General features: G+C 54.1%; 3 protein-coding genes and 1 pseudogene across 7 annotated transcripts; 2 read left to right on the top strand and 2 right to left on the bottom strand.

The window, feature by feature from the left end:
- The first annotated feature begins 1,194 nt into the window (after positions 1-1,194).
- Positions 1,195-1,794, top strand: LOC137444020 (rac GTPase-activating protein 1 pseudogene; annotated as a pseudogene).
- Positions 1,795-50,336: 48,542 nt separating this feature from the next.
- On the top strand, positions 50,337-81,695 carry ACAN (aggrecan). The gene is made up of 19 exons (XM_068144352.1): positions 50,337-50,406; positions 51,466-51,837; positions 53,823-53,997; positions 54,514-54,641; positions 56,326-56,619; positions 58,133-58,642; positions 59,243-59,417; positions 60,095-60,222; positions 60,353-60,646; positions 61,181-61,372; positions 62,050-62,810; positions 62,910-64,213; positions 64,694-64,979; positions 65,160-66,054; positions 77,969-78,127; positions 78,609-78,691; positions 79,029-79,173; positions 79,813-79,995; positions 81,461-81,695. The coding sequence occupies exons 1-19, from the start codon at positions 50,337-50,339 to the stop codon at positions 81,547-81,549; spliced, it is 6,243 nt and encodes a 2,080-aa protein (XP_068000453.1). The 3' UTR covers positions 81,550-81,695.
- A 1,864-nt stretch (positions 81,696-83,559) lies between these two features.
- HAPLN3 (hyaluronan and proteoglycan link protein 3) lies at positions 83,560-87,987 on the bottom strand. 3 transcript variants are annotated; one of them, XM_068143407.1, is made up of 5 exons: positions 87,919-87,987; positions 86,200-86,353; positions 85,368-85,736; positions 84,086-84,388; positions 83,560-83,927 (listed from the first exon to the last, which is right to left on the bottom strand). In XM_068143407.1, exons 2-5 carry the CDS (start codon positions 86,324-86,326, stop codon positions 83,647-83,649), a joined length of 1,080 nt encoding a protein of 359 aa, XP_067999508.1. In that variant the 5' UTR covers positions 86,327-86,353; positions 87,919-87,987; the 3' UTR covers positions 83,560-83,646. The 3 variants fall into 3 exon arrangements, with proteins under 3 accessions (XP_067999508.1, XP_067999506.1, XP_067999507.1); XM_068143405.1 differs by having other exon boundaries at positions 85,368-85,739; XM_068143406.1 differs by lacking the exon at positions 87,919-87,987 and adding an exon at positions 87,429-87,444 and having other exon boundaries at positions 85,368-85,739.
- Positions 87,988-91,715: 3,728 nt separating this feature from the next.
- On the bottom strand, positions 91,716-104,247 carry MFGE8 (milk fat globule EGF and factor V/VIII domain containing). 3 transcript variants are annotated; one of them, XM_068143403.1, is made up of 10 exons: positions 104,093-104,247; positions 100,517-100,642; positions 100,138-100,263; positions 99,530-99,643; positions 98,913-99,094; positions 98,000-98,155; positions 95,739-95,883; positions 94,670-94,854; positions 93,230-93,385; positions 91,716-93,118 (listed from the first exon to the last, which is right to left on the bottom strand). In XM_068143403.1, the coding sequence occupies exons 1-10, from the start codon at positions 104,163-104,165 to the stop codon at positions 92,975-92,977; spliced, it is 1,407 nt and encodes a 468-aa protein (XP_067999504.1). In that variant the 5' UTR covers positions 104,166-104,247; the 3' UTR covers positions 91,716-92,974. The 3 variants fall into 3 exon arrangements, with proteins under 3 accessions (XP_067999504.1, XP_067999502.1, XP_067999505.1); XM_068143401.1 differs by having other exon boundaries at positions 94,670-94,872; XM_068143404.1 differs by lacking the exon at positions 100,517-100,642 and having other exon boundaries at positions 94,670-94,872.
- Between the last annotated feature and the right edge of the window lie 14,007 nt (positions 104,248-118,254).

The following is a 118,254-nucleotide window of genomic DNA, read 5'->3' on the forward strand; positions in this document are numbered from 1 at the left end:
GACATGTGGAATGAAATATGGAGGTGGCCACAGGCCCTGCAGTTAGGATCTGTGGGTCTCCAACCGTGGCAGGTTGGCAGCTTCTCAGAAGGCAGGGCTAGCACTCACTCCAGGACAGAAAATGATGTCTGAGTGTGTTTGAGGTCAGCCTGCTCTGAGCTGCATCAAGCATCCCATCATGGTCTCAGCTCCTATTAACCAGCTCCTTCGTTCCCCTGCAGCTCATGGTCATACCTAGAGAGGAAACCTCTTTCTTCATCTTTACATCCTGAATGTCACTCAGCAGGAGCCTGCTGCAACACAGGCTGAGGCTCTGTGGGGAGGTCAGAGCCGTGGGGGGAAGCAAATGTGTTGCTGTCTGGAAACTCTCCTACCTACCCAGAGCCTTCTCCATCCAGCCTCCCAAATCTCTTCTCATCTTTCTTTTGCTGCCTTGAAAAGTGGCCATTAATTCTCAGTCCACATGGTTTCCTCTCAGCTGGTTTCTGATCCTGGCTCCCCAGCAGTGAACTTGGGGCAGAAGCTTCCCCCTCAGCTCTCTCCAGGCTCAAAGAGAGACAGGTTTCACATGGCTTGCTGAAATTCACTTGCTGGAGTGTTTTCCAAATGAGTGTCCTGCTCCAAGCTGGGTTTCTGAAGGGGGCCAGGAGAAAGGGGTTTTGTCACATAGCAAGGGGTAGTTTTCCTCCAGGCAAGATAAAATTAAGGTGCCTCTGGTTTGAGACTCTTGGAGGAGGAAAGAGTGAGAGAGGCTGGCAGGGCCAGCAGCAGGGAGGTGATGCTGTCAGCAGCTGCTCCACCATACGGCAGGGAAGGTGATGGGCTCTTGCTCTGAGGGTGCTTGTGGTTAGACACTGCCAGCCTTTGGCTGGTGCCGAGATCATGTACCTGGCTCAGGGATGCCATCTGAGACCAGTACTGTGGCTTGTGAGCTCTGCCTGGAGGAGTCCTGGGGTGTGGAGCAGCACCAAGCCCTGGCGGCGGGGAGGGAGGATGCTTTGGGCCACTTTGTTTCTCAGCAGCCATGGCGCCGGCTTGGCCTCAGACTCCCAGCCAATGAGAAGCCGGGGATGCGGAAAGCGCACTGTGATTGGCTAGGGGCTGGGATCGAAACGGCGTTGCGGGACGGTTAGGCTGAGCGGTTGGGGCGTGGAGGGAGGGAGGGAGGCTGCGCCCAGGGTCATGAGGGGCAGCGGCGGCGGGACCCGGCCCGGGGGGCTTCGTACCGGCGGGGAGGACGTGGCCGGTCCCGTGCGGAGGATGGAGGCTGCTGTGCTGAGCCTGTGGGGTCTCTATGACCAGCTGGTGCGCTGGGCTGAAGCTCTGAGTGAAGGCAATGAGGCTCAGTTCATCCAGCTGGCCAGGAGCTTCGAGGAGCGGCGGCAGAGGTGGCAGAGGCTGGGGCAGGAGCTGCGCCGCTGCCAGGAGCTGCTGAGGCAGAGCCAGGCGGAGCGCTGCGCCCTGGAGGTGAAGCTGAAGCGCGCCCGCAACCAGGTGGAGGTGGAGATGAAGCACAGGCAGAGGGCTGAGAGGGACTCTGAGAAGCTGGGGCGCCAAACCCAACTGGTCAGGGAGCTGCTGATGTGTGATGGCTCTGGGAGCATTCCGCTGAATGAAGAACAGAAGTCTGCCTTAGCCTTCCTCAACAGGCCAAAGGCTTCTCTTGGAGGTGCAGGCAACAGCAGGCTCTCACCCATAGATGAATCTGGCTCCATCCTGTCAGACATCAGCTTTGACAAGACTGATGACTCACTGGTAATGGGACTCCAAGCTCCAGAGTCCTCTCTGCTGTAACACCTTTGGGCTGTGGGGTGGCTCCTGGAGCCCCTTTGCCTTTTTTTTAAGTCCTTCAAGTGGCTCAGTTGGTAGTGCATCAGACCCTCAATGGGAAGGTTGTGAGTTCAAAGCCTGCAGTGGGCAGTAGTGTCCTCCCTACTCTAGTCATGAGGTCTGGGGTGACAGGTTGGACTTGATGATCTTTGAGGTCCCTTCCAACCTTAGGAATAGTGAATAGGTGTCCCTTTCCCACCACTCCTGCTGCTCTCTTGTGCTCTGGTGCATGCTCCTGGTGTGCCACATGCTGCATGGCTGTGGCAGAGGTGCTGGACCACTGACTTGCTCAACACAGAGGCACACCAGTAGCTTACTGACCCACCTCAGCAGAGAAAGAATTCATCTCAGGAACTAACCTCAGCACTAAAGGAGGTGGAAAACTGGCAGGGGAAGAGAGCAGCATAATTGTAGCAGGTGAGGGAGCAGGAACAGCACTGCCCAGAGACACACATCAGAAGAGAACACCTGCCAAGGGGGCTGGCTCTGCTACCAGCTCTGCTTCCCTCCTCCATCTTTTGTCTCCTGCCTGGAGGGTACCACGAGGCAGAGCGTGCCTGCCAGCCCTCCTCCTCTGCATCCAGACTGCAAGGCAAACAGCAGGGCTTTAAAGGAGGGAAGAGAGGCAAGAAAGAGCCTGCTGGCACCTGAGTGTCCCACAGGCTGCTGGGGACACGTGCTGGCCTTCCTCACACCCCAGCCTCCTCCCCACCAGCTGAGTGGTGTTGACTAGAGGTCTGTCTGGGGACAACCAGGGCTAGCATGCCTCAGAGGACAGAGATGAGAGCCACACACAGGGCAAGTGGAAAAACCCAACCAGCTCACCTTGCTGATGGCTCAGGGAGGGTTATTCTTGGCCACCCTCCCTCTGTACCAAGGAGGAGTGCTGTAAACACCGTCCCAGAGTCTCCCCTGCCTCCTGGTTCTGCTTCCCCATTAATCCACATCCTGAGTTTCAGGCAACAGCTTAGGAATGGGCAGAAATAGAAGCAGGGAGCCATGGAGTCACAGAATGGTCTGGGCTGAGGAAGGTCTGTAAAAGTGATCCAGTCCAACTCCCTGCAGTCAGCAGGGACAACTTCAACTAGACCAGGTTGACCCAGAGCACTCTCCAACCTGGCCTTGAAGGTTCCCAGGGATGGGGCATCTATTACCTCTCTGGGCAAACCTGGGCCAGTGCCTCACCAGCCTCACTGTAAAACAAATATATTCTTCCTTCTACCTATCTCTCCTCTCTTGATTGTAAGCCATCACCTCTTCTCCTATGGTGTCGGGTGATATGTTGGAGTCGATCTCAAAGGTCTCTACCAACCTGGTTAATTCTATTCTACCACACCAGGCCCTCTTTGGGGGTTGGTCAATTCTCCCAGGCAAGCAGCAGCAGAACAAGAGGACACAGTCTCAAGCTGCACCAGGGGAGGTTTAGGAAGAAGTTCTTCATAGAAAGAGTGAATGGCCATTGGGATGTGCTGCCCAGGGAGGTGCTGGAGTCACCATCACTGGAAGTGCTTAAGAAGAGACTGGATGGAACACTTGGTGCCATGGTTTAGTTGCTGAGATGGTGTTGGGTGATAGGTTGGACTTGATGATCTCGAAGGTCTTCTCCAACCTGGCTAATTCTGTCTATCTGGATGAAGGATGGGGATTCACATGTCATAATGTCCCTTGCTGGAGGGAAGTAGGACTGAGATTTCCAGGCCAGCTTGAACTTTTTTCCCTCCCCCTCTGCATTTACCACCATGAAACATAACCACCATGAAGATGATGCAGTCTTGTCCTGCCTGTTCTTTGTGACCTTTGTCTGGTGACTCATAAGAATGAGTTCTCCTTTCCCACTCTGCCCCTCTTCCTGAAGGCTTCCTGCTCAGAGCTGATTGAGCACTGAAGGAATTTCCCAGAGAGGCTTTATTGCTTTTTTTCCTCCTTCCTTCCCTTCCTTATTTCTGAAAGGAAGCAGAGAGGGGAAAGAAATGTTCTGGAGGTGAGGCACAACAGCAGGGATTTATTGAATGAGTAGAGCAGACTCCAGGGGCCTCCAGGTAAAAACATTGAGGCTAGCACCACATCATCTGCCTGAACAGCTCCTGCACCACCACCACCACTCCTGCACCCAGCCCAGAGCCAGGGGCAAGACCCACACCAGCCAGGACACCACCCAGAGGAGCTCAACCCAGCCAGCACCCGTGGGGGATATTGGAGGAGTCATCAAGCATTGCCCTAACAACCGGGGGGCCACCAGGCCCCCCAGCCTTTGTTGTCACCACCACCAACACCCAGTGTGCACCAGGGGCACTCACCAGTGATGAGAGGAGGATCCTCCAGCCCAGATGGGCTCAGCTTAGGGCTACTGCCTCTCCTGGGGGGGATTAAATAGGGGAGTGGGTGGGGAGGGCCAAGTGGCCACACCTGGGGTGGGAGGAGACTCCAACAGAGCCCAGGTGCCCTGGGTTTGAGGGGAAAAAGGGGGAAATAAGGCAGGTGAGAGACTTTTAGGGTGTCAGAGAATGATGGGACTAAGGGGAATGGAAGAAAACCCTAGAAATGGGTAGATTCAGATTGGGTGTTTGGAAGAAATTCTTCGGCATGAGGATAGCTTGCCCAGGGAGGTGGTGGAAGCCTCATGCCTGGAGGTTTTGAAGGCCAGGCTGGATGTGGATCTGAGCAACCTGCTGTAGTGTGAGATGTCCCTGCCCATGGCAGGGGGTTGGAACTGGATGATCCTTGAGGTCCCTTCCAACCCTAACAATTCTATGATTCTAAACCAATTTTGCAGTTCAGGCTGGATGTTAGGAAGAAGTTCTTCCCAGCAAGAGAGATTGGCCATGGGGATGTGCTGCCCAGGGAGGTGGTGGAGTCACCATCCCTGGAGGTGCTTAGGAAGAGACTGGATGGGGTGCTTGGTGCCATGGTTTAGTTGATGAGATGGTGTTGGGTGATAGGTTGGACTTGATGATCTTGAAGGACTTTTCCAACCTGCTTAATTCTGTGATTCTGTGATTCAGTCCAACCCCTCTGCAGTCAGCAGGGACATCCTCAACTAGATCAGATTGCTCAGAGCCCTGTCCAGCCTCACCTTGAATATCTCCAGGGATGGGGCCCCAACCACCTCCCTGGGCAACCTGCTGCAGCGTTCCACCACCCTCATGGTGCAGAACTTGCTCCCCACATCCAATCTACATCTTCCCTTCTCTAGTTTGAAGCCATTGTCCCTCATCCTGTCTCTGCAGGCCTCTGCAAACAGTCTCTCTCCATCCTTCTTGTAGCCCCCTTCAGGTACTGCCAGGCTGCTATTAGTTCTCCCCAGAGCCTTCTCTTCTCCAGGCTGAACAACCCCAGCTCCCTCAGCTGTGAATATAACCCAGGAGCCCTGACTGCTGGTCCCTGCACTAACCACCAGGCAATGCTCCTCCCTGATGTCTAATAGCAACCACCACAAATATGCTTCACTCATCTCCCAGGCAGAGCAGGAAATAAATGGCCACAGTATATTCCTGTCCTCTGTAGAGCTGCTGTTCCCTGTGCCTTGCCCTCAGGTAACCTGCACAGGAGTGGCTCTTGTAAGACACCCAAGACACTGCTGGCCACAGAATGATGTCAGCTTTACAAACTAAGCAAGCAGCAACAATGAAAACAAATCAGTCAGCAGCAGATGCTTCATTTTCTTAAGGAAGAGGAAGGTTTGCAGGTAGCAGAGTCTGAGCACTGCCTCCCTTGCCTGGGAACAAGCCTGCCCACCCACCCTGGGGTGGTAGGCAGCTCAACACCTGTAAAGCAGAAGCTTCCAATGTGGCCCTGGGCAAGGCTGTGCACTCCACTTCCCTGCTTTGAAGGGGGGATGATGCTGTGAGCTTCTCTCTGTGTCACAAGTTGAGATGACAGCTCAGCACGGGAGGAGAGCTCAGGCAGGTCAACAATAGCTGCTGTGCAATAAGCCTCTCAGGACACATTCTGCTGCTGGAACAGGCTGCCCTGGGATCCAGTTGAAGCCTCATTCCTGGAGAGAGAATAGAATAGAATAGAATAGAATAGAATAGAATAGAATAGAATAGAATAGAATAGAATAGAATAGAATAGAATAGAATAGAATAGAATGGAATGGAATGGAATGGAATGGAATCGACCAGGTTGGAAAAGACCTTTGAGATCATCAAGTCCAACCTATCCCCCAGCACCATCTGATCAACTCAGCCACAGCACCAAGCACCCCATCCAGTCTCTTCCTAAGCACCTCCAGGGATGGTGACTCCACCACCTCCCTGGGCAGCACATCCCCATGGCCAATCTCTCTTGCTGGGAAGAACTTCTTCCTAACATCCAGCCTGAACTGCAAAATTGGTTTAGAATCATAGAATTGTCAGGATTGGAAGGGACCTCAAGGATCATCCAGTTCCAACCCCCCTGCCGTGAGCAGGGACATCTCACACTAGATCAGGTTGCTCAGATCCACATCCAGCCTGGCCTTCAAAACCTTCAGGCATGAGGCTTCCATCACCTCCCTGGGCAAGCCACCCTCATGGGAAAGAAATTCCTCCAAACATCCAATCTGAATCTACCCATTTCTAGGGTTTTTTTTTCCATTCCCCTTAGTCCCATCATTCCCTGACACCCTAAAAGTCTCTCACCTGCCTTATTTCCCCCTTTTTCCCCTCAAACCCAGGGCACCTGGGCTCTGTTGGAGTCTCCTCCCACCCCAGGTGTGGCCTCTTGGCCCTCCCCACCCACTCCCCTATTTAATCCCCCCCCAGGAGAGGCAGTAGCCCTAAGCTGAGCCCATCTGGGCTGGAGGATCCTCCTCTCATCACTGGTGAGTGCCCCTGGTGCACACTGGGTGTTGGTGGTGGTGACAACAAAGGCCGGGGGGCCTGGTGGCCCCCCGGTTGTTAGGGCAATGCTTGATGACTCCTCCAATATCCCCCACGGGTGCTGGCTGGGTTGAGCTCCTCTGGGTGGTGTCCTGGCTGGTGAGGGTCTTGCTCCTGCCCTTGGCTCTGGGCTGGGTGCAGGAGTGGTGGTGGAGGAGCAGGAGCTGTTCAGTCAGATGATATGATGAAGATTAAGCAGGCTGGAAGTGACTTTTGAGATCATTAAGTCCAACCTATCACCCAACACCATCTAATCAACTAAACCATGGCACTAAGCACCCTATCAAGTCTTCTCCTAAACCTCTCCAAGAGAAGGCAGTCTGTGGTGGGCTTGCTACTAGAATATGGACAAGGCTGAGCAACTTCAATCAGCCTTGGGAGCTTTTGCCTTTAGAGAACTGCTGTTCTCTGTGGAGTGGGATTAGTAGGTGGAAGAAGCAAGGAAGAGCTCTCACAGCATGTTGGAGAGGTATTGTAGTATCAGTCAGGGTTGGAAGGGACCACAAGGATCAGCTAGTTCCAACCCCCCTGCCATGGGCAGGGACACCCCACACTAGATCAGGCTGGACAGAGCCTCATCCAGCCTGGCCTTAAACACCTCCAGGGATGGGGCCTCAACCACCTCCCTGGACAACCCATTCCAGGGCTTCACCACTCTCCTCACCTCCAGCCTGAATCTCCCCACCTCCAGCTTCATTCCATTCCCCCTAGTCCTATCACTACCTGAGATCCTGAGCAGTCCCTCCCCAGCCTTCCTGTAGCCCCCTTCAGATACTGGAAGGCCACAATTAGGTCACCTCAGAGCCTTCTCTTCTGCAGACTGAACAGCCCCAACTCCTTCAGTCTGTCCCTATAGGAGAGGTGCTCCAGCCCTCTGCTCATCCTTCAAGGCAGAAGGAACAGCTGGTTGTCCCCACTGGCACAGGGGTGAAACCGGGTGGATTTGGCTGGAGGAGACCTCAAGATGAGGAAGGAGTAAGTTGGGCTCTTGATCCTTGCTCTCCTCCCTCCACACGGGGGGTGTCTTACCCACGCTGTCCCCACCTGACCACCCAGGTCGGCAGCCCTGGCAGGGGCTGGGGGAGGGGAGCAGGGAGCATCCCAGCCTGCAGCAGCTGCGTTTAAGCCCAGTCCCTGCTGCACATGCTGCCCTCCTCAACAGTGTCTTTCTTGCAGCTTGAACACTCCACATTGTCCTTCGGCATCGTTTTGCAGGCAAGGTCCTTCTCCTGGCTGCTGGTGTTAACACAGGTTGCCCTTGTTCTGTCCCCTGAAACTTCCAGTAAAGGGCCTTTAACACAATCTCTCTGTGGCTGCTCTAATTAGGTGTGAAATACTTTTTTTTTTCTCCCCCATAAACCAAAGAAAACAAATCAACACAGTAAGAGCCTTTCTCTCAGGCCCTTTGGCAGGGCTCAGAACCTTCAGAGAAGTTACCTAAGGTCCACACAGCTTCTGCTGTCTTTTCCCAACAGCTGCTTTGGGGGTTCCTGTCAAAGGACCCGACAAAGGAAAGGGCAAAAGGAATGACAAAGCCCTGGGAGGTTGTTTTGCCACCTGAATAGTCCCAAGCCAAAGGGCAGGCTGTCTGCTGAGTGGCAGGGCCTGTGTGCTTGGTGCCAGGGCTGTGTGTGGAGGAAGGTGGCAGCACTAAGGCATCCTTTAAAGGCAGGGATGGGGCAGCCCCTCTTTTATTCTCACAAAGGTGAAGATGCACTCATGGTACCCAGGAAGAGAAAGAGAATTCATTCTGGTGTCTGAAAGGCAGGTTAAGTCTCCTCCCCACACCAGTGCATCTCAGCATCCTGCTGCTCCATCTCTGGGGAGCTTCCAGCTGTGCACAGAGCCCTAACAACCCAACTTGGTCCTGCACCCTTCCTGCTGCTGCTCCCCCTGCAGCCCCAGGCTCTCTCATTGCCCTTCCATCCTCAAATCATACAATCACAGAATGGTCAGGGTGGGAAGGCACCTCCAAAGGGCATCTAGTCCATCACCTCTGCAGTCAGCAGGGACATCCTCCGCTAGATCAGGTTGCCCAGAGCCCTGTTGAGCCTCACCTTGAATATCTCCAAGCATGGGGCCCCAACCACCTCCCTGGGCAACCTGTTCCTGTGTTTCACTGCCCTCATGGTGCAGAACTTGCTCCTCACATCCAATCTAAATCTGCTCTTTAGTTTGAAGCTATTTCCCTTCATCCTATCACTGCAGGTCTTTGCACACAGTCCCTCCCCATCATTCTTGTAGCCCCCTTCAGGTACTGAAAGGCCTCTGTTAGGTGTCCCCAGAGCCTTCCCTTCTCCAGGCTGAACACCCCCAGCTCCCTCAGCCTGTTCTCATAGCAGAGATGCTCCAACCCCCACAGCATTTTCATTTTCATGGCCTTGCCCCTGCCCAACTCTTTTCAGGACCACATCACCAGCAACCTGCAGTCTCCACAGCCCCAGCTACTCACTGTGGGGATTTCTTTAGTCTACTTAATCCTGCTCTGGTTTATTGATTCCCTCCTTGCAGCCCTTAGCTGCTGCTCAGCTCCAGTTTCCCTTGCAGTGCCTCTATGGACTTGCTGTTGGCTCTTTCTTTTGCTTGCCATCCAGGCCATGCAAGTGGTGCCTGGGAGAAGAGGATCCAAAAGTGAATGAGCTTTGAAATGAAGCACAGCTGCCACTCCTTCCACACAGGGAAGTCTTCTTGCATCTTGTGGTAGTTTTAGGCTATGCCTTTAACACTTTTTTCCCCACAGATCTTGAACAGAAAGTAGTAAAATGTAAACAAGCCCACCACACATCCTCCTTCCAAAACCAACACCAGGCACTTACCACTTCAGAGAGCTTTGCCCCCATACTTTGAACCTATGCAAAGCACCACAAAGAAGGAGAGGGGGAAGGAGGTCAAGCTGCTATGGTATGGGAACAGCCTAGTGCTGAGCTTGTAACTACAGCAGAGAGTGTTGCTCACTCAGCTGAAGGCTCCTGGCATTATAGAATAGAATTAACCAGGTTGGAAGAGACCTTCAAGATCATGTCCAACCTATCACCCAACACCACCTAATCAACTAACCCATGTAACCAAGCACCCCATCAAGTCTCCTCCTGAACACCTCCAGTGACGGCGACTCCACCACCTCCCCGGGCAGCCCATTCCAATGGGCAATCACTCTCTCTGTGTAACACTTCCTCCTGACCTCCAGCATGAGCCTCCCCTGGTGCAGCCTGGGACTGTGTCCTCTTGTTCTGGTGCTGGCTGCCTGGGAGAAGAGACCAACCTCTGCCTGTCTACAACCTCCCTTCAGGTAGTTGTAGAGAGCAATAAGGTCACCCCTGAGTCTCCTCCTCTCCAGGCTAAGCAGCCCCAGCTCCCTCAGTCTCTCCTCACAGGGCTGTGTTCCAAGCCCCTCACCAACTTTGTTGCCCTTCTCTGGACATGCTCTAGCAAGTCAACCTCCTTCCTAAACTGAGGGGCCCAGAACTGGACACAGTACTCAAGGTGTGACCTAACCAGTGCAGTGTACAGGGGCAGAATGACCTCCCTGCTCCTGCTGGCCACACTGTTCCTGATGCAGGCCAGGATGCCATTGGCCCTCTTGGCTGCCTGGGCACACTGCAGGCTCATGTTCAGCCTACCATTGACCAGCACCCCCAGGTCCCTCTCTGCCTGGCTGCTCTCCAGCCGGTCTGACCCCAGCCTGTAGCACTGCATGGGGTCGTTGTGGCCAATGTGCAGAACCTGGCACTTGGATGTGTTCAATCTCATGCCCTTGGACTCTGCCCATCTGTCCAGCCTGTCCAGGTCCCTCTGCAGAGCTTCTCCACCCTCTAACAGATCAACTCCTGCCCCCAGCTTGGTGTCATCAGCAAATTTACTGATGATGGACTCAATGCCCTCATCCAGATCATCAATGAAGATGTTAAAGAGGATGGGGCCCAGCACTGATCCCTGAGGGACTCCACTACTGACTGGCTGCCAGCTGGATGTGGCACCATTCACCACCAGGTGAATGGTTCAAGCTCCCAGCCCATTCATTTGGAGGTGGCTGGTCCCCTCCTGGGGTCAGTGATGTTAGCCTTGCAGCCTGCCATCAGCACCATGATGTCAGGGCTCAGCTTCTTGCCTGCTCTCCCCCATCTCGGGGCTGTGGGGTTGACGTCAGCCTTCACTTGTCCCTCCAAGGCAGCAGTGTTTTGGCACAGGGACAGCACCAGAGCAGCATCACTCCTTAGAAGGCAGCAGGGCTCTTCCACCATGCCCCCAGGCAACTCTGCCACCATATCAACACTGATTCCATCATGGATGTTGCTGAACCAGAAACACCAGGGCATCAAAGGGACTCTTGCTGTCTGCCTCTCTGAAGAGCAGTGTCAGCCTCACCCCAAACTAAAAGGGGCCTGTCAGGGTTGTGAAGAGAGCCATCCCACCTTCACCTCCCCCAGCCCCATGGGGCAGGGCTGGTAGGGGATTGCTGCAGCAGCCCCAGGTGTCCCAAGCTGAGCCCCGAGCAGCTGTCCCAGCCCCTGTGTACAGAGGTTTGCTTCTGAAAGTGCTGCAGCTGGCAGGACCCTTCCTGCTTCTCAAATCCTGACACTGAGATCTCTGCATCCCAGCTGAGGAATAACATTCTCAGGCAGCTCTTGATCTGCAGAGTTTCTCTGTCAAACAGGGGGGCTTTGGATTTCAGTCCTTTGTTCTGCTCTCTACTGCAGCAGCAGCTCCTCAGGCTGACCTGTCCAACCCTGACCCAGTACCAGGCACCTCTGGAGAGCCCCCAGAACTGCCTCCTGAAGCTGCAGCTAGCACTTTGCAGGCCAGTGAGGGATGTTTCACAAAGAAGCACAGATGCCAGGGAGCAGCAGCTGTCAAAGAGAGACCTGTTAAGAGCTCTGAGCACAGTCCCAGGTGGGTTTTTAAGAAAGCAACAGCAATCAGCAAGGCAGAAGCAGGCAGGCTGCTGGGAAGGTGTCCTGAGGACTTCTCCCTGGCATCCTCATCTGGTCCAGTACTTGGCAGTGAGCGTGGATCTGATCCCATCACGGAGGCAGGAACCTAGGGTGGTTCAAGATGTTCTCTCCTAGCACAAGCACAAGGCAAGGCAGGTTTTTCTTACCAGTCACACCACACACACCTCAACCCGGACTCAAGCACCTATTGGACATCTCAGCAGCCTGGAAACCCAGCAGAGGGCAGAGAGAGTGAGACAACACGTGGCAAAGGGCTTAGCTGCCAGGAGAGAAGGAAGAGGAGGAGGTTGTCTGGAGGTGTGTTTGGTGATGGAGGATCATATGAGTATCTCTCTAACTCTGGGTGCTCCTCAGAGAACCACAGAGGTTTCTTTAGTGGAAGACTTGACCTGCCCCTCTGTGTACTAAAGGTGAGGCACTTATGTCTTCCACTGACAGGAGAAGAGGAGCTGTGCTGTAAGGAGGAACCCTGGAGATACATACCTGGGCCTTCTGAATTAAAACTCCAGCTCCACTTACCTGCCCTACAACCCAGACAGAGAAATGTCCTCTTCTGCAGCAAACCAGAAACCACATTTGCTGGAGACTGGAACAGCAGGAGTGAAACCCTGAGACCAGAGGAATCAGGTTGTGCAGGTAAAGAAACCAAGGAAAGGACTAAGAGTGAGTGCAGAAGTGGAAGGAACAAGCTGCCAAGTCCCTGTCAGCCCTGGGGCTGGGAAATTCCTGAAGGTCTCCATGTGTGATGCCTGGAGGAGTCCCCTGCACTGTCTGCCACTGAGCTCTGACTGCTGGAGAAGGAGAGGGGCTGGTGGCAGGTAGCAACCTCCAGCTGTGACCTTAAAGCCACACCTGCTACATGCAGGTCCAAAGTAATATTGCTGTGGAATTGCAGAGCTCTCAGTGGGGTTTTGGGTTTGAGACTGACCTTTTGTTTGTTTGCTTGCTTGCTTGCAACATTTGCTTACCAGCATGGAATCTGTTTCACTTGCAAGTGAGGGACCCAGGCTGAAGTGGGAAAGGGAAAGTGTGAACACCAGGGCAGGACTGAAAGGGTTAAAAGGCTTAAGGGAGTTCTGGTGTTAATGGGATGCCAGACAAGGCTGGCCTCCAAAAGATGAGTGCACACCTCTTGTTTCCAGTACTTCACCATTTAACTGCCCACTGCCTGCTGTGAATGTTCTTGGACGTCCTGCTCCACAACTGACCTTGGGCTGATCCATGCCAACAAAGCCAAGTCTGCCTGAGATTCCCTTATTTATCAGCTGAAGCTGCTCAGCCTGGAGGATTCCTGGAAAGCTGAGAGCTCTCTGCAATCAAGCACATTGGCCTAGTCCTCTGGCAAGCAAGGGCTTTAAAGCAGCTGGCACCACAGCCACGCCATTCTGAGTGGGAGAGAGTTAAGATGTTCCTTTTAGCTCTGAGGAGGAAGCCTTTCCCCTTTCAGAAGTGAATGACTCTGGGTGAGGAGCACTTCATCTCCCTCTCAGCACTGAGATCACAATCACAGAATGTTAGGGGTTGGAAGGGACCTCAGAAGTTCATCCAGTCCACCCCCCCTGCCAGAGCAGGATCACCCAGGGCAGGTCACACAGGAACACATCCAGGCTGGCTTTGAAAGTGTCCAGAGAAGGAGACTCCACAACCTCCCTGGGCAGCCTGCTCCAGGGCTCCAACACCCTCACAGCGACAAAGTTTTCCCTTCTGTTCCTGTGGCACCTCCTCTGCTCCAGCTTGCCCCCAGTGCCCCTTGTCCTGTCACTGGACATCCCTGAGCAGAGCCTGGCTCCATCCTCCCAGCACTGCCCTGCACATCTTTATCACCAGCAATGAGGTCACCCCTCAGGCTCCTCTGCTCCAAGCTAAAGAGCCCCAGCTCACTCAGCCAGGAGATATTTCACTGCCTTTAGCATCTTTGTGGCTCTGTGCTGGACTCTTTCAAGCAGTATCCTGAGGTCCTTCTTGGACTGAGTTGCACAGCTTCATTGCTTCTGTTTCTCAGCAAGATTGGCCAGAGGATGAGCTCTGCCCAGAGCTGCTGAGCAGCCCCTGCCATGGCAGCAGGCTCTCATGTTTCCCTTGAGCTGCCCTTTCAGTGCTGGCAAACCAGCTAAAATGTTGCTTTGTGGAGGGGCATTGGCATGCTCATGTCAAAAGCCTCCCCAGTGACCTCTCCCAGCTCCAAAGCAGCTGAAGATCCTGTCACAGCCTACTGAGGTTGAAGAATCATAGAATCACAGAATTGTCAGGGTTGGAAGGGACCTCAAGGCTCAGCCAGTTCCAACCCCCCTGCCATGCCCAGGGACACCTCACACCACAGCAGGTTGCTCACAGCCACATCCAGCCTGGCTGCAAACACCTCCAGGGATGAGGCTTCCACCACCTCCCTGGGCAACCTGTGCCAGTCTCTCACCACCCTCATGGGGAAGAACTTCTTCCTCACATCCAGTCTGAATCTCCCCATTTCTAGTTTTGTTCCATTCCCCCCAGTCCTATCACTCCCTGACACCGTCAGAAGTCCCTCCCCAGCTTTCTTGTAGCCCCCTGCAGATCCCAGAAGGCCACAATTAGGTCTCCACAGAGCCTTCTCTTCTCCAGACTGAACAGCCCTGACTTCCTCAGTCTCTCCTCACAGGAGAGGGTCTCCAGCCCTCTGCTAATCTTGGTGGCCCTCCTCTTTAGGAAGAAGGCAGACAGAGCTCCTGGCCCCTATCTGCCACCTGCCCTTCACACTCCCACATCCCTTCCACACCTCTTCCTCAGCAAGCCCAGAGGAGCAAACCCTTCTCCCTGGAACAACACAAGCCCCTTGCTCAACACACACCAAAGAAAGCAAACAGAGCAAAGGGAGGAATTCCCTGCAGCCCTTCTCCCTGGGGGTCTGGGAGGCCTCCGGGGCTGCCCCCTGCCAGGCCAGCACAGGGGGAGAGGTGGCTGACCCCCCTTCAGAGCCTGGCACACTCCTGGGTGTGCACAGCCTACGTCACCCCTGCAGCCAAGGCAGGAGGGTGGGAGGCTGTAAATCCCCAGCCCGGCGAACCTGCCGGCCCTGACGTAATCTCTCCGCCGGCTTCCAAGGTCAACAGGGACCTGTTTGTACTGCACGGGCCGAGAGGAGGCATTCTGGGAGGAAAGCAAACAGAGGAGATGTCCTCTGCCCCGACAAAAGGTGCTGTATTCCCCTGGTGCTCCATCCCCAGCTTGGAGGAACACAAAATTAGCCCTGTTTTCCTTCCCTCTCTGTGTAACCTGCCCACCCCCAGGCTGCCTTGCTGAGCCTGCAAGTCTCCCTCAGGCAGGCTGGGAGGGGAGCAAAGCTAAGTGCAGTCCAACCAGCTGATTAAGAAGGTGAGGTGAGGGCATGCAAAAGGGAAAAAACCCATAATAAAGGTGGGGAGAGAGGGGGAAAGGGAGAGCTGGGGGCTGTGCTGGAAGGCCAGCAGCGGGCGAGGGGAGTGTGCATGGGCAGGGAGATGCTCACAGCACTGCTCCCACTGTGTCCCCTGAGCCAAAGCCATTCCACTGTCACTCAGGGATGCCAGCAAGGCCAAACATCTGCAGGACACTGAGCACAGAGTGGCTCAGGAGGCTCAGCTGGCTCCTTCTGCTGCAGGGCCACCACGGATGGAATGGAATGGAATAGAATAGAATTAACCAGCTTGGAAAAGACCTCAGAGATCATCAAGTCCAACCTCTCACCCAACACCATCTGATCAACTAAACCATGGCACCAAGCACCCCATCCAGTCTCTTCCTAAACACCTCCAGTGATGGTGACTCCACCACCTCCCTGGGCAGCACATCCCAATGGCCAATCTCTCTTGCTGGAAAGAACTTCTTCCTAGCATCCAGCCTAAACCTCCCCTGGCACAGCTTGAAACTGTGTCCTCTTGTTCTGGTGCTGCTTGCCTGGGAGAAGAGACCAACCCCCACCTGGCTACAGCCTCCCTTCAGGTAGTTGTAGAGAGGAGCTGTGCTGGGCAGTCACATCTCAGACCACTAACAGCCTTGTGCAGCCCGACCACCCCATGCTGGCACCCTCACCAAGGAGCCATTAGCTTTTCTCTGCAGCCCCAAAGCAGCAACCAGACACTAGGGGAGGTTTCTCTGGGGTGTCCTCCAGGAAAGCAGAGGCAGGAGCAGCCCCAGGGCACCAGCTGCCCCCTCTGTGTGCCCAGATGACAGCCTAAGCCCCAACACTGCACGTGTTTAAGCGAGGGGAGCCCGTTCCCCCCAGACCCTCCCTTCACACCCTGTGAGGGATGGAAATGAGATGCTGGGCAGCCACGAGGAGCACAGGAGGCTTCATCTCAGCGAGCCTGCACTGCTCAGTGCAGGATCTGTCACCACAGGTGTCCACCTCCACTCCATCCATCCGGCCCTGTTGAGCAATTGGAAAGACACCGAGAGGACAGGAGAAGTGAAAAGAGAAACAACAGAAAAAGATCTGTTGCCAGACAAATGTTGGTCTGTGTGCAGCATCCCACCCACACCCCTGGGCTGTTATTTTCCTCAGATGATGAACAAGCCACAATCTTGGGGTGGGGGTGAGCCCTGCTGTTTACCTCTGCCAGGGGCAGCCACTGCGAGCCGCCGGGTCAGCAGGACCCGGTGTGTCCTGGTCACTGCAGGCTGAATGAGTGCATTGTCCGGTGCAGCAGTTCAGGAAGGGCACTGCTTCCAATCTGGGAGGCAAACAGGGCTGGGAGAAGTTGTGTGTGTGTATTGTGTATGGGGTTTGCTTTTAAATAAGGGGGGGTAAGCTTTCCACCTGCACCAACAAGGCTGATACTGACTGTGGAAAAAAAAAAGAGGAGCAGGCGCCGCATCCTCCACGTCCTCTTTGCCCTCAGACATTGACTCCTTTCTTTTCAGGCCTCTCCCATGCTCTCAGGATAACATCTCAGTGGGTAAAACCTCCCCTGGGAGGTTTTAGACCCCTTCTAATTTTTAGGTAGAGAGGCTTTAGCGCTGCCTCCTCCCTTCCCTCCAGTGGAACCTCCAAGACCCCCCCAGGAGGCAGTGACTTGGGCTGTGCAGGGTGGTGGACACATCACACCTTGCTTTCTCCATCCTGGGATCTTGGCTTGGAGAAATGCAGGATCCAAACTTGAGGGTCAAAGCTGATATTGAGGCACCCTAGCACAGGCTCTGCCCACGTAGAGGCAATCCTTCCTTGTTGCTGCAGCCTCAGCACCAGCTCTGGATGAGTTTCCTCCTGGTGTAGGACTTTCACCTCCAGCACGCTCAAGGGATGCCCCTTGGTTGAGCAGAAGAAGCTGCAGCACCCATGCAGTGAGAGCTGTGTGCATGGTCCAGGCTGCCAGCAGAACCCAGCAGCCCAAAAGGCTGCACATGAGCACATGTGGGAGCAGGAGCCGGTGCCTCAAAGGCAGCATTTCTCTCCCGGGTATGCTTGCACAGTCAAGCTGAGAGCCAGAAAGGATCTGAAGTGTCAAGCACCTGAGCAGAACAACAGAAAACCATCTCAGCCCTCTCCACACCCTCCCAATTAGAGGCTCCTTTCTCTCCCCTGGGGCTCAGTGTGTTCACTTTGGCAGTGCTCCTGCTATGGAGGCTGTCAGCTTGCTGCCTCTGCTCCCTGTTTCTCAGCTGCCACTACTGGGAGGTGAGCTCCAGGCTGGCAGGTAGATGTGAGATGGCTTTTCTTTTCCCCACCTGGATGAAAGCACAGCAGAGGTTTCTAAGTGGCAGCCTCAGCCTTGCAGAGCATCACCACCCATCACAGCTTCAGAAAAGGCAGCTTAGCAATGTAGGCAAAGCCAGCCCTGAGCTGCTGCAGGGCATCGAGGCCTTCCCTGGCTTTGAGAGAGGGGAGAGGGCTGGGAATGGAGAGGGTCTGGCTCTTTCAAGGAGGGGATAGGGCTGGGAATGGAGATGGTCTGGCTCTTTAAAAGAGGGAATTGGGCTGGGAATGGAGATGGTCTGCCTCTTTCAAAGAGGGGATAGGGCTGGGAATGGAGAGGGTCTGGCTCTTTCAAAGAGGGGATAGGGCTGGGAATGGAGAGGGTCTGGCTCTTTCAAAGAGGGGATAGGGCTGGGAATGGAGATGATCTGCTTCTTTCAAAGAGGGAATAGGGCTGGGAATGGAGATGGTCTGCTTCTTTCAAAGAAGGAATAGGGCTGGGAATGGAGATGGTCTGCTTCTTTCAAAGAAGGAATAGGGCTGGGAATGGAGATGGTCTGCTTCTTTCAAAGAGGGGATAGGGCTGGGAATGGAGATGGTCTGCTTCTTTCAAAGAGGGAATAGGGCTGGGAATGGAGATGGTCTGCTTCTTTCAAAGAAGGAATAGGGCTGGGAATGGAGATGGTCTGCCTCTGACACTAGCTTCATTCACAGCCTTGTGCAAGTCCCCTTGCCTGCCTCTGCCCCAGTTCCACCTAGTGCAAGGACTTCAGTGGCAGCAAGAGCTCAAATACTGTCACCTGAAGGAACCTGTGACAGCCAGGGCAGAACTGTCTGTTGGGACCTGTTTTGAACTCTTCAGACACTGACTGCAAGAGCATGAACAAGCTCAACACTCCTGGATTGCCCCTAGAGCTCCAGTGCCTTCTCTTGAAGACAAGGTCAGCCTGGGGCACCCACCCCACTTGGCTGCTTTTGCACAGAGCAGCTGGGCTCCCACACTCTCTTCTCATGTCCTGCTTGGTTTTTTTTTAATGCCTAATTAGCTTTTAATAGGGCACAATAATTCCACCATTTTCAAGTGTTCTAGGGGCACCACCACATCCTTTTTCACCCCAAGTGCAAGCCAAAGGATGGAGAGCCATGAGCTGGCTGCACTGGTAGCTGCAGGGAGCACTGGTTCCTAACAGGGAGTGGTGCAGTTTGAGCCTTTTATCCTTTATTTTACTGTTTGTTCTATTCCCCTTTTCCTCCCTCTCTCTCTAGGCTGGAAAGCTACCCAGGCCTTTCATTGCTCTTAGGAAACAGCAAGCAACTATCACCTTAACTGGTACAATCTTTTTCTGGGTGGGTTTTCCTCCTTCCACCCCCCCACCCCCACCCCACCCCCTTTTTTTTTCCTCCCTTCTCTGCCCATTTTTCATTCAGTGGCTGCTTCCACCACACAAATCCTGGATACAGCAAAGCTGTTATCCACTCTTCCTTGGCCACAGGGGTTGTTCTCTCTTCTAATACTTGCACTCCCTAAAGGCTGAACATCACTGGGAGGCAGACACAAGCCTCCTTTGAGCTTTGCAGTGACATGCAAAGCATCTTCCCTAACTCTAAGCACTTCTGCAGTGTGCTACCTGTATTTCAAAGAGCTCCAACTTGTTGCTTCCATGCTTTAAACACACACACACACAAAACCAACACCAAAAGCCATCTGTGCACCCATTTCTCTCTCTCTCTCTTATTTTTGTTTTCACCTGGCCTCTCCTCACTTTCAAAACAAACAAACAGAGGAGCAGTTTATGAATCACAATTTCTCTGAACATATTTAGCTGGTTTTTCCAATCATTCCTGCTGCAGGCAAAAAAAAACCTGGGACAGACAGCAGGTACTGAGTAGTTTCTACCTCTTTCCTCAAGCTGCCAAGGAACCACTTGGTGTGGAGCATCACATTTTCCTAGCTGGTCAGCTCCAAAGTGGAATATTCTCTGTTCCCTGGCTCAGGCTCACCCAAGGCTTGGATGGGGTTTCCTTTGCCAAACCACAGCAGCAGCAGAGGGCTCACAGCTATTCCACAGCATGACAACTAAACATATACATTCCCCCAAAAGGTCTGTGTGTTACAGAGAAAAAGGGCTGTGGTCAGGCATGGGATGTTTCAGCCTCTCACACCCATGAGCCTGAACAAAATCAGTCTGGTCACATTTTATAGCTCCTGTCAACGTGTTTGCTATCCCCAGCTGGAAACACTGAGTGCTGTCTAAAGCATGAGCTGTCATGTCCCTGCTGAGGTGTGTTTTGCCTGTCCCCTCTCACTGCTGCAGCTACGCCGTGCTGCCCAGAGCAGGCAGCCCAGCCAGGGAGAGGCAGGCGATGCTCCAGCACAGCCTGTGCTGCTCTCTTTGTCCCAGCCCACCCAGCAGCTGGAGGTAGTGGCAGCCCTGGGATGGATCTGGTGCCCTTTGGGTAGGTGGGAAAGCCCCTGCTTGACCTCAGCAAATGGAGAGTTACATTTGATATGGACAGGCAGCACCCTTGTAGGCTGAGAGGCATGTGAGGTGGAGAAATGCTCCAAGAGTTTCAGCTGGGATTGGAAGTGTGCTGCCTGCTCTAAGGCTGGGGAAGCTTTCCCCCACTGCCCTTTTGACATAAGGGCACCTGGAAGGTTTTTGAGTTAATATCTGGATCCAAGAGGGAAATTCCCAACCAAAATCCAGTCTTGAATCTCTATGATGGAATAAGGTACCTGTGGGAAGAAGGGAATCTCCATGCTCTGTGGTCTGGGAGCATGATGGACACATGACTCTTATGAGATGGCCTGGATGCTGCAAAGGAGTCCTGAGTCCAGGGTTTAAAAGCGAGACAGTCAAGGAAGCAAGCTTTGAAATGAGGCATGGGATCATTGTGACAAGAGAAACTATTCTGTCATAAACCAGAAAGCAAAGGAGAGTGATGGGAAGAGAGCTAAAGCTGCAGATATTAAAGATCATATTAGAAGAGAGCTGGATAGAGAGACTGAAGGCAGAAGGGTGGCTTGGGTGCAAGGAGGGCAGAGGCAGACCTCCCTACACTCAGTTTCAGATTTTACCTTTACTTCAGGCTGATGATATTCTCTTCCATGTCAGGAGAAACAGCTTTCTCCTGAAATCCAGAGGCTTCCCACCTTTTAAAACCTCTTTAAGAACTTTTCCCTCTTTCCCACAGGAGCAGCATTGCAGAAAGTAGGCTGCTGAGACTTTATCATTTGACCTACAAAGCTGTTCATCTGTCTCTCCTGCTCTTCTTTCTGCTGAGCCATGTCACAGCCTGTACAAAGGCACTCCCCTGGGCTAGAGGCTCTTGTGCAGTGGAGGGACCTTCACTGAGCAGATGTGCAAAGCAGTTGCTGCCCAGGAAGCATCAGACAGGGGCATTTCTGCACTCAGGATCGTCCCAACTCGGTGTCTCAGAGACCTCTTAGTAGCTAAAGTGGTGATGAGCAGGGAGATTAGAGTCACAGTGTGAACAGTCTCAGCCTGAGCTGGGGCTTTCTGCAGTACTCCAGAATCAAGACCTCTGTTCACCCTCAGGATCCACCACTGAGGGACATCAGGTTTTCCACCAGAAAAGGTTTTCTCAACTGAGAACACCTCAGCAGCTTCCCACCTCTTCCCAGCTGCCATCTGGCCCCTTCACAAGCCAAGGTGTGGGTGTGCAACAACAGATCCATTCCCTCTTGCCTTAGCAGCCTTTTTTTCTCCCACTCAAAGGTATCAGCATCCCTCACACTGAAAACATTAATAATCCAAGCTCATTGCAGCCTGTTCAGCACTTTCTCACAGCACCACAGTTGCCAGTGTTCAGCTGTGGGATCCTCCTTAAAATTCTCACAGCATCACAGAGTGGTAGGGGTTGGAAGGGACCCCAAAAGCTCATCCAGTCCAACCCCTCTGCCACAGCAGGATCACCTAGAGCAGGCCACAGGGAAATGCATCCAGGCAGGTTTTGAATGTCTCCAGAGAAGACAGAGAAGTTTCGGAGTGGCTGCTTCAGTCTCTGTCATTCTTAGGTGCTCACAGGCTCTGTGTGTCTCCTCAGTTCACCTCCAAAGAGCATTCAGACAACCTGACTCCCATCAGCCTCCTTTCTCTGCCTTTATATCACCTAGCAGTTACTAATACCACAGTCTCACAGTGCATCAGAGGTTGGAAGGGACCTCAAGAGGTCATGGGGTCCAACCCCCCTGCCAAAGCAGGATCACTTAGTGTAGTCCACACAGGAATACATCCAGGTGGGTCCTGAAAGTCTCCAGAGGAGATGCTCCAGGTGCTTTCCATGTCCTAATGATGAGCCTCCTCTTCCCTCCAAAGGGAAGCTCCCTTCCTTCCCTGTCAGCTCCATTGCCACCACTTGCCTCCACACAGCCAGCAAAGCCATGTGGGAGAGTTTCCTAACCTGCCCTGTCTGCTGCTTGCCTTTGGGCTCCCCAGGAGCTCTGCTGCTCTCTCCCCAGGCTGCAGTGACACACTGCCTGCATTGCAGGCACACGGACCTCTTCCCCAGGTTCCTTAATTAGCCTCATCTTATTTTAGTTTGCATAAACCACGTTCTCTTTTTATTGCATGAACTATTTCTTCTCTCTCAACCACTTGTGGTGCTCCAGCCAGTTTGCTTCCAAACCAGAGGGCTAAATTTAATCCCCCACTCCCCATTCAGCTTTCTCCCTTTACAGTATTTTCAATTTATTTATTTTTTTTGGCTGATGCTTTTTTATTCCCCCCCCCCCCTTTCTTTTATTTTCTGGGTTGGGTTGGGCTTTTCTTTCTTTCTTTCTTCCTTTCTTTTTTTTTTTTTCCCCTTCTTTCCAAGAGGCTGGGCTTCCTTTTCTGTCCTTAAGCCCTCCTATTTCCCCCTGCCCCCTGGATGCCTGCCTACCTTTACTCTAAAATCCAGAGGAGGATCCAATACACTTAGTTGGCCAGCTCTTCAAGAGGTATCTAAGGAGGCTGACAGGAGTTTGATGGTCTCTCTTGCAGCCAGTGGCAGCTAATGTGGTCTGAAACCCTCTCTCTCTTTTTTGCCATTCACACACAGTACTTACTCTTCAAGCCTGCTGCTGCTGCCACTGCCTGAAAGGACCTGAAATACTACACAGGGAATTTTGATTTCTTCTGGGGAACCAGGGAAGGAGAGGAGGAGAAAAAAAAAAAGTCAGGAAAAACTCATCTGGAGATTGTGAAGAAGACCTACAGGAACAGCAAGAAGTGGCAAGCTCTTTCCTACCTGAACACCAGGAACCACCTTATTTGTCTGCCAGGTGTATGGGACTTAGATTCTGGAAGCACTGCACTGAACTGTTAAAGGTAATGTACTGCACTTTCCTCCCTCCTCTCTCTTTGGGCTCTTTTCCTCAACTTTCCTCAGTGCTCTAAAAGATGCAGGCTCTCCATCAGTGGATTGGTTGTTTCCTTGGTGAGCAACCAGCAGAGAACTGTGAGAACAGTCGTAAAAGTGATTGAGCCTCAGCATCTCCACAGAGCTTCCCTGCGAGCAGCGCTGCTGGGAGAGGGGAGCCTGTGCCTGCAGGGTTTCTGGGTGCCGTGGTCCTCACCAACAGCCCACCTATTACAGGGAGCATACCTATAGCCAGGGGCAACAACTCTGTGTCAAGTTTGTCAGTTGACTTGGGAAGGGAGGGCGAGCAAGCCACTGGCATAGGAGATCCTATAGCCAAAACCACCAGGTGGAGGGCAGAGAAGAGGTTATCCCCAGTCTCCCTCCCCAGAGGACCCTCCGACCCGTCGGGGTTTCTTTGTGACGGATTTCAGCAGCGGCTGTAGAGATGATGAGTCTGAGCCTGCTCTGAGCGCTGGGGAAAGGAGGCTGCTGGTCTGTTTCAAGTGTCCTAAATAGCCGCGGAGCTGCTCAGGATCGTTGCTTTGCTCGGTGTCACCGCTTTGCCACGGGCGAAGGCAGAGGGTGAGCTCTGAGCTGGAAGGGGCGTTGAGCTCTGTCGGGGCTGGCAAGTTCAGAAAGAGAATGAAAAAGAGCCTGGATGCCGGCGGGTTTGACAGCGTGCTCCCCTTGCGTGAGGACGGCAGCGGCTGGCAGTCTCCTGGGCTCTTTCCAGTTAGCTGCTCCAGGCGCTGCGCGGTACCTGCCCTCCTCCTTCCCCATTCCACCCGCAGACGAGAGGAGTATTTTTAGCAGGAGCTTGCAGGCAGCTGAACAGAAGTTGATAGAGAAAAAAATCTACATCTCTTTTATTTCCCAGATTCTCTATCAGAAATTTCCTCTCTTTTTTTTCATTCATTTACTACTTTCTCCATGCTTTAGTTTTAGGAGTTTTCATTTAAACCTAAGCAACTCCCTGCATGAAAGCTTTTAACCTTTCCCTTTTGAGTCGTTTTGCCAAAATTTGGGGGGGAAAAAAAAAACCCAAACTAAACTTTCCTAGCTTTCTAAAATAACTTTGCCAGATGTGGAAAAGTTGTGGGGGGGAAAGGGGGGGGAGTTAAGATCCCACAACGAAATAGTTGGGAGAGAGGAATTCCTTTTTAAACATTCCTCCACTGCTTTGGCTTTTTGTCTCTAGGCTCCCAATAAAGGATGTTGGCTGGGCAGAGGGGTTGATGGTTTGGGGGGTGAGTCTGGTGGCTTTTCAGGTCCTGCAAGGGCTGACAGTCCACTGCGCTTTTGGAAGCAGCAGATTGGATCGGATTGGATTGGATTGGATTGCTTTGGTTGTTTGATGCTGTATTTCCCCGCTGGCTTCAAGAGACTCTGTCCTCCTGATAGGTCAAAGGGGAGGTGTTGCCCCCCTTTTCTGAGATGCTTGGAGTTGCTGTCAAAGAGGAGGCATCGCCTCCCTCCATCGCTGGACGGGGCAGAGGTTGAGGGCTGGAGATGCATCCGTGCTGGCTGAGTGCTCTCAGCAGCCTGAACGGTCTGTGGGGAGAAAACTCCATCTGTTCCACTTGAGCTACTGTTTAATGTTTCCTATAATCACCTCCTTGTACAGTAGCAGGGTTTGACAGCAGCACGAGGGCTGCAGGATGGATGGGTGAAGAGAGCCAACACGATAGGAAATGGAGGGGAAAACTTCCTAAGAAAAAGAGGATACTCGATAAACATCAGCACTGTCAGAGCGAAGAGCAGCTCAGGGCTGTAAAACACCCTTGACAAGTACCTAATTAGAGAGCACCATTAAGGGTTCTAGGGGAGAAGAGGCTAGATGGCAACTCTCAAAAGACGGGGCGGGGGGAAATAGCATGAGTGAATGAGCGTGTAAATGAGAGGAGAGCCAGGATTGTTGTTCTGTGCTCCGGTATCATCCAGGGATGCGCACAACAGTCAGAAACCCTGGAGGCTCCAAACCCCAGCCCGTTATTGGTCTTTTCTCCTCTCTCTTTGGGGCAGATCCTCTGCAAACGTAAGTAGCACAGGTCCAGTGACTTCATTGCCTTCCCGTGCTGACCCAGCAGGAGCGTGGGCTGGTGGAGGGCCAACTGCTCCCACTTGAAAAAAATCAACGAGACCTTTCTTAGCTGCCTGAGACATCTTTTCCACCACCACCCTCCTCCGTCTCCTGCTCTACCACAAGGCAACCTTCCCCGAGCTGCTTTCTTCCTCCTCCTCCTCCTTACTCCCCCCTCTTCCCTCCCTCCCCCCCAAAAAAGCCTCTGCACTCTCCACGTGTGAAACAAGCCTGGCTGTGTGTGCTGCTCTCAGGCAGCTTCCCAGCAGCAGCAACAAAAGCTGTGTTCATAGCGGGTCTGGACCACATACGGAGCCAGCGCACGACGGCTGCCGAGCAGCCCAGAGCAGCCGGAGCTGTTTAAAGAGTGAAAGGGAGAGAGAGAGAGATGGCAAAGAGAGGGAGCCGTTATATAGCGAAGAGGGAGGGGGGAAAGAAGAAGAAGAAGAAGGGGGGAAAAAAATCCTTGAGCCCAGTGCAACAACGGAAACCTTACAGTTTACTTTTAAAAACTCAGTGCTTCCTTGTGAAGGGGCAGAACAGCTCAGCTCTGTGTGTGCGGGGCAGGGCTGCGGGCTCTTGCCTGTGTGCACAAGGGCGGGGGTGTGAGCGCTGCCTCCCCTCCCCTCCCTCTCAATGGGCTCACAGTATAAATCTAAAGAAGCTTTTTGTTGGCCTGATGAATAGGTAGGAGGCGGCGGGGGGGGGGGGGGAGGGTTGTCGTGAGATGCTTCGCACCGAGGTGGTTTTTTTTCCCCCTCTGTGTGCTTTTCGTTGGGCTCTTTTCCCCTTGGAGGAAAACTTTCCATCTCTCTCCCTTGCCTGAGGCTCTCCTCCCTCTCCAGCCAGCGCTCTGCAGGGAGCAGAAGGGTGGGAGGAAGGGTGAGAAACACCAGAATCGTTTGAATTAGGTACCCCAAAGTGCCCCGAAGTGTTAAGTAGCAGCCCCACGGACCACCTCGTTCCGATTTCCTTCCCCTGCTTTACAAGCCCAACCGCTGTGCAATTGGCTTCGGTGATCCGATGCTGCCGATGGCTCCAGCCATTGATGGAGGCAGCTGGAGCCCTGTCACTGCCCCGGGCACCAAGCAAGGATAAGAGATGGTGTGACTCGAGCACATTGGCCACACAGCAAAGTCCAGGTCCAGAAGCCACCAGGTCCCCATTCCTTCTGTCTAAGCTTTGCCTGTGGGTTTCCGTGGCCCTGCCTTCAGCTGAGGCTGGCTGAGGAGGAAGCCTTGCTGTGCTTGGGAGCTGGAGAGGAGGACAGGGCAGAGGCCACAGAAAGGACTGCTGACAGAAGGGAGCAAAGGATGAAAGCTGGGGAATGGGAGCCCTCTGACAAGCGTGGTCACCTGGTTTTGCACCTTTGGAGTTGCTCTTCCTGTCAGCCAAGGCATGGCAATTCATGGCTTTCCAACAAACCCCAGTGCAGGCCAGAGAACACCTGGGTCAGCTGATGCTGGGGGAACTTCATCACTGGAGGTGTTTAGGAGGAGACTTGATGGGGTGCTTGGTGCCATGGTTTAGTTGATTAGGTGGTGTTGGGTGATAGGTTGGACTCAATGATCTCAAAGGTCTCTTCCAACCTGGTCTGGTCTATTCTATTCTGTTCTGTTCTATTCTAACTTTGGGAGACACCCAAAATCAATCCAGGTGAAGAATCCTCCCTCACTTCTCAGTTCCATGTCCTTAGAGCATGGAGGCTTGTGATGGAAGTGAGCAGTACCTGCTGCTCAGAGCTTGGGTGAGGGAATCTCTCAGGTCTGGCATCTGTGCTTGCTGTGAGGGTTACTGAGACACCAAGTGAGCCTTGAGCGTGAGCTTTGGTCACTGCCACGTTAACAGCCGAACCACATGGGAGCCAAGGACCTTCTGATGCACCTTGGTGCTGCACACAGGTGGAAGGAGCTGAACACAGCCTTGGTCTGTGCCCGAGGTAGGGACAGTTCCAAAGGGCAGGCTTCAACAGAGGCCACGTCAGGCAACGTGAGACGAGAGGGCATCTGCAAGGACAACCACGTTGTGTCACAGGGATGAAGTGATCAGGGCAGGAAATGTCTTCTGGCAGGACAGTGGCAGGGGTTTAGGCCCAAGAGGAGTAAAACTGTCTATTAAGCCATGCCCAACAACCCCCAGCTCACATTAGCTGGAGATTCTGGAATGTAAATACTCATGCTTCAAGGCATAAGGGAACCACTAAATGCCTGGTGTGAAAAAGAAACTTCCTCCTCAGCACTTTGTCCCTTGGTTTTCAATGATGAGAACTTTGCTCTGAAGCTGGTGATACAGATCCTGTCCAAGACAGGATACTGGCCTGGACACACCATTGGTTTCATCTGGTCTGGTAATTTCCATCTGCCTTTGGCTCCTCAAATGCCCTTGCTTAGCATTGGGCAGGCAGAGGACTTGGGCATTTCATTAAAAGCAGTGTAGAAAACCACTGAAGGGTGGAAGGAATTGTCTGTGATGGCTGCAGGAGACACAGATTTGACTTAACAGGCAAGACATTTAGATAGGAATAATGTGATGGGATGGGGGGGGGGAATAAATCCATAGGGGAAACTAACAAGAAACAAACAAGGAAGGTCTCCTGGCTGAGGTTAGACCTAAGTCTGAAGGGAAAAAAAAGGTGTGTAAAGAAAATGCAGAGGCCAACAGCTGCTAAACAGGTGAAAAATGACAGTGCTGATCCCTTTCCAGCTGCAGCTCCTGCCCATCACTCACTCCTGCCTCCACCCAGGAGAGCAGCCGCTGAAGAAGCTGTAATCCCCAGCAGCCGCCCCTGCTGCTCCTGCTGGGATCCTGCACAGGGTCAGGGATAAACACCTAAGCCTGACCCACAGCGCTGGAAAGCCCCAGGGCAGCACAGGCTTTGCAGAGGGCAGATTCAGGAGTTGTGCTGGCCCACATCTCTTGGCTTCAGCAGCTGGCTCGGGCTTTGCAGCGCTGCAGCAGGGCAGCCGCGGAGCCGGGGGTAATTAGCATGACATCATCTGGGCCACGGTTCTGAGGCTGAAAGAACCAACAGGGTTCACATGTTGGAAATTACAGGATGGCTTTCATATAAATGATTAACTGTCACTATTACCCCGGGGGGGGAGGGTGTTTCTGTGGGGTTTGGTGTATAAATAATACCCTGGACCTCTACAGGGCTCAGCTTCCAAGCCAGACTCCGGTGCTGTGGCATAACAAAAAGCCTCCCATTCCATAATAACCCCTCTGCAAAGGATGTCTTTTGCCTCTGCTGTAAATTACACCATGCAGTTGCTGCATTCAGCCTGCCTGGTAAATACTACTCTCTCCCTCCCCTTGTATCTGGGGTTTAAATAACACCCTGGCCTCGTACAGCCCTTGGCATCTCAGTGTCACCCTGGCCCTGCTCGGTGCTTTGGCGTGCAGGGAACATCCTGCTGCTGCTGCAGAACAAATTGCAGCCTTCCTCACTGTAGCAGTTGCCCTCTAAATATCATCCTGCTGTTTGGTGTGGTTCTTCTTGTATCAATAATAGCCTGGTGCCTTGGAGTAATTGATACGTAAGTGACACCCTCAGACTGCAGGGGACTTAGTCTGCTGATGCTGCTGCTCTGGCAGTAGGTGACATGGCAGGGCTGGGCCGTGGAGGGTACTGGCCTCCCACCTCAGCACTGCTGCTCAAGCTTCCTCTCAAAGAACTCTGTGCTCAGCAGCTGCAGAGTTGGAGCCATCCCTGTCAGCAGGGAAAGGGGTCAGCCCTCTGTTTGTGGGCCAGCTAGCCCACAAGATCTTGACCCTTCCTGGTGTCCTTCAAGACCATGAGCCACTTTTCCAGAGACAGGGCAAGCTCCTTTGTCCCTTCACAATTCCCAAATTCCCTGCATTCTGCCTGCTAAAATCCTCCTTGATCCTAGCTGACAGCAGAGATCACCTTCCAGCCTCAAGGTATGGCTTGTTACAGGAGAGCATCAGTCAGCACCACCAATAATGTTGAGTCATGTTTAGCAGAGGACAGAAGGGTCTGCTTTGCTCTTACTAGAACAGAATAGAATTAACCAGGTTGGAAAAGACCTCAGAGATCATCAAGTCCAACCTATCACCCAACACCATCTAATAAACTAAACCATGGCACCAAGTGCCTCATCCAGGCTCTTCCTAAACACCTCCAGGGATGATGACTCCATCACCTCCCTGGGCAGCACATTCCCATGGCCAATCTTTCTTTCTAAGAAGAACTTCTTCCTAACATCCAGCCTAAACCTCCCCTGGCACAGCTTGAGACTGTGACCTCTTGTTCTGGTGCTGGTTGCCTAGGAGAAGAAACCAACCCCCACCTGGCTACAACCTCCCTTCAGGTAGCTGTAGACAGCAAGAAGGTCTCCCCTGAGCCTACTCTTCTCCAGATTAAGCAACCCCAGCTCCCTCAGCCTCTCCCCACAGGGCTATACTCCAAACCCCTCACCAGCTCTGACACCCTTATTATTCAGCTCTGAACCTGTCCAGCATCTTGGAGTGTTCCAGACCAACCCCAGTGTGCCTCATAGCCTGCAGCACTCAGTACTGCTGTACCCCTTCCACCTGTGTCCTTTATGCCCACACCAGCAGCCCAAGAGGCACTGGTACCTTCTTTACACCTTTCTGAAGTATGGGAGTGCTGCAGTGGGCCACCCTCTTGCTGCAGGTGGGTTAGAGGCAGGGAGATCTCAGGACCAGCCAAGATCTTCACTTCTGTTCACCTTCAGTGCTGTGCTGCCAGCTCTCACCAAACATCCCCAGGGTAACTTTGAATTAGTTCAGCCACCATCCCCACTCAGACCAAGGCAACACTGAGCTCAGTATGGGCTATAAGATCTTCCTGAGAAGCAAGAGAAGTTCTTGGGCTGGTTGGCCTGTGCTGGACATCACCTTGCCACAACATGGTGCTTAGCCAGGTAGCAGCCAGCTCAGTCCTGTGCTGGTGTTCTTGAAGGGATGAGTGAAGGTGTCCCTCAGTCTTCATCTCCACTTTCCATTAGAGGAGTTCTGTGTTTGCCCCTAGAGACCCTGCTGCAAAAAGTTAAAGATCTGTGATCCTTTCTGCTAGCCCCACCAGATCTTCTCCTTCAGTCAAGCTAAGCTTTACAAGGCAGAGGTGTTGTCTTCAAGAGCAGCTGAGGACACTGGAAAATAAATATCCTTTGCCTAACAGCAGCCTCTTTGCCAGCTTTGCAACCCACCTCACTCTGCTCTGCCCTGGGGCAAGTCCATGCAGTCGCCACTGGCCTCCTACTTTGACTACAAACATCACAGAATCAATCAGATTGGAAAAGACCTCAGAGGTCATCAAGTCCAACCTATTACCTAGTAAACTCAGCCCACCATAAACCCACATCCTTTGGGGATGTTATGCTCAGCCCCTTCTTTCCAAGATGCCAAGGCCCCCTGCTCCCCCTGCATCTTCCGTGTTGGGGGGAGAGTGTTTCTCTTGGGGTGAGGGTGTTCTGGCAGCTTCAGAAGCAGCCTGGCATCAAAGACAGGCAGGTTGCCTTTGCTCATGCTTGATCCTGGAACCTCTTTCTCATCCTGCAGTTTCAGAGTCACGCTGAGACATTGCTCATGCCTCCATTCTGTGTGTTGGTGAAAATGAAGTCCCTCAGCTGCCTGGAGGCTTCTTTTCAATCCTGGCACAGTTGGTTTCCTATTTCTTCTGTTCCTCAACGGGATTGCTTTCTGTTCTGCCACTGCAAATGCAGCAGACTGGTTCTCTGCAGGGCCTCATCCATCAGAGATGCCTCTGCTGGTGGAATGGAATGGAATGGAATGGAATGGAATGGAATGGAATGGAATGGAATGGAATGGAATGGAATGGAATGGAATGGAATGGAATGGAATGGAATGGAATGGAATCAACCAGGTTGGAAAAGACCTTTGAGATCATCAAGTCCAACCTATCCCCCAGCACCATCTGATCAACTCAACCACAGCACCAAGCACCCCATCCAGTCTCTTCCTAATCACCTCCAGGGATGGTGACTCCACCACCTCCCTGGGCAGCACATCCCAATGGCCAATCTCTCTTGCTGGGAAGAACTTCTCCCTAACATTCAGCCTAAACCTCCCCTGGTGCAGCTTGAGACTGTGTCCTCTTGTTCTGGTGCTGGTTGCCTGGGAGAAGAGACCAACCCCCACCTGGCTACAACCTCCCTTCAGGTAGTTGTAGACAGCAATAAGGTCTCCCCTGAGCCTCCTCTTCTCCAGGCTAAGCAACCCCAGCTCCCTCAGCCTCTCCCCACAGGGCTGTGCTCCAAACCCCTCCCCAGCTTTGTTGCCCTTCTCTGGACACATTTCCAAGCTGCTCTGCTGTTGGGGTCATCAGTTGATTAGATTGATCTCCCTCGCAAATGATGTCCTTTGGCAGAAGCTGCTTTAGGGCCTGAAGGCCAGGTGTTGAGGAAGCAGCAGAGTTGCCCAAGACAAGGAAGCAGTGCTGCAGATTCCATCAGGTGCTTTGCTCACCCATTTGCAGGTTTCCATTACTTGAAAGCTCCTGGACAATTGGGCAGGCTGTCAGAGTTCACTGAACCAGGCTGGCCTCCCCAGAAATCTCCCAGCAGCTCAGCAGAGTGCATCACATCTGTTGCTGGGGTGTCAAAATTGGATCATTTGCAACTTTTTACAGCTCAGTTTGGAAGCCATTTGCTCATTTTGTTAATGAGCAGGGGGGCTTCCTTCCTTTGATCTTCATAATGCTGACTTTTATCTTGCATTCTGCCTCCAGTTCTGGTGTCCCCAGCATAAGAAGGACACAGAGCTGGTGGAGGGAGTCCAGCAGAGGCCACAAAGATGATCCAAGGGCTGCAGCACCTCTGCTGTGAGGACAGGATGAGGGAGCTGGGGTTGTTCAGCCTGGGGAAGAGAAGGCTCCAGGGGCACCTTAGAGCTGCCTGCTAATAGCTGAAGGGATCCTACAGGAAGGTTGCAGAGGGTGTCTAGAGACAGGACAAGGGGGAATGGTTTGAAGCTGGAGGAGGACAGAGTTAGACTGGATCTGAGTAAGAAGTTCTTCAGCAGGAGGGTGGTGAGACTCTGGAACAGGCTGCCCAGGGAGGTTGTGGCTGCCTCCTGCTTGGGGGGTGCTGAAGGCCAGGCTGGATGAGGCCTTGAGCAGCTGAGTCTAGGAGAGAGGTGTCCCTGCCTATGGCAGGGGGTTGGAGTAGATGATCTCTGAGGTCCCTTCCAACCTCAGCCATTCTGGGATTCTGTGATTCTCTTTTGTGGCATCATTTTGGCAGGAGGGAGATTGCATGAGTCTAGACAAGCCTGGATTCTGTGCACACCAGTATCTGGAGAGCAGAGCAAGTGCCAGCTGAAGCCCCTCACCTTCCCAGTATATTTCCTTTAGAAATCATTGACCTCCCAGGTGACTCCTTCAGCCATGTTTGGCTTGAACATTCAGCAGTCACCAGTTCCCCTGAGCATCGTTCCCCTTGGTGTCTGCCTTATGTAAATGGTGCTGCTCAGTGTGCCTTGATGCTCTGATGGCTCAGGGGAGACCTTATTGCCATCTACATCTACCTGAAGGGAGGCTGTAGCCAGGTGGGGGTTGGTCTCTTCTTCCAGGCAACCAGCAGCAGAACAAGAGGACACAGTCTCAAGCTGTGCCAGGGGAGGTTCAGGCTGGGTGTTTGGAAGAAGTTCTTCCCAGAAAGAGAGATTGGCCACTGGAATGTGCTGCCCAGGGAGGTGGTGGAGTCACCAACACTGGAGGTGTTTAGGAGGAGACTTGGTGGGGTGCTTGGTGCCATGGTTGAGTTTATTAGATGGTGTTGGGTGATAGGTTGGACTTGATGATCTCAAAGGTCTCTTCCAAACTGTACTGTTCTGTTCTGTTCTATTCTATTCTGTTCTGTTCTATTCTATTCTGTTCTGTTCTATTCTATTCCGTTCTATCCTATTCTATTCCATTCTATTCTATCCTATTCTATTCCATTCTATTCTATTCTATTCCATTCTATTCTCTTCTTCTGGGCTCACCACACTTTGCAGGCTGCTCCCTGGCAATGCCCAAATGCCATGATGATTAGATCCAGTTCTCATACTGTGTGTCCAAGCCAAACAGGATTTTCCTTGTTATATTGTCTTATGGAATTAATTCTTCTTCTGTCTGGAAGCTCTGAACTCCTGGGGATTTAGACTTCCTTTGGAGTGCTCTCCCTGCTGTTTGCTAGGGACTTGCAGGCAGCTCCTTGTCTAGACTGGGTTTTAACACCAGAGCTCAGGTTTGCTGTTCCTAACCTCAGAGGTGAATGACATCTTTTCCACAGATTCCAGTGGTAAGGGGCTCCAGCCAGCAGTTCATTTACCTGCCCCTCTGACTGGAAGAGTTACAGGAGAGTTTGGTTAAAGCAGATCATAACTGTGACTTGCCTTTGAATTGATCTTTTATGCCAGAGGTGCAAAACCAGTTGGACTTCCTGCACCAGCTCTCTTGCTCCTGTTGTGTGTCTGAGTCACAACAGCGCTTGCAGCCTGCTCCAGGATCCATTCTGAAGCCCACAGCTCCTCTCTTAACACTGGAGCCTCTTTGCTGGTTTGAAACACGTTGCTAGGCAGTTCTTTTGCCTACAAGGGGAGCTGTGTTGGTGCCTCTCCTCTTGCTGGAAGTGTGGGCACTGCTGGTTTTAAGCTGTTCCATGTGCCCCTGGAAAGCCAACATTTTCTGCTGCCCTTACAGGATGCTTCACCAAACACTGGGCAAGCTTTTGGCACTCCCCCCAGCCACATCTCAGACATGGGAAAAATTATTTGCCTCTCTGAAAACTTTGTTTTCCTGCTGTAGCTAACTGCTGGGTTGGTTTGCTCCATGCCTCCCTTTCTCTTCTTGGACCTTTCTTAGCAAACTGTAGGTTTGGGCTTAGCAGCAGTGGCTGTCCACATGTCTCTGGCTTATGTTAAGGTTACATTTCTTTCCATTCATAGTCCACACATTGCTCTTTAGTCAGGATTCCCTTGGTCTCCCCAGATTCACATTTGTGCTCTCTAGGCTCCCCAGATTCACATTTGTGCTTTCTACATGGCAAGATCTTCAAGGTGAGGCACTGTTGTCTGCCTGTGGAGCTCTGAGATCTGAGCTGCAATGGAAAGATTATTGAGAGGCAGTGCTGGTGTCCCCAGCATAAGGAGAACACTGAGATCTCCTTTGCAAAAGGTTAGGATTGAGCAATGGGTCTCACAGGGTTAAAAATTGATCCTTTGGCATTGGTTGCTTGTTTCAGGAAGTGTTTGTTTGAATAGTTTTCTTGGGGAAGTTTTGGACTGCCCCAAAATGGAAATATCCACCAGGGAACTGAATCCCCTCTCCTCCCTACTCCCTCTCCTCCCTACTCCCTCTCCTCCCTAACTCCCTCTCCTCCCTACTCCCTCTCCTCCCTACTCCCTCTCCTCCCTACTCCCTCTCCTCCCTACTCCCTCTCCTATGCTGAGAGGTCCCTTTTTTCCTATTGAGTGGATGAAAACATCCCATAGAGACCAATGTCCACCTTTGTGGCCAGAAAAGAACAATTCCTTAGGCATCTTTTCCATCACTTTGCCCCTTCCCTTCCCTTCCCTTCCCTTCCCTTCCCTTCCCTTCCCTTCCCTTCCCTTCCCTTCCCTTCCCTTCCCTTCCCTTCCCTTCCCTTCCCTTCCCTTCCCTTCCCTTCCCTTCCCTTCCCTTCCCTTCCCTTCCCTTCCCTTCCCTTCCCTTCCCTTCCCTTCCCTTCCCTTCCCTTCCCTTCCCTTCCCTTCCCTTCCCTTCCCTTCCCTTCCCTTCCCTTCCCTTCCCTTCCCTTCCCTTCCCTTCCCTTCCCTTCCCTTCCCTTCCCTTCCCTTCCCTTCCCTTCCCTTCCCTTCCCTTCCCTTCCCTTCCCTTCCCTTCCCTCTTCCCAGGTCTCTGATGGATGTTCCCTCTCTGTGGCAAACACAAAACAAGCTTGTTTGGCTGTGAACTGTTTTGTTGTTATCTCCTTTCCTGTCATGTTTTGCTTTCCACTGTACAATTTGGCTTGGTCCAAAGGACAGGAGGAGAGGAGAAAAAAAAGCACAAAACCCACCAGGAGGAAGATTTATTTTCTGCCTGGAGTCCCTGTTGGTTTCTTCCCAAGAAGAAAAGAACAAGCTGAACCAAAGGCAGGAATGATTGTGTGGCTGAAGTGACTTGACAGGTGAATAGAAGCAATGGACAAGTGTCCATGCCCAGTGGGACTGGCCCTGGGAAGGAGGGCTGAGCATCCCTCAGTGTTGCCATCGTGCAGGACAGGGCAGCTGACAGAGCTTTGTGCTGCCTTCAGCCCCCAGGAGGAAGGGAGCAGTGTCAAAATAAACAGGGTCTGTTCCAGTTAAACTGAGTTACATATACAGTGTGTCTTGGCTGAGAGGGAAGAGGGCACTGCATGCCAGAGCCAGCTCCTGCTATGCCAAGGGTTTGAGCAGACTAGGGGGAAAAAACAGAAGGAATTGTAGAGGGATGCAGGACCACCAGGTACCATGAGATGGCACTGGCTGAGGGAGAGACTGGGGGGAGAAGGGAGAAACCTGCAAGAAGAGATAGCTTGGGGAGGTTTTAACCAGGCCTGGCAGGAGAGCCCTTGGTTCATAGAGCCCTTGGCACTGCTCCTGCTCAGCACCCATCAGCTGCAGGACTCGCTCCCCGGAAGGGTGGCGAGGGGGAATCATTGTCCACGGTCCACCAAATCCTCCACCAGTGCTAAAACTGTCAAGAAAGGGACAAAGTGGTCTGGGAGAGCTGGTCTAGGAGGAAATGAGAGGAGACAGGGAAGCATTCTCCTGCTGCCATGCATGAGGCAGTTTCAGGGGGTGCGCTGCCCAGCCATTGATTGGGATTGCCTAGAAGCAGAGCTGGAGTGAAAAGCTGCAGCTCCTGCTTAATCCTTCCTGTGCTGCTCCCTCTCCTGCATTAGCAGAAGCTGGCATGGCTGCTTTGTGCTCAGGCTAGCTGTCAGGGGTTTGCTGGCAGGAGAAATTGAGAAGTAGGGCAGTCTTCCCCAACACAGCCAAGGCAGCAAAGTGCTCTTTAGAGTCTGAATGTGGAGTCTGTGCCCTCTCCACAGGCTGGAAGGCAAAGGCAGGCCAATGCCTCCAGAATTGAACTTCATCACACCAGTCCCAGACAGCAGACAGCTTTGAGGATCCAGAGTGCATGAGAACCTTCAGCAGGAGTAGCAGAACCAATAGTTGCATTGTGGCTGGGGGTTCACACTGCTGCCAGAACAAATCTCTGTAGTCCTGGTGAGCAGAGGGTTGTGAAGCAAAGAGGAAAAGCTCTTTTGCTCTCAGGAAACTCTCTCTGCTTGCCTGCACAAGGAGTGTGCATGAACATTTGATGTCCATGTGTAAGGAATCACAAACAGTTGAAGCACCTGGAAGCAGGAGAAAATGGAACTCCTTTGCTTCTGCATTGCAAATGCCAGGGACCTGCTCAGTGGGTGAAGAGAGTTCTCCATCTTCTGGGGTTATGAAGGGGAAAAAAAGCCCAGGGCTTGGTAGATTTCAAATCTTCCAGCTTATTCATGGCAAGCAGCAACACTCAGCTGGCACACTGGCACTGCCTCCCAAGCAGCACATGGCAGGAGCTCTGCCCCCTTTCCAGCCAGGAACCAGAAAGTCCTAGACCCTCTCCCATGCCATTTGCCCTTCTGCTTTCCAGGTCATCCCAACAGGAGGACCAAGGCAAGGTTGCACCCCTTCCTAGCAAAACTAAACTGTGCATGTCTTGAATTTATGAGGCAGGAAATCTACTTGGGAGGAAAAGCTGGGGCTGAAACAGCCTCATTTAGGTAAATCTAAGCCCAGTGTTTACACAAAGTCTGGAATTAATGCAGAGAAAACTTTCAGGTGCCAACTTTGGAATGGGGAAATGGGGAGCAAAAGAGAAAACCAGAGAGACAGATACCAAGATTGTGATGAAGCTGGAAAATCTTCCTCTGGGTTGGATGGAAGGTTGCTTTCACTGCTGCTAAGCAGCAGCAGCATGCTGGACTTGGTAATAAAAAGGCCAGCTGGGATGTGATTGCTCCCCTCTCTCTTTTGTGGCCAAGCTGTGGCAGCCTGTGGATGTTGAGGATTGCTAGCTGTGTGCATTCCCAGCACGGACAGCCTCAGCAAAGATCAGTCTGGAGAAGAGAAGGCTCCAAGGAGACCTAATTGTGGCCTTCCAGGATCTGGAGGGGGCTGCAAGAGAGCTGGGGAGGGACTTTTGAGGGTGTCAGGGAGGGATAGGACTGGGGGGAATGGAACAAAACTACAAATGGGTAGATTCAGATTGGATGTGAGGAAGAAGCTCTTCCCCGTGAGGGTGGTGAGAGCCTGGCACAGGCTGCCCAGGGAGGTGGTGGAAGCCTCATCCCTGGAGGTGTTTAAGACCAGGCTGTATGTGGCTGTGAGCAACCTGCTGTGGTGTGAGGTGTCCCTGCCCATGGCAGGGGGGTTGGAGCTGGCTGATCCTTGAGCTCCCTTCCAACCCTAACTATTCTGTGATTCTATGACCATGCTGCAGCACATCAGAAGAAGGTGTCCTTAGCAAGAGGTTGCTGTAGCCTTTGTATCTTCTAGGAGGTGCCTACTCACAGGGAGGCATGTTAATGCAAGCCAAGGCTGGGCACACTATGTGACTGGTACCAGCCAGACATGTGGTCACATCAGCAGGACCCAAATACATGGCCTGCAGCCAGGCTCGTGGGTTTGTGGCTGTCCCCTTGAATCTCCTAAGGCTGTTGACTTTCCAGGCCAGTATGGTATTTTCTGTCCTCCTGGAGCACAGCAAGAGGAAAAATGCCTGGTGAAGCTGACAGGGACCAGCTTTATGATCACAGAACCCTAGAACAGCTTGGGTTAGAAGGGACCTCAGAGGTCCCTCTGTTAATGCTCTGCTACACAAAATTGCCCTGGATGCAACATGGATGCTCTAAAAGGTCACAAGGCAATTAACTGGGCAGGACTGAGGAGACTTCATTCTGCACTTGGAGGGTGGTGAGACTGTGGAATAGGCTGCCCAGGGAGGTTGTGGATGCTCCCTCCATGGGGGTGTTTAAGGCCAGGCTGGAGTGAAGTCTTAAGCAGCTGAGTCTAGTTGAGAGGGGTCCCTGCCCATGGTGGGGAGGTTGGAGTAGATGATCCCTGAGGTCCCTTCCAACCTGAGCCATTCGAAGTTAACAGAAGGAAGGTTTCCAAGTGCCTCAGTCTTCTCTTTCTCCTGCTCTAGGTAGCTCAGGCCCCAGGGGCACAGAAACAGCAGCTTTCACCTTTCTCAGTGGGTTTATAGTGAGCCAAGTGTGTCTGAATGGAAGAAGTTACCACTTGAGGGGCTGCCCCTTGGCTTCCTTGGGTCATGGCCCAGGCTGCCATTCCCACACCTCATATCCAGGGAGGATCTGGTGTCTTCTTTTGTGTTTTGGTGGCATTCTTTCCTGTGCCTAGGGCAGCTTTGCTTCAAGACTGACAGCAGCTCCAGTAAACAAGTGTAGATTGCTGCTTTCTTTCCCTGATAGGTGATTGCCATTCCCAGAGACAGCATAGCCTGGAGGGAAGAGATTGCCAAGATCCATTGCTCCTCTGTAGCTTAAATTCTTCCTTCCTATCTGGAGGGGTGGATCCCAGTTACACCCAACTGTTGGGCACAGAAATAGGAGGCTCTATGAAGTGCATAATCCCCCTCCCATCTCTAGAAGTCAGGGGTCTAGCTGTGCTCCCTTACTAGCTGGCAGAGAAAGGGCTGAACCACTCTTTCAAGGCTCTCAGCTGAGAGATCTGTTTCTTAAGGAGATGAAGCACTCAGGAGATCTTTCTTTTTCTCCCCTCAGAGTAGAGAGGATTGGAGGGGGGGGCTTCAGCTGGTCTCAAAGGTTCCTTGTTCTCTTGCTCCAGGGCTGTTTGACCGTGGCGTTGGCTTTCCATATTGAGCAGACACTCAGAGCCATGGCAGTTCTTGACTTGCTGCTGATCCCACACCTCACATGAAAGGCTCCAGCTGCCATCTGCTTGCCACACTGGACATTTTGCAGCTTCTCAGTCCTTGAAGCATAGGGAAAGTTGCTGGGGTGTGCATTGCCAGTAACAGACAGTCCTGCTTTTCCTGCAAGAGAGCGGGATTTGGGGTGGCTAATGGTAAGGGTTCTGCTGTTATGGACCCTGTGTGGTTAGCTTGCTTCTGATCTTTCAAGGGAGAGAAAAATGAACCTATAAAAAGAGAAATGTTGCTGAAGTTCATAGTAGTAGTATCATAGTATCAGTCAGGGTTGGAAGGGACCACAAGGATCAGCTAGTTCCAACCCCCCTGCCATGGGCAGGGACACCCCACACTAGATCAGGCTGGCCAGAGCCTCAAGTTCATGGAGATGTAGTGGCAAACAAAGGTAAATCAGGAGAGAATGTGAGCAGATCTGTGCTAGATACCAGGCAAAGAGATAAATGCTTATGAAGCCTTTTGTGTTCAGTAGGATTCAGTAGGACACTTGTTCCAGACCACACAACTGAGCTTGGGTCACTACCTGAACCTAGCATGGCACCTTCTAAGGTTTCCTGTGACATCTTTCTTACTGAAAGGTTCTCCATGCATCAAATCCTGAATCAAGTTCTGGTGTCCCCAGCATAAGAAGGGCACAGAGCTGGTGGAGGGAGTCCAGAGGAGGCCACAAAGATGATCCAAGGGCTGTAGCACCTCTGCTATGAGGACAGGCTGAGGGAGCTGGGGGTGTTCAGCCTGGGGAAGAGAAGACTCCAGGGGGACCTTAGAGCTGCCTGCCAGTATCTGAAGGGATCCTCCAGGAAGGCTGCAGAGGGACTTTTCATCAGGGTGTCTAGAGACAGGACAAGGGGGAATGGTTTGAAGCTGAGGCAGAGCAGGGTTAGAGTGGAGCTGAGGAAGAAGTTCTTCAGTGTGATGGTGGTGAGACTGTGGAATAGGCTGCCCAGGGAGGCTGTGGCTGCCTCCTTCCTCCCTGCAGGTATTGAAAGCCAGGTTGGATGAGGCCTTGAGCAGCTGAGTCTAGTTGAGAGGTGTCCCTGCCCAAGGCAGGGGGGTTTGCATAGATGGTCTCTGAGGTCCCTTCCAACCTGAGCCATTCTATGACTCTAAGATCCTTGGGCATTTTGGCTTTTCCTGGTGTGTGTGTGTGTGTGCAATGCAATTAGCTCAACAGTCAACATTATAACAGACAGAAAGTCCTTTATTGAATGAAAAGCCATAAAGACACTGAAAATGGCATAGCACAGGACCAAAATCACAGGCCCACAGGTTATGGCTGAGGAGCACACTGATGGCAGCACCAGGCTGTGTTAGCAGAGCTGTGGCTGGCTGTGTTAATGCCTGCTGTACCAAGGGGTCTTGAGGACAGGAGCCAGCTGAGGCTGGAGCTAAAAGCTGACATTACTCCTAGGCTTCACTAACTGCTCTCTACTCTGTGCCTTGGGGCTGCCAGTTTGCCATCTCCTGTAGCAATCCAGGCAGCCAGTGGTGCAGGACTGTCAGCATGTGGAGGGCTGCATCCCTCAGTGACAACATATCTGAGCAGTTACTGCCATGTGTCTGTCTGATTGAGCTTAAAAAAAACGGGGGGTGGGGGAAGAGGGTTTATTGTTCCAAGGATGGCTTCAGAAGCAGAGCAGGCAGGAGCAGCATCCAAGCTGCTCTGTACATAAAGACCTCACTCTCAGAATGGTTTGGAAGGCAGACAGAATGGAAATTTTCTCTTATTTTCTTTACAGCTGAAAAAACATCCAAAATCACAGGAGTGCATTTAGTGCCATTTTTCAGTTCCAAACTTTGCCTTATTTGAAGGAATGAAAAAAAAAGAGAGAGAGGAGAAGAAGAAGAAGAAGAAATAAAACTGGGGTTTGCCCACCTCCTTCACTCCTCTCTCCCCCCTTTCCTTCCCTCCCATTTCCTGGACCAGGCTGAGATTTTTTTAACAGAAAAGCTCTCAGTGCTGCACAGGGGCTGGGAACATGCAGAGGCACAATAAAGTGTTTGTTCACAGACATCCTAGAGGAATGGTCTGCAGGTTTCCAGGGGAGAGGAGAAACCACCATTTGCCTCTGGAGCCTTCAAGGGCACAGGGCAGGCTGCCTAAACAGCCATGAGAACCCTTCTGATGTCCCTGCTTGGTCTTCTCAGACCTCATCACACCCTTGGTCCCCAGCTCTGGTGCCTGAAAACAGTGGTGCTGCAATAAAGCTCTGAGGTGACCTAGTTGTGGCCTTCCAGTATCTGAAGGGGGCTACAGGAAGGCTGGGGAGGGACTGCTCAGGATCTCAGGTAGTGATAGGACTAGGGGGAATCGAATGAAGCTGGAGGTGGGGAGATTCAGGCTGGAGGTGAGGAGGAAGTTCTTCCTCATGAGAGTGGTGAAGCCCTGGAATGGGTTGTCCAGGGAGGTGGCTGGGGCACTGTCCCTGGAGGTGTTTAAGCCCAGGCTGGCTGAGGCTCTGGCCAGGCTGATCTACTGTGGGGTGTCCCTGCCCATGGCAGGGGGATTGGAACTAGGTGATCCTTGTGGTCCCTTCCAACCCTGACTGATACTATGATGGCTGGATGGAGGTGACCATGTGTCCTGGAGAAACTAAGGTCCACTCCCTGATGGGGAGCAAAGAGGGGATGGAAAACAAGCTGAAGAGAGAGACTCCAAGGCTAAATGAGCAGTGCTGGTTTTGACTCTCAGTCAGGAGCCTCTTTAGAGACACAGTTCTAAAGGAAATATTGTCTTTGGAAATACCTTTCTGGGCAGGCAGATCCTCTAGGTAACGAGTGCCATCTTCTTAGCTGCCAGAAACAAAACAGCCATCTATTAAAGAGGTGTTTTTTTGTCCTCCAAAACTGAGAAACAGGAGCTTAAAATGCCCCATCCTCAAGAACTGGGGGGGGGGGGAAGGCAACAGCAGGATTAAGGGTGATGAGAAGACATTTAATTGCAACAAGAGCGATTAACGTGGCCTGGAACGAGCAAAAGCCACAGGAGAGAATGCAGCTGGGACTCAGTGAAGCTAGGCTAGAGCAGAAAGTGCTTCCCAGCAAGCAGACAGGCTTGGGTGTGCTGCAGAAGGGCCATCCTGGCCGTTTTCCACTGCACAGTCTCACCGTGGAGCCGCTTTGCTGAGCTTTCACTGCAGCGACTCTTCCTTTCCTTGCTGCCTCCAGCTTCTTCAGCCCTCTGAAAGCCTGGGAAGGGGGTTGGAAGAGCAAGGGATTAGAGCTGTCTGCACAGCTCTGCACACTTCCCTCCACACACACTCAGCTTCTCAAATAAACAGATTCATATGCAGCCAGCTCAGGACAAGACTGCACACAACCTGATACAGCAGCACTGCCTGAGGCATGAAAGAGAGCAGCAGTAAACTGCAGTGAAAGGGACAGTTGTTCCCTGGGGCGGGGAGCTCCTGAGCCTTCCAGCATTTCCCAGCTCTGTCTCTTTTGCAAAGGCAAGAGCTTTTCCTGGATTCTCCCTGGCCCAGGCTGAATTGGAGATGACCTTGTATTGGTCTTGGTCACTTGGTAGAGAAGGTTGGCATGGCCAGGGGTTTGGTAGCAGTTTGGTTGGAGCCTTGTTCCCCCAGTTCCCTGAGCAGGGACAGTTCTTCTGATGCACAGGCACAGCACTGTCACTTCTCCTGTCTCTTCCTGTCTTCTCATCTTCTCACCACAAAAGCTGCCTGCTCCAGCTGCTCTCCCAGCAAGGGCAAAGCAATCTGCAGGGCTGGAAGGCATTTTTGTAGCAGAAAGTGCAGGGTGATTGTTGCTGCTGGTGGGCAGGACTCTGTGCTGCAAGACTTAGTCCCTCCCAGGAGTCCCCACCGAAGCTTGGGCAATCCTCTCTTAGAAGCTACCCTAGAAAGAGCTCCACCAAATTCGAGGTGACGTTTTCCACGAGAAGATAAGGACCCTGGGATGAAACTGGAGCTTGTCAGCAGTGGCCTGGTACCTCTTGGGGGTTCAGTGGCTTGTAAAGTAGCTTAGCCTTCTCTAGTAGTCAGGCTGCCTTACTGATATCCACATGCAGAGGCTCCAGAGGCCTGTGTCATCTGCAACAGCTATGGCAGGGATGCTGACCCTATCCCCAACTTCTGTCTCAGTTCCAACTCTCTCTTTAGCCACTCAGCTACAGCTGGGAGCCAACTAGCAAGATGCTGAGCAAGAGATGTTCCTGCCACTGCTTAGCCTGCTCCTGGCTATACTCTGCCTTTACTCAGGTGTGCAGCTCAGGAACCTCCTTGTGCCCCAAAACATTTCCTCTGTGATGGAATGGAATGGAATGGAATGGTTAGGGTTGGAAGGGACCTCAAGGCTCAGCCAGTTCCAACCCCCCTGCCATGGGCAGGGACACCTCACACTACAGCAGGTTGTCCAAAGGCACATCCAGCCTGGCTTTAAAAACTCTAGGCATGAGGCTTCTACCACCTCTTCCAGTGTCTCACCACCCTCATGGGGAAGAACTTCTTCCTAATATCCAACCTGAATCCAATCTGAATCTATTCTATTCTAGAATAGGATAGGATAGGAAATAGGATAGGATGGAAAATAGGATAGGATGGAAAATAGGATAAGATAGGATAGGAGAGCAATATAATAGAATTAGAATAGAATAGACTTAATAGAAGATGATAGAGAATGGAATAGGAATAGGAATAGTTCAGTTGGAGGTGTCCTAGAACAATCATCTAATCTGACTGCCTGACCACCTCTCTAGATCCTGTCTCATCCAGCACACACTGCTCCAGATTGCTTCTCCCACAAGCTGGGCTGTACCTTCATGGTCCCTGGGCACAGCTCGCCTAACCTGAACTCAAACCTCTGTAGAGGCAAGAACCACACTTGAGCTAATCACCTCTGCAGTCAGGGGAGAGAGCTCATCAGCTCTGAGGTATGTGCTGTGTCATCTGGTTTAGCTGTGCTTTAGAATGAGAGGAGTGACCTCTGCAGCTCTCTTGGCTGGCCAGAGCGGGTCTCCATCATCTGTGCTCTCCATGGCTGCTCAGACAGACCTTGCTCTTTACTTGCTTCCTGAACTGTTCCTTCAAACAGCTGTTTGCTCATTATGGCACGCTTGGACATCCCACTAGAGACAGCTGTGGAGTGGAAACCTTGCAGCATGGAACCACTGCTGTACCAAGGAGGATGTTAATCAGAGGCATTCCCAGCATAATGAATCCCAACCAGTGCTGTGTGCAGGCTCGGGGTTGGCTGTCTGGCACGCTTAAGGGGAATGAAAAATGGAGATCAGCATTGCAAACAGCCCCCTGAGGAGTAGGTTGGGTTTCTTACTGGCAGGGAGTCAACACTCTGGCAGAATACACCCAGAGCATTGTTATTGTGATCTGTTTAACCGCTGCTCACAAGGAGAAAACGTTGCCTCTGGGCTTCTGTGGGATGAGAGGAGGCTGAGGTTTTTCTCTGCAGCTACACCAAGCTGCAGAGCTGCTGCTGGTCCCAGCTGTTATCACAGGAGGCTGTTTTACCTTGTGAAAGATCAGTATAAGGCTTGAATAAGGCCAGGAGTACACAGGCTTGCCTCAGCCTTTTGGACCAAGAGAATTTCCTCTGTGGAGGGTATTTTGCTCTGTGATGTCAAACTAGTGATGCACTGCTGAGCCTGCTCTTCCCCTCCCCACTGCCAATGCAGACAGAAATGCCAGCTCTTTGGGACTCAGAGCAGCACCACTTTGCTCTAGACATGGGCCCTAGAAGTCTCTTCAGCTAGCCAGCTCTTGGGTTTTTTGAACATCTCCATTTCCATGCGTCTGTAGGAGGCAATCCTGGTCCTAATCTGCCTTCCTCTCTTGACTGAGGTTATCACATGACACTCGGGCTTGTTCAGCTTACCCTGATTCTGGAAGAACACAGAGCTGGTGGGAAAGTACCTAATTCAAGAAGCCAGGAGAAGCAAGAGGTTGTATTTAATGCCCAAGCAAGCACAGACTTAATTACTAATGGCTTGGAGAGTATCCTCTACCTCTATCCCTCCCAAGTGCCTTCTGCTCTGGAGGGTCCACACTGGCTCCCAGGACTCCCATGATCTTTGCTTTCCTATTCCTCCATTTATCCAGAGGATAAGAATGGAGGACATCCACTGGAATAGCAGCTTTGGGATGATGCAGGCAGGAATAATCTGAGCCCACCCCACAACCTCATTGCAGGGAGACAGTCCTCAGGCGACTCTGAGCAATGACCTGCTGTGGGAGGGCTCTGGGTGAAGAGTCCCACAGTTCTTTGCTCTCTTGTAGGAAGCTTTCCTCTAACTAAACAGCATGCTTCAGGGAGTGAGTTTCAGATTCTCCCCAGAGTTTAAAGATAGGCCACAATGCAGAAGCTGCATCTGCTCCCAGTTCCCTGTAGGGAATGCTCAGCCAGGCAGAGAGGGACCTGGGGGTACTGGTTGATAGGAGGCTGAACATGAGCCAGCAGTGTGTCCAGGTGGCCAAGAAGGCCAATGGCATCCTGGTCTGCAACAGGAACAGTGTGGCCAGCAGGAGCAGGGAGGTCTTTCTGCCCTGTGCTCAGCATTGGTTCGGCCACACCTTGAGTCCTGTGTCCAGTTCTGGGCCCCTCAGTTTAAGAAGGACACTGAGACTCTTGAAGGTGTCCAGAGAAGGGCAATGAAGCTGGGGAGAGGTCTGGAGCACTGCCCTGTGAGGAGAGGCTGAGGGAGCTGGGGATGTGTAGCCTGGAGAATAGAAGGCTCAGGAGAGACCTCATTGCCCTCTACAGCTATGTGAAAGGAGGTTGTAGCCAGGTGGGGGTTGGTCTCTTCTCCCAGGCAACCAGCACCAGAACAAGAGGACACAGCCTCAAACTGCACCAGGGGAGGTTTAGGCTGGATGTTAGGAAGAAGTTCTTCCCAGCAAGAGAGATTGGCCACTGGGATGTGCTGCCCAGGGAGGTGGTGGAGTCACCATCCCTGGAGGTGTTCAAGAGGGGATTGGACATGGCACTTGAAGCCATGGTTTAGTAGTCATGAGGTGTTGGGTGACAGGTTGGACTTGATGATCCCTGAGGTCTTTTCCAACCTTATTGATTCTATGATTCAATGATTCAGAAACTCGAGTCTCTGTACTGCCTAGAGCCAGGCAAGATGACAAACACAAGAGCAGAGCCGCAAGAGCACATTCCTGTTCAGGACTTGTAGTTTAGGCCCCTTAAACCTCACCCTGGAGCCTCTGTTTTGAGCCCACTAACTCACATTTATCTCACCCACCCCTTCCTAAGAAGCCTTCAAGTCTGGATTTGAAGCTACCAAAGGGCAGAACCTTCACTGCTTCCCTCAGTGCCAGTTCCAATGATCCATCACCCCCTGGGCTTTGTTTCCTACTCGAGTTTGCTTGGCCTGTGCCTTCCAGCTGTTAGCTGTGGTGATGACTTTCTGTTAGATAAAAGAGCCCTTCAGCATTGGCAGCTTCTGCCTCAGACAATATTTGTGCTCTGTTATCAGCTTCTCACCCCCTTTTTTTGTGTGGTGTTGGTGCAATAATTGCATTCAGACCTTCCTGTCTCCTCCCCCCACGAGGCATTTCCTTCAGCCCTCACACCCTTACTGCTGGATATAGCCTGAACCACCTATTTCTGATGCCCCAATGCCAACCCAAAAGTGTGCCCAGCATTTCCAGTGCTCACCACTGCTGTATTCCTGTCTGGGTTTCTGTTCAGGGTAAAGGGAATTAGCTCTCCCAGTGACTGCTTTCTAGGGCACAACATCCCATTGCCAGGCACATTCTGCATCCCCTGTGTAATTTTGTGTTGTTATTCTATTTGGGAACACCTGTAGACACTCAGCAGAAACACCTCCTTCAACATCAGTGTCCCTCAAAGGGCTTCCAGTGGAGACCTGCCAGCAAGGCCCCAGCTGAGCCACTTTGATGTATGTTCTACTGCCCTTGCAGATCTTCACATGGTGGAATCCTCTGCCAGTCAAACCTCATCAAAATCTAACTCCATTATGTTCCAGCCACACAGGTAGCTTTATCAGACAGGCTTAGAGCCATGCCACAAAGGCAAACCAACCTTGGAAACACCTGGTTTATAGATAGAATCATAGAATTGTCAGGGTTGGAAGGGACCTCGAGGCTCAGACAGTTCCAACCCCCCTGCCATGGGCAGGGACACCTCACACTGCAGCAGGTTGTTCACAGCCACATCCAGCCTGGCTGCAAAAACCTCCAGGGATGAGGCTTCCACCACCTCCCTGGGCAACCTGTGCCAGTCTCTCACCAGCCTCATGGGGAAGAACTTCTTCCTAACATCCAATCTGAATCTACCCATTTGTAGTTTTGTTCCATCCCCCCCAGTCCTATCCCTCCCTGACACCCTCAAAAGTCCCTCCCCAGCTTGCTTGTAGCCCCTCTCAGATACTGGAAGGCCACAATTAGGTCTCCTTGGAGTCTTCTCTTCTCCAGACTTATCTCCAGATAAATGCCTACAACTGAGATGAATATTGTGCCTCTTCCTCAGTGCATCATGAATTGGAGTCTGTATCAGATTTTCCATTCTTTTGCCTGAAAATTATGTCAGCCAACCTAGAGTGTGTTTGTGAGGCTCAGCATTGTATGTCTTGGCTGACTACTGGCAGGCACAGTGCTTCTGTATTCGAGACCTGCCCCAGGGCTCCAGCACAGATTATAAATGAACATCAGTGGGCCAGCAATTTCCTCAGCCAGCTCTGCAAGGACTCTGGGGTAGGGCTGTTAAGTCAGGCTGATTTCAGGCTGGTGAGCTGCAGCAGATGGTGTTTCCAATTCTCCTTGCTTAGTGAAGAAGCAGCAGAAGGCACTTCACTGCCTCCCACAGCCCGTCCTATGGGCACGTCCCCCTGTCACTGTCCAGGCACTGAGTGCCAGAAGCTTTGACCTCTTCTGCAGCATGGCATTGACCATCAGTAGATGGTCATGAAATGCTCAGGGGGCTGGAACACCTCTGCTACAAGGACAGGCTGAGGGAGCTGGGGTTGTTCTGCCTGGAGAAGAGAAGGCTCCAGGGACACCACATAGCAGCCTGCCAGTACCTGAAGGGGGCTACCAGAGGGCTGCAGAGGGACTGTTTGCAAAGGCCTGCAGTGAGAAGATGAGGGACAATGGTTTGACATGAGAGCAGAGCAGATTTAGATTGGATGTGAGGAACAAGTTCTGCACCATGAGGCTGGTGAAACACTGGAACAAGTTGCCCAGGGAGGTAGCTGAGTCCCCATCCCTGGAGATATTCAAGGTCAGGCTGCACAAGGCTCTGAGCAACCTGCTGCAGTGGAGGATGTCCCTGCTCAGTGCAGGGGCATTGGACTGGATGGCCTTTGGAGGTCCCTTCCAACCTAAACCATTTTGTGATGCTATGATTCTAACTCCACTGTCGTGCTGCAGAAGTGGTTCACGATGCATTGCTTGGGCAGGTACCATTCCCAAAGGAACAGACACCCAAAGAGGCTCACAACCACACAGCTTTCCCCTGAGCTTGCTGCTTACCTCACACTTTATTCCCAGGCCCAGCAGAACTTGAGAGAAGTCCATTTGGTCTTGCACAGTGCTCTACAGCTGCAACTCAAGCCTCCATGCTTCTCTGCTGATGTGTTCCAGCCCTGTTCTGTCCTGCTTTCTGCCAGAGTGTTTCTATTAACTACAGATTTCACAAAGACAGGCTTTGGTGATGTGTCAAGTGGAAATGAATGAGTGCCTGGAGGTCAATGTCTTCATAAGTGAAAGGCTATTGCTGGGCTGCTCAGGCTGAGGTCTATTTTTGGCCTTTCCTGGTGCCAGCGAAGATATTTCATGGACTTTCCTGCAAGGTCAATAGGCATAAGCTCAAACAGTCCCCTGCCAGCTGAAGGCAGCTGGGATCTTTCTAGAGCACAGGAGTTAAACAGCCAGCACTTGGACAGGTGGCCTCAAAGGAAGCAGCAGTGATTCAGTAGGTGTGGTCCTCCCTTCTGAGTCAGAGCTCAGATGGGATGCCAAGTGAGGCAGCGGGGCTGCAGGGCAGGGGCTTCAGTTGGAACAACAAAACCAGCTTGAGCCTTTGTGGCCATGTAAAAGTCTCATCAGACTGCACTGGATGGGCATATTTCTATGGGCTTAGGTTGGAAGGCACCTCAGAGGTCATCTACTCCAACCTCCTGCCATGGGCAGGGACACCTCTCAACTGGACTCTGCTGCTCAAGGCCTCACCCAACCTGGCCTTCAATGTCCCCAGGCAGAAGTGAGCCACAGCCCATTCCAGAGTCTCACCACCCTCCTACTGAAGAACTTCCTCCTCAGCTCCAGTCTAACCCTGCTCTGTCTCAGCTTCAAACCATTCCCCCTTGTCCTGTCTCTAGACACTGGTTGGACTTGATGATCTTTGAGGTCTTTTCCAACCCTATGATTCATGAGAAGTCCCTCTGCAGCCTTCCTGGAGGATCCCTTCAGATACTGGAAGGCAGCTCTAAGGTCCCCCTGGAGTCTTCTCTTGTGCAGGCTGACCAACCCCAGCTCCCTCAGCCTGTCCTCATAGCAGAGGTGTTCCAGCCCTTGGATCATCTTTGTGGCCTCCTCTGGACTCCCTCCACCAGCTCCTTGTCATTCTTATGCTGGGGACACCAGAACTGGAGGCAGGATTGGAGGTGGGGTCTCAGCAATGCCTTTGCACTCTTTAGGCAGACTCCCCTCTCTTGCCCTGCTGGCCACACTCCTCTGGCTGCAGCCTAACCCAGTTAAGGTTAATCTAGTTGGCCTCACTGTGTTGCTTCTCCCATTCAATATCAGGAGCATGCTCTTCTCTTTTCCTACAGCTTTCAGAAGCAGCAAGTTGCTCTGAGTCAATGAGGAATCTCAAGAGGGTGCTTTTATGGTGAATCTGAGGTGGGCAGAATTGTGTCCTGTGGATTTCTTGTGTCAGCCCAGGATCCATTTGCAGTTAGGTTTCTGTATGCTGTCAATGTAAGAATATTGGATCCTTTGACCCAAAGCATGATTAACCTTTGCCTTTTCCATCATTAAGAGGGCAAATTTCCCTTCAGAGCATAGCTATGTGTACATCATGTAGTGGGCACAGTGGTGGTGGGTTGACAGTTGGGCCTGATGATCTTAGAGGTCTCTTCCAACCTTAGTGATTCTGTAATTCCATGACATGCTTCCAACCATAGAATCAGTAAGGCTGGAAAAGGCCTCAGAGATCATCAAGTCCAACCTGACATCATCTGGCCTGAGAGCCAGTGCTGGCCTGAATGGAGGGATGTTGGTGAGGGGCAAACTTCTGTTGTGAAGCAAAGGCTTGGTGGATGTGTTGGTACCTCTTGAGCAGGCATTCAGTGTGTGAAGATCTGCTGGAAAGCTGCCTTTCCCCTGAATCACGAGAGAGAATGGGAGAGCAGCACAGTAAGTGCTCTGCAACAACATTTCAGTCTGCTGCACAGAGCACAGCATCTTATTTCTGTGTCTCAGGCTCCTTTCCTGAAGCAAGAGGCACTTAGAGACAGTGTCCTTCCCCAAGGATGGATGTGGCTGCCCAGCCACATGTAGGAGGCTGAAGGGGTGGCTGAAAGATGACAGCGAACTGCAGCAGCATCTGCAGCACTCTGCTCCTTCTGAACATCCAGCTGTGATAATTCCTTTCTCCCTGTGCTGTTTCTTGCAGGTAAACTATGACCACTTTGCTATTAGTGTTTGTGTGCTTGCAAGTCATCACTGCAGCCACCACCTCGGAGCTCTCAGGTAGGTGTCTTGGGGTGCAGGAAAGCAGCCCTGAGCCCCTCTGCTGCACTCTGGTCCCGTCCCTGAGCACAAGCAGCTGCCAGAAACAAGTGTACCCAAGACCTGCTCTGAGCACACACAGGGCTTCTCTGTTTGAATGGCTACTATGACATAGCCTCCCACTGTTCTTGTGCTTGGGGAGCCAGGCCAAGGCAGATTTAGGGGGAAACCAAGGGCATTTCAGCATTCCCCTTTTTAAACCCCCTTTTAGACCCTGACAGGAGTGTAGTGTGGGCAGAAGCTATGCTGCAGCAGAGCCCCTCATTCCCTTCATTCCTTTTATTCCCTTCTTTCCCTTCATTCCTTTCATTCCCTTCTTTCCCTTCATTCCTTTCATTCCCTTCTTTCCCTTCATTCCTTCTATTCCCTTCAGTCCCTTCTTTCCCTTCATTCCTTTTATTCCCTTCATTCCCTTCATTCCTTCTATTCCCTTCTTTCCCTTCATTCCTTTCATTACCTCCTTTCCCTTCATTCCTTCTATTCCCTTCTTTCCCTTCATTCCTTTCATTCCCTCCTTTCCCTTCATTCCTTTTATTCCCTTCTTTCCCTTCATTCCTTTTATTCCCTTCATTCCCTTCATTCCTTCTATTCCCTTTATTCCTTTTATTCCCTTCTTTCCCTTCTATTCCCTTCTTTCCTTTCTTTCCCTTCATTCCTTCTATTCCATTAAGTCCCTTCCTTCCTTCTATTCCCTTCTTCCCTTCATTCCTTCTGTTCCCTTCATTCCCTTCTTTCCCTTCTTTCCTTTCATCCCTTTTATTCCCTTCTTTGCCTTCTATTCCCTTCTTCCCCTTCACTCCCACACCCAGCACTGGTCCATATCCCCAAAGCAGCCATGGCATAAAGGGTCCTGGCTGTAACTTCCCTTTCTGCAGGTCACTTTCAGCCAGCTAGACCAAAACTGGGGAGGTTGACCGTGTGGGTGTAGATTTGCAGGGCACATGCAGGCCCGGGAGACACAGATGTGTTTGGATGAAAGGAATCGTTGACGTGAGCTCTGCTTTCTTTGGGAACCAGCAGGCAGTAGTGATGGCCTGGAAGTGAAGATACCTGAGCAGTCTCCCCTGCGTGTTATCCTGGGAAGCTCCCTGAACATCCCTTGCTACTTCAACATCCCAGAGGAAGAGGACAGCAGCGCTCTGCTGACGCCCCGCATCAAGTGGAGCAAGCTGTCGAACGGCACCGAAGTTGTCCTGCTGGTGGCCACGGGGGGCAAAATCCGGCTCAACTCGGAGTACAGGGAGGTGATCTCTTTGCCCAACTACCCAGCCATCCCCACTGATGCCACCCTGGAAATCAAGGCACTGAGGTCCAACCACACTGGCATCTATCGCTGTGAAGTGATGTACGGCATTGAGGACAGGAAAGACACAATAGAGGTCCTGGTGAAAGGTGAGGTCCTGCCCCTTCCTCCTTCCTCTTAAGATCTTGCTTCCAAACCTGGGCTGAAGGGAGAAAGACATAAATGGGTGTAGGAGATGCTGCTCTCCTCACTGGCAACCCTCCTCAGGTTGCCCAGGGAGGTGGCTGGGGTCCCATCCCTGGAGATATTCAAGGTGAGGCTCAACAAGGCTCTGGGCTACCCGACCTAGCTGAGGATGTCCCTGCTGACTGCAGAGGGGGTTGGACTGGACGACCTTTGAAGGTCCCTTCCAATCCAAACTGTTCTATGGTTCTATAAACCCTTCCAGTCAGGTCACAGAAAAGGCAGAGAGGGGTGAGCAGAAGCCATGGGCCAGGCATTTATTTTAGCAGGTTAGGAGGAGCAGACTAAACAAACCAGCAAAATGACTCATGGCAGAATGCACAGCAATGAAATTACCCTTCTGGCAGGAGGTGAGTTGCAGAGGCAGCAGGATGAGATCCTTGGCAGGAGGTAGCACTGGACATGCTGGGCTGTTGTTGTTCAGAGGCATGAAACTGGAGCAGGGCTGCAAGAGACCTTTCATTTCTTCCAGACATTTTAGGAGATGGGATGCCCTCAGCTGGAGAGTTGGTCTGTTCTGGAGAAACTTTCCCCATCATCTTTCAAAGCACATCCTAGTAATAAACCAGCAGCATTTCCTACTACCCTGGCCTTGATTGGGGGTGGAGGACAAGGAGGCAGCTTCCACTACAAGCTAGCTGGCCAGGTCTGCTGCTCACAGGCACTGGAGTACATAGCTCAGAGTGGAGGCTGGAAGCCCCCACCCCCAATGCCTCCTGGTGGTTCTGTTTGACTTGCAGCCAGCCCAAGGTGTACCAACAGCCCTCCTTCATCAGAAAAAACAGTGACAGAGATGCTTGTGACAGATCTGGAGATTTTCCCTGCATTTGCCTCATGTTATTGTTTCCTGGGTGTTTGTACAGTGATCAGCTCTCTGCACCCTTGGTCCAGAGCAGGACCTTGGGAGGTGGCAGCTTTCAAAGCTGCACAGCAGCACAGTCCCTGTTCTGCCCCCAACAGCTGAAGCCTGCACCAAGCTGTGTCAGGGGAGCATTGAATCCTTCTACTGGTGACCCAGCTCTGTGTGCTGGGCTGTGGATTTCCTCCCACTGCTCACATCACTGCTCAACTGCTGGCACACTTGGTGCATACCAAGTTATCCATGGGACAGCACTGTGTCCTGGTGGCCAAGAAGGCCAATGGGATCCTGGGTGCATTAAGAAGAGTGTGTCCAGAAGATCCAAGGAGGTTCTCCTCCCCCCTACTCTGCCCTGGTGAGGCCTCAACTTGAGTACTGTGTTCAGTTTTGGGCTCCCCAGTTCAAGAGGGACAGAGACCTGCTGAAGAGGGACCAGTGGAGGGCTATGAGGATGATGAGGGGACTGGAGCACTGCCCTATGAGGAGAGGCTGAGGGACCCGTGGCTTTTTAGTCTGGAAAAGAGAAGACAGAGGGGATTGAATAAATGTTTATAAATATCTGAGGGCTGGGGGTCAGGAGGCAGGGGCCAGGCTCTGCTCACTTGCTCTGTGTGATAGGACAAGGAGCAATGGGTGTAAGCTGCAGCACAGGAGGTTCTATCTCAACGCAAGGGGGAACTCCTTTACTGTAAGGGTCACAGAGCACTGGAACAGGCTGCCCAGACAGGTTGTGGAATCTCCTTCTCTGGAGACTTTCAAGGCCTGTCTGGATGTGCTCCTGTGTGACCTGAGTTGGATTGTATGGTCCTGCTCTGGCAGGGGCATTGGACTCAATCTCTCTGTGTCCTTTCCACCCCCTGACATCCTGTGATCCCCCTTGGCTTGAGGTGCTCCAACACAGACAATGAGCACACAGAGTTCACTGCTCCTAGCTGGCATGTGCTGTGCTGCAGGTTCCTTGAGCTGCTCTGGAAAGTAAAGGGCTGGCTGCTGCCCAGCAGAGGTGTGAGTGATGGGCATGGTGTTTTCCAGGCGTCGTGTTCCACTACAGAGCAATCTCCACCAGGTACACCTTGAACTTTGAGAAAGCAAAGCAGGCCTGCATCCAGAACAGTGCTGTCATTGCTACTCCCGAGCAGCTGCAAGCTGCCTACGAGGATGGGTACGAGCAGTGCGACGCCGGCTGGCTGGCTGATCAGACTGTCAGGTAAGGGGCCCTGGAGGGCAGAGGGAAGCCGCAGAAGGCTCTCCTGTAGAGAAGCCACCCACTGAACACGGTAGAGAAACAGCTGCCAACAGCAGCCAGACTGCTGGTGTGCAGAGGGTGGATTGTAAGACATTCTCTGCCAGGGGGCAATCTATGGGAGGAAAGCAGAGTGACCTCTGTCCTCCTTGGCTGGTGGTGACAGCTGAGTGGACAATGGTGTCACCCTGGGCCCTCACCCTCCCTGAACAAAACAGATGCTATGCCAAGATGCACAAGTGTGGCTCAACCATCGTGACCTGCACATTCCATCCTGGGGAGGCAGCTTGGCCTCATGTCTTTGGCCATCACTCCCAGGGATGCTCAGGCCCATCAGAGGGAGGGCAGCACAGCAGATCAGCCTTCCCCTGTCCCATAGCCCAAGAAAAGCCATAACTCATGGCACTGTGCAGTGTTCCACAGCTCCCTGAGGCTGCCAGGGTCCTGCCTCCCACCTCCTTACACACCTTCTCTCCCCAGGTACCCCATCCACTGGCCTCGGGAGCGCTGCTATGGCGACAAGGATGAATTTCCAGGAGTGAGGACCTACGGTGTCCGTGAGCCAGATGAAACCTACGATGTTTACTGCTATGCAGAGCAAATGCAAGGTGATTGGGGCTTTTACTGCTGCTAGATTGACTGACTGGCCATTGGAATGGGCTGCCCACGGAGGTGGTGGAGTCACCAGCACTGGAAGTGTTTTAAATGAGACTGAATGAGGCACTTAGTGCCATGGTTTAGTTGATTAGATGGTGTTGGGTGATAGGTTGGGCTTGATGATCTCCAAGGCCTTTTCCAACCTGGTTAATTCTGTATTCTGTAGAGGCAAAAGCAGCCAAAGCTCTGAGCATTCCTAAAGTGAGCAACAGTAAATACGGAGGCAAGACAGGGTAAAGATGGAAAAGCAGGCACCTCAGCAAGGCCAGATGTTCTCTACAGTCTCTTTGTTAGACCTTGGATAATTTTAATGTCAAATGACTAATGCAGCACAGAGGGTGGAGTCTGCCTGACCTCCACCCTAGTCCACACCATCTATGTGTCTCTGGTCACCCAGGGGAGGGTGTGACACTCAGAGGTGTCCATCAGCCATGCTTAGGAAGCTCCAACACATCAGAACATCAGATAACAAATTGCCCTTTGTCTCCTTCTTGCCCTGTGGCTCCAGCTGGTTGGGCAAGTTCTACTCCAGGGTGTACCTGGGCTGTAAGCCTGCCTTCCTTCTGCAGTCACCAATGTGAGGTTGCAATATATCCAGACTCTCAGGAGTGGGAAGTGGAAAGAAAGGAACTGGGAGTTGCATGCCTGTGTAGAAGCACTGCAGAGGTTGCAGGCTGAGAGAGAAGAGGCTGTTCAGTCTGGAGAAGAGAAGGCTCTGAGGAGACCTAATTGTGACCTTCCAGTATCTGAAGGGGGCCTACAAGGAAGCTGGGGAGGGAGTTTTCAGGGTGTGAGGGAGTGATAGGACTGGAGGGAATGGAACAAAACTAGAAATGGGTAGATTCAGATTGGATGTCAGAAAGAAGTTCTTCCCCATGAGGGTGGTGAGAGACTGGCGCAGGTTGCCCAAGGAGGTGGTGGAAGCCTCATCCCTGGAGGTTTTTGCAGCCAGGCTGGATGTGGCTGTGAGCAACCTGCTGTAGTGTGAGGTGTCCCTGCCCACGGCAGGGAGGTAGGAACTGGCTGATCCTTGAGGTCCCTTCCAAGCCTGACAATTCTATGATTCTATGGTTCACATCTTGCTCTGTAGCCAGAGAGGGGCATTCTCTCCTTTTTAAGGCTGCTTCACTGCACAAGTGAGGCTTCAACCTGCTTGTGAAACAAGTGGACAGTCAAGTTCTGCCCAAGTGAGTGTCTCCAGTGCATCCTGCACATCAGTCTCACACTCAAATACAGAAATGAGCCTTGCCTCAACTGGGGCAAGCAGCTGCTGTCAGTCAGCTGAGCCTCACCCATGCCATGTGAGCCCTCTTGGCATCTGCAGAGGACCTGCCTGCCTGCTGAGCTGATGCCTGCTGGGGACAGGTAGTTCTGTGCTTTAGGCTGGATCTTAGGGAGGAGTTCTTCAGTACAAGGGTGGTGAGACTCTGGAGTAGGCTTGCCCAGGGAGGCTGTGGATGCCTTTTCCCTGGAGATGTTCAAGGTCAGGTTGGATGAGGCCTTGAGCAGCTGAGTCTAGTTGAGAGGTGCCCCTGCCCCCGGCAGGGAGGTTGGCCCAGCCGGTCTCCGAGGTGCCTTGCACGCCGAGCCGTGCCAGGCCCCGCGGTGCCGCGCTAACGGGCGCTGTGCTTGCAGGCAAAGTCTTCCACGCCAGCGCCCCGGAGAAGTTCACCTTCCAGGAAGCTTCAGAGAAGTGCCGCAGCTTAGGAGCTCGCTTGGCCACCACGGGGGAGCTGTACCTGGCCTGGAAGGACGGGATGGACGTGTGCAGCGCGGGCTGGCTGGCCGACCGCAGCGTGCGCTACCCCATCTCCCGCGCCCGGCCCAACTGCGGCGGCAACCTGCTGGGCGTGAGGACGGTCTACCTGCACGCCAACCAGACCGGCTACCCACACCCCGACTCGCGCTACGACGCCTTCTGCTACAGCGGTGAGTGCAGGGGGGCCGCGGGAACCTTCTCTCTGCCCTGCAGCTCCCCCGCCACGACTGAGCTCTCGGTGCTCTCCAGTGGGGTCCTAACACGGCGGGGAGGAACGGAGGTGCGGCAAAGGACTCGGTGCCTTGGCCTGCCCAGGGGGGTTCGTGCAGCACTCTTCACTGCAGTCCTCCCACACTTTCCACCCCTGGTAACTCTCCTGGAGACACAGAGCACAGCTCAGGTGCTTCAAGTGCATCCTGGAGACACCGAGCACAGCTCAGCTGCTTCATGTGCATCCTGGAGACACCGAGCACAGCTCAGCTGCTTCATGTGCATCCTGGAGACACCGAGCACAGCTCAGCTGCTTCATGTGCATCCTGGAGACACAGAGCACAGCTCAGCTGCTTCATGTGCATCCTGGAGACACCGAGCACAGCTCAGCTGCTTCATGTGCACCCTGGAGACACAGAGCACAGCTCAGGTGCTTCATGTGCATCCTGGAGACACAGAGCACAGCTCAGGTGCTTCATGTGCATCCTGGAGACACAGAGCACAGCTCAGGTGCTTCATGTGCACCCTGGAGACACAGAGCACAGCTCAGCTGCTTCATGTGCATCCTGGAGACACAGAGCACAGCTCAGGTGCTTCATGTGCATCCTGGAGACACAGAGCACAGCTCAGGTGCTTCATGTGCATCCTGGAGACACAGAGCACAGCTCAGGTGCTTCATGTGCATCCTGGAGACACAGAGCACAGCTCAGCTGCTTCATGTGCATCCTGGAGACACAGAGCACAGCTCAGGTGCTTCATGTGCACCCTGGAGACACAGAGCACAGCTCAGGTGCTTCATGTGCACCCTGGAGACACAGAGCACAGCTCAGGTGCTTCATGTGCATCCTGGAGACACAGAGCACAGCTCAGGTGCTTCATGTGACCTAAACAGGAAAGTGATCTGGGAGGGAAAAGGTGGGAGCTGTTTGGATGCATTTTGTATTTACATTGGGCTGTGCTGGTGCTGGAGTCAGCACACTTAGATGTGGAGCTCCCAAGTCGTTGCTTGGGGAGAGCGTTATCTTGGTGAGTCTTCATGCACCGAGTGTGAGCATCCCGCTGTCTTTCTCCCATGGCTCAGACCTGCTGTGGAGGTTATCCAAGCTGCCTTCCTTCCCTCCTGCCACCTTAAATTCCTTGCGGCAGGCACTAGAGGTCAGTGCAGACTTGGATATGGGCAAGGTGTTTTCAGGAAAGGGAGCTGGAGGAAAGCAGGGCAAGTCCTCTCTGGTCTGTCAGCTGTGGAGCATGCGGCGGCTCGTTGCCTCTAACCGACGACCGTGCCCTCCGTGCTGAGGTGTTGTACGGAGCCATAGTGGAGGAAGGAAAATCTTTTCTCTTCCCAGCCCATCATGAGTTCCCTGCTCCCTTCAGAGCCAGAAACACCCAGCTGCTTCTTGGAGCCAGCCCCAGCATGGTGCACCTGGCTGACTGACCGTGTTCCCTCTGATTGTTCTTTGTCTCCTGATGTAGGGGAAGATGTTGGAAGCCTGATCCCAGGGCAGTTCATCGATGAGCTAGGCAGTGGGCTGGGCAGTGGCTTCACTGTGCAGACTGTCACCCAAACCGAAGTGGAGCTGCCCCTGCTACACAATGCCACAGAGGAGGAGGCTCGTGGCAGCATCGCCACCCTGGAGCCCATTGAGATCACACCCACGGCCACCCAGCTGTATGATGGCTTCACTGGCCTGCCTGAGCTGTTTGCCACAAGTCTGACAGTAGAGACAACTGCCCCAGGGGAGAATGTGACCAGGGAAGATGTCACAGGGGGCTGGACTGTACCTGCAGAGCTCACCACCATAGCCTTAGACACTGCCATCACCACTGAAAGGGCAGAGGTGAGCTCCCTGGAAGATGTCGTGGGGGTGACTGCCACGCCAGGACTAGAGTCTGCCTCCACATCCACGGTGGAAGATCAGCTGGTTCAAGTGACAGCAGCCCCTGGTGTGGGTCTCCTCCCTGAGCAGCCCATCTCCCCCACAGGTAAGTCACCAGGACTTCAGGAAACCTGAAGGTGTGTTTCTCCTAGACATAACCACGCAGCTGGAAACAGCCTGAGCTTCTGCCACTACAGAGGGCATTCATGTCCCTGGAGGTGTGCAGGGTTGCTTAGGGTCAGGGACAGGCTGAATGCCATCCTCTACTATGGTAGTGCAGGGGCACAAGGAGGCTGTGGGCCACCCAGTTGTCACAGAATCACAGAATCAGCCAGGTTGGAAAAGACCTCAGTGATCATCAAGCCCAACCTACTACCTCTGCCTTTACCTCATCTTTAGTTACAATATTCCCCTCCAGCTCTAATCATGTGCTCGAAAGAGCTCAGCTGGCTGAAGCTTGGGGACACAGTGGCCACACTCTGCACTCCCACATGCATCTGGCTCTAAGCTCTTCCAGGACAGGAAGATCTTAGAGAAGGAGTAAAGAGATCCTCAGTGACAGAGGAGTTCACTGAATGACGCCTCTCCATCAAAGTGGTTTTGATAGGGACTGGACCTTGCCTTGTTGGGAAAACCCTTGCTGGTCACACCTCACAGGGAGGGGCAGCCCCATACCTGGTGTCTCACCACAGCTCTCTTCCCACAGGGGTGGTGTTCCACTACCGTGCTGCCAGCAGCAGATATGCCTTCTCCTTCATCCAAGCCCAGGAGGCCTGCCTGGAGAACAACGCCGTGATCGCCACCCCTGAGCAGCTGCAGGCTGCCTACGAGGCTGGCTTCGACCAGTGCGACGCCGGCTGGCTGCGGGACCAGACGGTCAGGTACAGCTGCTCCGGCCTGGGGCCCCACGAATGTCTGCTCTCATTTCATTTTCATTTCACTTTGGTCTGCCCTGCTGCTCTCTTTGTCAGCATCTAAAGCCTTCCTGACCTAAGGCTGTCGCCAGGCCACCATACCTGGTGGCCACTAGACCTGTTCTTCTCAACCTGTCCTACCTGTCTCCTAACCCAGCCTGCAGTGGTGAGCTCCTCTGGCACGTAGGAAAAGTGGAGGAAAGTCTTTATTCATCGCCTCCAGGTCACACTGGGAGCTCCAAGCACCTCTAGTGGTAAAATATTTCTGTCCTGCTCACAAGAAGGCTGGAGAGAGACTGTTTACAGGACAAGGGGCAATGGCTTCAAACAAAAGAAGAGCAGATTTAGGTTGGACACTAGGAGGAAGCTCTTTACCATGAGGGTGGTGGAACACTGGAACAGGTTGCCCAGGGAGGTGGTTGAGGCCTCATCCCTGGAGATATTTAAGGTGAGGCTCAACAGGGCTCTGGGCAACCTGATGTAGTTGAGGATGTCCCTGCTGAGTGCAGGGCAGTTGGACTGTGGTGATGTGTGGGGGTCCCTTCCAACCCAAACCATTCTATGATCCTAAGTATACTGAGTTTCTTCACACTGGAGGGTGCATGAGGCTGACCTGGGGGTTACCTCCTCTCTCCTTTTGCTAGGTACCCCATTGTGAACCCCCGAAGCAACTGCCTGGGAGACAAAGAGAACTCTCCAGGGGTGCGGTCGTACGGCATGCGCCCGGCCTCCGAGACCTACGATGTGTACTGCTACATTGACAGGCTCAGGGGTACGTCCTCCTCCTCCTCATCCCCCTGGGCACGGCTGTGGAACAGGAACCACCTTCACACCTGCACATCCACCTGTGCAAGGGTGGGCTGCAGGGACTCACTGCCCGCCTCTCTCTCCTACCCCCTCAGGTGAAGTGTTCTTCGCAACCCAGCCGGAGCAGTTCACCTTCGCAGAAGCTCAGCGGTACTGCGAGAGCCAAAACGCCTCCCTGGCCTCTGTCGGGCACCTCCACGCCGCCTGGAGGCAGGGCCTGGACAGGTGCTACGCCGGCTGGCTGGCGGACGGCAGCCTGCGCTACCCCATCGTCAGCCCCCGGCCAGCCTGCGGCGGGGACGCGCCCGGCGTCAGGACCATCTACCAGCACCACAACCAGACTGGCTTCCCCGACCCCCTGGCACGCCACCACGCCTTCTGCTTCAGAGGTACCCGTCCTTCCAGCACTTCCAAGTTGGGGTTGTTCAGTCTGGAGAAGAGAAGGCTCCGAGGAGACCTTATGGTGGCCTTTCAGTGTCTGAAGTGGGCTACAAGAAAGCTGGGGAGGGACTTTTCAGGGTGTCAGGTAAGGATAGGAGTAGGGGAAATGGATCAACGCTAGAGGAGGGGAGATTCAGATTGGATGTTAGGAAGAAGTTCTTCCCCATGAGGGTGGTGAGAGACTGGCACAGGTTGCCCAGGGAGGTGGTGGAAGCCTCATCCCTGGAGGTGTTTGCAGCCAGGCTGGATGTGGCTGTGAGCAACCTGCTGTAGTGTGAGGTGTCCCTGCCCATGGCAGGGGGTTGGAACTGGGTGAGCCTTGAGCTCCCTTCCAACCCTGACAATTCTGTGATTCTGTGACCTGTCTCCTCTGGGACAGGGATCTCACAGGGGAGGTTGGGGACACTGGGGTGTGATGCATTGGGTGGCATCTTGAGCAGTGAATTTTTGGCAGCCCCCTTCAATAGCTTTTTTTGTTCCAGCTTTGCCACCTGTGGAGGAGGATGGAGTCACCTCATTCTCTGAAGATGTGTTGGCAACCCAAGTGATCCCTGGCGTGGAGGGGGTACCCTCTGGGGAAGAGGTGACTGTGGAGACAGAGTTTGCCACTCAGCCTGAGAATCAGACAGCCTGGGGGCCAGAGATCTTTCCAACTGATGTGTCACTCCTCCCAGGTGGGTCAGAGCTTCCCTGGCTCCTGGGTGATGCTTGGCTGGAGTTGCAGGGTTGAGATACCCCCAAAATAAATGATCTGTGTCCTTGCTGAAGGAGATTCCCTCAAAGTTTAGATAGTTCTCACCATATTGGCAAAGTCTGAGGCCAGGCACACAGGAGGAGCCACAAGTGTCTGCTCTTGAACTTCTGCCTAGGGCTGAGCTAGATGAGCAGCAGAGCAGCACCCCCAGCACTGCCAGAGCACCTCACAAATCAAGTTGTTGTCTACCCATGATGGGAAAGGCAGGTCAGAAACACATCTCAGGCCACGCTTTCCAGGGAAGACAGAGCTGCAGTGCAGTCAGGGCAGCACCAAAGCGTTTCTCTTCCACACGCTCTCTCCAGGGAAGGAGCAGCTTGGCTTTGGCACCTGGGAATTGGTGTCACTGTGCCAGCAGATTATCTCTTCTGTCAGTTTCCCAAAGATCTTGCATTTCTAGCTGGTTAAGATATAATGTTCCTTCCCAAATTTGAAGGGACCCAAATTACATCTGCAAGCACAAAGGACTTTGTGCCTTTATGCCAGAGGTATCCATGTGGAGGCAAAGTCAATGGGGGAATCGTTAACAGCCTCTTTAAAACACTTCAGGAAAGGATGTTCCTGGCTCACTCTCTGTGTTTGCTCTTTTTTTTCCAGTGAGTCCCTCTGCTTTTCCTCCAGCTACCCCAACACCAGAGGAGACCAGCACCTATGTTTCCACCAGTGAAGTGTCAGGGCAGGTGACCGAACCAGGAGAACCCCAAGCCAGTGGTGAACCTTCAGCATCCGGGTGGGCTTCTGGAGTCCCAGATACAAGCGGGGAACCAACTTCTGGAGGCTTTGAACACAGTGGAGAACACTCAGGGGCTGGAGAAAGTGGATTACCATCGGTAGACCTGCAAACCAGTGGCTTCCTACCTGGAGAAAGTGAGCTGCCCTCGGGGGATCTAAGCGGGGTGCCTTCTGGCGTCCTTGACACCGGCGGCTTGCCCTCTGCAGAGGAAGAAGTATTGGTGCCTGCTTCCAGGGTACCGGACATCAGTGGGATGCCATCTGGAGTGGAAAGCAGTGGGCAGCCTTCTGGATTTAGTGGAGAAATCTCTGGCACGGAGCTAGTCAGCGGTGTGTCATCTGGAGGGGAAAGTGGACTCGCCTCTGGTTTCCCAACCATCTCCCTGGTGGACACCACCTTGGTGGAAGTTGTTACGACGGCGCCAGAACGGCGAGAGGAGGGACAGGGATCCGTCAGTGTCAGCGGGGAAGGAGATCTCTCAGGCCTCCCACCCACCGAATGGGACACCAGTGGTGGAGCCCAGGGCTTACCCTCAGGAGCTGAGCTCAGTGGGGAGACCTCTGGAGTGCCCGAGCTCAGCGGGGAGCCCTCTGGGGTGCCTGAGATCAGTGGGGAGCCTTCTGGGGTGCCCGAGATCAGTGGGGAGCCCTCTGGGGTGCCTGAGCTCAGTGGGGAGCCCTCTGGGGTGCCTGAGATCAGTGGGGAGCCCTCTGGGGTGCCTGAGCTCAGTGGGGAACCCTCTGGGGTACCTGAGATCAGTGGGGAGCCCTCTGGGGTGCCTGAGCTCAGTGGGGAGCCCTCTGGGGTGCCTGAGATCAGTGGGGAGCCCTCTGGGGTGCCTGAGCTCAGTGGGTTGCCCTCAGGACTGGATGCCAGTGGAGAACCATCTGGAACACATGAGCTCAGTGGCCTGACAGACCTAAGTGGCCTTATTTCTGGCAGCAGTGGGAGCGGCGAGGCCTCAGGCATCACCTTCATAGACGCCACCTTGGTGGAAGTGGCAACGACTCCCTCAGTGACAAGGGCAGAAGCTAAAGAGATTTTGGAAATCAGTGGATTGCCTTCAGGAGGTGAAGATGTGTCAGGCATGGTTCCTGGGGGTTTAGACATCAGTGGTGAACCTTCTGGGCACCTAGACTTTGGTGGGAGTGCTTCTGGAGCGCTCGAGACGAGCGGGCACCCGAGTGGAGGGGTTGACGGCAGTGGAGAAGTCTCTGGAGTTGATGTCACCAGTGGCCTACTGTCTGGAGAAGGAAGTGGACTCACCTCTGGCTTCCCCACAGTCTCTCTTGTGGATACCACTTTGGTGGAAGTTGTAACCCAGACCTCAGTTGACCAAGAGGTGGGAGGAGGACCATCTGGGGTGATTGAAATCAGTGGAGTTGCTTCTGGAGACAGAGGACTGTCTGGAGAAGGGTCTGGAGCCGTGGAGACTAGTGGGTTTCCTTCAGAGACAGGAGACATCAGTGGAGAGCCATCTGGGATCCCATACATCAGTGGAGAGCCATCTGGGATCCCACACATCAGTGGAGACATTTCTGGAGCCGTAGATCTAAGTGGACAATCTTCCTCAGTGCCTGATATCAGTGGGGAGACATCAGGGTTTCCAGAGGTCACTTTAGTCACTTCCGATTTGGTAGAAGTCGTGACAAGGCCAACAGTGTCACAGGAACTTGGAGGGGAAACAGCTGTCACCTATCCCTCCAGCTTTGAGCCAAGTGGGGAGGCTTCTGCTTCTGGTGAACTGAGTGGGGAAACATCTGCATTGCCAGAAAGTGGTGCAGAAACATCATCAGCTTATGAAATCGGTGGGGAAACGTCTGCATTTCCTGAAGCTAGCACAGAGACATCCACGGGTCAAGAAATCAGTGGGGAAACATCTGCACTTCCTGAAAGTGCTGTGGAAACATCCACAATTCAGGAAATCAGTGGGGAAACCTCTGCCTTCCCTGAATTTAGCACACAAACATCCTCAGGCAGAGAAATCAGTGGGGAAACCTCTGCCTTCCCTGAATTTAGCACAGAAACATCCTCAGGCAGAGAAATCAGTGGGGAAACCTCTGCCTTCCCTGGATTTAGCATAGAAACATCTTCAGGTCAAGAAATCAGTGGGGAAACATCTGCCTTCCCTGGATTTAACATAGAAACATCTTCAGGCCAAGAAATCAGTGGGGAAACATCTGCCTTCCCTGGATTTAGCACAGAAACATCTTCAGGTCAAGAAATCAGTGGAGAAACATCTGCCTTCCCTGGATTTAGCATAGAAACATCTTCAGGTCAAGAAATCAGTGGGGAAAGTTCTGCCTTCCCTGGATTTCACATAGAAACCTCTTCAGGTCAAGAAATCAGTGGGGAAAGTTCTGCCTTCCCTGGATTTCACATAGAAACATCCACAAGCCAAGAAGCCAGGGGTGAAACATCTGGCTACCCTGACCTGATCCTAGAGACATCCACAGCTCAAGAAATAAGTGGGGAAAGCTCTGCCTTTCCTGAAAGCAGCACAGGAACCTCCACCACACAAGACATCAGTGGGGAGACCTCTGCATTTCCTGACATTAGGATAGAAACCTCCACAAGTCAAGACATCAGTGGGGAGACCTCTGCCTTTCCTGGCATTAGGATAGAAACATTCACAAGTCAAGAAGCCAGGGGTGAAACCTCTGGCTACCCTGAAATTACCATTGAGACCTCCACAGTGCAGGAAACCAGTGGAGAAACCTCTGCCTTCCCTGAGATCAGCATAGAGACTTCCACAGTCCATGAAATCAGTGGAGAAAGTTCTGCCTTCCCTGAGATCAGCATAGAAACTTCCACAGTCCATGAAATCAGTGGAGAAACCTCTGCCTTTCCTGATATTAGGATAGAAACATCCACAAGTCAAGAAGCCAGGGGTGAAACTTCTGGCTACCCTGAAATTACCATTGAGACCTCCACAGTGCAGGAAACCAGTGGAGAAACCTCTGCCTTCCCTGACATTAGGATAGAAACATCCACAAGTCAAGAAGCAAGGGGCGAAACATCTGGCTACCCTGAAATTACCATTGAGACCTCCACAGTGAATGAAACCAGTGGGGAAACCTCTGCCTTCCCTGAGATCAGCATAGAGACTTCCACAGTCCATGAAATCAGTGGAGAAAGTTCTGCCTTTCCTGAGATCAGAATAGAAACCTCCACAAGTCAGGAAGCCCGAGGTGAAGCCTCTGCATTTCCTGAGATCAGCATAGAGACTTCCACAGTCCATGAAAGCAGTGGGGAAAGCTCTGCATTCCCTGAGGTTAGAATAGACACCTCCACCAGTCAAGAAGCCAGGGGTGAAACGTCTGCCTACCCCCAGATCAGCCTAGAAGCCTCCACAGGTCAAGAAGTAAGTGGGGAAAGCTCTGCGTTTCCTGAGATCAGAATAGAAACCTCCACCAGTCAAGAAGCCTGGGGTGAAACGTCTGCGTTCCCCGAGAGCAGCACAGCAGCAGCCGCGGTGCAGGAAAGCAGTGCCGAAGCAGCTGCACTGCCTGCTGCGAGCTTGGAGCCAGCTGCCGCAGCCTCGGCCACCGGGCAGCCCTCCGGGGCTCCCGAGGAGACTCCTGGTGCAACGTCTGGAGCGGTGACGGGCTCGGCGGCAGGCATCTGGGAGGAAACCGCCGTCCCAGACGCTGTAACGAGCACCAGCAGTGCAGATGCTGAACCCACGCAGCCACCCAGGAACCCTGAAGAGGCTCAGCTGGAACCAGAGCCCTCCCCCCCTGCGGTGTCGGGACAGGAGACAGAGACGGCTGCTGCTCCAGACAACCCCCATCTGCTGGCCACCGCTACTGCTGTCCTGCCTCAAGTCTCACAAGAAGCCATAGATGCCTTAGGACCCACTGCACAAGGTACTGTGTCTGCTCCTGGGGAAGGGAAGGGCCAGAGCCATCACACTGCTTTTTTAGCTTCTATAGCATAGCAGCAGATCTGAGCAGGACATTATTGTGGGAAGCCATCAAGATGTAGGGTTTGAACACCTGGGGTGTCCCACAGCTCCTGTTCAATAGCTTCTCTCTCCCCAGATGGGGCACCACGGCAGCAGGCATGAGCTGCTCCTCTGGGTTGCTGGCCTTGGTGGCTGCAGCTGTAGCCCAGCTGTGCTGAGCAGCCCAGTGGAGCTGGCACCTGCCAGGAACACGATGGAGGCACTGTCTGCTTGTGCCTCTCAGGGTGCCTAGGCCATCACTGGAACATAGATAACCTCTCCCCTCTGTGCTGTCAAAGGCAGGGGCTCGAACAGGAGTATCAGTGAATGGCCGTGGGGAGCCACTGTGACCAGCACCCTGGGTGTGCCAGAGCTGGGGAAGGCACTGGGACATACATGGCCCCTCTGAAATTGCTCTAATCAGAGAAAACCATTGCTGCAACCCAGAGAAAACAACCAGTTTCTAATTCTCATCTGGAAACAGGAGCATCACCTGCCAGAGGCTTCCAGCCTGGCTAGGGATTGCAGCTGAGCAGTTGGACAAGAGAGGCCCCAGGTCTCTGTCCTCTTTGGTTTCTCACTCTGTGCTGACTTGCTCCCCAAGCATTCAGCAGTGATTGCACCAGAGCAGAAGGCTGCCCGTGGAGGGAGAAGCCAAAGAAAGACAGCTGGGGACAAAACCCTGTCTGCTCTCAGCATTATCTGGACCAAAATCAATGTCTGCACCAGGCTGCTCTGATCCCTTTGGCACAGAGCATGGCTGCTCTGTGGTCTGGGCTTTATGCTGCTCTCTGCAGCTAGAATGGGCTGAATGTGTGACCAGGCTCAGAGCATGGCCACCTTTTGCCAGCTCTGCTGACAGATGTCCTTCCTTCCACCCTGCCCCTTTCAGGGGGGTTGTGCTCTGCCTTTGGGAGTTTCCCTTGCTGCCAAGTGTGAACAGACACAGTACTGAAATCTGAATTACATCTGAATGACCTCTGATGGTGAAAAGGCTCAGCTGGCTTTCTGGGGAGCATCCCCCCCAGCAGTGTTCATGTGTTGTGGAGTCATTAGGATAGTGTAAGGAGAAGAAAATGAGGTGGGACATTGCCATGCTTGTTGGTGGCTGATTCTTGGCCAAAGGAAGAGCCCAGCCCTGGTAGCACAGGACCTCCTGCAACCCTGGAAGTGCTCAAAGCCAGGCTGGACAGGGTCTAGAGGGAGGTGTCCCTGCCCCTGGTGGGGGAGTGGGAACTGGATGATCTTTAAGGCCCCTTCCAACCCTTCTATGATGCTGTGATATGCCTGGCCATGTCTTGCTGTCACTTTGCTGCAATCAGGAGCATGCTCTTGGGGACAGGCCTCGTTTTAAAAGCATCAATGCCTGTGCTGGTGACTGGAGGCCCTTTGTGTGCTCAGTTCTCAGTGGACCACAGCTCCATGGAGGACATGTTGCTTAAGTGTGGTGCAAAATGTATGTTCCAAGAGATTTGCTCAATTCCCTCCCTCCAAAGTAATGTTTCTTCTACACTCTTCCCACATTACCTCCTGAACTGCTTCTCTTTGGTTAATTTACACCATTCAGTGTAGGCAGCTCTGGGCTCAGTAAGAGTCTGTAAGTGCAGGGCTTTGTGAAGCTCAGCCTGGATTCTATCATTTCCATCCCCAAAGTGTTTCAGATGAGTCACTGCCTTCCTCCCTGCGTCACTTCTCTCCCTCTGAGCAAACAGGTAATCACAAACCTTTGTTCAGTGCTGCTCAGAGCACCCTGCAAGCCCAGGCTGTGCTGAGCAGCTGCCCAGCAGGTGCTGCAGGAGTGGGTGAGGGCACATCAGAGAGGTGGTTCCCACAGTGCAGGGCCAGCTTGGCACCAGAGTGCTGCAGGGACTCACCCCCCACCCCCCAATGCCCTCCTTGCACACCTAAGGGGGTCTGGCTTTGGGCTGTGCCCACTGCCACATAAATGCCTGGAGGGAGACAAAAACAAGCCAGCAAAGGCAGGGCTGAGGGGAAAGAAAGAAAGTAGGGAGTGAGACTCATGGTGGGGGGGAGTGTGTGGAATGAAAACCAAACCCCAAAAGCAACAAAACACCCAAATCAGGGGGGGAAAGAAAAAGAAGATAAAGGAAAAAATGGGCTCCAAGTGAGGTTTTCTTTTTATAACTCCCCCCCAAGGTGACTGCCAGATTCTTTGGAGCATTTTGTCAGCCAACATTCCTGGGAAGTACTCTGAAAGCAAACCATGTGTGCAGCAGCAGCTCATGTGTGGAGAAGCCTGAAAGCTTCTCTGAAACTGGGGCATGTTGCCTGTTTGCCAGGCACAGAGATGCCAGTGGAGCAGCTGGAGTCTCTTACTGGGTGGCAGGGAGGGCAAAGGGACCACCACATGAAGTTCAGCTGCAGACTCTTCACAAGCTACAGATGGGTTTGAGTACAGGTGCATGGCTGGGTGCTCCTGCCAGGGAAGATGTTCTAGGGTAAAGCTTCTCTTTTCATGGGCAAGCTGCTTTACTGCAGCATCCTTCCATGGCTCGATGCAGTCCTGGCCAGGGTCTGAAGGACCCTCCTCAGTAAGTCTGCAGCTGGCACCATGCTGGGTGGCTGTGTCTGTCTGCTAGAGGGTAGGGAAGCTTTACAGCAGGATCTGGACAGCTGAGACCCCTGGGCCAAGGCTAATTGTATGAGGTTCAACAAGGCCAAGTGCCAGGTCCTGCACCTGGGTCACAACAACCCTGTGGGGAGCTACAGACCTGGGGGATGTGCAGCTGGAAAGCTGCAGCTTGGAGAGCAGCCTGAGAGAGTTGGTTGGCTGTTCACTGAATATGAGCCAGCAGTGTGCCCAGGAGATCAAGAAATCCAGTGGCATCCTGGCTTGGATTAGCAACACTGTGGCCAGCAGGGACACAGAGGTGATATCCCCCTGTGCTCAGCACTGGGGAGGCCATACCTTGAGTGCTGTGTTCAGTTCTGGGCCACTCACTCCAGGAGGGACATTGAGGGGCTGGAGCCTGTCCAGAGCAGGGCAACAAGGCTGGAGAAGAGCCTGGAGCACCTGGGCTACAAGGGGAGGCTGAGGGATCTGAGAGTGTTCAGGCTGGAGGAGAGGAGGCTGAGGGGAGACCTCATTGCTCTCTACAGCTCCCTGAAGGGAGGTTGGAGTGAGGAAGGGCAACCTCTTCTCCTTGGTGGCAAGAGACAGGCCCAGAGGATAAGGTTCCAAGCTGCACCAGGGGAGGTTCAGGCTGGATATTAGGCAATATTTCTTCCCAGAGAGGGTTCTCAGGCATTGGAATGGTCTGCCCAGGGCAGTGCTGGAGGCACCATCCCTGGGGTTGTTCAAGCAGCTGTGGAGCTGGTGCTTAGGGACATGGTTTAGTGTTAACCCTGCAGTGCTGGGCGAAGGGTTGGACTGGGTGAGCTTGGAGCTCTCTTCCAAGCAGATATATTCTGTGATTCTGGGAAGGAAACTCATCCAGGTGGCAAGAAAATGGATTCCCCATGACCTTTCAACACCTCTCCAGCAAGGCAAACTTCTTCTAGAGAATTAGAGCAAAGTGATGACAAAAGAAGAAGAAAGGAAAAAGAAATAAGGAAAAATAATCCCAGACTTCCCTTTTTTGGGGGGGGAGGCTTGTTATTCTTTACAGTGCTCTTGGGATTGGAAACATGGAAAGCCTACAAGAAAGAACCACAGGCTGGAGCCCAGAATGCTGTTTTCCATGTTGTGGTTGCCTCTTGAAACTCAGCTCTTGTAAAAAGCTCAGCTCTGAGAGCTGTGCGGTGCTCAGGGTCTGTAAGGCGTTAAGGGCTGCCCATTAAGTGCCTTTCACTCTGACTAGCGTTCAACCTGGGTGAAGCCAGCTCAGCTGGAGGCAGGAGCTCAGGCTGAGGAGCAGGGAGGTGTGGCTGTTGCCCTCTTGTCCTGTCGTTAAGAGGTTCCAGCTAGATCCAGCAGGCTTTTTAGTGGGATGATTTAAGAAGAATGATATTTTGCTCTGCTCTGCCGCAGCCTCTTTAAAAGCCAGAGCCAGAAGCACAAAAGAGACCCAAGATTAACGCTTGGAGTGCCGGTGGTTTGTAGTGTTTAACCCCTTGGAAGGCTGCAGAGGGTTTTAGCCAGCAGTTTGCTCCTTCCATAAAGGCAGGAGCCCCACCAAGCCTGGAGAATTGTCCATAGGCTTGGCCTCTTCAGCCAGAGTTTTGCCAACTCAGGAATTCTTTTTGCTTGTGGTAATGTTTGAAGATAAATAATTATGAGCTCAAAAAAAAAAAGGAGAAAATTCCCCATGCTGGCATTTCAGTCAAAGGCTGTGGTTTGGAGCACTCTGAGCAGTCAAAGGCTTTAAAACTTCACCTATTTTTTGGGGGGGGATGAGAGAAATGTGCTGAAATGGCAGCTGTTTGTGGTAGGGTTTGCTTGTCTCTGGTGAAAGGAGCTCATAAAACCTCCTGCCTGTGGCCCTGATGTGGTTGAAGGTCAGAATCCAAGTGGGGAAAGGGTCTTGATGGGCTTTCCTCATTCTTCATACTCTGGGAGGCAAAGGGGTAGAGGTTTGTTGGTGCAGAGAAGATCAGACCAGAAGATAAAAATGTGTCTAGGAAGTATTCCCCTCGTTCACCACATCTCACCCAGTGTGGAATGAAGAGTATGGGCTCAAGAAAGGGATGGAGGCACCAGGGCTGGCTGAGAAACAAGCAAAACCAGAGATTCCTTGTGGCTGGGCAGATGACTTGATGTGTCCTGGGTTGATCACAGAATGTCAGGGGTTGGAAGGGACCTCCAGAGAGCATTGAATCCAACCCCCCTGCCAGAGCAGGACCACCCAGGGCAGGTCACACAGGGACACATCCAGCTGGGTTTGGAAAGTCTCCAGAGAAGGAGACTCCACAACTTCTCTGGGTAGCCTGCTCCAGGGCTCCATCACCCTCACCACACAGAAGTGTCTCCTCATGATGAGGTGGAACCTCCTGGGTTCCAGCTTGTCCCTGTTGTTCCTTGTCCTGTCACTGGGCTCCACTGAAAAGAGCCTGGCACCCCTCAGCTATCGATAGACATTGGTCAGATCCCCTCTCAGCCTTCTCTTCTCCAGACTAAACAGCCCCAGGGCTCTCAGTCTCTCTTCACAGCAGAGATGTTCAAGCCCCCCAGTCATCCTCACAGCTTCCATTGGACTCTCCCCAGCAGGTCCCTGTCCCTCCTGAAGTGAGGAGCCCAAAACTTCCCTTTTGCATCAAAAGTTCATCAACTTAATTAAAAACCTGCCTCTGATGAGGCAGCCTAGAGTCCTGGAGCAGTGCTCTCCACTTGGCAGTGCAGTTCTACACCAAACATTTTGAAGGCAGGGAAGTCCACACTTCCTCAGCTTTCCTTCCAGGAGCCTGCTGGACAAATGGAAGGTCCCAGCAGACCCAGAGGTTCTCCTGAAGGCTTGCTGTTCCCTAGGTGAGCACAGCTTTTTAAGGCTGGAGCAGTCCCTGCCCCTCCTGCTGCATGGAGGCTTTGGTTTAATTATTGTAATTAATTATCTTAATGACTTAATTGCTCCTGGTAAGTCACTGGCTGGCTGTGTGACGTTCAGTGCCAGCCTTTCCCTTCACATGGGAGAGAACAGTTTCCCCCCCCCCCCCCAACTCCTCCTTTTCTTTTCTTGTAGGAGTCACTCTACAACTGCTCTGCTGTTTTTCTTTGCTGTTTGAGCTGTCAAATTGACAGCTCAAACTTCCCAGGAGCCTCTGAGAGGCAGATTTAATTTGTACCTGGATTATTATTTCCCCCCCTCACCCCAGCCTCTGAAAGATAATTATCTGGCTGGTCTCTGAGTCCCTCTTTGGATAATTGCACTTACAGGGAGGCCTGCAAAGCAAGAGTGAGGGGCACAGCAGAGGCTGTTGGACATTCTGAACACGCCTTGCCTTTCTCTCTTACCTTTCCCTCTCTTCAGAACAAAGCCAGGAGTTTAGATCCTAGTGCACAGGAAAGCCAGGCAGCTTGGTCAGGGTTTGGGTGCCACCCTCTCTGCTCACAACCTGCCTTCTCCTCAGCAGGTGCTTTCAGCACAGAGCTGACCTTATCTCATGGCTCCTTGCTCACCTTCCACACAGGCTGCCAGGAGAGCAATGCATGCCTGTGCTGCTCCCAAAAGGGTTTGCACTGTGCCTGGTGTTGCCTTCTTAGCCTGGGCTGAAGGATTTCAGCAGCATTTCCTTCTCACTACTGGCTTTGAGTGGTCACTTTTGTCTGCCCTTTGCCTCCTGTGCAAAACCAGCACCCACCTCTCCTTTGAACACAGAGTGAGAGCCCTAGAGTAGAGTAGAGTAGAGTAGAATGCAGAGGAGAGGAGAGGAGAGGGGAGGGGAGGGGAGGGGAGGGGAGGGGAGGGGAGGGGAGGGGAGGGGAGGGGAGGGGAGGGGAGGGGAGGGTAGAATTAATCAGGTTGTGTGGAGAAGAGAAGACTGAGAAGGGACCAATGTCTATCAGTGTCTGAGGGGTGGGTGTCAGGATGAAGGTGCCAGGCTCTTTTCAGTGGTGCCCAATGACAGGACAAGGAACAACAGGGACAAGCTGGAACCCAGGAGGTTCCACCTCAACAGGAGGAGACACTTCTGTATGGTGAAGATGATGGAGCCCTGGAGCAGGCTGCCCAGAGAGGTTGTGAAGTCTCCTTCTCTGGAGACTTTCCAAACCCAGCTGGATGTATCCCTGTGTGACCTGCCCTGGGTGGTCCTGCTCTGGCAGGGGGGTTGGATTTGATGCTTTCTGGAGGTGCCTTCCAACCCCTACCCTTCTGTGATTCTGTGCCTTTTCAGTTCCAAAGGACTTCTCTTCCCAGCTTCTGTGATCTAGCACAGCACTTCGCTTTCAGAGGCACCGAGAGAGTGTTGATGGTGTGTTCAGCTGCACCACAAGAAAACAGCTCTGGCTGACTCCAGCATGTGTCTGGCAACATCCAGGGAACCTTGGGAAGAAAACAGTGAGGCAAGCTCAAAGTTTGCAGTGTAGCTCTGCCACTCCCCTTGCTTTCTCCAGCCAACAGTTTGCATCTAAGTTGTTGGTTTATTACACACACAAAGAAACCTAAAACCTAGGTGTTAGACCTTGGGCCCTGTTAGTAGCCAAAAAAAAACCCAACCCCAGGACCTGTTGTGAGAGTAGATCTGAATAATCTAGTGCAACTTCTGGGTGATATTAACTGCAGCACAAGTTGCCTTCTAAAGAGCTGCTAATTTTGCATTATCCTCCAGAGGAGAGTTAATAATATGTTCTAAATGAGCTTCCTATTCTTGGCACCGGGAGGCATTTTCCCCTCCTGCCTTTATTTGAGAGCTGAAGCTCTCCAAAGTGAGGGCTGCCTCTGTTCTGCATCTCATGCCACATCGCCGGCCCTTTGTTTAGCGCCGGGTAATAATAGCTGGAGTGTTGTCTTTCTCACTGGCTTGATAAGCACTCGAGCTGGCTCTGTGAATGCCTGCTCAGCCAAGCAAATAAATAGCCTGCCTCTCCGTGAGTCCCTGAGTGGCGAGGTGCCTGGCAGCTGGGGCTGCGGAGCAGGCGCCGCCTGCTTGCTGGGCAGGACCCAGCCCGCTGCAGGCCGGCTGGGGAGGTGTGCGGTGCTTTGCTCACCTCCATCTAGCTCTGACCTCGGTGGAAGTGGAGGCCTTTGTAGGACAGAAAAGGATATGAAGGAAACAGCCAAGGGTTTCATGATAAATGGGATCCTGTTTGGGTGTTTTCCTACTGCAGGTCTCGCTCCTCATAAAGCCAATGGCTTAGATGTGACCCTAGGAACACCCAAGCTGACTCACCGAGGCTCCCACAGGCAACATCCCTGCCAGTTGTGCCATTTAGAACTTGCTATTGTCAAGGGCCTCCAAGATACAGGTTTCTGGGGGAGGACTGGAAGCAGCAACACTCACTGGAGCTGTTTGAGTTTCCTGATGCTAGCTTGGTGAAGTGACTGTACTTCAGAAGGGATCCTAACCCCAGAAGGGATCCTACACCCAGAAGGGATCCTCCATCCAGAAGGGATCCTCCAGGAGGGCTGAAGAGGGATTTTTTCCTGAGGGTGTCTAGAGACAGGACAAGGGGGAATGGTTTGAAGCTGAGGCAGAGCAGGGTTAGAGTAGAGCTGAGGAAGAAGTTCTTCAGTAGCAAGGTGGTGAGACTCTGGAACAGGCTGCCCAAGGAGGTTGTGCCTGCCTCCTGCCTGGAGGTGTTGAAGGCCAGGTAGGATGAGGTTTTGTGCAGCTGAGTCTAGTTGAGAGGCATCCCTGGCCATGGCAGGGAGGTTGGAGGAGATGATCTGTGAGGTCCCTTCCAACCTGAGCCATTCTATGATCTCTGATAAGGTCACTGCCCCAAGAGCCCAACAAACTGAGAGGGAATTTGGTGGTTTTGATCATCTTGTGTTTAAAACATCTTCTCTCCAGCCATTTGCAGCGTGATTCTGGGAAGAAAAACCTGGCCGTGTCTCAGTGGTGTTTGTTGTCTGGTTGTTCCAACACTACCTAGAAGTCCACAGCCTTTCTCTAAGTGTCATATAGAAAAATATGTGTGTACAGAGAGAGATTTGTATCCAGAGATCTGGGGGTTACAGCACTTGTGTGAAATCATATTACATCCAACACCTGGAAGTGGAAATTCTCTTCCAGTGTTCTTCTCCAGCTGGGAATTTGTGGCAATGACTTTGCATGTGTGTCCCTGCTCCCTCCTCCTCCAAGGCCAGGGATAGCAACTCACAGCAGGTCTCCTGCATCTCAGAAGAGATCTCAGACACCCCAAACTTTTAGTCCACGTGGCTGAAGACATCTGAAGACTTTCCATGCCCTGCTCAACACTCTGAAGGCTCCTTTTGCCCTGCTGAACGTTCTGCTTTAGCCCTCCTGTGTGCTTTGTTCCCACTGCTACAGCCTGCTTTCCACTTCATGGAGCTGAAGGGACAAAGAAGAACCTTTCCTTCAGCTGGAGCCCCCTGCAATCAACGTGAACTGCTGCTGCCACAGCTGCCTGGAAGCTCCAGAGAGCTTCTAGAGTTGTAAACAGCCCTCAGGCTACCTCATTTTTCCTTTATGCTTTCCATCTTCTAGGAGCTCCAGGTGTAACTAATGAGCAATAGTCAGCCAAGTTCAGCTCTTCTCTTCTCCCAGGCTGAGAGCACCATCTTGTTCTGGAAAGTCTCTAAGTGTTCATTAGTGTCATGGAAACAGGAGTCATCTTTGGGTTGAAGAACCAAAGAAATCCAGAAAGCATTCATCAGAAGGGCAATCCAGAGGGGGAAATGCCTCAGAGAAGGCAGAGAAGGACTGCAGAACTGGAGTCAGAGGTTCAGCAGCCAGCTGAGGAATCAGGGCATGGCTGGCAGTGGCACAGCCTAGAATGAAGATGACAATCTCCATGCTCCAGAGCGTGAATGGATTTACCACCCACCCTCAGAAGGAGTTTTCTCCATCACTTAGGAACATTACAGAGCAAGTCAGCTTCTCACTGACGTATCAGACATCATCCCCTGAGTGACTAGACAGCCACATGCCCCTGGGGACACTGAGCAGCTGGGCCATGGTTCTGCAGGGAGACAATATCTGACCAAATATAACATGGTCAGGAGAGCACACCTTCACCCCAGGCAAACTTTCTCTGCTAGCCTGGAATTCCATGGAAGGATGCTTCAAGTGAGCCACAACAAGAGACTGTGCTTCTGACTGTGGAGATGCAGCTGAGAGAAGCCTCATTCCCTCCAGGCAGCTCCACCCCTTTGACACAGCATGACATTCTTGTCCACACCTTCAACATGCAGCAGGGGACCTACATCTTTGAGACAACAGCAGCTGACCTACTTTTTTTTCCATCAAAATGAGGTACTCTGACCTGCAAAAATCTCTCTTTTTGGTTTTGCAGGGAAACAAAAGGAGTTGGAAGTTGTTTGGGTTTTTTTCCTTCCAGCTGGTGAGAGCCTAACCCTCTATCAGCTACCTGAGAGGAAGCTCAAAGAGGTTGCAGAGTCCTCTTCACTTTGGCACAAGTAATAACATGTCAGATCTTCTTCTCCTCTTTGTCTGCACCTCTCTTTCTGCTCCCCATGAGAACACATGAAGCAGACCATAAGAAGGCTGCTCAGGATCACTGGACAGGAGCTCTGAGCAGGAATTGTGCTGTCTTAACATCCCTTTCCTACCCTAAACTAACCAGTCCCTGATTTACCCATCCCTGCTACCTGTTGCTGAAGATCCCTGTAATCCTACAAGAGGCTTTCTACCCTGCAGCTCCTTATGATCTTATGTGGTTCAAGCCAGGATTCATTTCTTCTCTTCTCTGATGTATGGGCTGGTGATGCCTTGGGGGGTATGGGCTGGTGATGCCTTGGGGGGTACGGCCTGGGAGATGCAAGATGAGAGCAGCATCCCAGATGCAGTGAGGGATGTAAACCTTCATGATTCCCATGAGGAGGACCAGCCTTTCTGTTGATGTCCAAGAGCAGCAGGACACCCTAGGCGAGCTCTGCCACCTGTGGGCACAGCCAGTCCTTGCCACCACAGCAGCCCAGGGAATGTCCCGCTCGGGTTCTGTGCCGTATGCTGTTCCATCCCCAGGCTGTGATGACACAGGGTGGAGTTCAAGCTGCTGGCAAAATGTCTTCCATCTCAAAAGACCAAGAATGTTCTCTGCTCACCTCATGCACACAATCTGCCTGCAAAGGCTAAGAATCCTTAGAGCTTCAGCTGCTTCCAGCTCACCTGTTGGAGAAGACAGAGAGTGTTTTTAACGCCTCAGCTACCAACCAGCTCTTCCAATCTCAATGAAGTGCCTGCAGCCTCCATCTGGAAGCACACCAGAAGAGTGGAGCAGAAGCAAAGACTGTGATTGAAGGTGCTGAGGGCTTTGGCCTACCAAGTTTAACACAAAAGACAAAAAGAAAGGCACTGAGTATGGAAAAACCTAACTGGAAAAGGAAGGAGGCATGAGGACTCAGGAAAAGTCCACCACTCCCAGAACATCAAGTGCCTGGGGAAAGGGTGGTAGATGGAGCATCTGAAAGGCTGAGCTTCAGCACATTTCATTCTCTGTTTCCTTCAGCCACGTGGAGCAGATGTGTGGTGCTGCAGTGCAGGCGAGCCGCTGAAGGGCTCCCCTCGTGGTGTCTCCATCTGCCTCTGCTCCCCCTCATCTGTGGCCTCATGCTGGTTTGGGTGTTTGTTTTCAATTAGTGGGGTTAACTCTGCAGTGCTGCTCAATTGGTAAAAGATGTTCTGAAAAGCTGAGACATTTTTGTGCTTCCTTAGCAGCTTCCAAGCTTTTTTTCCCCCTTGAGATTTCACTTTCTCTCTCCGCCATGGCAAGTTCCCACCTCCAGCTCTTTGCTCCCACCTTGCTAGGCTTGCTTCTCCTCCAGAGTCCCGGAACCACAGCAGCTGATGCAACCTCTGGAACCTGGGTTTGCCTCCTCTCTCTCATTTTCAACACATACCTGTGGATCCTGGCCTTCTGGATCCAGGTTTTCCAGTTTCTTTCCAGAGCAGTGAAACTCTACAAGCTAGCACAAGGGGGAAGAGAGGGATTCCTCCTTGGTTAGTTCCTGGGATCCAGGAACACGACAGAGGGGTGGAATTTGTCAGGAGTAAGTTTGTTCTTAGCATTGGTCACCTTCCTGCAGACACAGGATCTCCAGCAGAGCCTGCCCTCTCTGCCTGTGTCTTGCATGCCCTCTGATAACCTTCCCACAGGCAGCAGCACCAGGGTTTGCTCTACTGAAAGTGACCCTGTGTTGTCCCATGCCACGAGAGTGCTAAGAGGTGAACTGGAAGGCTTCCAGATTCATGCACCAACTCTCTCTCTTTTTTTATCCATTCTTTGTGTGTTTCAGACCTGGAAAACTGTGAGGAAGGTTGGATCAAGTTCCAAGGCCACTGCTACAGGCACTTTGAAGAGAGGGAGACTTGGATGGATGCGGAGAACAGATGTCGACAGCACCAAGCCCACCTGAGCAGCATCATCACCCCAGAGGAGCAAGAATTTGTGAACAGTGAGTGCTGAGGCCAGTCTGAGACTATGAAGAGGGTTGTTCACTGGAATCCATGGGCAGAATAGTCCAAGATGATGTAAAGACCACAATTTCCTCCCCAGAGATTTCTTAAAGAGCCCTCAGCCTTGAGCAGGAGAGGAACAACTGTCTAGCCATGGGACAGGAGAGCCCTTTCTCAGCTAGGACAGGTCTTCACTATTAGCACTGATATGGCTTGTTCACAAGAGGTTCACTTGATGCAGCAAGCTCAGTGACCCCTGCCCATGCAGGTGGTGGATCCATGCTCGTGGCACACTGAGTGCAGAGGGAGATGGACAAACACAGTGCAGAGAAATAAGGACAGCCAGGGGCTAGAAGGCGAGAAGGAGCCTAATGACCCAGAGGCTCTAGGGCCAGAGGAAGTTGGGATGGCAAAGAAATACTTCCAAAAAGACACTGAGGAGCCCTGTCCCATCTTCTCCCTCCTCTCTGGCTCTTCCAGGTCACGCACAGGACTACCAGTGGATTGGCCTCAACGACAGAGCTGTGGAGAACGACTTCCGCTGGTCCGACGGGCACACCATGGTGAGGCTGCAGCCCAGGCCACAGGCAGCCACTGCCTCTGGGGGGCAAGGAGGTTCCCCTCAGGTGGCAAGAGCACAGTGGTTTAAGTGCTGAGTGCTTGGGTTAGGCATTGACTAGAGGCAGCCCTGAACTTGGTAGGGCTGGCGTGGTTTCCAAGCCTCCAGTGAATCTGGCACCCCTGGGCACCATCACAGTAGAGAGAGCTGTTGGAGTAGCAGTGCTGGCAAACCATGGTGTCTGCTGGTGAGATGCATGGGCAAGGCAGCAGCAAGGGTGAAGGAAGGAGTAGGAGAGGCTTGAGCTGAGCCTTGGGCAAAGGGCTGTCCTCTCTCCACAGCAATTTGAGAACTGGAGGCCCAACCAGCCGGATAACTTCTTCGCGGCGGGCGAGGACTGCGTCGTGATGATCTGGCACGAGCGAGGCGAATGGAACGACGTCCCCTGCAACTATCACCTCCCTTTCACCTGCAAGAAAGGAACAGGTCAGCACCCTGCACTCAGCCAGCAAGGGTGGGAGGCTCAGGTGGTGACCCTGGAGCTGGTGGGGAACCCCCAGTGCCCGTGAATGTGGGGTTGATCACTGCAGAGGGTGGGCAGAAGAGGTGGGAGGAACTGGCAGTAGCATGGGCAGCTGGCAGGGGCTCTGGGAGAAAGCTTCCCAAGGGCTTGAAAATAACTAAACAAGCCACCAAGGACAAGCTCTCATGTCTTCATGCCCAGCCATACCCTGGCTGCAGCTTTGCTCCCATACAGCAGCTCCACAAGCAGCTGTTGTGATGCTCAGCTGGCTCTGCCTCTCCAGGGGCCAAGAATGAATGCCTGAGGCAGACCACTGCAGAATTTCAAGGCCCATCACAGAATTTCCATATCCCCATGCTCCTAAACTTTGTGGACAGAGGCAACCTCAAAGGGATTCAAGGTAGAACTTCTTCCTAACCTCCAGCCTAAACCTCCCCTGCTGCAGCTTGAGACTGTGTCCTCTAAGGTTTTGCGCACGGGAGAAGGAATGGCGAGGCTGTGAATGCCCAGCCTGCGCCAGGCAGGAGCTGCCTGGGTGTGAGCTTCCCATTCGGCCAGGCAGTGCTCCTCAAGCTCTCCATTTCTCTGCCCATCTCCTGCAGTGGCCTGTGGGGAGCCCCCCGTGGTGGAGAACGCCAGGACCTTCGGCCAGAGGAAGGACCGCTACGAAATAAACTCCCTGGTGCGGTACCAGTGCGACCAAGGCTACATCCAGCGCCATGTGCCCACCATCCGCTGCCAGCCCAGCGGGCAGTGGGAGCAGCCACAGATATCCTGCACCAGCCGTACGTCTGGGGCCCTTTCTCTCGGGGTCAGGGCTGAGGCAGCCCTGCAGCTGGCAGAAGGAGCTGGGAAGGAGGGGGGCGTCCTCTTGGGGTGCAGTGTTTAGCTCTGAGCCAAGCAGAAGTTGTCATCGTGGGATCGCTGACTCCCTCATGACAGACCGTGGTAGCTGGGCAGGTGTGGAGCAGGAGGGCTGGCTGGAGGGGTAGCCTAGGAGCTTGCTGCCCAGGAGGCTACTCCACCTAGGCAAGGTAGGGTAAGCTGCAGAGCCAGGAAAGAGCAACATGAGCTTACCAAGGGCCCAGGCTACTTACAGAAAGGAAAGAGAAAGAAATGGCTTCAGGAAGGGTGTTTTGGCACCACCTGCCTCAGCAGAGAGGAGGGGGGAGCTGTGGTTCCTCAGCACTGCCCTGGCATCCCCCTGCCCTGGGAGCAGAGAGGAGCCTTGCAGCAGAGGTAAGGCAGGGGACAGGGCTGAGTTCCTGACCCTCCTGCAGCTGAAAGCCTTCAGCTGATGACAGACAGCCTTCTCCCACTGGTGTCCCAGCCCACTCCCAGGCCTGCCTACACCCCGGTCCCATCCCTGCTCGCCTGCAGCTTCCCAATAATTTCATCAGCCTCAGCCAAATCACATCTGTCCAGTGGCCTCCCTGCTAGGTTCTGGTCCAGCTGGGCAATTCCTGCTAAAGCAGCGGTCCCACGGCCAGGGAAACTTGATACAGAACAAACCTCCACCCCAGGAAGGAGATGGAAGGGGGAGACATGGAGGAGGCATCTGACTGGTGACTAAGCTGCTGGTACCCTTGGTTTTGCCATGGGCCTGGAGAGCTGCAGGCTACTCCCAGTATGGACCACCAGTAATCAAGAGACCTAGGCTGTTCCAAAGCAGCTTTTGGTGCTTCCATGGACACTCTCCTGCAGTTAGCACATTGGGATGGTGCCAGCCTCAGAGGAGACCGACAGCAGACATCAGGCAAAAGCCTTGTCCCCGCCAGCCAGGGCTGTTTCCCCTCCTGTGCCCTGAGCACATCTCACTGCTGATGGATAGTTCCCTCTCTGTCCCAGGGGATGGTGGAGGGACTGGTTGGCCAGCAGGCAAGATGGGCAAGATGCCCACCCCATTAGCAGAGCTGTCCTTCTGGCTGACCACAGGGGAAGGAGGGGACAAGCATCCGCAGGGAGGATGCTTTTGCCCAGGCTTCCAGTAGGCAGCGGACACCTTCACCACAGGGTGAAGCAAAGCCCAGCTGCGGGAGGTGGGGGGGAAGGGGGACACTGAAGGGCCGATTGAGCGGGAGCAGGCGGGCTGGCGCCGGGGCGCACACAGCCGGCGGCCGGGCAGCTCCACCTGCGGCTTCCCGTGTTTGTCCAGGGAGCCGGGGAGCGGGGCGGCCAGCGTGGACAAGCAGCGTCTCTGTCCCAGCTCCTGCTAACAAGGTGCCTTTTCATCTCCTGCCTCTCCCGCAGCCTCCAACTACCAGCGCAGGCTATACAAGAGGAGCCCCAGGAGCCGGTCGAGACCCAGCAGCAGAGCCGTGCACAGACCCACCCATTAGAGAGGGGCCGGACAGACCGAGGGGAAAGAGAGCAAAAGAGAGAGAGAGTTTTAACTGAACACTTTATATTAACAGAGTCAATTTCTTCTTCTTCTCCTTCTTCTTCTTCTTCTTCTTCTTGCCTTCTTTTTTGTTTGTTTGTTTGTTTGTTTTGGGGTTTTGGGGTTTTGGGGGGGGTGGTTTGGTGGTGTTTGTTTTTTTTTTTTGGTCATATCAGGAACAGAAAAAATTCTATTCAAGACAACCCCACTTTTGTGTGTATATATATTCAACAGAAAAATTAATGTATTTGGGTTTTCCCCCAGCACCAAAGCAAAGCAAATCAGATCTCAGCATTGTTGCTAACAGCCCAGTTCCAATTAGTCAGTATTACTGAGGTTGGAAGAGACCTCAAAGATCAATCGAGCCCAACCTGCCACCACAGACCTATCTTCGAGCCTTTGGGTGATGGGGAGGGTTAGGGGAGGGGGGTGATGGGGGTGGGTTTGCAGAGGGCAGGGGGGGGGGTGGGGGTTAAGTTAAATAATAAAGATGATGATTATTTTTTGTTTTTCCTGATTTTATCCATGAACAATGTAATTATTTCTGTTATTTAATCTCTGGGGTGGACAGCACCTTTTGGGGTTTGGTTTGGTTGGGTTTGGTTTGGTTGGGTTTGGTTTGGTCTATTTCCAGAACCCTTCTCCTCCTGCTGCGTGGTGTCGGGGGTGGGAGGGGAGAGCCAAGGGGGGCTGTGGGTGGAAGGAGTTGTGAGAGGAGGAAGGCAACGGGATGCTGAGCCCCCAGGATGTGGGGGGGCTGGGGGCTGCAGCCCCTCTCTGCTTCCCCACCACCCCCACCCCCCCCCTCCATGCAGCTCAGCGCCTGTCCTGGGCCGATGCGCTCTTTCCAGGGGACCGTGCGGGGCACCAGCGTTCCCTGCACCTATTTATATTTTGGAACATATCCTATTTTGAAAGAATGATAAATAATAAAGAGAGTGAAAGCGGAAGGGGCGTGCTCTCAGCCTTGCTTATTTTGTGGGAAGGGGAGGTGTCTGCCCGGGTTGAGCGGGGATCTTCCACGCGAGGCAGCCTGGAAGGAAGGGGGAGCCCAAAGAGGGTGCTCCAGGCTACGTGGGACCTGCTCAGCCCCAGCCAGCACCCTGGGTTGTGTGGGGCGGTTTCCCAAGCCCCCAGATGAAAAAGGACCTTGAGATAGGACATGACTCCCTCTGGTCAGCTCTCACCCTGAAGGGGGTTAACCCATGTGCCTAACACCCATCGCCAGCAGGAACTGCTTCACCCTCCAGCTTCCAGTCCTGACAGCCACGGGGTTAGTTAACACTCATTAGTGAGGGAGCATTAGGAGCTCACAGGAGCTTGGGTGGAGACAGTGGTGATGAGAGAACATGCAGTCAAGGATGTGCCAGTGCTGGGTGTCCAGCCAGAGATCCCCAGATCCCCTCCTTAGCAGACCCCTTTCTCATGCTGGGACAGAGGAGACACAGCCATGTCATTCCAGGGCTTTCTCCACTGATTTATTAGATGAGGTCCAGGAAAAACACATCTTTTCACAACCAAATGCTTGAAGAAGGCACCAGAGTTTGAGTGGTGTCCAGGCAAGGAGCACATGGAGATAAGGCACTGGCGCTCCCACCGGGACAGGCACAATGGCAGCTATCGGTAGGACAGAGACAGGACTGGAACAGGAGCCAGGGTACAACAAAAGGCCCCAGTCTCTGCCTCTGGCCAAATTCAGCCTCACTTCACTTGCACCCTGCGAGCTGGAAGAGCAGGTGGGTGTCTGTAACATGCTGCCACTGTGGGAAGGGGTTCCCACTGAAGGGGTGGCAGCAGATCATGGGGATCATCCTCACACACATCCCATGTCAGGGAGGGCCCCACACTGCCCCGGCTGGCAGCTGCCCTCAGCAGCTGTGTGTGCCAGCAGCTGAGCAAGGTGTGGAAAATGTAAAGGAAAGAAACAAAATAAAACAAAGAAGCCTCCCCCCCAACCCACCTCCCCCCAGTCACCCCCAGACAGCTCTGGGAAACACCCAACACCAGGCACCCTCAGGCTTGAAACATCCTCTGGCCAAGATGCTCTCCTGGCTCATTATCTCTCCTTGTAGCAGAAGACCCCAAACCTGCCCTTGCTGGGGAAGCCAAAGCTGCGGACACCAGGCTCTGCAGGGCCGCAGTTGGCCCGGGGCTTGGTGATGGGGTAGCGGACACTGCCATCTGCCAGCCAGCCAGCGTCGCAGCGGTCCAGCCCCAGGAACTTCCAGGCGGAGTAGAGGTGCCCCACCCGGGCAATCTCAGCCCCTGCGTCCTGGCAGCTCTGCTTGGCCTCCTCCAGTGTCATCCCGGCCGGGCGCCCCAAGTAGAAAACCTCTCCTAGGGGGGAGAGTGGAGCATCAGCGCCGAGCATCATCCGGAGCATCCCCATCTAGAGCACCCCCGCCTGGAGCTTCCCCACCCGAGCAGGGTACATGGGATGCCGCCACTGGGGCGCAGCATCTTCCCCGCTCCCCAGCCGCTATCCCAGCACCCACCTCTGAGCGCAGAGGAGAAGCAGAAGGCATCGAAGCGGTGCAGGTGCCGGTGGCGGGGGCCGTAGCTGCGGATGCCCGGGGCGAGGTGCGTCCCCCCGCAGGGCTTGCGGGGCTGGCGGATGGGGTACTGCACCGTGCCGTCCGCCAGCCACCCCGCGTTGCACCAGTCCAGCCCCTCGCTCCAGGCCTGGAAGAGCTGATGGAAGTTGGCAAGGATGGCGCCCTGATCCTGGCACACTCGCTCGGCTTCGTGGAAGTTGAGCCTGTACTGCCCGTGAGGAGGCTGGTAGGGGAACACGATGCCTGGGGGCAGACCGGGGACTCAGCCAGCTCTGTAGGCAGCCCATCCACCCCGAGTCCGGCCCAGCAAGGAGCTGGAGGGGTCCCCAACTCATTTGAAATTCAGCCTCTGGGACAGGGACCACCCCAGTGTGGTACAGCCCAAGGCTCAGGCAGGCAGGAATGGGGCTGCTCTAAGAGGCACGTAGGCGCCAGCGGCGAGTTGCCAGCGACATCTGGTGGCACAGGGGCACAGAAGCATGGTCCTGGGGACGCAGGGACCACCTTCGTGGGTACAGCACCCGCACACATGGGGATGCCCAGACTATGGTAATGGGGATGTAGGAATGACCAACGGAGGGTCACATGGACCACAGTCCTAGGGACATGCAGACCTCATTCCCAAAGAGACATGGACCACCCCTGAGAGAACGGACAGACTATCGTCATGGGGCTGCACAGGCTGCAGGATCAGGGGCACAAAGGCAGCCTCACAGCCAAAGGCATGGGCAGGAGCACAGCAAGAGGGACATTTCCTCAGCCCTGAGCTTGTCAGTGGCGCCAAGGCTGAGTCAGGTCCCTCCTGCAAGTGAGCACAAGGGGCTGGAGCAGTCACCGAGGTCATGAGGACCAGTCACACAAGAGGCATGGGGACACGTAGAGCTGGGAGGTGAGGGGGTGGCTGCATATGATGAAACAAATGGGGAAGATGTGTGAGTAGAGACAGGAAATACTGCAGCCACAGGGCCATTCCAACTCTGACTCCACAACAGCATCCCCCAACATCCCAGCTGGGCAGACCCTTCTGGGCCCACTCACTGCTCAGATCCCACAGCCCCAAGCCACCACTCTCATACCAAGCATCCCAGCCCCTTTCTGCCTTCGAGTGGGCTTCCCAACAACCCCAGACCTGCTACCTGCCCCTAGGAAGGGATGCCAGGGGAAGGCCAGACTCGCTGGCTTGGGGCAGGGGTCAGGCAGGCAGTCCCTGCCATGCCCTCACCTCGCAGCTGGAGCTCCACCACGCCGCTCTCATCCTCCAGCCCATCGATGACCTCGCAGCGGTATTTGCCATCATCCTGCAGGTGCACGTCGCTGACGACCAGCGAGGCCTGGCGCTCGCCACCCTGCACCAGCTGAGCACGACCCTGGAAGTCCCCAAAGGCCATGGAGGTCTTGCCAATGGCCACCAGCACGTCCCGCTCCTTGGTATAGTCGTCTCGCAGCTTGGACCACTTGATGCGGATCTTGCGCTTGGCTGCCAGGTCAGGCTCGTAGCGGTAGTGGCAAGGCAGGGTGACGTTGGCACCGTTGGAGCTGTAGATGGGGTCTCTGGGGGTTTCCACCACCAGTTTGGCCCCGTTGAAGTAAGCTGCTGGGCACAGGGAGGGAAGGCATGTAGTGTAGGTCAGGGTCCAGAGCTGGGCAGCCTCCTCAAGACTCACTGAAGCCACTCGGCTTCCTCCCTCCCCCAACCTCCTCTTACACCTCAACGTTCACATAGAATCACACAGAATCAGCTGGCTTGGAAGAGACCTCCCAGATCATCAAGTCCAACCACTCACCCAACCCTATCTAATCAACCAAACCATGGCACTAAGCACCTCTTCATCCAGTCTTGTCTTAAACACCTCCAGGGACATTGACCTCACCACCTTCCTGGTTCCATGAGCATCACCTGAGCATCCCTGGAGCAACCCCACCTGTTCCCCAGAGCCCCACATTCCCTTCTAGAGGTGGGTCCCCATCACCTTCCAGAGACAAAGGCGACTCCAACTCCTTGCACCAACCTGCCAGTCCTTGCTTTCCACCAGCCCTGCCAAGCCCCAATGTACCTTTCTCCTGCCCATTGCCTCTGTCGTTCATGATGTTGTTGTAGTAGAAGCCATTGTAGAAGGGGTGGTAAGAGCTGCTGGCCAGCCGCAGCAGGGTGACCTCCAAGAGCAGTGGGAGCAGCAGCATGCCTGGGGAGCAAGGCTGGAGCCTGGGCTGCAAAGGGGGAAGGGGCTGTGATAACGACCCAAAATGAGCAGGAGCACCCCAGAACTGCCTGGCATGTCATGCCAGGCAGACCCCGTCACAAGGATGCAAAGAGAGAGGTGGGAAGAGCTGGTAGGACATCTTCTCTGCCTGGGGGGGGAGGTGCAGGCAACCTGAGCCCGGTCCCCAGACCTGCCCCACAACCAGGGCTCACAGTCCCCTCCATTCCCATCCTCCCACTTGGGTCACACTGTTCACCATTCATCACTGCCACCCCTTGGGGCTTGTGGGACTCCTGACCTGGAGTGAGGGGCTGAGATCAAGCCAGGGAGTGGGGAGCTGGGGGAAATGGGATACCAGAGAGTCCTTTGAACAGGGAGCACTGGGAAAACAGCACGCAGGGGGTGCAGGGGGGAGAGAAGTGGCCAAGTGCCGCTCTAAGCTGCAAGCTTGGTTTACAGAGGCAGCCGAGCGTGCAACCGTGCCGGGGAGGGGAGGGGAGGAGAGAGCTCAGGGCTGCGTCCACTGCCCCGCCATCGGACAAAGCCCGGTGGCACCCAGATGGCTTGGCCAGAGACCTCCAGCTCCCACCCAGGGCTGCTGCTTTGTGCCACAGGCACGGCTGAGTCTGCCCCCCGTGCAACACGTATCGCTCCCAAATCACGTCCCTTTGGGTGGGGGGGACGCCCGGCTGCCCCAAAGCACCAGAGACCCGCGCTGCCCTGAGCTCTGGGCACTCCGAGCGGTGCCCTGCGTGGGGCACACCCAGGGTGGCTCGCCGCGGGAGTCGCCAGCTTGCGAGCTTTGCCGAAGCCGGCAGAGGGGGCCCGGCACCCGGCGAGCCTTCGGCAGCCCCCTGCCAAGCCTGGGAGTAATCTGACATCTGTGCCCCCTGGGCAGACAGTGTTTACCAGTGCCTGCAAAGGTGCCCCAAGACGAGGGGCTGCGGAAGAGAGGGTGCTCATCCCGAGGGGGTCCAATTTGGGGTAGGGTGGTGGTCTCCAGGGACTGGGGTGTGCAACCAGCCATTCACCACCGGCTGTTTGCTCCAGAGCTCTCCTCTGTGGTCAGTGCCGCTGCTCACCTTTCTGCGGGGGGCAGCCCACACTTGCCACCCATAGAGGCATGAGGAGACGGCGCTGGAGGGCTCAGGGTGCACTCTCTTGACGGCCAGCACGGTGCCGGGTACCCGGCAGCACATGGCACAGCAGCACCAGATCCCAGAAGGCACATCCCCATGCGCTGCCCACACATGGCAGGGCAGGCTCGAGGCACCCACAGCTTCACACCTTGTTTTGGGGGGCACCAGCCCTGCCCCACCCTGTGCCCCCCAGTGCCCAACCACCCCCTAGAGCTCAGCATTGCAATGACGTGCCAGGGGGCCTGGCATCATCAGCTGCAAAGCCAATTAGCATCATGCTGCAGCACCCACCCCAGCAATGCCTGGCACCTTCTACGGTGATGCCTGGCACCCTCCACTGTGGTGCCATCCCTCCCTGCCCCACACGTCAATCAGGGTGCCCACCACCCCAGGGTGCCGGCCCTCCCCAGCCCCAGGGCTAAGTCCTACTCACTGCTGGGTGAGAGCAGGCTGCAGGCAGCGTGCAGGCAGGCTGCAGGCAGATGCACTGTGTTTAGGGCTCTTGCAGGGCTGAGAGGAAGCAGCTCCAGGGCCTGCCTCTTAAAGGGAAACACACGCCTTTCCCAACCCCCTGCTTGCAGCCCAAAGCTGGGGTGGGTGCCCCCAGCCCCCTGCCTGCCCACCATGCCTGGGTGATGGCCTTGCTGTCTGCCTACACACTACCTGCTCTCTGCCCACATGCTGCCCAGACACCCTGTCTGAGATGTGCCATCTGCCAGCATTCCCCCTGGCTTGGAGGGGAGAGGCAGGGAGCAGGGTGCCCTGCTGGGGCTGGTGGGATCCTATGATGCCTCATGCAAGGTCCTGGTGAAGCCACAGTGTCAGAGGAGAAGAGCCACCCCTTGTCCCTTGTCCCACCACGGGCATCATCCATCATCCCCAAGCAGTGGTCATGTCAAGCATACATGTGGCAGGAGCACTACAGGCATGAGTGGTTCAGCATGGGTGGGCTGTGGTGGGGGGTGGTCCATGTGCTGGCAGCACCTGCCTGTTTTGGGGGCCAGGACAGGCAGCAGAACTGCAGGGTGCAGCCTCTTTGGGATCCACTTGGGGCTGTAGGGCCAAAACAGGGACACAGAAACCGGGGCAAAAGCTTTAGAGTGCCTGGCTGCGTCCGTCTGAGGAGGCATCATCACCCCTGGACTCGGGATGAACCAGCTCCTGCTGGCACACAGCCCCACAGCCCCAGCTCTCACAGCCCCGGGTCTGGCTGTCAGGAAGGGCAGCACAGGGTTGGCACAGGCAGGGGAGGCTGGCCTGGGGATGACCAGCAGGGATAAGTAGACAGAGGAACCACGAAGCAGAGTGCGCCCTGACCTGGCGACCCACTGCCCCAGCCCAGCAGGCCGCTTCGCCCCCCGCTTTGTTGTTTTACGGCAAGGAAATGAAGCCAGGGGGCCCTGGGACGGCGTCAAGGCGGAAAGAAAACAACTGGTGCAAAAATAAACCACCTCGGGGCTGCTCGTGGGGTGAAGGGGGCCAGGACCCCTTCCTAACGGCACCCTGGCACAGCGTGCTAGGGATGTGCTCCTGTCTGCCCGCCGTCGCCGCGCTGATAGGGAGCAGCCGGCAGGGAGGCAGCGTTATCTGCCGCCAGCGCCAGCCCAGCAGCCCCCGAGAAGCCCTCACTGAGCATGGCTGTGGGACCCAGGGCTGGGGACACCGATCTTCCTTGCTCTCCTTTTCCCTGCACACCCACCCGTCGGGACCTGCCAGCCCTCCCCAGGAAGGGACACACTGGGGCTGGGCTGGCTGGGGATGCTGGAGCGTGACGCCCGGGCACGCTGCTTGCCTGCCTGCCTGGAGCAGGCTGCTCCGCAGCCCACAATAGAGGGACGATTACATCTCCCAGCACAGCGGTGTGGAGCCACTGCACTGCCTGCAGCGTGGCTGTGGGTCCCCAGAGCCCTCAGTCCTGCCTCGTGGCCAGAGGAGGTGGTGGGATGGTGTCCCAGCTGCATCCCAGTTGGCTGCATCCTGGCCACAGGTACTCCCCCTGCAGCTGCTTGCCTAAGTTGTCCATGTCCCAGCAATCCAGTGACTGGAATGGTTGCCTCCACCCCCTGAGCTGTGCAGATAGACAGAGAGACATCCCCTTTGGGACACACTGCTCCTTGGCATGGCTGCCCCATTGTTTCAGAGCCGAGGAACAAGGAACACAGTGCTCAGTGCTGCCTATGCTGCCCACATGCCAGCAGCCATCCTCTGACCCGAGGACAGGAGCATCAGCAGGGAAGAGGAGAGGGAGGCTTTAGTGCATCTCTTTTCAGCAACAGCTCCTGGGTCACATTCAGACAAGACTCTTGTCTGGATGAGGCTTATGATGATCTCCATCTCTTCCTGGAGAGCAGGAGGCATGGGGAAGGATCTGGCTACCAGCAGACCCCTGAAGAAGGAGGAATCCCCTTCACTCTTTCCCCCATTTCACCCTATATTTGGAGCTTCAGGGGTGATCCTGGGTTTGTTTTCTGCTCCCCAGGGGGGACCCCGAGTAGAACTGCAGGTTTCAGTTCAAGCAAGCCTGCAGAATCAAGGTAGCTCTGACCTGGGACCACATGTTTAGGGCACATGTTAAAGGCTGGCTGAGGCTTTGATTGAACAGGAGCCATAAAAATGTCATCCCTGTCTTCCTCACCTCAAACCCAGCGGCTGACAGCTCTGTTGTGGCCTCACCAGAGAGGTTTCACCCTGAAATGCCACTCGTGCAGGATAAATCCAACAGGAACCTGTTGCCCAAGGCTCAAACTAGAGAGGAAAATCCAATGTTCCTGGTGGGATGGAGGAGGTTGTGATCTGCACGGGGCTTTCCGGGTGGAGGTGAGAGGATGCTCTCCCCGACGGCTGCTTCCTGAGGAATCAGCTCGCAGGCAGCTGGCAGCACCAGCAGCCGACTCAGCAGGCAGCGGGGTGCCGCGGCCGCGGGGTGCCGGCCCTCCCGGCCTTCCTGCTGCCCCAGCAGCCCAGCCGCGTCCGGGAAGAGCATCCGAGGCACGAGGACAAGCCGTGAGGGGCTGTGCGTGGAGCGGAGGGTGCCCTGGTCCTCACCACCCCACCCCCCGATCCTAGGGCTCTGCAGGAGGAAGGAAACGCCGCCGAGCGGGAAGGGGCTCAGCATCCGTGAGAGGGACTCGCCTTGGGGGTGGCAACGGGCAGGGGGAAGTGGCGGCCGGGCGCTGAGGTTGCGTCCCCTGCTTTGACACTCATCTGCTCCCGTCACACTCCCCACAGAGTCTCTGCTGTGCCCCAGCTCGAGGCTGTCTCGTCCCGACTCGGAGCAAGCTGCTCTTATCTCTGCTCCAGCTTCCCAGCGATAAGAGCGGCGTGTCTGGAGCTGAACTGGGACCACCACATCCTCGGCTCTAGGCTGTGGCTGCTGTTTGTCACCAAGCAGTCATAGCCACAATGAATTCAGATTACTCTCTGCAAGGAGCCCCTCAGCTCCTTTGGTGCCCAAGGCTGCCACCCATGGGGCCATACAGGAGCCCACGTTCTGTGGGCTGGGACCAGGGAGGGGATGAATGGCCAAGAAAGGCACTGGTGGCAGAATTCTGGTGCTGCAGGGATGGAGAGCTGTGGTGGGATGCAGGTGACCCTGGGCCACTCATGCCAACCTCCACAGTCCCTGCTCAGTCTGGCAGAAGGCTCTATAAAGGAGGAAAGCTCCTCTGTCTTGCTCACCCCAGTGCTCCTTCCCTGCCAGGGATCCCATCCTAGATGTAGGGGGATTTTTCTTCAGCAGCATTCATCCTGCAGCCCTGCCCAGGTGGACTCCACTGGGATCATCCCCATGGACCTCCCTAGAAAAGCCTAGAGCTCCCTCCAGCCCTGTGAATGTGCTGGGGTGTAAGGGCCAGTTCTGCTCCAAGCTGGGGGATTTTCTCTAGGATCAAAGCCAAAGGAGGAGTCGCAGGGTGTGGGGTGCTGATAGTGGCTTCCCTTTTCCAAGTCCCATCCCACTGTGCTTGGCCAGCTGTGAGCACAGGCTGCTGCAGCTGCAATGGGGTGGAGGCAGTGGGGAAGATGTACAAAGTCCTGGTACCGTTTTTTTGGGCTGGGAAGGGAGCTAGGAGGGTCTGTGAAAGCAGGAGAGGTGCAGGGTCAGCACAGCAGCCAGCAGCACCCCCGGGAGGGAGGACCTGGGGGGCTTAGAGGGGATCCTCCAGGATCATGGGACCTGCCAGGCTTTGGGAGGTGTCAGAGAAGCAGGCACAGAGCAGCCAAGCCAGCGGCTCCAAAGTTTCAGCTGTTTTTAATACTGTCAGAGACACCCCAGAGCGGGGTCACCATCCCACCCGGGCTCCCTCGGTGCTTGCCAAAGCAAACCTGCCACCGGCCCCAGGGCTGCCTCGCATCCCAGCCGGCCTGGACACCCTGCCCGCGCTCCTGCTGCCTGGCACCGGGCTCCATCCTCTCCTACTGCTAATCCTGAGGGCTCGAGCTTTGCAAGAGGCTCCCCTCCACCCCATGGAAAGGGAAAAAATCAGGTTACAAGAAGGGTCATGGCAAGCTCTCTGCCTACTGTATTTGGGTGGCTAAACCACCACTTTTCCCACCCTTCCTCCACGCCTTTGCGGCTAAAAACCATCTCTCCCCCCGTCAGACTGCAGCCCCACTGGGCACCACTTGGCTCTGGGCACAAGGGACCTCCAGGCACCCCCAGACTGCAGTAAGCTGGGGACAGTGGCAATGATGAGACACTGGAGTCTGCACCCTGGGAAAGGGAATGGGCAGTGCCCACCAAAACGGCAGCCACAGTGCCCACCCTGAGTGCCCAGTGGGGAGTCACTGGCAGTGGGCATCCAGTGCCTCTTGATAGGAGCCATCTCACCATTCCCCTCACACTATGTGGTGCTGACACCACAGGCAAAGAGACCCAGGGCCTGGCAAAATGGGCAGGGGACAACAGCCAAGAAGGTTTTTCAGAGTCCCTGCTTGCAGCCATACACGGAGCAGGAGGCACATCACAGGCTGCAAGTCCAGGGTGCTTGCCCTAAGCCACCCAGAACTGCTGAGCCCCAAGCCCCCAGTGCAGGCAGGGAACTGCTGCCAGCTGCAGCCTCTCTGCTGGAAGCAGAAGCAAAATGGGGAGAAAATACATCTCCAGGCTTAGCTGGGAGGATGTAGCCAAGCCCTTTCTGCAGGACAAGATCCTTCAGTAAAGCCTCATTTGCAGGATGGCATCCCCCAAGGAAACCCCAGTTGCAGGAGCAGGTCCCCCAGGCAAGCCTCAGTTGCAGGAGGGGGTTTCACTCCTGGCTAGAGGGGCAAAAGGGCAGGAGCCATCCCCACATGCCACCTGAAAGGGCCCCGTAAAGTGCAGTGCTGTGGCCCCAGCACCAGTGCGGGGCAGGGGAGCCCTCCTGGCTGCCTCCCAAGTTTGGGGACATGGAGAGGAGTGGGGGGTGAGGTCAGAGCAGGAGTGGGTAGGGTCGAGCAGGGCGTGGGCCGGGTGGTGAGGAGGAGCAGCCCCGTCCTTCCTCCCTGGGCAACTACTCGTCGCAGCCCAGCAGCTCCACGCGCAGGGTGATGCGGTTGTGCCAGGCCACGGGCAGGATGCGGACAAAGCGGGCGTAGAAGGGCACGTCGAACACGTTCTTCTTGTGGGAGTAGTTGTCGCTGTTACCATGGAAGATCTAAGTGGGGGGGGGAAAAGGTAGGTGTCAGCACCACCAGGAACCTTCCCACCGTCATCCCCTCCCTCAGAGCCTCGGAGGTGGCTGCCCACCTAGCCCTGCCCCACGCACCTTGGTGCTGTTTGTCAGGCCATCCCGGTAGAGGGTCCACGATGTGCCATTGTCACTGTAGGCCACCTTGTAGGCTGCCACGTACTGGATATGACCAAAGTCACGGGCTCCCTGCGTGATGATGCCTGTCACCTTCTTCTGGTCCTTGAGGTCGATCTGACACAGAGACAAGGCAAGGCTCATGGAGGCTCCTCACTGGAATGCTCCCACCCCAGAGTATCCTGCGTGTCCCAGGGGCAACAGGGACACGCTGGGCCTCGGGGGTCAAGAGTGAAGAAAACACTGCTGGACCCTGACTCAGTGTCAGAGCAACTAATATGAAACTGCTGTGAAGTATCTGACCCTTTAACAGCATCCCCTGAAGCAACTCGAAGCGAGACACAAACCTCAGCTCAGCTCCCTTCCTCATCACTGCCCCTTTTGGCATTCTTGGCTGAAGCCATCAAAGTGTGAATGACAGCAAGAAAAAAAATAACAGAGGATTCCCAGAGGAAATGCATTCCCACTGGAAAGCGCTTCTGGCTGAGGGAACAGGCAGTTCAGCACGGTCTGACATTTGGGTTACAAGCGAGATGGTTTCTGTTCTCCCTCTGCTCTGCCACACTGCGCTGCTGCCTGCTGGCAGGCTACGGCGTAAAGCAGCAAATGGGCTGAAAGGCTCCTTAATGTAGCTGCTGGGTTTTATGCTTGTCAAGGGTAGCACTGGCTGTGTATACACACACACACACGTGTGTGTGTGTGCTCAGCTGGGGGGGTATCTGTGAATCTCTGCACACAAACAGCCTGTGGTGCAACAGCCCGGCTCGCTGTGTCACCCCGACCCCGTCCGCGGGCGTTTTGATAAGCTGGTTTATTTAGGGCTGCGAAGCAGCTGCTTTTAATTAGTCCCCAAATGAAAAATAGCAGGGCAAATATCTAAACTGCTTTGTCCTATTATGTCATGGAATCATGTGAAAAGTATAAAAACAGGGGAGGAAAGGAAACTGAGAAGGAAATTTCAAAACTATTTGTTCCCATTCCAGACTGGGAAGAGAAAAGCAGACCTGATCTTGGTCTTTTTCCTGCAAAACAGAAACGCGGTGTCCTGGGCAGCTGGAGGGTCTGGGACAGTCATCCCGAGCCAGGATGGCATTTCCCAAGGGAGCAGTGCAGAACTGGGGTGCTGCAGGCTCACTGCACTGGAGTCCTGTCCCTAGAAGCACTGGTATTTCTGAGCCAGCGCTCTGGTGGCTGCAGCCCCATCCCAGCCACCCCAGTACTCTTGAGGAGAGCACTGCCAGGCTGCGTGCCCCACAGCAAGGCTCCAGCAGCACCATGCCGGGGGCTCTGACCAGCCTCTCTCGCTGTGCCTGTCCTGCTCCCAGCTACCCCAGCACAGGTAGCCCTGGGCACAGCTGGGGAGGAGAAAGGAGGTCAGAGAGGGAGGGCACCGAGACCCACCTGCAGCCACTCGGACTGGCCATTGTGGAGTGCTGTCCAGGCGTTGGTTTTGCCTGTCTTGTCCAGGCGAGCGTAGTGGGGGTGCCAGGTGAAGGCATCGATGCCCCAGGTCTTGAAGACGCTGGAGGCTGTGATCTGCTGGTCGGAGATGAGGCGGGACTTCATGCCCAGAGGCTCCGAGCAACCTGCCGTGTTGAAATACACTGTAACACAACGGATTTACACAGGCAGTGAAGAGGGAAGAGTCCGCAGCATCGGCGCCAGCAAACCCACCCCCACCCCCCACCCCCTGCCCCCAGCCCACATCTAACCCAGCAGGCTCCATCCCCACCGCCCCACCTCCCCACTGCCCGCAGCAGAGGTAGAACCGGGCAGGGAAAGGCTCAGCAGAGGCACAGGGCTGCAGCCAGCTCGCCTCCTGCCGGGATGTTTAGCTCCCAGCTATTCCCTAGCTAACAGTGCCTCCTGCTGCAGGGACAGGCAGACATCCCGCAGCACAGCCCGGCCCCGGCGTGAGGCAGAGCAGGAGGTTTTCACGGATGAAGAGAGCTGTGCAAAGACAAACCCAGCTGAAAGCACAGCCCACACCACACCCTTGCAGTGGCAGGACGTGACCCAAGCCCCCATGGCAACCCATTCCCAGCCCAGCACGCAGGTCGCGCCGCAGGGCAGGAATGCAGGAGGCACAGGGAAAGGGCTCGGGCTTAATCATCCCTCACGTTCCTCAGAGGACTTTGATCCTCTGGTGCTTTTTAAGCTCTCTGGCAGGAAAAGCAGCCAGCCTGCAGCTCGGATGGGGAGGGGCCACAATAAAAAAACCACCACCTTGGGAAGGTGTCAGCAGCGTGAGAAGGCAGCCTGAGCCTAGCCGAGTGCTGGGATCAACAGCCTGCGCTCCCCAGAAGCACCCAGGGGTATTCCCAGGCCCCACACAGCCAGCCTGAGTAAAAACCAGCGCTGGCAAATCCCCTGTCCTGGGGGATCTGAACCAGCACAAGGGGCAATGCTCTGTCCCATGTGCCCTGGGGTCCTGCAGTCCCCGGGAAGGGGAAGGGCCACCAGCATTTACCGTTCATCTCACAGCCGATGAGCTCGAAGCGCAGGGTGCAGGCGCGGCGGCACATCACAGGGTAGATGCGGATGAACTGGGCCGTGATGGGGGGGTTGAACATGTTGGTCTGCATGGTGCCATAGTCCACATTCCCTGGGAAAACCTGCAAGGGCCAGCAAGGGCTGAGCATCCCGGACCCCCTGCAGTCTCCTGCGTCAAAGCCCTTGCCCAGCAGATGGAAGACCTCAGCACCACAAGTGTGGGGGAAGCTGGGCTCTGCTTTCATGCCCAGGAGCAGTGCACGACCTTGCAGCAGCTCCAAAACTCTTGACAGAGCTTTGCAACACTCTTTGCTCCATCCCACAGAGCCACACAGCATCACAGAAGCATTCAGGTTGGCAAAGACCCTCAGGATCAAGACCAACCGTTAACCCTACTCTGCAAAGTTCACCCCTAAACCATGTCCCCAAGCACCGCATCTACACAACCTTTAAACACATCCAGGGATGGTGACTCCCCCACCTCCCTGGGCAGCCTGTTCCAATGTCATTCACTCTTTCTGTGAAAAAAAATCTTTCCTAATCTCCAGTCTGAACCTATCCTGTGGCAGTTTGATGCCATTCCCTCTTGTTCTATCACGCAGCATCACCCACTCCCTCCCTCTGCAGTGATGCTTCTTAACTGATGACAAGCAGAAAGGTCTCACTTCCTGTGTTTTTTTAAGGCAATAAACAGTCAGGTCATGGTTTCATGCATTTTTGTTTTTCTTCCACAAGAGAAGCTCTTCTCATTTGTTTGAAGCAGGGCAGACACTCCCAGCCATCTCCTGGCTGGTCCAAAAAACAACCAGGAGGCACTGACCATAAAAAACCTGCCATCGGTGGCGATTCCTGCTCTGAAAGCAAGACACGGGCAGCTCACGCTTGGTGCAGGTACAGCACTGAGCCACATGAGCTCTGCTCATCAGAGCTTCCAGACCATGCCCAGTTCCCACAGTGTGACAGCGATACAGATGTTATCAGGATGACCTACATAAGGCAGTGCTGATGCTTTGGTCTTGCTTATTATGGTCAATTAAACAGAGCCAGAGAGTGCTGCCTGGTGCTGGAACCGCCCGCGCCGTCTCCCTGCCAGGATGTGGGCAGGGACTTCTGACAAGGGATTGTGGTGATAGGACAAGGGGCAATGGTTTGAAGCTGCAAGAGGGCAGATTTAGACAGGAGATTAGGAAGAAATTCTTTAGAGTGAGGGTGGTGAGAAACTGGAACAGGTTGCCCAGGGAGGCTGTGGATGCCCCCTCCCTGGAGGTATTCAAGGCCAGGTTGGACGAGGCCTTGAGCAACCTGGTCTGGTGCAAGGTGTCCCTGCCCATGGCAGCAGGGTTAGAACTGTATGATCCCTTCCAACCCAAACTGTTCTATGACTCTATGACAGTTCCCAACATGGCTTTGACCCAGATCAGAAGCTCTTTCCCACACACGGGGACAGTCTGGGATGAAGCTCACAGCCACCCCAACCCTTGCTGGAGAGCAGCCCCGTGGAGAAGGACCCAGGAGTCCTGGTGGATAACAAGTTCTCCATGGGTCAGCAATGTGCCCTTGTAACCAAGCAGGCCAATGGGATCCTGGGGTGCACTAAGAGTGTGTGCAGCAGATCCAGGGAGGTTCTCCTCCCCCTCTACTCTGCCCTGGTGAGACCTCGCCCGGAATACTATATCCAGTTTTGGGCTCCCCAGTTCAGGAGGGACAGGGATCTGCTGGACAGAGTCCAACAAAGAGCTACCAGGATGATTAAGGGACTGGAGCACTGTCTCATGAGGAGAGGCTGAGAGCCCTGGGGCTTTTTAATCTGGAAAAGACTGAGAGGGGATTTAATAAATGTTTATAAATATCTGAGGGCTGGGAGTCAGGAGAGAGGGGCCAGGCTCTGCTCAGCTGCACCCTGGGATAGGACAAGGGGCAATGGATAGAAACTCCAGCACAGGAGGTTCCACCTCAACACGAGGAGGAACTTCTTCACTGTGAGAGTCACAGATCACTGGAACAGGCTTCCCAGGGAGGTGTGGAGTCTCCTCTCTGGAGACTTTCAAGCCCCATCTGGATGTGTTCCTGTGTGACCTGTGCTGGAATCTATGCTCCTGCTCTGGCAGGGGGGTTGAACTTGATGATCTTCAGAGGTCCCTTCCAACCCCTAACATCCTGTGATCCTGTGATCTGTGGAGCATGGCTGGGTAAGGGGATCTGGCATGGCCCCTGCACTGAACATCAATCACAGCCCACCTTATCTAAGACCTGCTTCTCCTCCTTGAAGAAGGTGAACTCCCGCCCATCCAGGCTGTAGGCCACCTTGTAGGCACGGACGTACTCGGCCTTGCCCACGCGGCGGGCACCCTGCGTGATGATCCCGCTCAGGCGCATCTTCCGCAGCAGGTTGGCCTGGGCACGAAGAGGAGAGCACAGCTCAGGATGGGGTGCACAGCTCCCACCCCCACCAGCACCACTGAGCCTGCCTGGGGAGGGTGGGCTCACACTCAGCCTCAGAACCAGCAAAGGGGCTGCCCAGAGTGCTGTGGGTTCCTCCATCCCTCCCAGCCTCATGCCTGAGGGTGGGCAGAGAAGGGGAAATTGCCATCCCCAGGTCCCCATCATTACCAAGAATTACCAAGGCTGCCCAATACACCAGTGCTCCCAAGGCTGCCCACTACACCAGTGCTCCCAGGGCTGCCCACTACACCAGTGCTCCCAGGGCTGCCCACTACACCAGTGCTCCCAGGGCTGCCCACTACACCAGTGCTCCCAGGGCTGCCTACTATACCGATACTCCCAGGGCTGCCCACTACACCAGTGCTCCCAGGGCTGCCTACTATACCGATACTCCCAGGGCTGCCCACTACACCAGTGCTACCAGGGCTGCCCACTACACCAGTGCTCCCAGGGCTGCCCACTACACCAGTGCTCCCAGGGCTGCCCACTACACCAGTGCTCCCAGGGCTGCCCACTACACCAGTGCTCCCAGGGCTGCCCACTACACCAGTGCTCCCAGGGCTGCCCAATACACCAGTGCTCCCAGGGCTGCCCACTACACCAGTGCTCCCAGGGCTGCCCACTACACCAGTGCTCCCAGGGCTGCCCAATACACCAGTGCTCCCAGGGCTGCCCACTACACCAGTGCTCCCAGTCCTGCCATTGGTACCTGGATCCAGGGGTTCTTGTCGTAGTCGCTGGAGGTCCAGGCATTGACAATGCCATGGTTGTTGAGGCGGGCGAGCTCTGGGCCCCAGCGCTGGAGGCCAAGGAAGCCATAGTAGACAGAGGATGCAGAGAGCTGGGCATCGGAGATGGCTCCTCCTTCCATGCCCAAGAGAACAGCACAGCCTAGGGGCAGTGGGGGACATCAGCAACAAAGACAGAGAATGACCATGGAGCAAAATCGAGGGGTCATCTGCCTGTTGTTTGGGGACAGGGCAGGAGACAGGGACCAGCACTAGGACTTGGCTGTCCCTTAGGTGTCCCCCAACCTCTCCAGCCTTCAGCCACAACCACACCATCCATCAGCCCCTCTCATACCACAGAGCTCTGAGGGGTGAAAGGGCTGCTCTGGGCCCCCTTGAGAGGGGAGATGGGGATGGTCCCTCCATCAGGACTAAGCTTGCCGGAACCAAGGGCAGCTGGCACACAGGCACCCACAGTTACCCTTTGGATCCCAACAACAAACTGGTGAGATGTCTCCTGGGCACACTGGCAATGAAGGGCAGCACTGCAAGGGGATGAGGAGGAGAAGGATTTCTGTTCAGCTGGTGGCAGACTTACGGACTTGGCAGGTCTTCCCCAGGAATGGAGAAGGACACTTGCAGCTGTAGTCACCATCCAGGTCCAGGCACGTGCCTCCATTTTTGCAAGGCTGGGAGTAGCACTCATTCCTGTCTAGGAGACAGAGGAGGGGAGCTCAAGAGGTGACCCCAAAGCCAGTCCCAAGGAGGGGAACCCTCATTCAGTGCAGCAATAAGGGGGAAAGTGCCATCCCCGAGCAAGGATCACGGCAGCACTCCTGTTGATACAGCAGTGTCAGTTTTAAGTTCTGACCCAAGGAGCCACCTAAGCCTTGTCCCCACTGACTGCAGCCACATGGGTGCATTGGGGGACACACATTCAGAGAATGGCTGGGAGCTTGCATGGAACAGGCTGAGCCTCAAGGCACCCCTTGTCCCACTACCTGAGACACTGTGTGTCCCCCAGAGACACAGAGCAAGGCTCAGCCATTGCCATGTCCCTGTGCCATGGTCCTTTCCCTGACCCTGCAAGGTCCAAACAAGCCCATGGCAGAACCCAACACAGCCACAGCTGAAAACACCCTCCAGTTGTCCCCCCAGTGCTGCCCAAGGGGTCCCCAAGCCCCCCACTGCCCCTGCTGTACTCACTGTTCTGGCAGTGCACCCCATCATACCCCGCAGGGCACTTGCAGATGTAGTCGGTGAAAACGTCCCCCCGGTTCGGGACCACCTGGCACTCCCCGTTGTTGTGGCAAGGATTGGGGTGGCAGGGGCCTGGGCAAGGGGAAAAATGGCTGTAATGTGGGCTCAGGTGGAAAACAAGAGCATCAGTGCGGTGTCACTCCCCAGAGACTTCACAGTCCCCCCAGGCAATGGAGGTCACTGCATCCTTGCTCCGATCACCACTCTGTGTGCACATCAGCAGGACTGGACCCCAGGACCAGCAGTACAGGGCCACAAGGGCACACTGCCACACTGCAAGGCTCCTGGCCTTCACAGAGCACCTGTGAGGGGGTCAGCCCCTCACCTTTTTCTGTCTCATTGCAGTCAATCCCAACGTAGCCCTCAGGGCAGATGCAGAAGAAGGGGGTCTCATTAATCCCGGTCAGGCAGGTGCCCCCATTCTGACAGTGGTTCACATCACAGAAGTCACCTGGAAGCAAAGCCCATGTGTCACTGCAAAACATCCCTCAGGCAGGCATCCACCAGAGCCCTGTGGTTGCACATGGAGGCATCCTGGCTCAACAGCAGGAACTGCTTCCCTGTGGATGCCATGAGGAGGGGAGAATCTAGTAGCGAGCAGCTGCTGGATCCTGCATGGGCCCACCAGCATTCCAGAGCAATGGCTGAGAGCAGGAGCATGGATGAGCTGCCAGGAGCTGCCCTGGTACATTTAAAAAGGGGTGTGTCAAACCAAAGGCAGGGGAAATCCAGGGGGTTTGGTGCATCAAATGTTTGTGCCACTCTGCTGGGAAGCAGAGGTGACCAGGCTGGGACTCTCTGCAGCAGGAGCAGGACAGGACTGTTCAAGGGATTGGAGCTGGTCCCACTGCCAGGGCTTGCTAATGAAAGTTAGCACTTGTAAGACCAAACCAAAACCATTGCAGGAGGAGCCCTCCTGCCTCTGCTCTCAGATGCTGAAGACGTGCAAGGAGGCAGGATCCATCTCTGCAATCATCACACTTTGAGCAGCTCCCACAAGGCAGCCCCAGCCCACAGGCAGGTTACCCCTCAGGAACTGGTGGGGCTGCACCATCTTCCCTGCCTGTTCATCCACCTCCAGCAACTCCCACGGTGGTGGTGGCGGCATGGGGTTGCAAGACTGGCTTCTGCAAAAGGACACCAGGAGCTGCTCCCATGTTGCAGAGACTCCCAGCCAACTCCAAAACAGAGCCAGTGCTGCCCAGAGCTGAGCCCATCACTGACACTTGGGTTTCTTCTGTGTTAATATTTGCAAGATAAGGTGAAAATGCTGGGTAGCAACTGTGGGAGAGGAGTGAGAAAAATGTGAGAGAAACACCAAGGTCAGTGAATAAGGAGGGAGAGGAAGTGCTCCAGGCACCAGGGCAGGGAATCCCCTGCAGCCTGTGGTAAAAGCAGTGAAGGGAGGTTGTCTCTGTGCAGCCTGTGGAGGACCACATCAGAGCAGATATCCACCCTGCAGCCCACGGAGGACTCCCCATGAGAGCAGCCTGTTCCTGACAGGCTGTACCCACACTGGAGCAGCTCATGAAGAACTTCAGCCCATGGGAAGGATCCATGGTAGAGTCGTCTTGTTTTTTTGGTCTTCTTTTCTCCTACATCACCTGCTCAGGAGGGAGAATGAGGGAGTGGCTAGGTGGGCACCTGGCAACCAGTTGAGGTCTGCATCCTTCAACCTTCTGCTCTCCATGGAAGAGATGAATCAGGCTGCAATAGCCTGGCTGAAATTCTTCCCACTCTCAATGTGTTCTGCCCCAAGAGCTGCAAGACAGCAATGCTCTCCACAAAGCTAGACCAGATTCCAACAGAGCTGTCTGAAAGCCCCAATAACTCCTCACCAAGCACTGGGACAGCACATCCCTGGATGCTAGGCTCTTCTCAGCCATACTGCAGGAGACAGAGCAGGGGCTGAACTCAGGTGGAGACTCAGGAATAACCCCCCACTACCTAAATGTACTGGAGAAGGTGGAATGCCAAGCTATGGGCTGCCTATTCAGACCCACACCAAACAGCACGGCTCTCATTAGCTTAAGCTACTACTCAGTGAGCTCCTAGTCATTAGCCTTTTAATAGCAGGGCTCCCTGGAGTTAACCCTGCTCTTCCTGACACTTAACATCGGCAGCAGACACACCAGCGATACACGGAGGGTTCTGAAAAGATGCTGCAGCTCCCTCGGCCCAGCCTCGGGAGGCACAAAAACTTGGGCACCGGTTCAAGGCACTGCCTGTGCTGCCCAGCCTGTTCTGCATGACCTCATGCTCCATCAATGTGCTGCCACGAGCTACAGCATGGGAGGAGAGAGCTCAGGCTGATACGTGGGGATGCCTTTGCCCCACGCCCCTCCGCAGGTCTGGGGCACATCCAACCTCCCCATCCCAAGGATCTCTCCCGGCACCTGGCCAAGGCCCTACGGACAGAGCTGCTTCTGTTCAGCAGTGGGAGCTGGTTGCTCCCCCAGGCACAGAGCACCAAGGAACGTGTGCTCCCCAGCATCCGCGCTGCTCCGCCGCAGGAGCTGCTGGGGTGGGACACACAGCAGTAAAGGCTTCTTCCCGTGTCGGTACGGGAGGGGTCCCTGGTTTGTAGTTTAGTTATCCTAAGCAACTGGACTGCTTTTCAACCCCTCCCAGGAATAATCCCTTACGAGGTGGGTCTGGCTGGCCAGCCCCCTGCCTAGCAGCAAGGCACTCGGGTCACATTTTCCACAGCAGCAAGGAGTTGTGGATGCTCCTGTTTCTCTGCTGCTTGAGGCCCGGGTTCAGAGCAGCTCAGCATCTCCATCCTCCCCACACACATTTTTCTCTGGTCAGGGTCAGAGCTGTCACAAGCTGGGCAGTCAGGAACAGAGGCAACGAAGACCAGCCACCACTTTTGGAAATGTTTGCTTATATGAACCCACAGGCTGGCTGGAAGGCAAAAATAACATCCTCCAAAAACTGGGATGGCTCATCCCAGTGGGGTTGGGGGAGGTCAGGTCAAGCCTGTCTTGTGAGGGCAAAACAGATACCTCTGCCAAGGGAGAGTGAGCCTAAACAGGGCCATCCTCACAGCACACCTTCCTGCTGCCCTTTGTCTCCTGACCCAAAGCCTGTGCTTGGGCTCTGCTCCTCTTTTCCTTCGTCTCACCCATCCTGTTGGGTGTCAACCACCCCAGGCATGATCCACAAGGTAATGAAGAAGCTACTTCCCCCTGGAGTTCCCCTAGCCAGGCCAGGCCGGCACGCCATGCCAGGCAGTCCCAGGGAAGCTGTTTACATCGGGCAGGGGCATGTGGGCACTGTTATCTAAGCCTGAAAGCACGGGACAGCCCGGCTGAGGTATTCCCAGCTCTGGAGTAAGGACGGGGCTGTGGATCCAAGACCTTCTGCCCTGCTCCTTCAGGGATGCACAACCTCTCACTGAGCACCCCCGCACCCCACACATGGCAGTGGGACCCTTCACCCTGCTCCCCAGATCCTCACACTCTCTACCTTGAATCCCTTGCACCCCGGATCCTCTGCACACCAGACAACCTTGCACCCTGGATCTCCAACACCCTGGCACTCCGGATCCCCTGAAACTCGGTCTCCACTGCACCCTGGATCCTCCGCACACCGGAAAGCCCTGCACCCTAGATCCCCTGCTCCCTGGAGCCTCTGCACCCTGGATCCCCAGCAGTCCGGATCCCCAGCACCCCGAGCTGCCTGGCACCCCGGATCCTCTGCACTCTGGATCTCCTGCACTCTGGATCCCCTATTCTCCGGATCCCCAGCATGCCGGGATCCGTGGCATCCTGGATCTCCTGCACGCCCATTCCCTTTTGCATCGCGGCTAGCCGGGCTCCCTGGTACCCCTGATCTCCTGCAACCCGGGTTCCTTGGCACCCCGACTTCCCGGCCACTCCGGCTCCCTGGCACTCACCGGCCACGACCATCAGTAGCGAGAGTCCCAGCCCCAGGGCGAGCAGCGCTCGCCAAAACCTCGCCTGCGCCATGCTGTCTCCCGAACCGCGCGGCTGAGCCGAGCTGTGCCGTGCCGTGCCGAGCCGAGCTGAGCCTCTCCGCTCCGCCGCGGGGCTCGGGGCGGGGAGTGACTCAGCCCGGCCCGGTACGGCCCCTCGTGCTCCACCGCCCGCCCCCGGGGCGGGGACCGGCCCCGCCGGGCCAGAGGTGACCCATGGGTCGCCCCCTCCCGGAGAGCGGCCACCGGGGAGCGCAGTGGGCTGGGAAAGGGGGGGCTGCAGGCAACGGAGAGGGTGCAGGCAGCAGAGGGAGTGCAAGCAGTGGAAGGGGTGCAAGCAGTGGAAGGGGTGCAGGCATCAGAGAGGGTTCAAGGTAGCGGGGAAGTGCAGGCAGCAGAGTGCGTGCAGGCAGCAGAGTGCATGCAGGCAGTGAGGGGTGCAGGCCCAGCCCCCCGGGGTGCAGAGTGCAGGCAGGCAGCAGCAGGGCAAGGAGCAGAGTCACAGAGTGGCATTATAGCCAAAGGTGCTTAATTAGTGCCCTGGAAGTGAGAGCCACCACAGCACACAGCTCTGGGTGTGGGGGATCCGCCAGCTCACCCCAAGCCAGACCTTGGCTCTCGAGTGTCTGCTGGGGACTTCCTGAGCCTGGCAGTGCTTGTAGCTCCCGGCCCTGGCCGGCAGGCACTGGACCGGGATGCACTGGGAGCTGCCAGCACTTGGCAGGAGGAAGAGCTGTTTTGAAGCATAAACCCCGCTTTTCTCTCCCTGGGTGGTGTGAAGGCTGGAGAGGGCTTGCTCTCTGCTGGGACAGGGCATGCAAGAGTGCCCTGTGCCACCCTCACACCCAGCATGCTGGCAGCATGGGGTTTTCCCAAGCTCCTCCTAACCAGCACGAAGAAAAGCAGCTTGCAGCCAGGTTGGGTATGCACAGAAAAGGAATTCTGAGGATACAATGACTCTCTGCACAGAGCACCATGCCACAGGTCTGTTGGTTCAGCCACAAACAAGCTTCTCTTTGAGCTGTGCCTGGCCACCAAGGGCTAGAAAAGCCCAGCCATGCTGTCGAGAGGAGCTGGTGCCACATGGGGAGCTCTGCTCTGGAAGGCAGAAATTGTCAGGCTAAAGCATATTCAGGCTAAAAATCATCTTCAGCAGCAAACCCTTTGGAAAGAAGAACTGCACAGGACAGGAATGATGGATCACTTGACCACTCCAAGCCCTCCTCCTAAACATAAAGCTGATTTTTTCTCTTCTTGCAAACCCCTCCTTTTTAGCATTAACTCACCCGAGATGCTTCAGCTGCTCATAGCTGCGCGTTGACTCTGCCTGAATGTTGCTACATTTCTGGCTTGGGCAATGTGGCCACTTCAGCCAGTGGTGAGCTGGGCAGCTCAGCCACACGTTATGAACTTTGACCAAGTCTTTCCACCTCCTCTCACACCTCCATTACAGTGTCCAGCTAATACATTCCTTGGACACTGTCAACCAGTGCCCACTGGCACACCTAGACTGGGACCTGCTGGCAGGTCCAGCTGCCCCAGTCCACCAGCAATTTGGCTGTGGGTGGCATTGCTGGAACACCAGGGCGTGAGGAACATAGGGAGCTGGCCACATATTCCTTTCCAAGACCCAGCACCCTCACTGGTGGCGTTTCCATCAGCTAATAGCAACACAAACTCCGTGCAGGGTTTAACTCCAGCGCAGGGAGAAGCAGTGGTTGGAAAGGAGGGAGCGGACAAGACGCAGCACTTGCTTTCGAATAACCCTTCAACCTCAGGGTAATTACTGCTGTGGTGTTCTGAGCAAAACAAGGTCAGAAGGAGGAGAGAGCAGGGCAAGCTTCCCAGGCCTGTGCACAAGGAACTAGGACAAGGGTGTTTTTTCAGCCTTTTGAGGCGCTGCAGCCTGGATTGGTCTCGGACAGGGGATGCGAGGCTGGAAAGAGCAGCAGAAAAATCATCAGGCTCTCTAAAAACAGAAAGCAAAATGTTTTTCTTCTGTCCCCAGGGGCATGAATGCTGATGTCCTGAAGAACATGCATGGGAAAGGATATTAAAAAGCAAGTCAGGCGGAGTTATGCTCTCCATACAGATGGCGCTTCCTGGAGGCACCAGTGGCTCCTTGAATGGAGACCTGCAATGGAGTGGAGGAGACCAGCGAGAAACTGCAGTTAGGAAGAGCCTGTGCTGTTCCAGCTGGAAGCTTTGGCTATGGAAGACAAAAAAGAGACAGGAGCAACCTGTCAAGGACAGGGAAACAGCAAGAAATGGAGACAGCCCCCACGGGCAAACACCACGCCCTGGGTTCATACAGCCGCCAAGTTTTTGCAAGGGATGGCTCTACTTGAAAGGGTTGGGTAGGTTGAAGGTCAGGCATAATTTCACTCCCTTCTGCAGGGACTGCTTAGGCCTTGTTATAGCAGGATTTACCACTGGCTTTGGTTTCTTCTGCGTGGAGATCTGCCAGGCTTTGCTGTGCTGTAACCCTTTCTGAGCCGTGCAGATAGCCAATAGCCTGGTTCCCGTAGCTGGGGTGATAAAGAGGAAAATACGTGATGGGGCTGTGTGTTTCTCTGATGCAATCCTCTTTATTTCCAGGCTTAATCAAAGGTGTTTTCCAGTGAACAAGAGAGGTGAACAATACACAGCCTGCCCCTTGCTCAAGCGTAAAGCCCCCATAAAACTAGCCAGGGTGCGTCTCACGGCCGATGAGCTCGCAGTGATGGCTCAGGTATCACCATGGTTTCGGGTTCCTTCTCTCCACTCCCTCTCACACTCACCTCTGACCCACAAGACCTCTCCCTCCACCATCAGGTAGCAATGAGACCCCCCTGCCTCCAGCAAAGCCCCACTTGGTCCTTGAATGGATGGCAGCTCCTATTGTTTCAGCAATCTGTTCTACAAAGGAGTTTGCTGGCTTAGGTTTACCTCAAAAGAAGGGCAGTCATTACACCCCACAGGGATTCCCCTCCCACAACTCTTCTGGAGCATGGTTTTCCTCCCTCACCCCAGCATCAAGGGCCTGAAAAAAAAAAACCTGGCAGAAGTGGCCAGCCCCAAGCCTTGCAGGCACAGCTCTTTCCCTGAGCTCCAAGTTGTGGTTCAGGCCACAGCGCAGGCCTTGGGAAGCTTTCCTGCCCCTCAGGATCAAGCCTCCCATCCTGCCACATGTGTCAGCCACTCCGAGTGGGAAGGAGAAGTGATCCATGGCACTGTCACAGAGGATTAAGCCCCAGTCTGCTCCTAATCTCTCTAACAGGATAACCAAGAGCTTGGTGCCAGCATCTGTAACCTCCTGCAGCCCTGGGCAGCATCACTGCCTGCCGGCGTGCCAGCGCGTGGTTTGCAACAGCTGCAGACAACATCCACTGGCCAGGACAATCCTTGCATGTGGCTGGGCTTCTCTGTTTGTTCTCTAGAGAACAAAAGAAAGAAAAAACAAAAACAAAACCAACTCTCCACACTCTCTGCCGTTTCCACCAAAAGAGCAACAGTTTCTTCAAACCCAGGCTTTACATTTAGGGCTGCTGACGTTGAGGTGCCAGGAACTACCTGAAGAAACCTTGATACTGAATATCCTCAGGGCATGGAAAGCTTGAGCAGCTGCCAAATGCCCTGCAGGGTACCTAAAATGTTGTGATTTATAGAATCCTAGAATTGTTTTGGTTGGAAAAGACCTCCAAGATCATCAGGTCCAACCACTGACCTAACACCACCACAGCCATTAAACCATGTCACACCAAAGTGCCATGCCCACACGCTTCTTGAACACCTCTTAAACCAAATCAGTGTCCCATTCTCTTTGCAACTGTGTCCTACACCATCACAGTAATAAAGGCATGCAGCTGAAAGGCAGATTTAACAGAGGGAAGGCAAAGGGCAGCACCATCCCTCAGTTTTGCTCCATTCCCACTGCTGATGGTGTCAGAGCTCAGATGAGATCCCAGCCAGTTTAAGTCCTTTGCTCTAACCTCAATAAACAAGATTATATCCAGCTTAGAGCTGCTGTGTCTGTGTAAGGTGCTTAGCATAAGCACCTTTATATAACCCCCTTCTTCAGCTGGAGTGCTTTGCAGTCCCTGAGCATTTATCCTCCAGCAGAAAAGGTGTTGCCTTCGTCTGCATTTGGCACATGGCAATCCAAGGGTTGGAAAGGCTCGAGGGAAGGACATGGCACCTTTCTTTTTGGCCATCTAAAAGGTATGGGGCTTGGCCTCTTAGACACACACCTCCTCAGCAGCCAGTGCTAGCAGCAGCACTTCCACAGGTCATTCCCGTCTGCTGCAGGAGGAACCACCCTGGGACATAGCTGTCTCTCCACTGATGATGGACCAGCACCAACCCCTGCGCGATGGTGATGCCCATCTCAAGGGACTGCCGAGGAAGTATGGAGCAGATTCCACTTCCCAGACTCACCTTGTCCCTCTCTGTTGGCTGGCCACCCAGTAACAGGAGCCTACACGCTGCGCTGCGCTGCCGCTGCGCAATGGAAACCGTTCACGGATTAGCAGCGAGCAGCCTGACCGCGCAGGAGCACCCAGCAGATGCCACGGGCAGATAAGCTCTGGCTCTTTTGTTCCTCTTCAGGAAGCTCTTGGCAAGCTCCTGCCTTGACACAAAGCACTAAACGGTGTGCTTGATAACTTTATCATCCAGGTTCCCCTGATAACCCAGGTTTACTGTGGCACGGGACAGGTCCTCAGCCTGTTATCAGCCTCACAAGACACCTCCTTCACTCAAGCCATCACCTCGGTGCGTGCGCTCCTGGAATATGCTTGATGGAAGAGCCTTCAAGACTTGCAGGGCTCAAGGCGGGTTTGCAGGCGGCTCGCACTCATCAGGGGCCTGATGGCACTAATGCTATATGAATATGTAACAACAGTAATGAGCTCTAACGAGCTGGGCCACAGGGTTTGCAAAGGAGCCCAGAACCTGTCTTACCGGCTGGTGAGGAAGAGGCAGTTTGCTGCACGCTCCCCTCCCGCCCAGCTGTGCGGGGGAGAGGCTCTGCCCGGGCGGGGGCCTGATTAATTCGTGGAGCTGCTTTTTGATCTGTGTATCTCGGAGCATAATGAGAGGGTTTGAACTCTGCCCGTCCCACCCTCTCCGTGCCTCCCACTTCCTCTGATCCTCCAGAGCCTGGCAGGCAAGGGGAGATCTGCCACTGCTCTGGGATTTCTTTCTGAAGGGAGTTATGTTTGGGGCCTTTTGAGACACACTTCAGTAGCCACATCTATGGCTGGTTGTAGTGGGAAAGCACAGGTCCCTGCACACCTTCTTTTCTCTCTGCTCAACCCTGTGGGGGCATCCAGGGTGATCACACCTGAATGACAGCTCCTTATTCCCTTGCTTCCTGCAGCCCAAAGTGGCTTTTGGAAGCCACCTCAGGTCAGTTGTGCCCCTGGGTGGGGTGCTGGTGGCCATTGATGCAGGGCTGGCTTCTGCAGGACCTCTGCTCTGAGAGGAAGCTCCTGGTGCTCAGAATATTCAGCTGGAACTGCTGCAGGAGCTCCTGTGCTGGCAAAGAACCATCCATCCCCCTCACCCCAATACCAGTCAGGGCCTCCCTACTGTGATTCAATCTCCCTTCCATCTTGGATGGATCCTGCAGTGCTGGCACACTGGTTGAAGCTCATTTTCCACTGCTTCCTGCCCCTTGGGCTGCAGCCTCCAGAACCACAGTGGAAACCACAGCAGCAGCTCGTTTGGCACCACAGGCCACGTCCAGGGGAGCCAGCTCAGCCACTCAGTTGCTGCTCTCCCATCATTCCTCCTTTCCTCAAAAGGAAATGAAAACAAGCTCCAAGCCAGACATGTCCTCAATGAAACCCATCTGGGAGAGTCACGGACATGGCCCAAGCAGGACTGCTGCCCAGTCAGGGCGTCCAGACCGGCCATGGAGGAGCTCATGTAGCCAGCCCTGAGGAGCTGGCCCAAAGGGACACAAAGCCAGAGCAGGAGACACAGTGGGACTGCTGGGGTGGCTGCATCCTCCCCCTGTGCTCTGCCTGGGGCTGTGCTACCTCCTGTCTCAGCAGCAACAACAGCTGCAGGGCAAGGAGCCAGCTAACGATCTGCACATCCACAGACAGCCCCATCCAGTTTCCACACACACCGAGCAGTGAAGACCTCCTTAGCAGCAACTAGATTGTCCTGAGGGGCAGGGGATGGGTCCAGCCATCTCCTGGCTGCTTCACACATTTCCTCCAAAGGAGACTTCCTGGAGTTTAGTTTTCTGTCAGACCCTTGTAAAGTCTCCCAACTGTTTCTCTTTCCCTGCTGGGAAGTTCACACTAACTTGTTTTTAATACATCCATTTTCTTAGCTATAGCCTACATGTCCTCTGCAACCCCTCCTGCTTCTCAGTGGGATCTCCCATCACACCAATTATCCTGTCCACCCTCTGCCAGAGCCTTTATTACAGCACCAACTGATTTGCCTTCTCCCATCAGCCCCCCTCCAGGCAACTCACTGTTCCCTCTCACCTTCTTGTCTCGCTCCACAGCTCTGTTGATACTGGATGCAAATCCCACCTATTCCTTGTCCTTCTAGTGGCTCCTGAGTTAGCCAGCCCCAGCTCCAGTGCTGAGTCCCCACTTGTCCCCAGGTGGCAATGTGCTGCTTCCTTGACAGCCCCAGCAGTAAAATGAATGGCTTTCACTGGAGACATCCAGAGTAGATACACTAAGTGAAGACATGTGGGTTTCACAGGGCCTTTTAGCTCCTAATGGGACTCTGCATCCTCCTCAGAGCATTCCCTTTGATCCTCGTTCTGGGCCAGCTTTGTTTGTGCCTTCTGGAGATGATTCTCAAGGACCTACAGATGCAGACCCAGCACCTCCTTCCGTGCTTGTGGTGGGGTCAGGGCAGTTCTTAGTGGCTCATGTGGTAATTTGTGTCCAGTTTTTAGGATGCTCCCTTCCAGTCCTTGCTATCCCACCTCAGGTTTGAGGTGCAAAAGGAGGAAGGTCACCTACACCGAGACCTGGTGTGGCTCACTTCTGTGATCTTCACAAGCAGATCACACTGTGCAGAGGCTGCTCACCTAAAAGGACACCACAACACCCCCATGACCCAGAGATAGGTGCAGTCCTTCTAGGGTAGCTATGAAATGGGGCTTCTCTGCAGCCTTCCTCCTCCTTTGTCATGTTTGCCTCTTCTGCACTTTCAGTAGGTTGTCTCTTCTTCTAGAGAAGAAGTCTTATGAGGAGCAGCTGAGGCAGCTGGGGTTGTTTAGCCTGGAGAAGAGGAGGCTGAGGAGAGACCTCATTGCTCTCTACAACTCCCTGAAAGAAGGTTGGAGTGAGGTGGGGCTTGGTCTCTTCTCCCTAGTATCAGGTGACAGAAGGAGAGGAAATGGCCTGAAATTGTGCCAGGGGAGGTTCAGGTTGGAGAGTAGGGAAAATTGGTCAGGGTTTGGAAGAGGCTGCCCAGGGAGGTAGTGGAGTTACATCCCTGTTCAAGAAATGTGTGGCCATGGCACCTGGGGCCATGGTTTAGTGGCCATGGTGGTGTTAGGTGGACAGCTGGACTCGAGGATTCATAGATTTATAGAATCAATAAGGTTGGAAAAGACCTCAAAGATCACCAAGTCCAACCTGTCAGCCAAGACCTCATGACTGCTAAACCATGGCACCAAGTGCCACGTCCAGTGCCCTCTTGAACACCTCCAGGGCCGGTGATAGAATACCAGGTTGGAAAGGACCTCGAGGGTCATCTGGTCCAACCTTTCAGGGTAAGGATATAGTTTGAATGAGATTGCCCAGCAGCCTGTCAAGCTGGGCCTTGAAACTGGTCTTAGAGGTCTTTTCCAAGGGACACAACCCCACCACCACCTGGTTCTGCAAGACCTGGTTATGTAAGCAAACATCTACCTGTGCTCCCTCCTCTCCTGGCTAACGCCTGCGCCTTGGCTTCCCTTGCCGCAGGCAGCCAGGCAGAGCTCGCCAGCGGTGAGGACAGTGACCCCACAACCGCAGCTCCTGGGTGGCAGGGCTGTGTTTTGCAGGGCATGTGCAGCCCCGCAGAGTAGGCACGTTCCCTCTGGCTGCCTGTGGCTAGCTGGCAGGCTCGCCGGGGAGCAGCCATCTCCTCAGAGAGCTGCTTGTTTGGGAGCATGTCATGGTTTTGCCTGGTCTTGCAGCTGCCTGTCAGGCGCTGTACAAACACAGCCCTGTCTTCCCCGCCCCTCCTTGCCTGCTCTGTGTGTCCTCAGCTCTGCTCTTTGCTGGACTCGGGATTAGCCACGCCTCAGCTGGGTAAACAGGAGCTGATCCTGCCCCACCAGCTGTGGGTTCCCCAGCCTCAGCCACCGCAAGCATGAAGTGCTCCTTCATTTTTCTCCTAAGCTAATCTCCCTCTTCATTGTGCAGCAGGTCTGAAGCTCTTAATTGGACACAGCAGCTGATGTGATTTCACCTTCTATTTTCTTTCTTCTGTTTCTTCTTTTCTCTGGTCTGGTTCTGCTCATCTTCCTTATCTTCTGATCTGTTCCTCATTTTCTCATTCCTTTTCCCCACTCCTGCCTCTGTCCCTTCCTTTTTGCTCAGTCACCCATCTGAGGAAAGCCAACCTTCCTCCATGTCACCTTCTGGGTGCTAACCAATGAGCTAGAGGGGACTAATATTTTAGTCTGAAAAGGCCTTGAGGGTTGTCAGTAGCTACAGTCAGCACCTTGCTCTTCAGCTCAGCTCAGCGACAGCGTTTCCTGCAAATTCCTACCTGCCTCTGAAGGGATGCTGGGCGAGGAAGGAGGAGGACACCCATTCCCTGCAGCACAGCACCCTCTAGCCTCCACCAGGGCAGCAGCTCTTCTCTCACTTAGAAGAAGGACCAGAAGGACCTCCACCATCACTCAGCCATTTGCCCTCCCAGGTCTGCAACACTGTCTGCATATCCAGCCCTGTGTAACTCCAGCAAAATCCTTCTGAGGCATTACTGACAAATCCAAGGATGGACTTCATGGGAACTTCGGGAATCAGGATCTTAAAGCTGGTCTGTTCTGAGCAGATGTGGTAAATCAGGCCACTTCCACAGGGCTGAGACACCAGCTTTGCAAGGGGGAGCCCAGAGTGAGCTGGAGGAGTGGTGTGGGGTTAGTGACAGCTCTGCAGCTGCTGTGTTTTCTTGGGAGGCTGATCTGTAGCCTCCCAGGTCCTTGTGCGTGGAAGAGGGTGATCACCCCCAGCTTGCCTCTGGACCTGGCAGCAGCCCTTCCCCACTTGGCTGTAGTTGCTTGTGTGTCCCCAGGAGAGCATCCAGCAGATGTGTATGCTCTGAATTATCCCTTCATCCCAGCCATCCCACTGCTCCTCACTGCCTCCTCCCTGCTTGCCTACCCTCCAGACCATATTCCCATGGTCCCCACCAGCCTCTCCCACAGCTCACCTCCCCACACCAGCATCAAGCCTGTTTCCTCTTACCTCTGCATTCCTTCTACACCTCCAGGAAACAGAGCTCTGCCTCTCTGCACCCTAACACCATCATCCTTTCCTCCAAATCCCAACTGCAACCATTTCCCTCATGCTCACCCTCATCCAAACACAGCTGTGTGCTCCCTGCCTCCCAGCCCCATCCCAATTCCCACTATTTTGGTACAAGGCAGTAGCTTCCGCCTCCGCTCATTTTGTTTCCATAAATACCTCTCTCCAGGAAGAGTCTCTTCCCCATTCCTGAGGCAATACTAACATGTGGATTTGTACAGGGGGCTGATAATCCCACTGTTCAGCTCACTAAGCCTTTCAGTTTGCAGGGCTGCAACCCTTCATCCTGCTCAGGCACCACTACTTCTATGGCAGCTTTTCCAGGGAAAGTATTTCAGCAGCCACTGCAAAAGAAGCCAATGGCTTTAGCAGTCTCCCTCCCTGGCTTTCTGAGGCTGGATAATCATAGCCTTCCCAAACTCCAACCTCAGGAACACAGCATAATGGCAAATGTCAGGCAGACCACTCAGAATTAAGCAGAAGACAAATAGTTTCCTTTATTCAGTGTGACATCTTGGAATCACTCCAGGAGAAGCTCATACATCCTCCTGGTTTTACTACATTCATTTGTTGCAATCCATCCTGCTTTCCACCAGAGACACCTCCTCTCCCTGCTCTCACTGCCTGACAGATACCTGCTGCTCTCCTGCAGTCCACCCTGCACAGAGCCCCTCTGCTTGTGCAGATGGCTTTAGGGACCAGGACACCAAAGCACTGCTTGGCTCCTGCAGCTATGTCTTGATTTACCAATATGTGTGGCAAAGGGGAGAAATGGCTTTTGGTGCAGGAGGTAGGAATTTCACTAACTCAGGCTCCCTGGGAGACACAGGAGTGTTGTGGCATACAGAGATACAGGCAGACCCTTCCCCTAGAGCACTGAGTATGCGTCAGAGCACCCAGAAGCAACTCCCATAGTGCTGAGGATGGTGGGAAGTGGTTTGCAAAACCTCTTCCTCCAGCCAGCAGCTGTGGCTGGATGTGGGGTAAAAGAAGTGAGCTGGCTGTTGGGAATTCATGGGCAGCCTGGTGAAGTGGCTCAGTTCTTTTGGGCTAAAGAATTTTGGAATGCAACAGTCCATCTGCTCTGGAATGATCAGTGGAGCTCCCTGGATTTGCAGAGCCCTCTGGGATTTGGTAGAAGAAAAAGGTGGGGTGGGGGAAGGAGGGACACAAAAGAAACCAAAACAAAAGAAACCAAGACAAAGAAAAAAATCCCACAAACCAACCAACATACAAAGAAAGACAAAAACAAAGTCAGAAGGCTGTAGCAACTTCCTTCAGCCATAAGAAGAGCCCAGAGCCTCTGGTCTACAGCGGACAAAAAGGTGGAGAGCAGTAACCCTGTAGGGCTGAGGTTAGTCAGATGAGTTCTATAATTAGGAAATAAATAGCGTGCTAAATAAACCCAGAGCAGAAGCTTTTGAGGAGGGTGACAGAGCTGGAAGTTGGCAAAGAGCAGCTGAATGAAAATGGGATGGAAAAATACAGAGCAGGTGGGCCACGTGCCACCTCCCCGGCTGCTTTGTGCCATGCAGCTGTTCCCCCACCCGTGGCACTTCTCTCCTGGAGTTGCCAGCGAGTCAGGGCAGAGGCTGCTCTATTTAGAGAGCTGCAAAGTGCCCATTATGCTTTTAGACACCATTTTCAGAAAGCAGGTAAGAGCCCAAAGAGCAGAGAGCATCCAAATCCCCCCAGGCTCCCAAAGAGCACAGCTCTGCAGCCCACGAGCCAGCGCCGGGCTGGCACTGCAGGGAAGGCAGAGCAGGAGAGGAGGGGAAGCGCTGCCTCTATTTCCATCTGCAAAGCCTTTTTGTGCTCACATGTCACTGACAGGCACTTCACTTATTTTGCAGCTGGCAATCAACCCCTGTCAGAAGAGATGTTTTCCATTTTGCTCCTGCTACACCGCTAGAGATCAACACCTCAGCGTTTCCACCGGCAAAAAGGTTTCCTCAGAGGTGCAAAGTCCCCAGGTGTCCTTCAGCATGCAGAGAGTTTGCTGAGCAGGAGAAAAGCTGGGCCAGGGGGAAATGAAGCAGAAAGAGTTGAAGCCACCCGCGGCAGCAGCAGCCAAAAGAGAGGCTTGTGATGAACAAAAGGTGACTGTGACCACGGAGGTGCCTCAGGCTGGCTCAGCACCACACTGAGTTCTCCTTCCAGCTGCTGGGTTTAAAAAGGTGAAATTGACATCAGCCTTTGTTCCTCTTCACCGTACAGAGGTTGGTGTCTGCCCAAGGCACAAGGCAGAGCTGTCTGCTTTTCACACAGTTTCCAGCACATACATCTGGCCTCTTTCACAGTAGCCACACTGCTCCAAGAGGAATTCTCCTGTCTTCAAAGCATTAGGGTCTTCCTGGACACCCCCATCCCACTTCTCTGCAGTGACATCAGACTGAAGCATCTGCTGGGTTGGAGCTGCCAAATCCCTCCCTACAAAGCTAGGAGTGAAGCTCTGCTCTTCCCAGCACCCTTCTTTTACAAGATGGTTTGGGCTGCTGCTCAGATGGCATTTCCTGAGTGTGAGCTGCGAGTGGTGCAGCCTGGCTCCTGGCTCTGTGCCTGGCTCCACCTTGTGCACACACCGCTGCCGCCAGTGCCAGCCGGCCGCCTGGTGCTCATCGTCACCCGGCTCAGCCGTGGCAACGCCAGCTCCCCGTGCTCAGAGGGAGGGCAGCTTCCTCTGCAAGCCACAGCTCGCAGGCTGTCTTAACAGCCCAAAGCCAGGCTGGTTGTCACAAAAGATGCTTGCTCCCTCCCAGCCATCTCTGCTCTCGCACCAGAAGGTGCTGCTGGAATCCCCAGCACTGACCACAGCAAAATGCCAACTGACTTGCACCAGTTCTTCCTCCCCTGTCTGGAGGCACCACATCTTTTCCTCCACATCCCTTCTTCTTGCAGTTAAGCACAGCTCAGGAGTTGGGCTCCCACTGCCACAGCCACCTGTGAATTTGTGCTGCCACCTCCTCAGTGTCAGCCCCCTCCAGCTCTCAGCTCTCATTCCTCACTGACATGTTTGAGCACCTCTGGTATAAAAGGCCTCTCTGTTTCACTTCTCCTCAGCAAGGAGTAGGCAGCTCAGCGTTTGGTTGGTTTGCCCTTGTGATGAGGTGCTTAAGGAAAGTCTCTTCTAACAGCTGAGCTTCCCTCTAGTCAGAGGAATCTCCAGCAGCCTCAAGAACTTAAAAGCCTTGCCTGAAGTCTCAGCTCCCATTCCTGGCATGTTTTCCTGCCTGGATCGATGGTGAGGAACCAAGTCACCCCTGGTATCAATTGGACTGCAATGTTCTGTAATCAAACTCAAACACATTCTTCAAATACTTCAGAGGCTGATACCGGAAGTTTATCTACCAAGCCTACCTCATAGCCTGATCACAAGCATAACTCAGCTGCCTTCAGACAGAACCAGCCTCAGCCCAGCTGACTCTGACAGGTTTAGCAACCACCATAAAGCCCGGGGATTTCCCCCAAGTTAATTTAAAGCTGATGACAAGGAATCCAGCTGTCCTTTGCCTGAGTGGTGTGGAATCACATCTCCAGCAAGCGAGGAAAGCAGAGCCCTCCCCATGAGGCTGCTGCCGTTTCTGTTCTGCCACCACCATGTCAGCGGTCCCTGCTCTGCCGTTCCTCAGAGCTCCCTCCTTCACCATGACTCAGTCTCCAGCAGTTAGTCATCTCTCCAGATACATAACTCCCTGGAAAATGTGACTTGCTCCTTGAAAGCTCTCTCTCCCTCTCTACGTAGGAAGCTCCAACTCCCAGTAAACAAAGGAAACAAAATGTCTGAAATCAGGGAAAGGATTTTTCCACCCAGTTATATAAAGCAACACAGCTAGGAACTGTTGATGTTAAGTAGCAACTGTAACATGTAGCTCTTTCGGGTGGCTACAAAAAAAGCAGGTTTATAAACATCACATCGCGGGCGTTTCTTTAGTTTTATTGTTTGTTTTCCTTCAGTGCCTTCCAGACACGGCAGGCTCCGTCTGCCTCGGAGGGGATTTTGCTGTCCCTCTCACACATCCCACTCGCCGGGGGTGGGAAACTGGACTGGTGCTTGTGTGCCCTCGGAGGGTCCTGGGGAAGAGCCCTCTGCTCCTGCTGGCAAGGCGCAGGAGGTGATCTCAGTTTGCATCCTGGTGCTACGTTTGCTGCGCAGAGGTGGCTGGGGACCCATGGGGACCGAAGCCAGCATGTTGAAGGCCCAGACACCATCTCAAAAGCATGGCTCCTAAGTGATTTTTTTTATTGCAAGGCAACATTCTGTGTGAGGACTGGCTGAAAAAGTCAGGGCTGTTCAGTTTGGAGAAGGCTCTGGGGAGACCTCAGTGTGACGTTCCAATACTTAAAGTGGGTCTACAGGGAAGATGGGGACAGACTATTTTATCAGGGACTCTAGTCATAGGACAAGAGGTAAGAGTTTTAAACTGTAAGAGGGTAGATACTAGTAAGAAATCCTCTGGTGTGAGAGAGGTGAGGCAGTGGAACAGGTTGCCCAGGGGGGTTGTGGGTGCCCCATCCCTGGAAGCGTTCAAGGCCAGGCTGGATGGGGCTTTGCACAACCTGATCTAGCAGGAGGTGACCCTGCCCATAGCAGGGGTTGAAAGTTCAGAGTCCTTTCCAACTCAGACCGCTCTTTGAGTCTAT

Source organism: Melanerpes formicivorus, unplaced genomic scaffold (assembly GCF_026170545.1).
Source record: "Melanerpes formicivorus ecotype bairdi unplaced genomic scaffold, bMelFor1.0.p_v2 SCAF_10, whole genome shotgun sequence".
In the NCBI taxonomy this organism is placed as follows: Eukaryota; Metazoa; Chordata; class Aves; order Piciformes; family Picidae; genus Melanerpes; species Melanerpes formicivorus.

What these genes read in the sequence shown, in the direction of transcription:
- HAPLN3 (XM_068143405.1), bottom strand. Translation starts at nt 86,326, where the DNA reads ATGCTGCTGCTCCCACTGCTCTTGGAGGTCACCCTGCTGCGGCTGGCC. An exon ending in AGGCAATGGGCAGGAGAAAG is followed by an intron (nt 85,740 to 86,199) that starts GTACATTGGGGC and finishes CCCTGTGCCCAG; the next exon opens with CAGCTTACTTCAACGGGGCC. An exon ending in CTTCTCCTCTGCGCTCAGAG is followed by an intron (nt 83,928 to 84,085) that starts GTGGGTGCTGGG and finishes TCTCCCCCCTAG; the next exon opens with GAGAGGTTTTCTACTTGGGG.
- MFGE8 (XM_068143401.1), bottom strand. Translation starts at nt 104,165, where the DNA reads ATGGCGCAGGCGAGGTTTTGGCGAGCGCTGCTCGCCCTGGGGCTGGGA. An exon ending in CTGCAATGAGACAGAAAAAG is followed by an intron (nt 100,264 to 100,516) that starts GTGAGGGGCTGA and finishes CCCCTTGCCCAG; the next exon opens with GCCCCTGCCACCCCAATCCT. An exon ending in TGGGGTGCACTGCCAGAACA is followed by an intron (nt 99,644 to 100,137) that starts GTGAGTACAGCA and finishes TCTGTCTCCTAG; the next exon opens with ACAGGAATGAGTGCTACTCC.
- ACAN (XM_068144352.1), top strand. Translation starts at nt 50,337, where the DNA reads ATGACCACTTTGCTATTAGTGTTTGTGTGCTTGCAAGTCATCACTGCA. An exon ending in CTGCGGGACCAGACGGTCAG is followed by an intron (nt 59,418 to 60,094) that starts GTACAGCTGCTC and finishes TCCTTTTGCTAG; the next exon opens with GTACCCCATTGTGAACCCCC. An exon ending in ACAGATATCCTGCACCAGCC is followed by an intron (nt 79,996 to 81,460) that starts GTACGTCTGGGG and finishes CCTCTCCCGCAG; the next exon opens with CCTCCAACTACCAGCGCAGG.